Consider the following 144,179-nt stretch of genomic DNA (forward strand, 5'->3'; position numbering starts at 1 on the left):
CATTCCAAGTAATCCATTATCATGCATGGGATCAATGTGTTCGACCAAACCATTTGAGTTTTTGACAATAGCAATAGCTACTAGTAGATCCACCTTCGAGAAATGAGTTTCTTTCACTACTTGCATAGAGCTCTCCACCTCACTTGAAGTGAGAGGCATTTCTATTCCCCTACCATAAATATGTTGTTGATCTTCTATTTATCCTTTGTCTAATCTATCAACCTATTTGCTTCTAAACCTTTACCTTTCTTCCCTAACACAAATTTTCCCTATCTTCAATAACCTCAAACATAATATTAAGAACTAACTTTGACACCATTCTCGTTGTTAGACCTCAACACAACATAATCTAGGATCTTCACACTATCTTGAATATTTACTAGGATCCTTAGATTTATAGAGAAATTCATTGAGTCTACGATTTCATCAATGGAAATCAAGGTGCCTAAGCTATCTCCAATGTGCTTTAGGGTTTCAAAATATCGACATTCATAAGGCATATTATACATTTTCAGCCACACTAGAGTCTCTCACCCTTTTTCCTTCAATAGGTCAAAGTTTGAGACCCAATTCCGCACATAGACACCTATACATTGATCATGTAGAGTCCCCCTTTCAAAATCCATTCCTTATCTTGTTTTATAGGGCAAATAACCAAGAAAAACCCATTAACCAGAGTCTTGAAAATAAACCCCTTTCCCTAATGAGTTTCACACCACTTGCACACTTTTTTAATTGATGGCCATTGACCCAACCATTTCAGGAAAAATCCACTTTCCTCATAGAAAGACACAAACTTGATTCACTTCCTATTATTAACAAGTAAGGATGATGCCATTACCTTCAGAATGTTTTGCCTTCCTTAGCTGTCATCCCTAGTGTGTCTAAGATTTGGTTCTCCTGAACCTTTTTCCAATTTGCTTGAAATTGAAGTTTCCTCTTATTGGGAATAGACCCTTAGCAACATTTGAGTGGTTCCCTTTCTCCCCACCCCTCCCATTCCCATTTGAAGCTCAACCATAGTTTCCTTCATTCGGCATTGAGATTTTAGGTTTTAAAAAACACCACAGAGTTTGTCTATTAACAAACAGTTGCACCCACCTATTACAATGCCACTTGCTTTTCATCAAACCCATTTGGGCTAAGGGATTCTGCATATAGAATTCACCTCCCTCCCATCTCTAAAAAGCCGTTATTGAATCATCTATTTGTATAGGCATTCATCGAATGTTGAATCTGTCCTCTGCCTTCCTCCATTTTTGCCGATTTTTTTTTTTTTTGATCTTACTGCATATTATGATTTGTTTAGTGATAAGATTTTAGCCATGATTGCATGAAGAATGTATAAAATTGCTTTTGATTTTCAAAAGACTATCCAAATCAATTTTATTGACTGAATCTACAAGTACAAATTCCTTTAAATTCATTATTTTCCACAATCCATCAATTTATTTATTCTTAATACAAGTTTAACTTTTATTTTATCTAATTTTTCATCTTAAAACGGAATGGACTCAAAAGCTCATATTGCAAATTCTTGCCAAACGTGAACAAAGATTATTTTGTGGTAATTATTTCAAATTCTTTTACAAAAGGCCTTCGTAGAAACTTTGCTCTGGAGCCTTATTAAAAACTGAAAAAGGGCTAAATGGGATTCAAAATTTACAGTGGGAACATTATGTGAAGCTATGCGAACACTGCAACAGAGGGGAAGAGCAGGTGAAATAGGCATGGAATTTTGATCGAGAGGAAAAAATTTCAGTTGCAGGGAAGGCGCCAGATCAATTTGAAGGAAAAAATCCGTGCATTTGTCAAAACAATTTGTGGACTCAACTAAGCATTTGCGAATGAAGTTGGTAATTCCGTGACTCAAAATAATCTGTGTACACAAAGCCTTCAATTTCAAATTTTTTTACTTTATATATTCTTTAGTGCTTTAACCTCATGTGTGCATTGTCTGCCAGACTTGCTTGGATACTGGAAAAGGTTACCATTTTCCAGCTTGCCATTTACTTCAGATGTGCGGTGTTCGAATCTTGCTGGAGTGCCCTCTCGATTTATCGGCCTTGCAGCTTTTTGTCCCCCTTAATTCCTCTTTGGGCGATCTATATCCGCAGCGAAAGCAACGAAGGTTAAACAGTGAGGGAAAGGAAAGATTGAACTGCACAGAGTCCTCCCCGTTTAAATATTTTGAGGGTTCGGTGCTAATAGATGCAGAGCCCTGGTACAGAACGGCCGACGACTTGCAGTTGTGGGACCTATCTTTGATCGACGTGGTCTTGATTTCCAGTTCCGCTGGCATGCTTGGCTTGCCTTACCTTACTCGCAACAAGAGCTTCACTGCAAAGGTATGATTTCCCTTAGTGGTTTTCTTTATGTTTGATTTCTTTTTGCGTGATTCTATAAGGATTTTTTTGGCAGAATAACCTTTAGCTTAGATGCAATGACTGAAGGGTATCTCCTAAGTGAGTTCATTTCGGAGTTGCACTCTACCTTGTTCTTTGGTTTCATTGTATTGGACCGAATGTTATTTGGTATAGGTTTAATTGTTCTATACCCACCGATAAGCTAATATTCTGATTTCAAACTCATCTATTCAACAATCTCGTCATTCATTTTATTGCCTAGTTTCATGTGAAACACAAATCATTCTTATTGTAGAGACTTAAAATATTGATTAAGCGTTCTGCCACGCATCTGTTAAATGGGCAAATGTAGGGACTTTTCATCATAGAATCCGCCCTTTCTCTAGACATTATTCTTCTTCAGCGTGTTAGACATTTCAAATCAAATTCTTATGCATTTTAGAAAGGAAATGGGTTAAATAATTCTTACTAACATAAAAATACGAGACTTTGGATGGAACCAAAATATGTAATATAAGGAATATGAGTCGAAGATACTAAAGGTTTTTTTAACAGCTGTGACAAATCACCATAGTTACACCGCAATATACTATAGATGGTACTTAAAATGCTAGCTATGAAAAGATGTATTGCAATATAAGATATAAATATGTAAACGAGTAGATATTTGAACATTGCATTGAATTGGGACATCGAACATCGAACATAAATAGTTGAATTAGCAAATAGTCAACACCGGGACATCCCCCCATTCTCTACGGAGGTGGCAAAATCTAGTGGCGTTGTTGGGGACAAGGGACGGAGTCCCCAAGTCCCTGGTGTGTCCCTATTTCTAAGACGGGCAAAAAGGGGTGGGGGTGCGTCTCCGTGTTACTATGCAAATCACCAACATGTCACAAGAGAAAAGTTTGAAGGATTTTTACATGCATAATGAAGAAGAGTACACGACTGTTCAAGAGGAAGAGACAATTCTGCTCAAGAGGAAGTACAAACTTTCTTTTCTGATGCCCTAGTGCATTTTCGGCTCCCTGAATGAAGACAGAAGCTCTCCCAATAACTTGGTAAAAAACTGAGTGCTATCTGTAAGATAGACCTTATAAAAGAATGCAGTTTTGGATCTGGAGTGTTTGAGCAATGGGACTTAAAATTTTGGGGATCGGCTAAGTGTTGGATGATCTAGAAATGTTAGAGAGAATCTGGAGAAACAAATGTCAAAATAACCAAAAGATCCAACTAATACAGTTCCTAGACAAAATCCTAGATAGAGCAACTCAAGCACATTTTGATATTTTTAAGGATTCCAAGGTGGATCTAGATATGCAAAACTACAAATCAATTGTTTCTAGACATGTGAGTGCTTTCTTGTGACGTATTAGACTTGCAATATTTGAGAATCTATGGACTATACAAAACATAATATTAGGCACAATACTTGTTATATGTTTTGCAAATGGGGTTCGCAAGCTAACTATGCTTAACCTTGGGGGAAACTCCATGGCTAAGTGTGCTTGAGTTGGAGTAGTATTGAGATAGGTGACCTCCAGGCAAGGCCCGATGCTTTATCTCTGTGAACATCACATAGATTTAATGAGTGCTAAATGGACCATTTATTCTAATGAGAGATGGGTTCTTGGGATCAACTACTCATGAAATATGGGTCAATGAGTTTGACCCAAAAACTACAAATTCTTATCATGATAGCAATATTATAATTTGTTTTGCTGTGGAAAATGCCTATTACTTATCAATTAGCATCCTTGTAATAGATAGCATGAGAGGAAGTCCATGAACATAGATTCCATGGTCTTGTGGTAATGGACAAAGTAGTGTACAAACCTTGTTTCTTATTGACTAGTATAGCAAATAGCTATGCATTATCTAAGGTGTGGCCGAAAGAAGTACTTTTGTAACAGTTGTTTCAAGTCCTGCAACCTTACTAAAATGAGCTTCCCTTTTTAATTTGCCTCTCGACCTCGTGCAAAATGCAAAGGTGCTCTATGTGGCCGAGGAGTCCATCTTGTGAGTAGAAATTTGGAATTAAATTACTGCAAAGGAAAATTTGATAGATATTTGCAAAATATCCATGTTAGACAGATACAAATTTGACCATTCGCTAACTTCATGTCTACATGCATCAATTGCAGAAAAGAGAGCTGGAACTGGAGGATGACGTAGACAATCTATGATTTGATTGGAACTTTCTTTCTTATGTTGATGTTTAGATGAAAATTTTGAAGATAAAACATTATTTTTTGATGCTGCCTTTGCTGTAACTTGTTTTGAGTCTACAAGAATTGAAGCGGCTTGTGATTTGTGTGTATAATAGATCACGGTCACCTCACCCAAGATATAATGCTTCTAGTGTCTGAGTGATGATTGCTTCAAAGGCATAACTTGATGCATTGGTCTCAATCTCAAATGGTTGTTGAAGATCGGGTCATGCAAGTTGTGAAACTAGATAGAGTTTGTTCAACTCTAAAAATGCTTTTTGTTGTGTAGTTGACCATATGAATTTTACTTTAGTATTGCCTTTGGTAACTTGGTTTAGAGGCATAACACATGACGAAAGACAAAGTAGAAATCTGTTGTATAAATTTGTTAATCCTAATAAGCAGTGTTACTCGGGTGCGCGCACTTGGGGTAATTTCTTGGCGCACCAGGTGTGTGTACATCCCAGGTGTGGGTACGTTGCGCACCCGTGCATCGCCACCATCGTCGGAGCGACGCTGCACTGCAGCCACACCGTTCGGCGCACTTGACGGGTGTGTCTCGGGTGAGGGGTGCGGGTGTGCATGCACGGGTGCGTGTTGGGTGCTTCGAGGGGATGCGCGGGGTGCGTCGAGCACCCATGTTGACAAGTCAAATTTTTAAAGTTTTTTTATATTATCTTACCCATAAAGGAGTCTAGCAGTTCTAGTAACAAGGACTTCGGTTTAGGGGATGAGTAGAGAGCTCCCACCCTTATATTCTCATCATTGACATTTTGTAGATTGTACTCATTTGATATGGTCATGATGCATTATTTGAATTTCATTGTACCATGTATGGTTTATATTTTTTATTTATCATTATCATTATGTTTGAAACTTTGATGTTATTAATGTTACAACTTACTATGAGTATGTTACTAAGTTCAATGGTCATTGGTTATGAAGTTTGAAGTTTGAACTTGTGGTTAGTGAATCGCATTTCAGTTTTCTATATTCATTGTTCAACTATATTTGGTATGTTATATTGAATTATCATTTCAAGTCATATATGTATACTATGCAACTCCCCCCGCCCTCCCCCTCCTGCACTCCCACCGTCCCCCTGTCGTCCCCAAATTAAGGCCCTTTTTTTCCCGCACCCGAATTTTGTCCCAATGTCCTCCCACACCGCTGCACCCCCACGCTGATGTAACACTACTAATAAATTATGGAGATTTGTTATGGCTATTCCTAGATGAATTGAATCTTGTCTTGTCCCTCATCCATTGTTTATGCATCTACTATGTATCCCAGATATCATATCTCTTGGATTGTAGATCAATTCTTTTCCATGTTTGAATACAGCTAATGCTTCAGCAAGTTGTCGAGCAAGTTGTCAAGCATTTGCTCTATATGGTGCAGATGTACATCCAATTTTTTGATAAATATTAGAGGTCATCAAAGTAGAGTGTTGGTTAAGCCAAATGGCACAATTAATCATTCAAACAAGCCTCCTTTTTCCTTGAAAGTTGTCTTCTACATTTTTGTAGGTTTAAAAGGAATCTAATGATATTTCAACATAAAATTGGTTTTGGTGAATTTTTTTGCATTGGAGATGGTCTAGCAGATCTTCAATCCTTGGAAGAGGGTAGCAATTTTCGTTTTGATCTTGTTGAGAGCTCTGTAATTAAAACTCAAACTCCATGCTTTACCTTTTAGTGCAATCACTTTTGGGCTGCCACAAGGTGATGGGATGGGCTTGACGTGTCTTTTATTACAAGTTCATGGATTTGTCACTGGATCCTTTTATTCTCCATAACTGATTTGCAGTATATAGAAGCATAAGGTAGAGATAGTCTAGGAATCACATCAATAATATGCTTTATCGCATGGTGTAGGCACTTCATTTGGTTATTCGAAAGGTATCCTCTTATAATTCCAATTTGTGGTTCAACTTTGAGGTTGCTGTTGCTGCTACTAGAGGAATTGTGTAATGAATTGTAGCTGGACATTGGAGCTTGTTGTAAGTGCAAGTCTTTTCCTTATATGTTGGGTATTATTTTCCCTTTGGCATGTGAAGGAAATCTTTAACGGGTTTGTGAGACTCCATATTGCCGTCACACCTTTATTGGCTGCTGTGGAACCTTTTCACTGGGCTGAAAAGTTTTAAAATGCCACCGACTTGGGCAGATTGAACGTAGTACAGGCATGGCATGAGGAATATGTCTTACCAAGGGCAGCAAAGACCGTGCTTGAGTGTTTCTGATTCAAGGAAGAGGAATAGGCGGCACTTTCACTCATTCCCACTGCAATCCACTAATAACTCTTGCTGTATAAGGCTAGAGCATTGATGGCTCTGTAAATTTGTTATGGTGCAACAAATTAATGTATGGGGTCTTTTAAGCTACACTGGACAGACTCGTGTTACTAGTTTATTTTCTTCACTTAATTGATGTGCAAGTTTACAAATGTTTAAAAAGGCAATGTAATTCAAAAACCCATCAAAACTTTAGTAAACATCTCAGTTTGTTACTCTTCAACATAATGCATGTGAACTGTTTGACAAAATGTTGATCTTATTAATAGTGGATAAAAGTGAAAATTGTGCAGAGAAATTGGCAAGTGCCATTATAATGGTAGCACTGCTAGTGGGTTTCATCATAGATCATTGATGTATGTACATAGCCCACTGAATAAGTGGAAGGTTTGGGATTTATTTTCGGCACTGAACAAGTGGTTACACGTTAATTTTGCTTTCCTACTCAATCAATGGGAGTGCCCTTTCTTTCCCATTGGTAAGTGGATGATTTTTAGTTCTCTCGTTTTAAGAAGTGTGTACTGTTCGTTTAGTATTGCATAAACATTCTATTGAATAAGCGAGACTTGCTTGCTGCCTAGTGCAGTTCCTTTTAATTGCAGCGTTGTAGTTAATTGTATTGTTCCGAACGGTTTATGCTCCCACTTTATCCATTATGGGGTTAGCTCAGAAATTTGAAAGGACATTGCATTGCATATTATTTTCAGTTGGTAGTTATGTTGAAAAGGGATGTTTATTATAGAAAGAGTTTTGAGAGAGCTTGAGAGTGCCAAAGTTGCAAGAAGGAAATCCAAAGAGAGCGAAGTCTGTAACAGTGAAGTAAATAAAACAATGGAAGTGGCCAGAAGAAGAGATTGATGAGCTGTTTGAATCTGTCCTCAGCTGTTACCACTAACCTAGGAAGGTGAAAAATAGTGAAACACTACGAAACAACAAGGAGAAACTTTCATAGGATGCTGAGCTCTAAAATGATGAGATACTAGAAAATCACAAGAATATCACAAAGGTTGACAGAAAGGGAACATAGGAAATGATGTCTAAGCACCATGGGAAGGAAAACTGATAATTTAAGGGCTGAAATGAGGCTAGAAGCACACTGAGAAATGGATACCAAAGTGAGTTCAAAATATAGTGTGGAATTGTAAGGGTGTACAATTTTCTTTGTTATAGATATACATTAGAAAGAGAAGGAAGAGGGCATTAAAATGAATCCAAAGCTGTTTGTAATTTAAATTAAGGAATTTGGATAATTTCAAAATTCTGGAGTCTTTCTGTTTGTCCTATCCAGACAAATTTGATAGGAGTTGAACTTCTCTTTGCCAGTTGTCTTTGTACAAGAGTAGTTTGATTGTGGTTGAACCCTAATAATGAATGTGACTAGGATTGAACCCATAACCGATTCTCTATTCTGCTTTGTTTTCAACAGCTTTAGTGTCCACATCACTTAATGCATGTAATAACCCCAATAGGTTATAACTTCTTCAAACACCAAAAATCTTTATACTTCAGTGGTTTGACATTTCGTCAAACACTTTGCAAGCAAGCTCTGATACCACTGTAACAACCCTCCTCAAATCTGCTTTCAAAAAATGCTGCTGAAAGCTCAAGGAATTTCATCAAACAATTCACATGCAAGGGACGTATAACTGATATAGTTTTTCAGCTAGCTTTAAATAACTTTTTTTCCAATTTGCATCAATGAGATTTTTATGCTAGAAGACTCCAAATGGACTACCAATGGCCTAACATGAGTGTGCTACTAATTTTGACAATATTCAGTGCATATATATGATCTAAGCATGAGAAATGAACACCTACAGCCAACTGACATTTTTACAAACAGTTGGTATGCAAACTAACTAGCTGATAAATAATGATATTGTATTGCTTAAATGACACCAGCAACTATTATCTTATTAATTTGCAATGAAATTTCTAATACAATGCTCATGAAATATGGCCAAGACTTTGGCATTTACATGGATTACAAAATGACAATGCTGGTATAATGCACACTTACAGCTGAAAGTTTATAACACCCTAAAAAGCAATACTAACAAAAGAACCTGGTTGTAGATGGCTGTAATAATTTTCTTCAATGCTGCCCCTTCTACTTTGCTTTTCCGATTTGCTTTTTCGGCCTGCTTTTTTCGGTTCTGCTTTTTCGGATTGTTTTTTCGTACCCGCTTTTTTCGCTTGCTTTTTCGGTTCCGTTTTTTTCGGACTACTTTTTCGTACCCGCTTTTTCAGCCTGCTTTTTCGGTTCCGCTTTTTCGGACTGCTACTATGTTGAATCTCAAGACCATATCTTTCAATGGCGTCAAGATTTTCAGCTTGAAGGGATTTCGTCCTCCAAACTATTGAGACATAATCTCCAAATTTTTTTTCAATTTCTTTGATATTTCCAAGCATGCTTAAAAGAAGCTTTTCCATTTTTTATATAGTGTTCTCACAAGAGCTCCATCCTTCGTTTTCTCAATGTGGGATAAAACATAACTCCCTTTATGTAACTTATGTCTCCAATGTGTTATAAAATAAAGGGGATTCTTTTAATTTAAATATTTCCCACAAACTATAGTCTATGCATTAATAAAGTTAAATATTTAAATTTAACTTTATAAAATAGCTTTATCAATGCAAAACAAATCTTATCAATGATAAACAAGTCTTCTTGCCGATTTTAAACAATTACCATCGACATACCGTTGCCACTGGATGTCCACCCATGCCCAAGATGACTTACTATAAATAGTAAGTATGCCCAAAGTTGCCTCAAAACCCCTCAGAAAGACCTGCAACTGAAACTATCTAGGCCAAATGGCCTCTAAGTCCCTTTAATGTCTTGGTTAGCCTACGGGACCGTGGGGAAATAGGCTAACGACAACATCATGCTATGAATGCTAAAAAGGGGACATTGCAATGCACATTTGTCTTTGTTTTTTCTAACAATCTGATATTTCTTACTTTGTTTTAGCTGATTTCTTGATTAGACGAGTCATTTGAAGAGTGAGTAGAATAAGGATGAATTTTGAGAATGTTGAAGACCAGCCCAGAAATAAATGAAAAAGTAAAACAAATGATAAACAAGAAGGAAAAGCAAAACATATACGACACACTAGAAGTTACCCTGGGAAAGCCCATCCACTTGAAGGGAAAAACCCAGCTACACAACAACAATATCACTTTATTGATAATAAAATGTTCAAGTGTACAATGCTTTTCGCTTGATGCTATATATATAACAAACAGAGAGACCCTTCACATTACAACCGAAGGTCCCTTCAATTTCCCAAAACATGACTCTTCGTACTTCCATATGCATGTCGTAACACATGTCTCTATATTTTATGTTATCTTCCTCACAAATGTCTTCTTCAGCTGAAGGTGACAATAACGGTTATAGCGATGATACTTCTAAAAACAGTGATAATGATCTCTATCGCAGCTACACTCTTCAACACTCCGTCTTAGCAAGAGAGAGATCTTTAGCATAGCAATCATATTTAGCTACAACCAAAAAATGTCACGTAAATTCTAATCACATAGATTCTCATAAAAAACATGCTATCTCATCATAACATAATTTATGGAATCACTCAACATGCAAAACCTTCAAGAATCACGACTAACTTTCATCATAGACGCTCTCAACGTGATGCTATCATGGAATCTCTCAACATGACAAGCTTGCAAGGCTCTTACATCACAAGCTCTCTCAACATGATGTTGTCATGGAATCTCTCAATATTACAAGCTTGCAAGGCTCACAACCAGCTTACATCACAGATTCTCTCAACGTGATGCTGTCATGGAATCTCTCAACATGACAAGCCTGCAAGGCTCACAACCAGCTTAGATCACAGACTCTCTTAACGTGATGTTGTCATGGAATCTCTCAACATGACATCTTACTCCCATCATAGAATCTCTCAACGTGATGACATCATGGACACTCTCTACATGATGCTCACTATAAGTGAAAGAATTTTCATAGCCGTTCTTACAACTTTATTAATTTCACATGAATAATAACACATAATCAACAAGAAAGGAAATCACAACTAAGATTCTTTTCCAATAAGAGTCTCAAATTCTGCAATACCAAAATATCAACATGTATAAAAATGACGAGGATTCCATAAGGACTCCCTCTCAATCAAGAACGACTTTGATCACCACAGTAAAATAGTTGATGAAACCTCCCTTTGAAGCTGAACATCTCCCTTTGAATATGTATCATCAAGGCTACATCCTCATCTTATTGCATCCTGCAACCAAGAGAGATATTAATTAGAAAATCAACTCTAATAGAGATCAATAACAAGAATTTCATGAATATATAATACTTTGTAGGCTAATCTTCCTTGAAAACGACCTTAACCTACCAAAAAATGACATCTTTATTTAGGTGTCATAAATCTTATCATATCAAGAGCAATGCTAATTAGAGTAAACTGTAAGTCCAAAAGTCACGATATAAAAAAGAATTGAAAATCTGCTACAAAATTTCCATAATCCATCAAAATCAGGAAGACCTTTCAACTTTGATGAAAAAAAAAACGATCACTATAGAAGTTGAACTAAATTTGGAAAGGGCAAACCTGCTACTTTCGTCAAGATGAGATTTATAAAATGATCTCACCATACTAAACAAAATTTAAAAAAATGATGAACAATACTAAAAGTATTCCTACACTAGAAATTCCTTTAACCTTGTGCACTCGACAAGGGGCTTTCTAAACTCAACTTCTAATATTTGATCATCTAGACATACATATTATAATATGAAAACTAATAATGCATATCAGAAACGTTTAACTGCTTTAAACATGTACTAGGGAAAACACATAGTTCGAACCCTCTTCAACGCACAACTCGAACCCTCTTCAAATTTCTCTCATATCCTCGATGCTCGACATGCACTCATATAAAACAAAACATCCAAAGAAAAGACTTGTGGCAATAGACATGTATGAAAAAAAAAAAATGCTTGATGCCATTACAAAATCCTATGCGCTCATGGAACAAAAACAAAAAACCTCTTAATCATTATTGTTATGAAAGGTTGGAAGTCTAACATGGACAAAGAGTATGGGACCTATCGAGCTGTTACATAGGAAGAAGGTCGACCATGGAAGCTTGACAGCTAAAGCTCAAACTGATGGCCTAGAAGAGCTGGAAATGTGAGACAAAGAAACTGGATGGAGGTGGTAGAGAGAGACGATGAAAATCTTTCACATATGAAAGGCGCTCTGACTTGAATTGCAATCGCCAAATCGGCTCGTCCTCCGACATGGATAAGGAAGCTGACGTCACCAGCCTAACATGACTTAATGATGACGAGCTCGGAGAATAAGAAGCTGCCAGGAGCGAGCCTAGAAAATTTCATCTTATTGCTGCCAGATATATAATGAGATATGTTAGTGGTACAATAAACTCTGGTCTAAATTTTTCTAAATCTAATGATCTTCATCTGCATGGTTTCTTTGATTCTAATTGGGCAGGGTGTATCATATCGAAAGAGCACTTCGAGTGTCTGATTTAGCCTTGGATTTGCTATGATTTCTTGGAGCAACAGGAGATAAGCATGTGTTGCTCAAAGTACAACCGAAGCTGAATATGTTGCAGCTTGTACAACAACTCGGGAAGCTGTATGGCCTCAAAAACTTCTTGTTGGATTATTTGGAGATTATCTTGAACCTACTGTAATCTATTGTGATAATCAAAGTTGTATAAAGCTTTCAATCAATCCTATTTTTCATGATAGGTCTAAGCATGTGGAAATTAAGTATCGTTATTAAGAGACATGGTTCTAATAAAATCAGTGGAGCTGCAATATATCAACACTACTAAGAAAAAAACTGATATCCTTACCAAACTGTTAAGAAGATTAGCTTCATGGAAATTGAAGCAAATTATGTATATGTGTTGTTCTATATCTAATTAGTATATTAAACCTGATTATATATATATATGTAATTCACTCATGCTTTCTTACTTAAACTCATTTGTGTGTGTATGTGTGTGTGTATACACTTTCCATTATCCTTCTAAATGCCGATCAAATACTTTACTTCAATATGCCGATCATGCTCTAAATATCTATCATGTATTAACAGGTTGTTATATGCTCGCCGCTTATCATTAAACATGAGCCAATACTAATTGGGTACAAGTCTTAGTCAAGACTAATGCATTGGTTATGAATCGATATGCATCTGTTCGGTGGCATTAAGGAAGTAATAATATTATTATTATGTATTGAGGTATGGTTTTGTAGGGTCACAACCCTACGTAAACATATCTCAATGCATATATATATTGTGTGCATTCGTAAATACTGAAAATATATCATTAACAAAGGCAATACATTCTCAGGCATATTCAGATCTGCATACATATATAAATATCTACTGGAATAAATCAGAACATAGTTATTAAAGAACTGAAATCTTCTCATAAGATTCATTATTTTTCAGTTCAAGTCTACACCAATAAACGATCTTAAATTGTACGTAGTATTAGAGCCAAATAGGTAGAGAGACTTTTCAAATTCAAAATCTTGAAACAAAAGTAACAATATGTCAAACAATGTATGAGTAGAGGACAGACTTGAAGGAGCAGCAAATTTCTTTTCTTGGAAAAATTGGATTGTTACAATTCTTGAAGAATTAGAACTAGAATCTTTTATTGAATTAGACATTCTGATTCCTGAAGATGAGGCAGAAAAAGCTACTTGGAAAAGACGAAATAAAAAAATCAGGAAAAGCATTGTGGATTCAGTAAAAGATCATATTCTTCCATCCATCTCAAATCTAAAAAAGACATTTGAAGTATTCAAGACAATTAAGGATACATTTGAAATCAACAACTCAAGTAGATTGATTACATTAAAAAATCAACTAATGAATGCTAAAATGAATAAAGGAGAAACAATCTAATCCTACTTTGATAAGATTTCCAAAATTAAAAATCATCTGTCTTCTATTGGAAGCAAAGCAGAAGACCAAGAACCATTGATAATAGCACTTAGAGGATTACCCTTATCTTGGGAAGCATTCTTTTCCAAGTCGTTAGCAAACCTTCAATACCAGCTTTTGATCAACTAAAAAATGATTGCACATCAGAAGAATCAAGACTAATCTCTACAGGGATCATCTCAAATCAAGAGGGAGAAAATCAAACTCTTTTCTCAGTCTCTAACAACAAAGGGAAAAAGAAGAAATTCAAAGGAAAGAAATATGACAAAAGGAAAGAGAATAATAATTTCAAAAGAAATGACTTCTCCAAAGTTCAATGATACAAGTGTGAGAAATTCGAACATACCTTCAGAAGTTGTGCAGAAAGGGAAAAAATCTGGAATGTTCCCCATCTTTTGGGCCCTCAATGGAGTTCTTAGCTTTTCATTCTCCAAACGCTAAGTGGAGAAATAAATTAAATTAAAGTCAACAAATAAATAAATTTAAAGGTGACTTTATTAATTAATTTAATTTTTTAGAAGCACAACTAATTATTGTATTGGAAAGGGGGAAGCTTCTAGAGAGTTCATTTTTTTAGAAGTACAACTACTTATTGCATTGGAAAGGGGGAAGCTTCTAGAGAGTGTAATTAAATAATATTTTATTTACTTCTAGAAGGGGTGAAGGAAAAGAATAAATAGAGGTGAGCACTTCATTGTTAGGCATCCGATTATTGTTAATTGCATTTGGTATAAATTTGGGAGAAGAAACTAAGGGTTTCTGATTTTAGTTAGCCATTGGAGAGCACCAATTCTTCAGTGTTGCAACCATTTGAGGTGGTGAAATATCCACTGAATTTGGCATTTACGAGAGCTTCATTTTGGAGTTCTATTTGTGCTTAAATTGGAGAATACATTTATTGCTGGTTGCTACAGTGCCATGAACAGTGCTGTGAACGGTACCCACGCTACAGTACTTGGCTTGATTATGATTGCAATTTCATCTCCATCATTGGTCATTTGTGTATCAGGTTCTACAATTAATTTGCATCATTTAAATTGGTCATTTGACATTGTAATTGTAAAGCTGGCTGTCATAAGTAGCTATAGATGCACATTTTATATCAGATCTATAATGTCATTTCTACTCGGTTTTTTTTTGAGGTTGCAAAGCCAAAGAGCCTTGGAATATTATGTTAAGCATTAAATTAGAAATTATCTCACTAAAGGAGTGATAAGTTGTAGTTCTATATATTTGATGTAAATGTGCATATTTATAACTTCCATGATTGACATAATAGTATGCATGTCAAGTGTTTGACAAAATACCAATTGGCTGTAAGTGCACATTTTTCATTTAGAATTCATCTATATGCATTTGAAAAGCCAAAAGAGAATTGCATATGCATTTAGTTCTTTTCTTAGATATAGTAGTAATCAGTTACATGCTTTTAGATTCCCTTTGATATCATTTCAAGCAAGCATAATCAGTCTGAAACTCAGAAACAACAAGCATAGAGATCCTATTGGAAGTGTTTGACAATATTCCTTGACCTACAAATCAACAAGTTGAGGTTCGAATTGACAAGGGATATTACAGTGGTATCAGAGCTTGCTTGCAAAGTGTTTGACGAAATGTCGAACAATTGAACTAGAGAAGAATTTGGCGTTTGACAAAGTTATAATTGGTTGGGGTTATTACAGTGGTATCTGAGCTTGCTTGCAAAGTGTTTGACAAAATGTCAAACAACTAAATTAGAGAAAAATTTGGCATTTAACAAGTTATAATCGGTTAGGGTTATTACAAAATCTTAGCTTCTTTAGCCAAAACAAAGAAAGATGAAAATCTATTATTCTACTCCGACTTGTCAAGTGAGATGGAATCAAATGAAAATGTGTGGATAATAGATAGTGGTGCTTCTCGAAATATAATAGGATTCAGAGATAAGTTTGAAACTTTTGGAAATTATCTCACTGAAGGAGTCACCATTGGAAACAACTCCACCTATGAAATTGAGACTTTTTCTATACAAGTAAGGACTAGAGTCACTAAAATTAAAAGGTGTTCTCTTTGTACCAAGTATAAAAAGAAATCTAATATCAATTTTTGGACTAGCTGATGAAGGGTTTCAAGTCACCTTCAATGAAGACAAAGTTTTGTATTAGCCTAAAAACTCAAATCTAAAAAATGCTATCACCATAGGGACTAGAGATGGGACCCTATATAAACTATGCAACATTCAAAAGCAAGCTCTTAGCCTCAAAGTGACAAATTCTAATGAAGTATGGCATAGAAGACTTAGACATATTGGATTTAATTCACTTCCAAATGTAGAGAAAATCACCACTGGAACACCTAGCCTAAGCATAGAGGCACTCGTAAAAGATGTGCTTAAGGAAAGAACATTAAAAGGCCTTTTCCTCCTAGTGAACACAAGTCTAAATCAGTTCTGGAACTAGTTCACTTTGACTTATGTGGGCCTATGCCAACACTTTCTCTAGGAGTTTACTTTTACTACATAATATTCATCGATCATTACTCTAGGGAAACTTGGATTTATTTTCTAAAGGTCATAGAATCAAATGAGGTTCTATCAAAATTTAAAGAATTCAAAGAAATTGTGGAAAATCAAATGTCAAAAAGAATAAAAACCCTAAGATCAGACAATGGGGGAGAATATACTTTTGAAAATTTCAATTTTTTTGTACCTTTGTTGGGATTAAGAGGGCGTATACAATACCATATAATCCTCAACAGAATAGGGTAGCAGAAAGGAAAAATAGAACCATTGTTGAAGCAGTAAACGCCATGCTTCGTGATCAAAACCTACACTTCTCATTCTGGGCGAAAGCCACAAATATTGTTGTATACATTTAAAACAGATGCCCACATTCAATACTAGAAAACGTAACACTTGAAGAAGTCTTTACAGGAACTAAACCTGACTTAAGTCATCTTAGAATTTTTGGTTGCCCTGTTTTCATTCACATAACTGAAGAAAAAAGAACAAAGTTAGAACCATCTGGGAAGAAAGGGATATTTGTTGGGTACAATGAAAACTCTGAAGGGTATAGAGTCTATGTACCTGGACAAAGATCAGTTGTAAGCAGAGATGTCATATTCGAGGGAAACACTGCGTTAAACCTATCTACAAATATAAAAGAAGAGTCCATTACAGATTTAGATGAAAATCTACAAACTGAAATTCAGAGGGAGAACATATTAGAAGAGAATGATCTATTACCAGATATAGAAGATAGAGACATCTCCAATATCAAGAAAAGGCCATTATGGGCAAGAAAAATGATTGAAGAAAATAATGTTGAGCCAGATGAAATTTCCAGGGAAAGCAAGAAAACCAGAAACAAATCTTGTTATATTGTGTTAGTATCTAAGTTGACTAAATTTGAGTCATCAATTGTTGAAGAAGCCCTAACTTGTCAAGCTTGGAAAGAGGCTATGCTTGAAGAATATCAATCCATACTACAAAATGATGTTTGGGATATTGTATGTAGACTAAAAGACAAATCAGTTGTTTCTTCAATGTGGTTATATAAAATCAAATATGCTTCAAATGATAGTATTGAAAAACATAAAGCAAGGTTTGTTGTTTGAGGTTTTTCTCAAAAGGCAGGTATTGATTATGAAGAAACTTTTGCCCTTGTTGCTCGATACACTTCGGTAAGAACAATTATTGCAATTGTAGTAGCCAAAGGATGGAAGATACATCAAATGGATGTCAATTCCTAAATGGGGTCATTAATGAAGAAATATATATTGAACAACATGAAGGCTTTATTATAAAATATAAGAATCTATATGTGTGTAAACTCAAGAAAGCTCTTTATGGCCTCAATCAAGCACCTTGAGCTTGGTATGAAAGGATAGATAACTACCTCACCAAATTAGGATACTTAAAGAATGAAGCTGATCCTAACATATATTTCAAAATCTCTAATGATGATATGTTAATACTTGTTTCAATGGCTAAAGAAGATTCATATAATGGCTGCAAAACATATCTTGAGATATCTACATAGTACTATTGGTCTTGGATTAAAGTACATAAATGTTGAAATCAAACTTGAAGGTTATACTGATTTTGATTGGGCTGGTTGTTTCATAAACTGCAAGAGTACAACAGGATGTTGCTTCAGTCTTGGGTTAGTGATGATATCATGGTTTAGTAGAAAACAACCTACAGTTGCCTTGAGCTCCACCGAAGTTGAATACATGGTAGCCTCCATGGGAGCACGCGAAACAGTGTGGCTGAGAAAGCTATTATTTGGATTATTCGGAAAGAAATTAGATTCCATAGTGATTCATTGTGATAACTAGAGCTGCATCAAGCTTTTTGCTAATCCGGTGTTTCATAACCGCTCAAAGCACATTGAAACTCCATACCATTATATCAGAGACATGGTTGACAGGAATGTGATCAAGCTGATCTACACCGACACTAATGATCAAAATGCTGATATTGTCACGAAGCCTCTTGCAAGGATGAAAATAGAGTACTTTAGAGGTAAACTTGGTATGACAAATTTGTAAATACATTTGTAAATTTATATATATTCATGAATATTGAAAATTGGATTGTTTGCATAACTTGTAAAATGAAAGGTGATGATTTTTCATGTGTTAAAGTCACTATTGTAAGGGACGATCTTATCAATAGTTGATCGACCTTCTAACACCAAAAGTGTTGAAGGAAAGTGTTATCATTGTTCTTCGGGCTGGATTTTGCCAGACACCATGAAAAAATATTTTTATGGTTTTTGGGCCGGATTTTTCCAAAGACCATGGTTTTATTAAACCATTTTTCTAAGTGGTGCATAACCTTGTATTATATTTCCTTCAATTCCCTCATTGCTAAAGAGGGAATGTTAAGAAGATTAGCTTCATGGAAATTAAAGCAAATTATGTATATGTGTTGTTATGTATCTAATCAGTATATTAAACCTGATTATACACAGGTAAACTTGGTATGACAAATTTGTAAATACATTTGTAAATTTATATATATTCATGAATAGTGAAAATCGGATTGTTTGCATAACTTGTAAAATGAAAGGTGACGATTTTTCATATGTGTTAAAGTCACTATTGTAAGGGACGATCTTATCAATAGTTGACCGACCTTCTAACACCAAAAGTGTTGAAGGAAAGTGTTATCATTGTTCTTCGGGCCGGATTTTGCCAGAGACCATGAAAATCTATTGTTATGGTTTTTCGGGCCAGATTTTTTTGGACACCATAGTTTTGGTTAAACCATTTTTCTAAGTGGTGCATAACCTTGTCTTATATTTCTTTAAATTCCCTTATCGCTAAAGAGGGAGTGTTAAGAAGATTAGCTTCATGGAAATTGAAGCAAATTATGTATATGTGTTGTTATGTATCTAATTAGTATATTAAACCTGATTATACACACACACAAACACACACACACACACACATATATAGATTTTTATGTATATATATATATATATATATATATATATAATTCACTCATGCTTTCTTACTTAAACTCATTTGTGTGTATATATATATATATATATACACACACTTTCCATTATCTTCTAAATGCCGATCAAATGCATTACTTCAGTATGCCAATCATGCTTTGAATATCGATCATGTATTAACGGGTTGTTATATGCTCGTTGCTTATCATTAAACATGAACCGATACTTATTAGGTACAAGTCTTAGTCAAGACTAATGCATTGGTTATGAATCTATATGAATCTGTTCGTTGGGATTAAGGTAGTAATAATATTATTATTATGTATTGAGGTATGGTTACGTAGGGTTGTGACCCTACGTATATATATCTCAATGCATATATATATATATATATATATTGTGTGCATTTGTGAATACTGAAAATATATCAATAACAAAGGCAATACATTCTCAGGCATATTCAAATCAGCACGCGCGCACACACACACACACATACTGGAATAAATCAGAACATAGTTATTAAAGAAGAACTAAAATCTTCTCATAAGATTCATTATTTTTCAGTTCGAGTCTCCACCAATGAACAATCTTAAACTTTGCACAAACCACTACCTAAGGTAAAGTTCTCTTATTTTAGAGACAAGTTAGGTATTGTAGAATCTAAGACTTGTTGGAAACGAGTTTTAGCTGTGATTTTTCTTCTTGTTGATTAATAAAGTTTTAAGGACATCTATGATAACTCTTTCACCTATGAGGGAAATCATAGTGAACATCATGTAGTGAGAGTCCATAATGTCATCACATTGAGAGATTCCGTGATAGGAGTTGGATGTCATGTTGAGAGATTCCATGATAACATTAGGTTGAAAGAGTCTATGATGTAAATTGGCTATGATCCTTGCAGGTCTATCATGTTGAATTACTTCGTGATTTCTTTTTGCTGAATGTTAATAAAGTAGTTGTTCTTTTATTGTCATGTTGAGAGAGTCCATGATTGATAATTATAGTAAATTTCATATTTGCGAAGAGGGAGTGTTAAATTTGTAGCTTCATATGAAATTATAAATTCTTGTGTTATAAATCTCTGTTATGTTGAATCTATATCCATGTGCTCACCGCTACTTCAAACTATTGGATGTCATTGACTTACGTTTATTCATATATGCGCTTGCATACTTGAAGTGTCGTTTTAATGCCTCTGACTTGGTGGGAGATTTATTATTGTTACGTGCTGTTTTTGATGTCCTTATTCTGGTGGAAGACATTATTATTTTTAGCCGTTTTGGAGTAATTCATTTCGGCGGAATTTTGTGAAGTCTCTTCTTTATTATTATAGTCAGTTCTCTAGATTGCAGTGAATGCATCTGTTTAACTTCATTTTGTAACCGTTCTTCTTTATCTTTGAAAGGTCTATTGCCATTAAGGAAATCATAGAGGTTGGATAAAGATATCTTTCACAGAGGCAATATAAATAAAGAACATAAATGTTTTGCTTCGCTTTTTAGTTGTTTTGGTACTATGTTAAAGTTGTGTCTTATGATTAAGATGATCTTAGTTTTGGTGTGCAAACTTCTTTAAAAGTATTGTTAAAACTTCTTTAAAAATAAAACCCATAAATATACCTTTCTTACCTTCTTCTTTCTTTGGTCCATGTGACTCTATCCTTAGTTGGCTCTCAAATGAATTATTCCTTCTAGATTATCTCAACTCTATATTTACTTTCCAAAATTCTTCCTTTTCTATTTATAAGTGAAGAACAAAATATACTTTTTAATTTTTTCTTTTCCAAGAGTCACAACCTTTCATAATACAAATATTTTGAAAAGTCACAACACTTCATAGTTATAATCCTTTCAAAAAGTCACAACACTTCATAACTAAAATCCTTTGGAGAAGTCCCAATACTTTATAATCAAAATATTTTTGAAGAGTCACAACTATTCATAGTTATGACCCTTTCAAAGGTTCACATCTTTTGAATATCATTGATACCTTTTCAGAAAGTCACTTTCTTATTATCTTCATATTACTTTCTTTTTCCATTTTTCCTTTTTGAATTTCTCTCTTGCCCTCCTCTTTTTTCTTCTCTCTAAAATAAACTCCCCTCCCTTTTATATCTTAATTTTAAGGAGTCATGTCTATTTGTTAAATATCTCTTGACTTTTGATTAGATTTAGTTAATTTATATTATTCTATGTTATATTATTTATTTACTTATTTGTGTTTATTTTATTTATTATTAAATTCTATTTAGAAAGTTAACATACTTTCTACAATATTGTCTTATTTATTTAATTTTATTTCTTTATTTACTCATTGAAATTTTATTATTTTTTAATTATTTAAAATATTATACTAAATATTATTTCATTAATAATATAGATTAAATAATAATTATTTCCTAGTTTTATATTTTAGTATTAGTTTTAATATAACTTTATTATTATTATTTATTTAATAACATTGTATTATCTAATTATTATTAAAATTCTATCTTAAATTGGGGATATGACATTGCAACACTATCAACCGATAACATGAAGGCACCACCTTGTGGGCCAATAAGAAAATTACGATGTTGTTGTGAGGCAACAAGAAAATTGTACATTTGGTGGCACAATATGATTGAAACATGTGTAATTGGAATTTCCTAATTGGTAGAAGACAAGTAGGCACCACCTCATCATTTATCTTGTAGACTCGATCAATTCTTTGGTAATGAGAAAATATCTCTTGATATTCAACGTTACCAAGCATTCAATTGTGATGACATATTCCCAAATTGCTTTATCTTATCTAATTTTATCCATCTTCGTTCTTGGAAATTTTCTCATTGCTAGATTTGAACTGCTTGTACTTGCAAACTTGATGTCTCTTTTGATGTCTTGACTTTGATCCCCTTGAAGTGATGAAGTCTTCATGTACTTGGATCCTTCGAAATGAAATTGAACAAGTTGATGAAAATTTTCTATGATTTTTCTTGTTCCTTGTTCTTTGCTTTCTTGAATACCCTCTTGATCTTGATTTTGAATATTCCTTTCGATAATCTGATTTTGAACCTCCTTCTCATTTGAAGTCCTTGAGCTTGAGCTTACACTCTCCTTATTTGAAGTCTTGAGCTTGACCTTCTAGCATCCTTTTTGTTGGTGGGATGATGGAGGATTTGCATACCATCCATGCTTTGATCTTTCGATTTGCTTCCATGAATGAAGCTCAATTCAGTCTTCCCTCATTCAAGTTACCTTACAAAACAAAGGAAAAAGTGCATTAAGCTCACAAATTTGATAAGAAAACATGATCTTAGATTTTTCATTGAATTGGATTGTATCAACATCAAACAAGTAGGCAAAATGCAAATTTATCATGGATTTTCCATAGTCCAAAATCAACTTTCCTTTTCTTCGTGCGAATTTTGAAATGAAGTTTTTTTTGAATTCTGGAAATCCAGAAGAATTTTGCAATATGGTATACCCAGATTTTACTATCTCCCCACCTTTTAATTTCACATATTTTCTAAGACATGAAATTGCTGTCAAGGACGAAATCTTCTCTTAATTGTCCCCAATTCGCTGCTCTTGAAGAGAATTCACTTCCTTCTCAAGATATTTCACTTTTCTATACAACAGATTGCTACCTTCTTAGGATGAATTCGCTACCTTTTTGGAATGAATTTGGTGCTAAAGCGAGGAGGAGTTCACTGCCTAAAAGGCAGAGCTGAATTCGTGAAATGGATTTACTTTGTCTCCCTTATATAGGTAATTGGGAGTTTGGAAGGTCATGTCCATTCAAGAGGTTGACTTGTCATCTTTAAGCCAATAAAACATTTTATGTAATTCCTTTTCACCTCCTCTTAAGGCCGGCATGATGAAAGGATCAAAGGCATGTTTTCTTCCATTAAACATTGGTCAAGTTGCCCCTTCTCCTCTTTGATCAGTTTTCTTCTCTTTGGGCGGAAATTAAGCATAAAGGGAAGAAAATGGATTCATCTAAGGGTGGTGGAATCCGCCACTCTTACAAGAATTTTCTTCTTGTCTTTCAGTTTTCCTCCAACATTTCAAGACCTCTCAAAACTGATTTTATTACCATCTCACCTTCTCATTCCTCATTTACCTTCCCTTGCAATATTCAGGTTTTTTGATCATCATTTGATGAAGTTAGGAAGCAAAATTTGGTGCTTTTTTCATCATAGATGCAAGGCAGAAATTGGTAGGTGGAGAGGAGTTTCTTTCGCCCAAATTTATACTTCTATGTAAGTTGATTTTCATGTCCACACTTTCTGATCAGCCTCTTCTATTTTCATGCAACTTTGGGGGTCAAAGATTAAGTTTCAAGCACTAAATTATAGGGCAGAATTTAGCCTCGCTAGAGCAATTTAGATTCCTCTTGGGGTGGTGGAATCCATCACTCCAAGAGATATTTTCCTCTCTTCACCTCATTTCCCTCAAGCTCATGGTTTCTTATTAGTCTCGTACAGTCACTTAACTCCATTTTATTAATCATTGCCTAGTTTTGGAGGACTTTTTCATGTTTTCATGCCATGGAAGCAAGCAAAAATCAAGGGATCAAGAGTTTTCATGTTTTCAGACCATTGAATTCACCATGCCCATAGGAATTTTCCTCTCTGCAACTTGCTGTCTACACTTTGTAATTTTGTCATCTCAGAGGGCTGGAGGATCTATAAAATATAACATTTAAGTAGAAGTTACATTTTACTTTAAGTTATATTTTATATAAATGTTGTTAGGATGTTTGAGATAGGTTCTAGATTCATTGGAGTTACAATAAAGATTTTATATTTTGGAAGTTATAAAAAATTCCGAACTTAGCCAAATTTTAGGATTCAACAGACCTTCAACAATGTTACCCCTTACAACCTTTCCCGACTTTCTAAGGTCAAATTGAAGCTGGAACAAAGATTTTCAAATGGTTCCGACTCATTTCATCACAAATCACTTGGTTTCAACTCCACATCCTTGAATATCTTAGTCCAATTCTCATTCACATCGCAGATAGACATGACTTTCCAGCAGGCCAAAATTACTCAAACTCACTCTTGGACGTGGAGACTTGAAATGTTACCAATTAAAACTACCTAAGACTACCTAAGCTACTGCCGAAGCAAAAGGAGGGGGATCCCCATTTGCAATGGGACGATGGTGTGAAAACCTTGCAACAGGTCCCTGTGAAAGATCATGATCTTGGCTTTTACAATCCGAGGCTTAGCACAAACATCTGATGGCATATCTTTCCTATCACACTCTTGCTTGATCATCTTTGTCAACTCAATTTTCTTTGGTGATCCTTTCTTGGCAAGGCTACTTATAGTCATCTTTTGTATTACAACTTGTATTTTACCAATTTAGGTTGAGCCCCAACCCCCCCACTTTGTTCACTTTTTGTTTGTTTTGTTGAGTTTTTTTAAAATATCTTAAGGTCTTCTACCATAGTAATTCTGTTTTATAAATGCTTTTGCTTTTTGAGTACCACTTACCTATTTTTGGTAAGGGTTGAAAATAATTTCTTCCTTTCATTATTTTAGATAAAAAAAACATTTGAGCTAGGCTCTATGAATCCTTGTTGAGGATGATATGGTTTAATCATTTCTTCCTAGCCTCAAAGAGGTCATGCCTGACGCCAAGGGTCTTTAGTTGATTAGTTTTTTACAGTCCACAAGCTCTTGTATGGTTGTGACACAGCCCTCACCTGGCAGCACTACCTGAGCTTTCCTTTGAAGGCACTTAAGTGTTTATCCTTACTTACCTTGCAGGAGCAGGAATGCACTCTTCAGAATCTTGTTTATATTTGCCCATTCCTTTATTTGAATTTTGGATTGTGGGGACTTCAGAGAATTTTGCAGGTGCAGGGATGCACTTTGGAGAATCATGAAGGCATGCTTGGCAGATTTGAGTGGTAGAGAATTCATCACAGTTTTCCCTAATGCCATGCCTTTTATGTTTAGTTTACTGCTAGTTATGTTTTATTGGTGCATGTAACCATCTTATATTCTCTTTCTTTAGTTTTTTAACATTTTCCTTTACTGGTACTGTTTTAATGGGATGAATACAAATATAAGGAAACGATTACTAACTTTACTTCTGTACTTAAGAGGATCTGCAATCAAAATTGAGTTACACTTTTACTGGGAAATAATAGCTTCTGAAGCATTTAGCCACAGCATCTTATGGTTGAGGATGTCAATGAACATTTTATATTTATTATACTACTTGTTATAACTTATGATGTCAACCTATAACCGTGACCAGATGTTAGCGATCTTTTTGATGGATTTCTAATTTGTGTTTGTAAGCGGCTTAGTTTATCATTGTTTCCCTTTTGATTTCCTGTTCTTACCAAGGCTCTGGCAAATAATGACAAAAAATATATTTGCTTGTTTCTTGCTGGATCTCTTTTATCTATGATCTGGTTGATCTAAAATCTTAGTTCCATAAAAGTGTCACATTTATTTTCTTAAAAACATCTCTGTGATGTTCTCTTACTGCTTGTTAATATGCAGATATATGCTACAGAGGCAACTGCTAAGTTGGGCAAGCTGATGATGGAAGAGCTTCTTGCCATGCATTTAGAGTTTGTTCAGTTATATGGTCTATCGAATACTGTGTTACCTTTATGGTTGGACTTCAGAGAACTTGAAGCAGCATCAGTGAAATTACGAGAGAGAGTATATGGGGAAGATAGCATCGGTATTGGGAACTGGCACCCCTTATACAGGTATATGCCAACATTAATTGGTTTTGAATAAATGTTCTAACCTTTTGTAGTTGGAAGTACAGAATAAGCCGTGGCAGTATCTGTTTATTTGACACCAATTTCCTTTAACATCAAGTCAAGGTGGCACTGACTCAGTGTGAATGGACTGAAGATGACCTCAATCTCTTAATCCATGATAAAATGATTCATTTTATCTTCTCTTGGCATCCTTCTATTTTCTGTTCCATATGGGTTTTTATTTAAAACCATAACATGGTATTGGTTGAGAAAAATTTGTATAGTTTAACTTGTCTTCATATATTGATAAGTAGGAGATTTTCTATAGCAACTCAAAATGTGATGTCGCTCTCAGGATTCAATTGTGTAGTTTTTTGAGTCCAACTTATTGACCCATTTTTCATGAGTAGTTCATAACTAAGTTGTTGGTTCAGATTTGGGTTTGAAATTCTTTTAATTTTATTTGGATTGGTTTCGGATTCGTTTTGGGTTTGTTTGTACAAGGATATATGTTTTTCTTTTATATATATATATATATCCCCCAAGTTTCCGGTACGGGGACGACGGGACGGGTTTCTGGGATGGCAAATTTTTGTAGCGATTTTGGGGACGAGGGGGGGACGGCAAACGGGGATGGCTATATATATATATATATAGGGAAATTTTAAAATATATGTTGAAATTTGCAAATATACATGTCATTTAAACATTATAGAACCATAAAATACAACATTTGAATGCCATCTAGGAAATAATATCCGATTTTAGTATCCAATTGTCAAAATACATATCAATATCAGTGAACACTGAACAATGAATATTAACAATTGTCAATATCATAATGTCATAATAATAAACATGATAAATGTGAAAATCAAAATCAAAATATGCCCAAAGCTATAGGCCCAACGGGTAGAGGGCTGCCATAAAGTCATAAGTATCAATGTATCATAATCATGTTCATGTTCAACATTAAAAAAAAAAAACCATAGAAAAATGAAGCAGCCTGCTGCTCGTATTCTGCCTTTTAGGACATTTGGAGGGGTGGGGACAACTTGGCCAACCAAGTTGGAGGCTTTAAATTTTTTTTTATGTTAAACTTTTTAAATTTTATGCAAACAAAAAAGGGGGACGGCTAGAAATACCCGGTACGGAAAGGGGACGTCTGGCCGACCAAGTTGGAGGCTTTAAATTTTTTTTTTATGTTAAACTATTTTAATTTTATGCAAACAAAAAAGAGGGACGGCCAGAAGTACCTGGTATGGAAAGGGGATGTCTGGTTTGGACGTCCCCTTTTCGTACCGGTTACTTCTGGCCGTCCCCCTTTTTCCCCTCAGGCATCCCCAAGTTTCCGAGACGTCCCCTGCATTTTTTCACTTTTTGGGGATGGCTAGGGGACGTCCCATACCCGCCCCCCCCGTCCCCAAAACGTTGGGTTTTAGGCCAGGTACGCGTCCCCGGGGGATATATATATATGTAAAACAGTAAATAAGTTCATACCCATATGCTAATAATAAAGCAAAATAGCATATAACACCATATATATTGACCATTTAGTGGAATGACATAACAAAATGCCAAAATACACCACGATATCAATGTTTCAGTTCAAGAATAATAATGTCAACATTAATAATCATCCATCACCGATCAAATATCATAAAAAACCATAAAAAAAACCATCATTATCTTGCTGTTGCAAATTAGAATCACAAATAGTACCACTAGCATCGGTACTAGCAATGTCAGCCTCAGGAGCAGCTTCAACATCACTAGGTAGCTTGTAATCATCAGCATCAACTACAAGTGCATCAAGGTGGGCAATTGAATCTTCCAACTCCAATGCTTGGTCTCCCCCTTTTTGTAAGCATTGTCTTCGTGTGCTGCAAGCCTCAAGTATGAATCTACATAGACCAAGTCTTCTTCCTTCTTGGAATGTAGTCCATTGCATTTTATTGAGTCAGTGGAATATGTACTCTTGTTACTCTCCGACAATGACGAACTAGGAACCTATCAAGATTTTCAATTTTAAAATTTGAGAATTAAAAAGTTTTGAATAAATTAAAAAAAAAATATAAGTTCAATATTAGTCAACGATAATTTAGAAATTAGAATCATAAGAGTTAAGAATGAACTTGTGATAAAATTTTGATGGCAACGGGTTGTAGGCACTGGTACATTTGTCCATGGAAGAATCACCATTTATGAGCATCAACATTGTTCGTCTTTAAGAGCCTCAAGACCACAATTATTGGTACTTATGAAACTCGTGAATTCAGACTTTACTGTAGGTCCTATGTGATTGGGATAGAGTCTATGAAGGGCTGCCCTGTACCTGTGAGCAACTTAAGGATTTTGTATTGGGCAACTCTAGTAGTATTCTCCTTTAAGACAGATTGACCATAGCACCTAGCGCTCAATGCAAAGGCAACGAGATGCAAAGGGGTAGTCATTTTATTCATCTCTCTACCATGATTATATGTAGTTTCGTAAAGAATTTTTGTTCAGGATCTTGCTCTTTTTCACTTATGATCTTTTAAATATCTTCAATCATGGAGTCTACGCCATCATATACCTCACCCAAGCAAGGCCTATCTTAGTTAGTGAATTAGATCATGCTCAATGTATGCTCAATGAACTTCCGGAGGTGCTCAACACGATCACACCGAGAGTCATCCAGTATCATCGCCTTAATGGAAGCTGCCCTGGTAATATTAGATTGCCTTCATATACTCCAATTAGCATTGATTACCATTCTAGACATTGCCTCTTTGACCTTCACAAGGTGCCTGAAAACAATATTGTTGGAGGCAAAATGGGTTTCATCAACCTATTTTAAAATCAAAACAATAATAAATTAAAATCAAGATTAAATTTAAATTTGAAAACATAGAAAGTTTACCAAACTAAAGTCTAAACTTATAAACATATTTAAATTTTAAATAGTTTAACTCATAGATTAAAATCCCTTCGAGAAGTGGTAGATATCTCTACTTCTTGCAAGAACTTTTCCAAAACGAGAAAACTTAAGGTTTTTTGGCGAGAAATTCAAGTCGAGAAGACCTCAAATTCTCGTTGATAAGTTGGCCACTTCTCCACGATAAATCAAGAACTTCTCGCAATAACTTAACTACTTCTCTCGGGCATTGGGACACCTAGCGACTTGCCCATTCGTTGTTTGTTTTGCAATTTTGAGTGTTTGGAGGAGAGCAGAAGGGTTTTGGCAGAGAAATAGTTTTTGGAAGCCTTTTAGATAGATCACAAGTGGATTTTAAGCAGATTCCGGATTCACAAGTTTTCTAAATTCTTTTTCTTTTTAGTGGGAAGGGGAAGAGGGAGACGTAGGTTTAGTTTCATATTTTACTTGACATTTGTATTTGCTTATATTTTTACAAAAACAATTTTCTATTTCTAGTTTTCTTTAGAGTTCAGAGTCTCTAAATATGGCTGCCAGCCATCGACATTCACATGAGGATGCAACTTTCTTACATATTGCATTTATATATATCTAGATTAGTTTATTTGGTTTGTTTACTCATTTATTGACTCATTATATGCATATACTTATTTTCAAAAAAATGCATTTCTTATTAAATTTACGTCATTTTTAAAAGTCTTGATATTTTCCCAAGAAGCTGTCGATTTATCTTTGATATTTATCTTCAAGAGCTCCAATCTCTAGAATTGTCTAAATATGGCTTGCGTCATAGGGTGGTTTGTGATGAATATTTGAACCTCCTATGCATCTTCATACATTTTTTGATCCACTTACTTTTATTGCCAATTTTGTACAACATTAGGTGGAGTGAGTGGAAAACACAAGGTGTCCTAAAAATGTGTTTGAAGTGCTCCTCAACCAATAAACCGGTAGCCCTAAAATTCTTGGCATTGTATGTTATTACCTAAACAACATTTTGAGGGCTAATTTGTTCAATGGCTTGGATGAGAATGTTTTGAATGAACGGACCGTCCTTCACCTCCCCTTCACAATCCACAACTATCAAAAACATTGCACCTCTTGTGGATATTGCAATAAAATTGGTGAAAGAGCATTTTCTTGCATATTTGCATCCATTAGATATTATGGACACACCTGTTTCAATCCATGAATCCTTGATGGGCTACACAAAAGCCTCTACATGGATCACCTTTCTATCCAATAAGTGGTACTCAGCTTCTCATGACCTAGGCCCTTGAATCCTTTTTGAGCTTGATTGATTGATCTTGCCATTTTTTGCCAATACTTTGAGTGAACAACATTAAATGACAATCCATTTGCATAGATGCATCTCGCTATATCTTCCTCGACAATGTGTTTAACTTCATTCTGAAATGACATTTCCAAGGGCCCCTTTGCTCTCTTATTTGTCACTAGTTCTTGAGGAGCACACAAGAATGGACGACCTTCTGCAAGTTGTTCATTGGAAGTGAAAATTGAAGCCATAACTGTTGTTTTTGTTTTATTTCTAGATTTTTGCAAAGGACGGGAATGTGCATTCCCAGCTGCTTCGTCTACTTGTTTTTGCTCTTAAATGTAATTTTTTCACAATATGGTTTGCAAGAAGGGTTTTAGGCTAAGTTACCGATTCTGGTTTTGATGTTGATGCGGGTGCGGGGTGCTGATGCGTGGATTTTGTTTTTTGGGATTTTGGATGTGTTTGGGTGCGTCCGTACATAAGTGTGTATATATATATATATACATATACATACATGCATATATATATGTAAAGTTGTCAACAATAATTTATGACAATGTACGCTAACAAATACAAGAAATATTAAATATACAAAAATAAACCATTCATTGAATCATTATCATAATCAAATTGAAATAACAGTAATGTCTAATTAGTAAATCACTCAAGTTCAAGATTCCCATGCAATTTGAATTACAAAATCAAAACATAGTTCATGGTTCAATGTTGATCAATCAAGAGTCAAGGCCCAAGATTCACAAATCACATTCAGTCATTCAGAATCATAAGGATTCTCAAAAAAATCCACATTCTCATCATCTCCTCTTGCTGCAACACTTGCAAATTCATTGGAACCATGAATGGTTCCAATTGTGCTAGATGCACGTGCTATGATGTTATCAACATCATCATCCGTCATCATAGTAAGATCCTGAAGTGTTGCATCCAAGTTTGTAGATTCAGGGGCTACATCCCAAAGCTTGGTTGACCTTTCCTTGTATCCATCCTCCTTACGTGACAAAAGACGCAAGTTGGCATGTATATAAACCAAGTCCTCAACTTTCTTTGAGCCCAATTGGTTGTGCTTCACTGAATGGATATAGGAGTATGTACTCCAATTCCCTTCAGAAAAAGAAGAACTTGCAAACTGAATAGTGGTCATAAAAGTCTAAAATTTTAAAATTAAACATAAAAATGAAAAGCAAATTAAAGAATGGTAAATACTAAAGTGTAGAATACAATTGCTAAATAAATAAATAAATGAAAACTTACTTGTGAGAGGATCTTGATTGCAAGAGTTTGTGGATGCTTGAATGGTTGACCATACATGTACCACCATGTGATAGCTCCCATGTCATTTTGGCCCTTTATTGCATATGGGGTAAGTTTTGATCCTGAAGCAAATAAGCCAAATTCTTGCCTCACCTTTTTGTATATTTCATCATCTGGGAAGAGTCTTGCAAATGCAGTGTAGCACCCAGTAGCAACTCCTTCATCTGCATATGGTGCAATTCTATCCAGCATAGCAAGTATTTCCTGGCTATAGTACCTTGGAGATAAGGCATATGCAAGGAGTTGCAATGGGGTAGTCATCCTTTCCCAACGATGATGAATGATATCCTCCACCTTTTTGCACAAGGCTTCACATTTTGTGGGGTTAGTCTCATGTGCTTGTATGGAAAGGTTTACCTTTTCTACCATGGTGTCCATGCCATCGTACACATCCCCCAAACAAGGTGCATTTGTATCGGCAAAGCGTAGCATAGTCATGATAGGCTTGGTGAAATCCAATACAAATTGCACACGAGCCCACCAATGCTCATCCAAGATCATACCCTTGACCTTCAAGGCTCTCTCTGAATTTGAAGCCTTCCATATAGCCCATTGGTTACAAATAACTATTTGGCCCAATGTTGACTTCACCTTGAGGAGTCGTTTTAGAACAACAGTATGAGATGCAAATCTAGTTTCAGCAACCTATAAGCAAGTTGACAATATGACATCAAATATAAAACGAAGTTATAAACAAGAAATTTGATATTGAACATGAATATAAAACTTATTCAAAATAAATAAATAAATGAAACTAAATAATTACAATTTTAAATCTACCTTCAACAACTCCAACTTGGAGAATGCTCTGAATATAGATTGTGATATGTGGTGGTTTGTCACGAACATTTGTATCTCCTCTCCCTCTTGGTATAGTTGCTTCACCCAATCTATTTGGGTGCCAATTTGTTGCATGACCAAGTTGAGAGAGTGTACGGTGTCCAAAAAATATGGTCGTATCGAGACTCAACCAGAGCACCTGTACCCCTACAATTTGTGGCATTATCTGTGACCACCTGGACCACATTCTCACTACCCACCATCTCTATTGCCTCGATGACAATTCTAGAAATGAATTGTGAATCCTCAACTTGTCCTTCGCAATCAATAGCCCTCAAAAACATTGCCTCTTTGGGGGACATTGCAATCACATTTATCAATGGTCGGTTTCTTGTGTCTTTCCATCCATCAGATACAATAGTTATGCCGGAAGTTTTCCAAGATGTCCTAATTGGTTGAAGAGCTTTGTCTATAGAGACCTTTTCTTTTTGCAAAAGAGTAGTACGCACCTTTTCATTCCCAAGGCTAATGTAATCAATTGGTGCTCTAAGGATGGCTGTAACCATTTCCTTCCAATATGGCGATCTTACCAAATTGAAAGGAAGACCATTGACATAAAGGCAACATGCAATTGCTTCATCAGCAATCTCTCTTGCCTCCATTTTGAATGCTTGATCCAACAGACCTCATTTGTGGGTAATAACTTCTACTTTATCATCCTTCTCTCCCACTTCCAAGAATGGATGTTTGGAGGATGCAACATGGTCAGTGGGCACATTCATTTTGCTCTTTGTAGATGAAGGTTTGTACAAACTTGTTTTTGATTTGCTTACTAAATGATCAGCAACCTCTTGCTCTTTTATGAATTCGACTAACTGTGCATTGCTCAACCTTTTTCCATCTTTACATTCCTTGCACAATGCTATTCCTCTACTAGTAGGGCCCATAAAATGAGCTTTGACCCGAGAATATGAGTTGTTGAATGGTTTACTATGACATATATTGCATCTCCAAATGTATGACCCACCTCCGGAGACCTGTGATGATCTTGTGGTGTGTCTCCATAATGGAGATGCCACATCAATATTAAAGTTATCACTTCTTTCTTGCCCTGTTGCTGAACTTTGACTATCAGTAGTGGCTATTCTTGCACAATAGAAACTACGAATCTAATAAGAAAATAGAAAAAATTACCTTAGAAATGTTTAAAAAAACTTACTCCATTTCTTTACCCAAAAAAAAAACATCTTCTATAACTTAAAAAATTCATGAAGAACTAAAAAAAATCAGTAAAAAAGCTCATGAAATGGATCGAATGCTTACCTCAGATGCTTATTCGTCCTTTGTGGAAGCTCAATAGACACCCTACGGATGACTCTTCAAAACTAATGACCTTGCTTTCAGAATTCCACAAGGGAGACCAAATGAGAAGAGAGCCCAGCTGCAAACAAAATGGGAAGAATGGGCAATGAATGACCTCTTTTAGGGCCATTCTAGGGTTGTGAGGCAAATAGAAGGAAAAAAACAATAAAAAAACATTTAGAGCACATGTTTTTTAAGTCGCTTAAGTGTCTGGATGCTAGAAACAAGTGGATGCTGATGGGATGCATCTAGATGCTCTCTAGATACTCTTCGGAGCACCCCGCGCATCTGTAGGAGATAATGCTGCTTCCTGGCAGCACCCACCACACCTCCTCTTGCATCCACGCACCAGTCTGCATCCGCACCCACACCCCCCTCCAGGACCAATGCATTGGTAACTTAGGTTTTGGGTAGTATCCCATCATCTTTTGGTTTCCTGTACAAAACTTAATGCTTTTTTGAGGAATAAAGCACAAATGTGCTTTTGCTCTACTATTCCTCTTTGCAATGGCTGAGCCATTTCCTCATATATCCATTGTGGAGAGCTTTGGTCTGTTTTGAACCGAGAGTTCTCGATGCTAGAAACATACAAAAAAAAAGAAAATAAAATTAGAGAGCTCATGTCATTTTGTAAAAAAAATGCAAAAAGAAAAAACTTTAAAAACAACAAAACTCCACCTCTTTTGTTGAAATTTTCCTCTTGAATGTCTTTGAGGAGTTACCCACACTTGCAACCATGAAGGAATAGCTCACAAGCAAGCTTAGAGTATGAAACAATCACTTGTCAACACTCCTTGAGCACTGACAACCAAACAAGGAAGTTTTTTAATGGAGGCAAGAAGTTTTCTTTCTCATTCACAAATGCACAAATGACATATAAGATAACCTTTTCAGCCTTTTTAAGTGGTCACTTCTAGGGTTAGAAGGTCAAATATACCAAATTTGGCAAATAAAACTCTTTTAAAAGTTTAAAAAAATATTTTTGGACCAAATTTGGCCTGGGTTCGTCTCATAGAAAGCAAATTTGCTCAAAAATCTACTAAAATCTGCCTGCTTTCCTGTCAGAATTAGCAACAAATTTTGGTCTCTGTGGCAGAATTACCTACGAATTTAATAAGGACCTGAATTTGTGTAGAACCGAACTGGACTTTGCAGGTGTAGGAGTGACTCTTGTAACTTAGCTTCACAACAACCCCTCTCTCATGAGAATGAATGGAGAACTTAGCATGCACTGCTTGTAGGTGATTCTCAGGAGAGACGGTATCTTGTGAACTACCAGTCATGAAACATGGGTCAATGAGTTTGACTCAAAAAATGACACTGTTGAATCCCAATATTTTTTTCATGACATCTTCATAAAGTTTGCATTGTATAAAACCTTCTTGAAATAAACTCTGATTTATTCTCTACAATTCCCTTTCACTGTGGAGTCTTATGCAGTAGCATACTGCCTGCATATAATACAGAAGCAAATATCTTTCTCTGGATTTCTCAGCGAAACTAGAAGTTTAAAATATTTTACAACTGATGCCAAAAAAATTAAAGCCATCCTAATTGTATTGGAGTGAAAGTGGGGATGTCCTTATGTCCTAGGGATGGAGGGTGAGGAAATGCCCTTGTTTCCCTGGTTTTATTTGATTTAAGAATTGTCCAATTTATAGGTTTTACAAATACTGAGTTTTATAAAGGGTGTAGGGATAGTTTGACTGTATGGAACTGCACATGAACTTGTTTTGGAATAAGATAGTATTTCCACAGTCTATGATGGTGATCACAGCTTTTGGATTTAGTTGTGTATTACAGTATTAGTATTTTGCATCAACATGTTGGATCACACTCTATTGTTCATCATTGGGATGGGGAAGAGTTGTATTTTGGAAATTCTCAATGTGTGAGGCCTATTATCTTCATGTGTATGATTGTATTTAAAGAAATAGTCTAAAGCAGAGATGATGCCAACAAAGAGGTATAGTATCAAGTTCGAATTTGAGTGATGTACTAGTTCACGCATCAATTCCAGGTGGCTGGAATTGTTTCTAGTTTGCTTAAAAGCTACAGAATTCACTGGAGTTTTTGGTCCAGATTTCTTTTCAGTTAACCATTTTGATTTTTCCTAGTTGTTTAACTTTACGTTAAAAAAGAACTGCTCAAGTGATTCATATATTAGCTCACACTGGTTTTTCCTGGTCTAGTGATCATTTGTCAGTTAACTATCTTCTTTTCTAGTTATAATGTATTGCGCTTTATGATTGTGAAGAACTTCTCTTGTGTTTTGTGCATAATGTTGCTTCTTTCATTTGGAATGACATTTTTGTTGAGTCCTGAATTGATTGTACTCAAACATTAACAAGTTTTTTAACATTGAGTATTACCTATGTCCTAATTAAGGGATGTTGATTTGTGTCAGTGCAGCTGATGCTAAAAATTGCATAAAACAGATAAACCCACTTCGATTAGCTGAGGAAATATGCTACAATGACACACTTACCATTAAGCCAATCAGTTCAGGATTGGAAATTGGTGCTTCAAACTGGATGGTTATTGGCCCGAGAAGAAGTCTCACATACATTACAGGGTCTGTTATTGGCACAGGCCATGCAGTGGGTCTTGATATTCCTTTTGTGCAGGATACGAGTATGGTTTTGTTTTCAGATTTTTCATCTCTGAGTGAAACTGATATCACAACTAGAGTTAAATCTGTGGAGGAAAAACATGACACAAATGACCCTACAAATTCAGCGGTTACAAAGTTTAGGTACAAATTTCCAGTTTATAGACAAGTAAAGCCATCGGTTGGCACACCACATGCTCAGGGATTACAGTCATTGAGTATTTCTTCAACATGTCCTGGACTAAATAAAATGAGAATGCAGGACAGAAGCAAGTCACAAGAAATGATGATTAGTTGTTTGTCTAATCTAAGCAGTGAGGTTGATAAAATTACTGGGATGGCACTTCCTGATAATTCTAACAAGTGTAATAATTCTTCTGATAGGGAGAAAGTTGGCCTTATAAACAGTTCTATAATTAAGGCTATTAAAGCAGGTGGTTCCGTTCTGATACCCATAAGTCGTATGGGTTATCTACTTCAACTAGTGGAAGAGGTATCATTAGCACTCGAGTCGGCTGGAACAAGGTACACATTGCTTCCTTTTCATGTCTTTTACTCTGCATTATCTTTTTAAATCCAGAAAAAAACAAATCGTCTCTGCTATGCTTTGCCGTTACACTAAATAATTTTGCAAAGAAATATATCAAAGCTCCACATAATTTGAAAATTTCAATCTAAAATATAAAATGTAGCAGGAGGACAATATCAAAGTTAAATACAAATTACAACATATGCAGAATGAAAGGCACAATCAGCTGAGCACTAATGGTGGACACTCCACATTAATTTGCGCTCGATCAAGACATCACAGAGTGTGCATTTGCCAATGAATCCGCATTGGAGGTTGTGAGTGGGAGATAAGCAGATGTTCTGACTGTTTAGATTGAAGGGAGCCCATAAGAACAAAGCCAGACTTTAAACTAATCACCACCACTGTCAATTGAGAAGTCCACAAGTCTGATTATTCAGATTGTGTTGCTGCCTGGAAATGTCCCAATTGATCCTTCAGGAGGAGGTTGATATGATTTATTAGCTTCTCGAAGTTGATCGTTTCCCCACAACACTAGAGAGGTTCACATTGATCAATGCTCAAAATGTGAAAATATTGTGATGTATGGGGTCTCAATCAGGTTGTGATGATTAGCAGGAACAGATGTTCAAGTTTTGCTCCTTGCACACAATACAACCTTGCAGGACTGCTATGAACAGCCTCGAAAGAGTTTGAATAATTAACATCAGAGAAACTCTTGTGTATCCAGGATCGCTGTGGCATTTCTGAGTCAGAACTCAACCCTTGACCTGCATTGCATTTCCTTGATATGATGTCTAAGCCTTGTCTTGATATGACAATCACTTAATTACTCTATCCTGAACTATGAAATAAAACCGATCACCCATATGATATCACTCTTTTTCTGACCCTTATTAATATCAATGACTTTTACCAGTCAGCTTATCTGACTTCTTCATCTGATTACCACATCTACTGTGAGTGTCTAATTTCAACATCTACAGTGAGTTTGTGACAAGATGAGTGTGCTGATGTTCTGTCAAGGTGAACAGTTTATGATCAGGCATTCTCTCTCTATTTTTCTCTTATTGTATCTCAGAGATGCAATGAATAGATTGCACCAATAATGGGAATGACTTAGGCACTTTAGATGAGCAGTCCTTCTCTAGATCTGAATTTGGGACAATAGTGAATATAATTTTGTCAGCCGTCAGAGAGTCTTGGCAGGCAAGGGTGGTAGATGTACCAGGAACTGCACTGTGTCTTCAGCTTATGAGCCTTGACAGTAAGGAGAAGAAATCCAAAATATTGGTGACTCAATTTTCTTGTCCAAGTGATATTTTTATAGTGCCTCCAAGGGTCTTTCTCCCCAAGAAATTTGAATTTTAAATTGGACCTTTAAGGTGGAAAAACAAGAAATGCGGCCCCAATAATATTTTATTCTTAAATTCACTACGCATTTCTTAATTAATTAGTTTAATTGTTTTCTCGACAAAAGGGTACATTACAGTTCTCATTATATAGATTTTGGGGTGTTTGTGTGCACTAGAAAGACCTAGAAGTAGAATTGGAATTAAAAATTTCTTACTATTCTTCAATTTAATATTTCTTGTATTAAGATTGGTGTTCTGTTGATGTGAGTTTTATGCCACTACAAGGTGCACAACCAAATACTCAGTATTCCAAATGAAACACCAAGTCTCCAACTCTCTTTTGAATAAGGATGCTCACATACTAAAAAATGTTTATAAATTGTGTAAGCAAATGAGACAACCCCAACATTCCTTCTATCTATGGACTTCACTTAGCTTTAATGATGTGATATGGTAGTTATCACAAAGGGACCGCTATTCATACAATGAATATGAACTACTTCAACTACTTCCAATCAAACAAATTGCAAAGGGAAGGGGTTGAGAATGCTATTCTATAGGTAGAATGCAAGAAATGATGAATGTCTTTGTGAATCTACTAGACTTACTTTAGTTATTGACATCAACCAAGCTAGTGTGATCTCCTAAGGTAGATGTAAGATGTTCAAACTATTACCTTTCATTAGCACCATCCATCAATGCATATCAATGTGCAAGAAGAAATCAAAATATAGCTCATAATATGCCATCCGACCACGCAAGGGAGACCTACAATCAACAAGTAGCTAGTGGCTTGGTCAAGTGAGTTCAACAAAGGTGCATCCAAAATTTCTTCCATTCAACTAAACACTACTTTGAAATAAAATCCTAATCTAAGTGAGAAAATTTAGAAACCATGCAATACTCTAAATAAACAAGTAATCCACCATATAGACAACAATGAATAATGAAAAATATTGGTAGTATTATTACAACAATTTTGACAAGTCTCTCATTTTCCAAATGAGGTTTATAAAGGAGCCCCAATTGTAATGAAAGTCTATGATTGATTTGAAATGAATGGTCTAGATTAATCCACAAAAAACCTTAATTAGGGTTTCTACAGATACTAAATGTACATCCAATGAAGATAAAGCACCACCCAATGAATCAATGTGAAAATTCAATGACATGAAAAGAAATGAGGAAATTGCATTGTGGCAATCCATTAAATGTACTATACATATTAACTTGAAATATCAATTCCTTCTTATTTTCAGGAATATTTAATTGTCTATGGATTCCTTTACCATGGATGTCTTGACTATCATAAGTGAATTCTTTGTATTTCCACCTTCATTGTTTGGAATTCCTTGTCTTCTTTACCTCTAGACTTGATCCTTGGCCAATCTCTTGAACATATAAGCACCTTTCTTGGTGCATTTAATGCAGGAGCATCTTGGGTTTAGAGCAATTTTGCATCAAGTTAGCATTTGCAATGATCAGAGTATGATCTAGATCTAGTTTGGTTCTTATTCCTAGGTTCAAAGCTTGTTGGGTTCTTTGTTGCTTGAGTTACGATTTGCTTTCTCTTGCATAGTGTGTTTTTGCTAGTTTCATGACCTTGGTGTATTTCATTCTTATGAGGGAAATCTACGATTGTCAATCTTCGATGACGTATTCTATTATGTTCTTGGATCATGTGAGGACCTAAATCTAGAACTGCAAGCTTTCATACATGTTATGTCACTTGTTCGTTATGATTTGGGACTGTGCCTATTTGTTGTAATACATTTCCTGTTCTTGGGGAATGTTTTGGATCTTGAGGCCAACCTGTGTGGCATGATGCCTATATATTGTAATGTACCTTAAAGGATACTCAATTCGTCAATAAGGATTTTAGTTCTCTTGAATTGGATCTAAGCTCTCTAACTGAAGATTGTAAACCTGACATGTAAGAAGGCCAACTATCGAACCTTTGTACATTTGATTTTCTGTGATTAAATGTTGATCTCGCTTGGTTTTGTCCAAATACTTGTTTCCGTTTTGTAGACTCTTGCTGCACAATTGCACTAGTCTCTCTAAGGTCTCTCCTACCGGGGGTCGTATCAAATTGTATTAGAGGGAAGGTTGCGTTCCTTGTGAACTTGTGTTGCGAATCTGAGGTTGCAAAGCCCTAATTGAGTTTGGCTGTAGGGTGGCAGAGTTGGGATCTAAGCTACAATTGTAGAGGGTTGCAAGGATGGTTTGAGGAAGGAGAGATGCAGATCCAATAATATGATGGATATTTTAAGACAAATTTTGGCTAGACTTGAAGTAATAGAAACTGCCCAAAGAAGAGGAAGACCTATCAAAGGTGTAAGTGATGAGGAAACTGAGGAATTTATTGCAGGAAATGTTGAACTTGTACTTGAACAAGGAGATGGAAGATTTCTAAGAGCCCTGACTAGAGTTAATGCAAGACCACGTTTCAATTTACCAGATTATGATGGTAAGCTAGATTTAAATGAATTGCTTGATTGGATTACTGAGATGGAAAAATATTTCATGTATGAACTTACAAATGCAAATAGGAAGGTGAAACTTGCTAGTATAAAATTGAAAGGACATGCATCATTATGGTGGGAACATTTGCAAACCAATAGACAAAGGATAGAAAATGAGAAGATCGGGTCTTGGGATAAGATGGTGAATAAGATGAAAGGAAAATTCTTGCCTAGTGATTATCAAGTTAGTTTGTTGAGAAAGATTTAAAATTTAAAGAAAAAAGAGTCTTCTATGAAGGTGTTACCAACAAATTCTATAGGTTAGACATCATATCTAGACATATGGATGAACGAGGTGAAAAGAATTGCAAGATATCGTAATGGCTTTAGGACATCTACTTAGGATGAGATTAGTTTGGTTAAGAAGGAAAGTATTGAGGAAGCTTACTAGTTTGCTCTAAAAGATGAGAAATTGAACAAAACACAAAAACATAGACAAAGAGGAAGAGGTGGCTGATTTCAAAGAGGTAGGATATTTATCGGAGGAGGAAGATCTTATTTAGATCCAAATAAAGGTAAATCTAAATGAAAAGGAGATAATTCATACAAAGAAAGAGGAGGTACCCTAGAGGTAATGGTTATAGGAAAAAGATAGGACTTCGTTCAAAGGCACTTGTTTCGAATGTGGAGGACATAGAGCATTTGAGTGCACACATGGAAATTCAAGCAAGAAGATAGGTAGCTGTAACATAAATGCATTAATGGAGAAAAAATCACTTGAATCAACTGGTAGATGGAGTAGTCCTGATGAGTAGAAGAGCATTATGTAATGAGGAACTTGATCAATAACCAGATGTAAACTTGCAAGAAAATGTTTCAAGCATCATTGATAGTGGGAGTGTCAGGATTAACAAGATAGAAATAACAATTACATGCAAATATATCCAATATCAGAAAATAATAAATCACACAGAAGAGAACACAAGACACAAAGATTTAACGTGGTTCACCAATCTCTAGGCTACGTCCACCAAACAACAAGTCCAATACTTTTAATATCCAATGATTACAACTTGATTACAATTTGTGATCTCTTACAGCTCTATATTGCCGCAAGAAGCTACTATCTCGTCACACATCATGAAATCCCCAACTTTGAGCCATTTTATACAAGCTTTTGCCACATACAAAATAAGGGCTAGATAATTTTGACAAGTTAATCTAAAAAGCCCTCTACAAGTCAACCTTGGGAAATGGTTGATGAGTCAACCAAAAAATTATTTTTCCGTGGTGATGCCCCGAACCCCAAAGAATTTATGAAAAGTGTACAGTACTTTCTTGATCAGTCACCACATAGCAATAGGAGTTCAAACAATTTAGCATTGGAAGAATTGTTTACCAAGTTGTAGTTACTAAGCATGAAACATTGGAAGCCATATTGAATTACATGGATAAGGGATGACCATAAGGTATTGGTAAGTGAACAATGTGTTGTGAAATTTACGATTTGATCTTTATTAGGATGAAGTTCTTTGTGATATTATGCCAATGAATTGTTGTCATAGCTTGTCATATTAGGCATCTAAATATTTTTTTAATAGCAACACCATGTGATCCCTTTGGTTCATCTTGAAATCTAGCGACAATTCCAACTACATTTGATATGTCAAGCCTTGTAAGAGTTAGATATTGTAATCCACCAATCATAGATATGTATCTAGTTTGACTAGAACTGTGAGATTCATCATCTCTTGTCAATTTACATCATGTAACCATCGGTGTTCCAACTGTCTATGAACTTCCATACCAAATTTCTTCAGTAAGTCTTTTACATGCTTTGTGATACAAAAATCTCCATCATAGTTTTGAGTAATTTGCAAACCAAGAAAGAACTTTATCTCTCCTATTATAGACATCTCAAATTTCCTCTGCATCTCATTAGCAAAATCTGACCTCATCTTATCATCACCATCAAAAATGATACTGTCCAAAAAAAACCTCAACAATCAAAATGCTTTCAGAATTAACTTTAAAGTAATAAATTACTGTCGGCAATACCTTTATTGATTTTAAGCTTCAATAAATATTTGTCTAATCTTGCATACTAGGCTTTAGGAGCTTGCTATAATCCATGTAAAGCTTTCTTCAATTGTTAAACCTTGTCCTTTCGATCATCCATGGTGATACCATCTAGTTGTTCAATATAGACTTTTTTCCTCAAAATCTCTATTTTGAAATGCTAATTTAATATCCAATTGATATACCTTGCCATTTTTGTAAGCAACATATACAAGAAGCATTCTAACAGTTTCAATTCTAGCAACAGGTGCAAATGTCTCATCAAAATCTATATCTTCCATTTGTGAACATCCTTTGCAAACCAATCTAGTTTTGTTTCTGGTGACTTCACCATTTTCATTCAACTTGTCTTGAGAAACCCATTTAGTTCCAATAACATTTTTATCTTTAGTTATGTGAGCTAGTTACCATTTTCTTTTCTTTTTAATCTGATCTAATCCTTCTTTCGTAGCTTTAAACACATTATCATCATTGCAGACTTCATTAACACTTTTAGGTTCAACTTGTGAAATTAAACAACTTTCATTTCTAGAAATCTTTCCTCTAGTCATAACTTCCCGATTCTCATCAATGATAATTTGATTTTCAGTATGTTTGAAGCTTTACATACCTTGGAGTCTTATGTGCATGAGACTCATCAACTTCAATTTCATTGTCAATCTCTTCAACCGAACCTTCTTGTTCTCTATTCTAATTTTGGTTTTGCTCTTCTATGATTTGTAACAAATGACCTTTATCATCATTTGATTCATTACTGCACAATCTCTCTTGTATCTAAAACCTTTCATCAACTTTCCCATTAGCACTCACAACAAGTTTCTTTAACTTCTGATTATAGCATCAATAGGCTCCACTCTTAGTAGAGTAACCATGAAATATTCCTTCATCACTTCTAGAGTCAAATTTTTCTTGGTCATCATCTATCTTAATGTTGATGTTTTATAGCTTCAGTCGAATAAACATATATATAATTATATGAGAGAAATATATATATATATATATATATATATGATTAAATATATTATTATGTTAACTAACGAATAGAAATGTCCCATGAAGGGACATGTCTATTCGTTGCTGATTGTCAATATAAAACTAAGAGGATGTTGCATTTGGAATAGACATACCAATCTGGTAGTGCTTAGTACATTTGCAGCAGATCCAGAAAACCCAACATGGTATCAGAGCCAAGTTGTAGATGTACGAAAATAAGCAAGAGAAGAGATAATTAATAGGAAGAAATGAGAATTCAGATAAACACCTCAGAAAATAATTGTTTTATTCTTGAAAGCTAAATGATCCATAAAATTGTCTAAAAGAGAGGAGAGCTCCAAATCAAAATGCTAGCGCCAACAAAGAAGCCTTTGCTCGTGAACAGGACGGGGAGAATGCCTACGTAAGTGTCAAGGAGGACATTGCTCTTCAAATGATTGCTGAGAAGGATGATAATAAGGATGTTAAGTTTGGTGGCAAGAACATTGTGAGCATGCCCAAGGAAAGTGAGGAGGAGAGTTCAAATTCGACTAACAATTATGGAGATTCTGAAATGAGGCAGATTATTGCTAAGAAGTTTAAATAAAGGCAAATCGAGCAGTAAAAGGGACAGATCACCAACTATTTAACAAGTGACCATATGATCTACACTGGTGCTCAAACATAGACCAAATGAAGTCAATTGAGTATTGACAAATTGACAAAGCCTGGAGATATTTGAATAATCGTTCCTCCTGAAAACACCATATTACTATTGGATAATTAAGGCAAGATCAGAGTTTATTGTCGCCTAGTGGCCACTAAGTGAGAAAGAAAAGTTAGAGAAATAGAATAATGTTATCGTGGTCCTAGATGAGTTTATGGTGGATGACAAACCAAAGCAACATCAGTTTGACCATGCTTTTGATAGTAATGCCACCCAGTGAAGACACAACACACAACAATCGACACATAGATGACTAATAACTTTTTGCAAGTACTTTTACCATTGTAAGAGCATCTCGTGATATAGAAAGTGGTATTCAAATAAATAGTTTGACATCCTCATCTATGACTCTGGGAAGCAATACTCTTGACAGACTATCAGCATGAGCAAGCATAGGAAGTGATGATTAAGGTTTTGTTTGTGCAGAGAATGGACGAGTTAAATGTCTGTGATAATCTCTAATAGTTCCCAAAGTATCTGGTATATTTGGTATCACACAAGCCAGGATCAGTTTGGATGTGCACCACCATCATCCAATTAGTTATTTCATTTTCTTGCCTTGAGTCATTACCAACAGGATTGTTAAGTTAATTGTCGATAGAGTAAAATAATCACATATATTAAATTGTCATAGTATATAGCTCAACTAACGTAGTCAATTAGTTTCTTATTTTGAAGGTGTGTGTCTGTTGGAATATAACCATATGTCTCTTCATTCAGATAAACTCATGGATGACATTTGTCGGATGAATCATCATCTTCATTCACAACTATTGTCAAATTCATTGAAATGTGGTAATTGTGAAGATAGAAAATGGTAGGCACGGGACTCGATGGGCCCAAAGGGATTTAAAAGTTAACATGGAGTGAGAAGGATTACATTAGAGTAAGTGGAGCAATTTAGGATGGAAAGCTCCTCATTTGATTGATGGTTAAAGTGATGTTGGAGTTAAGTCAATGTTTGTTCCTTTCATTAGTGGACCTTTAGAAGAATACCTTATTAAGGGTATGTCACATCTTAAATACATATTTGGTATTGATTATTATTATTAAATATGTATGAGTTACTCATTATTTGAATAAGAATTTTATGATCATATTTAGTTATTTGATATATAATAATATGTAAAAATATAGATTAAATATATATACTTAGAAGATTGAATATATATATATATATATATATATATATATATATATATATATGTTCAAAGCATATATTTTTTGATATTACATTGAAATGATCATAATACATAATTATGTTAGTCTCTCTCCCTCTCTCATTCTTTCATTTCTATATGTACTAGAAGAGATGTGTACTTTGATCTTTTCCTCCGAGATTGTTATTGCAAGGAAATGATTGATATCAGATTCAGAGGGAGTCTGACACTTTGTTAAAAGCAAGAAGCTCAAAAGATTGATGTTCAGAGGGAGTCTGACACATTTGTCTGAAGGAGCAAATGGATGATATGTTTCAGCTGATCTTTGCAGATCTTGATCATATTAGAATCAAAGGGAAGTTGAAATCCCGTGTGTGTGATTGCATGATTTTGATGGGCCTACCCCCTGTGTAAATCATGAGGAAGTGACAACTTCCAAATGATGTCACTTGTATTTGTAGAAGTTACTGTAAGGTGACGATCTTATAGTAACTTGTATTATGAGATCAAACAAATTGAGTAAATGGTGAATGTCTTGCATCTCAACATTTTGGAAGGCCATTACTCAAAGTACTTGGTGAATATCATTGATATTCTGGGAGGCCAATACACTTGATATCAGATGTGATATCAAAACCTTTTTGAGTAATTGTTGAATAGAATGAATATTTTGGGAAGCCAATACTCTTGATATCAGATGTTATATCAAAACCTTTTGAGTACTTGGTGAATATCATTGATATTCTGGGAGGCCAATACTATTGATATCATACCTTATTTGAGTACTTGGTGAATATCATGTGTTGATATTCTAGAAGACCAATACTTGTGATATCGAATGCGATATCAAATGGTAGAAAACTTCTGAGATATCAAATGAGATATATCCTTAAAATTTGTCATTCTTAATATTACCAATGGTGTAATATATGTCTTGTGTTTATCCTCTCTAGCTAGGAGGGAGTGTTGATGTTTTATAGCTTCGGTCGAATAAACATATATATAATTATGTGAGCTAAAATTGAGATATAAATATATGAGAGAAATTAATATTATATATATATATATATATATATGATGAAATCTATTATTATATTAATTAACAAATAGACATGTCCCATGAAGGGACATGTCTATTCATTGCCCATTCTCAATATAAAACTAAGAGGATGTTGCATTTGGAATAGACATACCAATCTAGTAGTGCTTAGTACATTTGTAGCAGATCTGAAAAACCCAACACTAAATGTAACATTTACTTTCAAAAATTCTAAAATACTTAACTGTAGGTACATGTCTATATGATAGTTCAAAAGGTATCTTAGCGGTTCTATGCTTTATCTAAACTTTGTTTATTATGTAGATTGTAGTAGTAAGAATTTCTCTTCAATACATTTCAGGTACTTTTCCTTCCAACATCTTAGTCCTTGGACTGTTAAGAATTGTTCATACTCTTCAATCTGGTATCCCATTTTTTTGAGGGATCCGTCTCCTTATTCCACGTTCTTCGTAATATGCATTGAATTCTCTAGATGTAAATTCTCCACCTCAGTTAGATCTCCAACATTTTAGCTTCATTTCGAATTCAATCTCAACTTTGGCTTTAAATACTACAAATTTATCAAAAGCTTTTCTCTTCCTTCTAAGATTTTCCTTGATGAAGATCTCAGGAAGGCTCAGGTTGCAGAGTTGAAACACGCTCGTGGTATTGTGGCAAAGGCTAGGCGTGTTGGTAAATGGGCAGTTATTAGAAATCTCAAAGTAGTTATTTAAGATTCCCCCCTAGTGGATGGGAAGCAAGACCGACCCCCAAGACCAAATGGCGGTCTCACCAGCAGTCGGACAAGAGGGAGTCCCCCACTTGCTCCCTTCTTGTTAACTGTTGGAATGGTAATGGCTCTTTATGGCCATTACCTAGTCTTTTGCACGATGCTTTGGGGTTCGCCGATATTCTTCTCATTACCGAGATTCACGAGTCTTGTTAGGCCTCTTCTGGGATTTATAGGTTATTAGTGGTTCTCTATTTGTAGAGAAGAGGTTCGTGCTTCCGGTGGGGTCCGTGGTTCTGGGGGTGTGGGTTGTTTGATTAGAAATGATATTTTCAGCCATACTTCTATTGTTCACTCTGATTTGTTTGCGAGACTTTTGTGGGTCCGCATTGATCGTAAGTGTCACCGTCAGAGAGATTTCTTTATTGCTGTTTGTTATTTTCCACCAGCTTCCTCCCATTATGCTATCCATAATTTCGAGGACAGAAACTTTATGTTGATCTTAGCGAGAGTGTTTCTTAGTTTGCTGCTTTAGGAGACATCATGATTCTCGGTGATTTCAATGCAAGGACTAGAGAACTCCAAACTCCACTTTATGACCGTAGCTCTGATTCCATCTACTCCACTGAGATTGATCTGACTACTTTGGGGCTTCAACGTACTTTTGATGATGCTCTTAGTCCAATTTCTTGCTATGGTTGCCATCTTCTGTAGCTTTGTGAGTCTTCTAGGCTTGTGATCTTGGTCTTTCCTGTTTCCCTAGGTCTAAGCTCTTCACTTGTTGGCCTCATTGTGGTGGTGCTAGTGCTGTTGATTATGCCCTCACCTCTTCCTCCTTCATCTCCTTCATCAATAGCTTCACCATCTTATGCCTTCCTCTTGCATACCATACTCTCCTTTGCATTCGTACTCGCATTTCTCCTCTTGTTTCATCTCCCCTTCTGTCATCTCATTTTTCTCTTGTTGCTGTTTGTTCCCCCATTCGCTTCCATTTCCTCGACAGTTACAGTGACCTCTTCTCCTTCCATCTTTGAAGGCTCCTCAATCCTGAGAGTTTTACCGACTCTTGTGAAACCTCCTCCATGTTTGACTTGCTTGCGACGGCTATTCAGAAGTCCGCCATCCTTTCCATTCCTCACCGTCCTTCACTTAACCTTGGTAGCCGCTGTAATACATGCCCTATGAGCCAATGGTTCGATGTAGGTTGCAAAGCTTTTCATTGCTCAGTACATTTTGCTTTTGAGACTCACTCCCCTGACTATGCTTGTCTTCGGTTGTCTTACCTTCGTTTTCTTTGCTGTAAGGAACGATCCTTCACCGCTTCCCAATGCAAATCCCTTTGCTCCACGCTGATCTGCAACCCCCATCTTTTCTGGCGCACCCTTTTTCTCCGTTGTTCCCCTCTGTCCTCCAGTGTTGACTTTTGCTCCCTTACCTCTCATACTATGGCTCTTTATGACATTCCTGGGCAGCCTTCTATCCACCCCACCTCGCCTCCTTTTTGCCACTTGATCACCCCCTCTTTCATCTATGAGGCCATTAGATCCATGAGATGCAACTGAGCAACAAATGAAGAGGGGTTCCAGGCCAAACTCTTTAAGTTTGGTGCCTTGGTTCTGGGCCCCTATATTTCTACTCTTTTCAACATAGTGGTTTGCACTAGTTTCCCAACTTCTTGGTCCAAGCATCTTATTTACCCTATTCATAAGATTGGTCCTGTCTCGGATCCTAAGAACTACAGAACCATTATGATTGGGCACACGTTTGCCAAACTTTATGCCATAACTTTCAATGCTATGTTATTTAGTGAGCTTGACAGGAAAGGGTGTAGAGCTAGAGGTCAGGTTGGATTCTGAGCAGACTATTAGACCATGGATCACATTTTCACTTTATGGGCTATTATTGAGGAGGCTAGACACAGATTGGATAAAGTTTGCTCTTGCTTTATTGATTTTCGCAAGGCTTTTGATTCTGTTCCTCAAGTGGCTCTTTTTGAGAGGCTTCGGGCAATTAGGATTTGTGAGATGTTACTGCTATTATGAGATTATATGAGACTGTGGTTGGTAGATTCAAAACCCCAGATGGATTCTCAGTTCCGGTCCATAGTACCATCGGGGTCAAACAGGGTTGTCCTCTCTCCCCTAGTTTGTTCGATTTATATATTGATGAGCTTGAGGACTTCCTTTTGAAGTCATCACTCCCAAATGACGGTTGTTACTTACACCTGGTATTGATATCCATTCTTCTTTTTGCGAATGATGTGGTTCTTGCTTCTTCTCCAGAGAGTTTACAGCGGCTTCTTGATGGTTTGGCTTCCTTTTGTGATCAGCGATAGCTTGTGGTTAACTTGGGTAAGACTCAGATTATGATCTTTAATTGCTTGAAGACTTCTCATCTTCACTTCTTTTTTTAGGGACAGGAGATTGAGATCACTTCTTCGTATATGTACCTAGGGGTGAAGTTTTCAGGACCTCGCTTCAGTATGAGACCGACAATTCAGTCTAGAGTTAATAATGGTATGGGTTCTCTTGCTATACTTGAGAAATAGTGTTTCCGACACCACTTTCAGGATACCTCATCCAAGTTATCCCTCTTGGACTCCCTTTTTCAGCTGACGGTTCTTTATGGCTATGTGGTTTGGGATCCGTCTCTTCTTGGTTCTGATTAGGCTTCGATCGAACGGGTTCAGACTCTGCTGTTATGGCGCATCATTAGATGCCACAGGTTCACTCTTCATAGTATCATTCTTGCTGAGTTCGGTGCTCATCCCTTCAGTCTTGGGGCCATATTTGATTTGATTTGGTTCCTTCATCGTTTGCGTTGCTTTGTTTCCATTGCTACTACGAGTTTTGATACTTGTTCTCGTGCTTGTTGCCAGTATGCACATGCATCTTCTTTGCTGAGATCAATTGGGATAGATATTGACCGCCTTCCTCCTTACCAGTTCTCGCTGAATGCCCCTGGTCATCTTCTCCCCTCATGACAGGAGTTAAATGAGCATGTTAGACTAGATATTTATAAACAGTACATTATCACTGCCTAGACTAACCCGCCTAGTGGGTTGTGTCCGAGGATGACCTATGTGGAGCACTTTTTTGAGATCTGTGATGGGATTATTGTTCGTCCTAGTTACCTTTCTCCACGGTGGTCTTATGCCTTGCGTATCTCCCTGGAGTCCTTCAAGTTGGTTCTCACCGTCTTTGGGCTCAGACAGATCATCATATTGGTAGTGGAGAGCAGATCTGTAAGCTATGTACTTTAGCTGAGGTCAATACAGAGATTCACTTTATCTTCCGTTGCCCTATCTACTATGAGATCAGAGGGAGATTTTACTGTCTGTCCTGGGATTTTTTTCTCTTTCAGACTTCTTCAGTTATTGTGACCAACAATGTCTCGCGCTCTATCTTCAGGAGGCCACTTTGCTCTGGGATAGCACTTTATAGTCACTTCTTCCTCACTGGCATACTTCAACTCAGCTCATTACTGTTTATTTCACACCCTTATCTCCTTTGCATGGTGTGAAAAGGCTGTCTAGTTCTTCCAATTCTTTTGGTCATTCCAGGTCTGTCAGACCCCCTACCGATTTCTTACATCAGCGACACTCTACGAGCTCGCAGAGATAGATCAGAGCTCTATTTACCGTATAGGGTAAAAGGAATACTTATCGCATGTAGTACAGTAAGATATAACACAGAACAAATATTTTATTCATATACGCAATATGTACTCCAATGCTTACAATATGATTATGATGATTACAATGATGATCCAAAGTCCCTTCCAGATGGTGTACATATACTTTCCTGAAGGGGTGACTTCACTATCATGCGCCCTTTCGGATACAAATCTACCCATCAGCTACAATATAAAATTTATCGACAATATCATTCCCCCCCAAAAGTAAAGTCGTTTCCGGACAACAAAACTCAAATTTCACTAAGACAATTAATTACATCCATGTTTAGATACTAAGAAGACGGATGTGTCCTTGGTGTAGTGGTCGTCTGTGCCCTAAGTTCGTTTAGCTTTTCTCGTAGCTTGTACACTTGCTCCTTCCGAACTTTCAATTTTGCGTTAGCCTCCATTTAAAGCTCCAAAGCTGACTGCATCATACCAACAATCTCTCCCAACTCTCTCTTTCTCATCTGCCACCCACTCCTTTGCTGTTAACTGTTCCTTCTCCGCTGCCACCTTCTGTAGCTGACTCTGTCTGGCTAACAAGGCTGCCCTCTTAGATTCCCAGGCTGCCCTCTCTGCGGCTAGCTTGGTAGCTGACTCCTCCTGGAGCCATCTCTGATGCTACCTGATTTGCCTGGCTCCTCCGAAGGGTGTAATATGCATCCCTGTGTATCTTGACTATCTCTCGAGTCAAAACCTCGACTCGGCTCTCCATACCTGGATCCCTTGTGGTGGCCCAATCTTGGCACATCTCTGCAGTCTCCACACTCGGCCATCCCTGTTCCGCAAAACAAACTGTAAAGGCAGTCGGGCATCCTAATTTCATGAAGCATACCACTCTCTCTAGCTCCTTTACTACTGAGTCCAAAGCCTGTATCTCTGCAAAGGCCATTACTTGGCGAGTCCGGGTCGCTAGAGCTGCTATATTAGTGAAAAATGCCTCTCTCATCACTGTTTTTGGCGCTACTGGAGGTTGTTGTTGCACACCCATATCCCTCTCTACTGTTGACGCCATCCACTCAACAACGCTATTCAGTAGTCCATCATTTTGTGCCTGTTGATGCTCCTCCACCTGTGCTTGTAAAGGGTCTTCCTTTGGAACTACTTCTCGTGTAGGTGTATGTAGGTATGTCACTTGAGGCACTGGGGTACGATGGAACCGCGTACTTAGGTACGTGCTCAACTTTTGGGTTCTACTCTCTGTCTGGCTCAAGCGATGCTAACAATGCCGCATCCACCGTAACAACTGCATTTGAACCCACTACGTCTAAATGAACACTCGACACCCTCAAACCCTCGCCTGTCGGTATCTCCATTACTCCTTCCTCAGTGTCCATCTCTGCATTAGGTATAAGTACCTTAGCCCCAGCGTCTAGTAAAACCACGCGAGCAGACTCCATCGTTACCTCTGGAATGACTATCTCTATTAGTGGCGCATGTGCCTTTGCTAATGCCTTGGGAATAGCTCGTGTCTCCGAGGCAGGCTGAATCGCAACTGAAGTTGGGGTCATCACTACTGGCTGCCTAAACTGACCAAACCCCGGGACGCTATGTATACCTACGGGAGCCAAGTGTGTCGTCGTTGAAAGTGCAGGCCGTGGGAATCTCAACAGTGTAGCTGTAATTATTTCTATCTCCTCGTCCTCTTGCTCCTTGTCGGTCCCACTTTCCTCAGAAGAAGTCTCCTCATGACCACTGTTAGTATTTCCATCGTTCGATCTCAATTGTTTCTGTCCGACCGGGGGCTTGGTGCCAAGTGTATCAAGATGCCTCCATTGCATGATCGGTGGTTCGTCTGGTGCTAGTGGTCCTGGTCTGGCCTCCAATGCATCGTTGGGGATCATTCGCGTCGTTGCCTCCAAGAATAGCCCGATAGCATAATGCGGCATGTAAAATGGCTTGTACTGTATTTTTGCCAACAATGCAGCCCACTCGTATACTCTTCTATGCAGAATCTCGTTCATCATTGCCACCTGTGGGAATGAAATGTTTGAGGCGTGGCTAGAGCTTGTGAGGCGACTCTTCACGACGTCCATAAGACAATGCCAGTGACCTTCCTGCACGTTGGATTTCTTCAATCCTCTAGCCCTTGATGTGTTCGTGAGAGCTTTTTGCTCCGCCTACGTCAGATCCCCATATACCAGTTGTATCAATTGTGTCTTTACCTCCAGACTCAACTTTTTTGGTTTGCTATCTATTTTCCTTCCCACTTGTGCATGATTAGGTATCTCGAATACCCGTGTGAAGTTTGTCGGTCTGAATGATATTACCAAATTGCAACCAAGGTACGCAAATGTACTGGTTCAAAAGAACTTATCATACGTTTCTATCATGAGGCGTAAAACCCTTAATAATCACTGATACAGAACACAAGCATTTGTGTCACTCATTCAACCGATGCCTTCCAAATGTTGGCCTTCATTGGATGGTTATCGGGTGTCTCCTACCACCACTTCCTGCATTCTGCTCCATTCAAACCTTCAAATGCAACATTCTACAGTGTGGGATTATCCGTCACAGCTGACCATGCTGGTTGCTTTGCTTTCTTTTTGCTTGATCCTATACTTGTTCCTCTTGCTACACGGACTCCAGATGACAAAGTCTTTACATTCTTGTTCATGGCTGCAGTTGTTGTTGAATCTTTGTCTAATTTCTTTTTCCAAGCTCTCTTGTCGGCTGAATGCATAACTATTACCTTTTTTCGTCATTTTGCTTAAATAATTAAAAACAAAAACCTGTTAGGTTAGTTACCCCTCTCTGTACAATGTTATTTTTGACTTTCTTCTCCTTTCATTGGCATTCATATGGATCCGTACGTCTCCTGCTTTCCTGAAAAGTACGGCCCTTCCACTATACCATGTTATTCCTTCAACCTGTCTGATATACACCACCTAGCTTGGCTTCAGTGCGTCCGTACAGTTTCTATCTTTGTATGTATATTGGTGTAAGAAGTTCTGTTGTGCCGTACAATGGTCCCTCTTTGTTATGTTACAACCTCGCTGCCAATATCGTACGGTGTATGGCTGCACAATGAGCTACCTCCCCAGAGTATTGCGTACGGTGTACGACTACACAATGTATTGCCTCCACAGTGTATTTTGTACAGTCACTTCAACCCCCGTTTTAACAATGGTCGTATGGCGATGCTTTGTCTTTATGTTTGCTCTTTGGCGGCCGTACGATCACCTCAACTAGTCGTATGGTAGATTTTACATAGCCTTCTAACAACTCCTTCCAAGGGGCGTACGGCGATCTTTCTGCACTCCCCAAATCCGTACACCTGTTTTTGCCTTTAGCTTTTTCCCCTGTCTTTTAATTCATGGCCGTATGGTATCTCCTGACTCTAGATGTTATATCCGTATGGTGCTCCCTAGATAGCCGTACAACACTCCATATTTTCCTTCTTTCTACGTGATTGAACGGTACGACAACCTTGCAACTATGTATGGTGATTGAAGTTGATTCCTCTGTGCACTGGTATACTGCCGTACGACTCTCTCCCCCTCTTTTGTAGACTTGTACAAGATGAATCATATGCACTATCCTCTTTGTTTATTGCTTATCGTATGGCCGAATTAATATTTCCTCACTTTCCCGTCTCTCTAGGTCGTACGGTACAGTAATATAAGACTCAATGAAAATTGACATGTATTTTACATTATATACGTTAATAATTACTATGTTTATATTGTCTCTCAGTTGTTCGTCTGCGAAGGAGGCACATTATTTCTTTCATGGTAGAATTTCAGTTTTGATCCATTCACTGCATTGAGCACTTCCTTCCCATCGAGCGTCCATAATTTGATTGCTCCATTATCGTCGACTTCACGGATTTTGTACGGTCCTACCCACTTCACTTTGAACTTTCCTGGTTTGATCTCGTTCCGCTCATTATACTTCAAAATTAACTGTCCTGGTTGAAATCTATTCAATTTTTAATGCTTGTCATGCCATACCTTACGCCTGTTTTGTGTAACTTTTGTAGGCCACTGTGCCTGCAGTCGTCACTCATCCAATTTATTTAAATTGTACAACCTCTCTCTTAGAATTTTCATAGCTCCCAATTTGTTCTCGATGGCGATCCATAAACTTGGTACCATGAATTTCATTGGTACTACGGCCTTCTGCCCATACATCAATTGAAATGGAGTTCGTCCTGTAGTTATATGAAGTGCGGTATGCCCATAATGCTGATGGTGGTTTTTCTTCTCAATCTTCTTCCTCGACTGCACAAGATTAATAAATCACCTTGACGAAGATCTTGTTCGTAGATTTTGCTTGTTCGTTGGCTCTCGGGTAGTACGGGTTCGACAGTGAATCATAAATTTTGAACTCGGTAGTGAGCAGTCGGATGACATGATTGACAAAGTGTCCTCCTTGGTCGCTTGTCAACTGTAGTGGAATCCCGTAGCTGGTGATGATTTGCTCATAAATAAATCTAGCTGTGCTCATCGTAGAGTTGTTTGGCAGTGTGCGTGCCTCCACCCACTTGGTCAGGTATTCTGTCGCTACCACGATGTACCTGCACCTTCTAGTTTTACTTATTGTAAGGGGTCCGACATAGTCCAATCCTCATCTTTCAAAAAGCTCTTATGTGTGAAGGATTCAGAGGCATGATGTCCCTCTTCAGTGGTTTTTTAGCTCTCTAACATGTGTTGCATGCAACAACCCACTCTCTGATGTCGTTGTGCACGGTTGGCCACCATAGAACTGCCAAAAGTATCTTTCGTACAGTTGTGTTTAGCCCCATGTGTCCTCCTATTGGTCCCTCATGCACTCCCTTCAACACCTTCGAAATTTCCTCCTCCAGAACGCATCGCCATACAATCTGATCGGGTCCCATTTTGTACAGTAACCCATTGATCAACTGAAATGTTTAGCTCCTTAGTGTACCTGTGAAATGTCGGCCTTTGAACCTCACAGACACTTCGACATAGTCTTTACCTGTGGAATCATCCTGGAATAAAGATAGAATAGTTCATCAAAGAAGAACCAACAGAGCGACTTGTCGCCTTTTATCTAGAAAGATTTTGCAAGTGAGTAAATTCAAATTAAGCCTATATGATATGTGAGTAATCTAGATGAAGTGCAAGCAATTAATCTAAGAAATAAAAGACATTAAGCTAAATGTATGCATTCTTATTTTAAATGAGAATTTAAAAGTAATAGCAATGTGAAAGCTAGAAAGCGAAATGAGTATTTAGTTCAACATCAATTCAATACTATTCAAATTCCAACTTCCCAAAATGAAAAAATGAGGGTCTCTTAAATAGATTTTCCTGAAATGAATCAATGGTTGAGATCGATTTCAATCAATGGTCAGGATTGAAGATGAGGTTTAGTTAAGGTGGAAGATTCCCAAATTAGAGGGAGTTAACTGACTCAGATCTGAGTGTAAGAGTTAGTCAGCTCAGATAGACTTTAGTGTGAAAGCAAGTGATCTGGATCACTTCTAATTTGATCAATAGTTATCTAGGAATTTCTATTTTTGAACTAAAGAGAAGAATTAGAAAGAATATTTATTTAATAAAATGAGATATGCTCTCATAAATACCTTTTCCATTTAATTAAATAATTTTATTTAATTAATTAGACACTTTTCTTATTTAATTAAATAACTTCATTTAATTAATTAGGAATGGCTTCCTATTTAATTAAATAACTTTGCTTAATTAATTAGAAATAACTTTTCTATTTAATTAAATAATTTCGTTTAATTAATTAAAATAGGCATATTTATTAAATTAAATAAATTTAATTCCATAGTACAGTAGCCTTAGGAGATAATTTAATTTAATAAAGTATGAATACTTTAGATTAAATTAAATTGAAATCAAATAGGTTTAACGTGGCTAATATGAGTGCGTACTATAGGGATTAAATAATGAGTATGATGAATGCAAATTAGGGTTTTCTGCATTTGACAATTAAGTCAAGTAGTGAGGAGCAGAATGAGAATTGCCTATTAGAATAGATCTTAGAATTGGTCAAAATAGACCAAAATTGGTGATCATGGCAATGAGCCAATTTTGGGGTATTACATTTTGCCCCTCTTTGAATGAATGTGCGAGCAGCACGTTCAATTCAAAGAAAATCAGAAAGCATGATGCGAGAATCAAGAAATGAGATTGGTTCTGAAATTGATGATACGAAGACCAATTGATAAGCTTTTAAGGACTATCTCTAGAACAGAGCTTAATCCCAAGGAATCCAAGTAGAATACCTAGATACCTAAAATTGATGAGTATTTAAAAAGTTTCTTCAGAACGAAGTTTGACCTTTAAGGATATAGATATAACACCTAGATACTTGAGATTGAAAGCATTTAAAAGATCATTTCCAGAACGGAGCTTAACCTTTAAGGATCCAGATAGAACACCTAGATACCTGAGATTGAAAGCATTTAAAAGATCATCTCCAGAACGGAGCTTAACCTTTAAGGATCCAGATAGAACACCTAGATACCTAAGATTGGAAGCATTTAAAAGATCATCTCCAGAACAGAGCTTAACCTTTAAGGATCCAGATAGAACACCTAGATACCTGAGATTGAAAGCATTTAAAAGATTATCTCTAGAACGGAGTTTAACCTTTAAGGATCTAGATAGAACACCTAAATACCTGAGAGTGATAAGCATTTAAAAGATTATTTCCAGAATGGAGCTTAACCTTTAAGGATCCAAATAGAACACCTAGATACTTGAGAGCAATAGCATTTAAAAGATTATCTCCAGAACGGAACTTAACCATGAAGGATCCAGATAGAGCACCTAGATACCTCAAATTGAAAAAAGATAGCAAGATCGAATTATGAGTCATAGAATCATCCCCAAAATGAGGCTTGATCCTCAGGTGTCGAGGTTTAGATTGTCCCGATACCTGTAATCAAATGATGACAAGATGAAAAAGATGCGAGAAAGAGGGAAACAAGATGCCCCTAGTGGTGAGATGCCTTGAATGATGAGGACATAAGATGGGAACGAGATGCCCCGAGCAATAAGTATTCAATGATGTAATCATCTTGCCCCCTCGAGAGCGAAATCGAAAGATGACACACCAGAAATGTGACATAAAGCAGTAAAAGAAATCTGAGATTCAACAGAATGTAGAATAAATCAGAAGAAGATTCAGAGTTAATTCGGCATGGTTTTGAGGTCTAGAAGACCAAGTTTGACCAAAATTAGAATTGACCATGATTGACCTGAGTTGTATATTTCGAAAATGGATTTTGAAAATATGATGAAGTTTGAGTTGAAAGAATTCCAGGAATCCCAAAATATCAGGAAAATTTGGATTGCACAAGCGTTCAATCGCGTTGGACCCAAAAATTTTAAAACACATTTTTGAGGCACTTAGGTGTGTCAGATTTTGAATTCGATCCCGAAAATGGATTCAAAGTAGCCAAAATAGCCAAGAGGGTGATTGATCGATTATTTGTGTAGTCATGGAGAAACCTGATAGGTGTGAAGATGCCCCCAATCTTTCCTCACACAAGGGAGAAATGGAATCACAACCGAATTGTGTGCTTATGTATGTGAATTATGTAATGCAAAACTATATTAAATGCAACCCTAGGTCTGGTTACCAAGCCTCTACAATTTATCATCACTGGATATAGAACAAAGCTTGTATGTTATACAATTCTCACTGACATTGCAATCATGGTAATACGAATAGAACATACGTTATAGGTTTGTCGGGATTAAATGTAAGCATTCGATGCACAAGAAGCCAAAATAACCAGAACATTTGTCCCTTTTAATGTAGCAAGTTAACATAAGCATCAAAGCATAAATGCTAGGATGACTAGAATGTTGCTTGCATGACAAACATACCAAACACACAGGAGATCCATCTTATGCTAAGTATTCAGTAAGTATTCTGTCCGCAACGACCCTTGCGTTCGTAACCTGAGACAAAAGTAGACAAAAGTATGCTAGGTGTACTCGCAGTGACCCGTACGTTCACTTAACAGGATGAGTATCAGTATTTACTGTAGCATGAAGAGTTCACTCCAACAAACAAGGAGAAGAACCAACGTTATTGACGTATTCGTATAAAAGGAGTTGAGGTACACATGACCATCCAATACGAGATGGAGGCTCTTATAGTGGACACCCCTTTTATAGGAATAGATCAATTTATTGGAACTAAACCACAGACAAAAAGCAAAGAAAAGATCATGCCCCCAATCATTACTTCTCTAGTCGAAGATGACATCATCGAGTTGCTCAAGGAGATATGATAAAGCAAAACAAAGCAAACAAAGCAAATGCTCAGCATATCCAAACAAGTATATCATTTTTGAGTTCAATGTTTTTGGGATTGATGTCAAGTGTCAGTGTCCAGAACATGTTTGGAAGAAATCTCTTCAGTAGGGTGACAACAGTAGGCAGACGCAGTCAGAATGATTGGTGATTGAGGTCAAAGAGGAATCTTCAAGATGAAGAACTTAAAGGGGACTGAGTGACAGTAGACAGACACAGCCAAAACGATTGGTGACTGACGCAAGAGAGATCTTCAATAAAGGAATTCAGAAACATTACCCAAGCAACAGTAGGCAGACACAGGTGAAACAACTGGTGACTATTGCGAAAGAGATTCTATGAGGAGAATCTCAAAAGGAGTGACACTAGCGACAGTAGGTAGACACAGCCAGAATGACTGGTGGCTGTCGTAAAAGAGATTCTATGAGGAGAATCTTGAAAGGAGTGACACTAGCGAAAGTAGGTAGACATAGCCAGAACGACTGGTGATTATCGCAAAAGAGATTCTATGAGGAGAATCTCGAAAAGAGTGACACTGAAGGGGAATGGCCCTGAGCTGTGACAAAACTCAATCCATGGATACATGAGCGGAAAGCAAGAAAGCGAAAGCATGAAAGCGACTGTACAAAATATCCAGAAGATGCGCTGCAAGATGGAGCGTTGGGAACAAGAGGCACCTGTTTACCAGGTTTTCACTTTCTTGGCAGGATTTTCCTTTTTTTGCTACCATGATGCCTGTTTCCAGGTTTTCATCAATGACACTTTTTTCAATTTTTTTGTATTTTTCTCTTTTTGAATTTTTTTGTATTTTTTGGATTTTCACTTCTTTTTTTTTTGGTGTTACCAAGGCGCCTATAGCTAGGTTTTCACCAGGGTAACAATTTTTTTTAGGACTTTTTCTGATTTTTAGGATTTTTTTCAGGACATATAGATATGTACAAAGAGCTTACTTGATATTAGATCAACTGTAAAACCGCTTCAAGTGGAGATTGTTGACAAGTTTTTTTAGCACTTCTCCCTCGATTGTGGAAAGCTGATAAGCGCCGGACCCATATACTGTAGTAACGATGTACGGACTGAGCTAGTTTGGTTCAAACTTTCCTTTTTGTACTCATTGATTCTTAGGGTTCTCTCTCAGGACGAGATCACCCAGCTGGAAGTCACGTTGCTTGACACTTCGATTATAGCTTCTTGCCATTCGTTGTTGATATGCTCGCAGATGATCACATGCCACTTGTCGTCGTTCATCCAGTAACACAAGCTCTTGAAGCCGAGGTATCCTATAGTCATCATCAGTGATAAGGCCCTTCATAGAGATTCTCAAGGTAGGAATCTCGACCTCTACTGGAAGCACAACATCCACGCCATACACCAACGTAAAGGGAGTTGTGCTCGTTGGAGTTCTAATGCTTGTCCTATATATAGGGCTGGATTGATCTGGAGATGCCAGTCTCTCCCTGATTTGTTGATTGTGCAATGAAGAATCTTGAGGATTGCCTTATTGGATGCCTCAGCCTGGCCATTACCCTGAGGGTAATAAATGGAAGACCAATGTTGTGTGATTTTGAATTTCTTGCATAGTTCTTTGAGGTCTTTATTCTTGAATTGTCCTCCATTGTTAGTAATGATTGAGGACAGCACACCATATGTGCAGATGACGTAGTTTGTGATGAAAAGTGATACAGTTTTTCCATCAGCAACTGTGAGAGGTACTGCCTCTACCCACTTTGTAAAATAATCTGTAGCTGTGATAATGAACTTATGTCCATTAGAGGAGGTTGGGTGGATCTGTCCCACCAAGTCGAAGGCCCATTGTCGAAATGGCCATGTTGTAGTAGAAGGAATTAGCTCTCTAACTGGAGCATGAATCAGATTCCCGGGTAGTTGACACTGCTTGTAGGACCTAGCATACTTGATAGCTTCTTGCTCCATTTTGGGCCAGTAGTAACCAATACGAAGGAGTTTGCGAGCTAGTGTCAGGCCGGAATGAGCTCCACAAATGCCCTCATGAACGTCAATTAGTGCACGTTTGGACTCTTCGAGTTCTAAACACTTAAGGAGTGTTCCGTCGAGACCTCTCCTATACAGATCGTCAGCAATAATGACATAATGCGAAGCATTACAGATTAGGTAACTTTTCTTATTCCGGGTCAAACCTTTCGGAATGGTTTGATTACGAAGGTAGGAATAAATGTGATGGTAGCGAGATGATTCTTGTCCTATAACAGAACAAATCATCTTAGAATCAGGGGTGTCATAGGCTGGGTAGTGTAACGCTTCCACCAAGAACTCATGTCAGAGATCATTTTCAGGCATTTGTAGTGGGGAGGGCAAAGTAGCCATGGCATCAGCCGCTTTATTATCTGCTCGTGGAACTTGTTGGAAGGTGATCTGTGCAAAATACTTCCTTAAGTCATCAACCATGCGCTTGTAAGGAATTAGTTTCTCATCCTTTGTTTGGTAAACATTATTAACTTGGTTGATGACAAGCTGAGAGTCACCAAAGATATCTAACTGATCCACTCTCCATTCAGTTGCAATTTTCATGCCATTGATCAAAACCTCGTATTCAACAATGTTGTTTGTACAAGGAAACATAATTTTGTACGCTTTGGGAAATGAGTATCTTTGTGGTGTAATAAAGAGTAATCCAGCACCTGATCCTTTTTGTGTGAAGGACCCATCAAAGATCATAACCCATGTGTGGTGCATGAGTGTCAGAATCGACTCATCTGGGAAATCAATGTTCATTGGAAGAAGACTCTGTATGGGTGCATCGGCCAGTTGATCTGCAATTGCCTGTCCCTTGATAGCCTTGCGTTCAACATATTGGAATATCAAACTCACTGAGTATCATAACCCATTCAGCCAATCTTCCTGTGAGAGTTTCCTTATTAAGCAAGTACTTTAGTGGGTCTATTTTAGCCACGAGCCTCGTCGTGTGGGCAAGCATGTAGTGTCTCAACTTCTGGGAAGCAAAGACAACTGGCAAGCAAGCTTTCTCAATAATGCTATAGTTTTTCTTATAAGAGACTAGTGTGCGGCTCAAGTAGTAAATAGCCCTTTTTTTGTTGTCATTGTCTTCCTGAGCCAGAAGGATTCCTAGAGATGTTTCAGTTGCCGAGATGTATAAAAGCAAAGGCTTCCCATGAATGGGAGGCATCAGGATTGGTGGATTGACAAGATAATGTTTGATCTGTGTTAAGCTTTGCTCACAATCTTGGCTCCAATTAAATTTTACACCCTTATGTAAGGTCTTTGTGAAGGGTTGTGATCTATCTGCTAATTGTGAAATAAACTTGCGAATAGATTGGAGCCTTCCCTGTAGTCCTCTCATCTGACTGATGTTTCGAGGTGGTGGTATGTCCATTATTGCTTGTACTTTCTCTGGATCTACCTCAATTCCTTTTGCAGAAACAATGTATCCCAGCAACTTCCCTGATGTGACAGCAAATGTGCATTTCTTAGGATTGAGTCGAAGACTGAATTTTTCCATGCAATCTAGGATGAGATCCAAATCTTGTAGATGAATATTGCGTTTAACACTTTTGACCAATGATCATTGATTTCCCAGAGGAGTCGATTCTGACACTCATGCACCACACATGGGTTATGTTCTTTGATGGGTCCTTCACACAACAAGGATCAGGTGCTGGATTACTCTTTATTACACCACAAAGATACTCATTGCCCAAAGCGTACAAGATTCTATTTCCTTGTACAAACAACATTGCTGAATACGAAGCTTTGATCAATAGCATGAAAATTGCAGCTGAATGGAGAGTGGATCAGTTAGATATCTTTGGTGACTCTCAGCTTGTCATCAACCAAGTTAATAATGTGTACTAAACAAAGGATGAGAAACTAATTCCTTATAAGCGAATGGTTGATGACTTAAAGAAGTATTTTGCACACATCACCTTCCAACAAGTTCCACGAGCAAATAATAAAGCGGCTGATGCCATGGCTACTCTGGCCTCCCTGCTACAAATGCTTGAAAATGATCTTTGACATGAGTTCTTGGTGGGAGCGTTACACTACCCAGCCTATGACACCCCTGATTCTAAGATGATCTGTTCTGTTATAGGACAAGAATCATCTCGCTACCATCACATTTATTCCTACCTTCGTAATCAAACCATTCTGGAAGGTCTGACTTGGAATGAGAAACGTTATCTAATCCGTAATGCTTCGCATTATGTCATTATTGCTGACGATCTGTTTAGGAGAGGTCTCGACAGAACACTCCTTAGGTGTTTAGAACCCAAAGAGTCCAAACGTGCACTAATTGACGTTCATGAGGGCATTTGTGGAGCTCATTCCAATGGCTTGACACTAGCTCGCAAACTCCTTCGTGTTGGTTACTACTGGCCCAAAATGGAGCAAGAAGCTATCAAGTATGCTAGGTCCTGCAAGCAGTGTTAGCTGCACGGGAATCTGATTCACGCTCCAGGCAGAGAGCTGATTCTTTTTACTACAACATGGCCATTTCAACAATGGGCCTTCGACTTGGTGGGACAGATCCACCCAACCTCCTCTAATGGACATAAGTTCATTATCACGGCTACAAATTATTTCACAAAGTGGGTAGAGGCAGTACCTCTCACAGTTGCTGATGGCAAAACTGTAGCACTTTTCATCACAAACTACATCATCTGCAGATATGGTGTGCTGTCCTCAATCATTACTGACAATGAAGGACAATTCAAGAATAAAGACCTCAAGGAACTATGCAAGAAATTCAAAATTACACAACGTTGGTCTTCCATTTATTACCCTCAGGGTAATGGCCAGGCTGAGGCATCCAATAAGGCAATCTTCAAGATTCTTCATCGCACAGTCAGCAAATCAGGGAGAGATTGGCATCTCCAGATCAATCCAGCCCTGTGGGCATATAGGACAAGCATCAGAACTCCAACGGGCACGACTCCCTTTGCGTTTGTGTATTTTGCGGATGCTGTGCTTCCAATAGAGGTCGAGATTCCTATCTTGAGAATCTCTATGAAGGGCCTTATCACTGATGATGACTACAGGATACTTTGGCTTCAAGAGCTTGTGTTACTGGATGAACGACGACAAGTGGCATGTGATCATCTGCGAGCATATCAACAACGAATGGAAAGAAGCTACAATCGAAGGGTCAAGCCACGTGACTTCCAGCTGGGTGATCTCATCCTGAGAGAGAACCCCAAGAATCAACAACATCGAGTACAAAAAGGAAAGTTTGAACCAAACTGGCTCGGTCCGTACATCGTTACTGTAGTATATGGGTCCGGCGCTTATTAGCTTTCCACAACCGAGGGAGATGCGCTAAAAGTACCTGTCAACACTCTCCACCTGAAGCGGTTTTATAGTTGATCTAATATCAAGTAAGCTCTTTGTACATATCTATATGTCCTGAAAAAAATCCTAAAAATCAGAAAAAGTGCTGAAAAAAATTGTTACCCTGGTGAAAACCTAGCAATAGGCGCCTTGGTAACACCAAAAAAAAAAAAGTGAAAATACAAAAAATACAAAAAAATTCAAAAAGAGAAAAATACAAAAAAATTCAAAAAGAGAAAAATACAAAAAAATTGAAAAAAGTGCCATTGATGAAAACCTAGAAACAGGGATCATGGTAGCAAAAAAAGGAAAATTCTGCCAAGAAGGTGAAATCCTGGTAAACAGGTGCCTCTTGTTCCCAACGCTCCATCTTGCAGGGCATCTTCTGGCTATTCTGTACAGTCGCTTTCATGCTTTCGGTTTCCTGCTTTTCCTGCTTTCCGCTCATGTATCCATGGATTGAGTCTTGTTACAGCTCGAGGGCATTCCCCTTCAGTGTCACTCTTTTTGAGATTCTCCTCATAGAATCTCCTTCGTGACAGTCACCAGTGGTCCTCACTGCGTCTGCCTACTGCCGCTAGTGTCACTATTTTTGAGATTCTCCTCATAGAATCTCCCTCGCGATAGTCACCAGTGATCCTCACTGCGTCTGCCTACTGTCGCCAGTGTCCCTTGTTTTCAAAGATTCTCCTCATAGAATCTCTTTTGCAAAAGTCACTAGTTGTTTCAACTGTGTCTGCCTACTGTTGCTTGCGTCACGTCTCTAGATTCCTTTATAAGCCTCCATCTCATATTGGATGGCCGTGTGTACCTCGACTCCTTTTATTAGAATACGTCAATAACGTTGGTTCTTCTCCTTGTTTGTTGGAGTGAACTTTTCATGCTACAGTAAATACTGATACTCGTCCTACTAAGTGAATATACAGGTCATTGCGAGTATACCTAGCACACTTTTGTCTCGGGTTACAAACGCAAGGGTCGTTGCGGACAGAATAAATACTGAATACTTAGCATAAGATGGATCTCTCGTGTGTTTGGTGTGTCTGTCATACAAGCAACATTCTGGTCATCCTAGCATTTATGCTTTGATGCTTATGTTAACTTGCTATATTAAAAAGGACAAATTTTATGGTCACAAATGATAGATTAATCACTCTTTTGGCTACTTTGGCTGCTTTGAATTCATTTATGGGATCGAATTCAAAATCTGACACACTTAAGTGCCTCAAAAATGCATTTTAAAATTTTGGGACCAACGTGATCAAACGCTTGTGTAGTCCTAATTTTTCAAATACTTCGCAATTCTTGGAATCTTTTCAATTCAACATTCTTCATATTTTCAAAATTTATTTTTGAAAAAGTCAACTGTGGTCAAAATTGGTCAACTTTTGGTCAAACTTGGTCTTCGGAACCTCAAATCATTACTAATTAACTCTGAATCTTCTTCCGATTTCTTCAAACATTCTGTTGAATCTCAGATTTCTTCTACTGCTTGGTGTCACATTTCTGGTGTGTCATCTTTCGATTTCGCTCTCGAGGGGGCAAGATGATTACATAATTGGATACTTATTGCTCGGGGCATCTCATTCCCATTTTATGTCCTCATCATTCAGGGCATCTCACCACTAGGGGCATCTTGTTTCCCTCTTTCTGGCATCTTTTTCATCTTGTCATCATTTGATTACAGGTATCGGGACAATCTAAACCTCGACTCCTGAGGATCAAGCCTCATTTTGGGGATGATTCTATGACTCATAATTCGATCTTGCTATCTTTTATCAATTTCAGGTATCTAGGTGTTCTATCTGGATCCTTAAAGGTTAAGCTCCGTTCTAGAGATAATCTTTTAAATGCTATTACTCTCAGGTATCTAGGTGTTCTCTCTGGATCCTTAAAGGTTAAGCTCTGTTCTGGAGATAATCTTTTAAATGCTTATCACTCTCAGGTATCTAGGTGTTCTATCTGGATCCTTAAAGGTTAAGCTCCGTTCTGGAGATGATCTTTTAAATGCTTTCAATCTCAGGTATCTAGGTGTTCTATCTGAATCCTTAAAGGTTAAGCTCCATTCTGGAGATGATCTTTTAAATGCTTTCAATCTCAGGTATCTAGGTATTCGATCTGGATCTTTAAAGGTTAAGCTCCTTTCTGGAGATGATCTTTTAAATGTTTTCAATCTCAGGTATCTACGTGTTCTATCTGGAGATGATCTTTTAAATGCTTTCAATCTTAGGTATCTAGGTGTTCTATTTGGATCCTTAAAGGTCAAACTTCGTTCTAAAGAAACCTTTTAAATACTCATCAATTTTAGGTATCTAGGTATTCTACTTGGATTCCTTGGGATTAAACTCTGTTCTAGAGATAGTCCTTAAAAGCTTATCAATTGGTCTTCGTATCATCAATTTTGGAACCAATCTCATTTCTTGATCCTCGCATCATGCTTTTTGATTTTCTTTGAATTCAACGTGCTGCTCGCACATTCATTCAAAGAGGGGCAAAATGTCATACCCCAAAATTGGCTCATTGCCATGATCACCAATTCTGGTCTATTTTGACCAATTCTAAGACCTATTCTAATAGGCAATTCTCATTCTGCTACTTGCTACTTGACTTAATTGTTAGATGCAGAAAACCCTAATCTGCATTCATCATACTCATTATCTAATCCTTATAGTACGCACTCATATTAGCCACATTAAACCTATTTGATTTCAATTTAATTTAATCTAAAGTATTCATACTTTATTAAATTATATTATCTCCTAAGGCTAATGTACTATGGAATTAAATTTTTTAATTTAATAAATATGCCTATTTTAATTAATTAAACGAAATTATTTAATTAAATAGAAAAGCTATTTCTAATTAATTAAGCAAAGTTATTTAATTAAATAGGAAGCCATTCCTAATTAATTAAATGAAGTTATTTAATTAAATAAGAAAAGTGTCTCTAATTAATTAAATAAAATTATTTAATTAAATGAAAAAGGTATTTATGAGAGCATATCACTCATTTTATTAAATAAATATTCTTTCTAATTCTTCTTTTCAGTACAAAAATGGAAATTCCTAGATAACTACTGATCAAATTAGAAGTGATCCAGATCACTTGCTTTCACACTAAAGTCTATCTGAGCTGACTGACTCTTACACTCAGTTTTGAGTCAGTTGACTCCCTCTAATTTGGGAATCTTCCACCTTAACTGAACCTCATCTTCAATCCTAGCCGTTGATTGAAATCGATCTCAACCATTGATTCATTTTAGGAAATTCCTAATTAATTAAATAACTTTGCTTAATTAATTAGAAATAGCTTTTCTATTTAATTAAATAATTTCGTTTAATTAATTAAAATAGGCATATTTATTAAATTAAATAAATTTAATTCCATAGTACATTAGCCTTAGGAGATAATTTAATTTAATAAAGTATGAATACTTTAGATTAAATTAAATTGAAATCAAATAGGTTTAACGTGGCTAATATGAGTGCGTACTATAGGGATTAAATAATAAGTATGATGAATACAGATTAGGGTTTTATGCATCTGACAATTAAGTCAAGGAGCGAGTAGCAGAATGAGAATTGCCTATTAGAATAGGTCTTAGAATTGGTCAAAATAGACCAGAATTGGTGATCATGGCAATGAGCCAATTTTGGGGTATTACATGAAATGTGGGCCTCTGAACCTCATAGACACTTCGACATAGTCTTTACCTGTGGAATCATCCTGGAATAAACATGGAATAGTTCATCCAAGAAGAACCAACAGAGCGACTTGCCGCCTTCTATCTAGAAGGATTTTGCCTAATTAATGTCCTCAGATTTGAGGTGCAGGCAACCAAACCCTCTAAGAACGAAGGATTTAAATGCAATTATGCCTATATGATATGTAAGTAATCTAGATGAAGTGCAAGCAATTAATCTAAGAAATAAAAGACATTAAGCTAAATGTATGCATTCTTATTTTAAATGAGAATTTAAAAGTAATAGCAATGTGAAAGCTAGAAAGCGAAATGAGTATTTAGTTTTGTAGGAGTTGAGATTCCAACTTCGATAATGCGCCAAGATCACCTACAGTGCAAATAGCTTGCTGAAGAAAAACCTAGGGAGCAAAGAGCTTGAAGCAAATACCGCACAAGAATATTTCACAATAGAAAATTAGAATTGCTATGTGAAAATGTTTGCAACCTGACCGGTGGTAGGAATGTACTCCAATGCAATAACACCATCCTGGATCAACTGACGGATGAAATGCATATGCAACTCAATGTGCTTGGTATGCTGATGTTCCACCGGGTTGTGAGAAATGTGGATGGTACTCTGATTATCGCACCACAAAACAGTAGGGCGATTAGGAGGAAATCCAAACTCAGTCATCAACTGACGAAGCCATAAAGCCTCCTGACTAGCAAGAACTGCAGCCCTGTACTCAGCCTCTGTAGATGAAAGTGCTCGAGCATGCTGCTTCTTGCACGACCATGTGATGGGACCGGAGCCAAGGCAAAAGACAAAGCCAGAAGTAGACTTCTGATCATCAACATCACCGACCCAATTTGAGTTAGTGTAGCCAACAATGTGTGGAGTCCTCGTAGTGTAATGAATGCCATACATAAGTGTGCCCTGAATGTAGCGCAGAATACACCTGGCAACTTGCCAGTGACTCTCATGAGGGTCTTGAGAAAATCAAGAGACTAGGCCAACCTTAAAAGAAAGATCAGGGTGGGTGTGTGTTAGGTACAATAGGTTGCCAACCAACTGTCGATACAAAGTAGCATCCATTGTAGGTGAAGAGCAGGAGGTAGACAAAGTAACACCCGAATGAAATGGTGTAGGAGCAGCCTTACAATCAAGCATGTGAAAGTGACAAAGCATGTCAAGAGCATACTTCTGCTGATACACAAAAATGCCAGTAGGAGATTGATGAATCTGAAGACCAAGAAAGTAGTGCAGCAAACCAAGATCACTCATCTCAAACTAGTCCATCAGTGTACGCTTAACATCCTGGAGCATGGATGACGAACTACCTGTAAGGATAAGATCATCAACATACAAAACGAGAATCAGAATCTCATCACCAAGACACTGAATGTACACTGTGGTATCGAAATGGTAGCGAGTGAAGCCTGTAGACAGCAGAAATGAGTCCATCTTCTCATACCAAGCCCTAGGGGCTTGTTTGAGACCATACAATAAACATCGAAGCCTGCAAACCAAGGTGGGATCCTGCACAAAACCTGGAGGCTGCTCCATATAAATCTCCTCTGTGATATCACCGTGCAGGAAGGCACTTTTCACATCCATCTGATAAACTGACCATCCCTGTGAAGTTGCGAGGTACAAGTCAAGGTGAATAGAATTCGTCTTCTCGACAGGGGCAAATTTCTCGGAGTAATCAACACCCTCGACTTGCGAAAAACCCTTCGCAACAAGACGAGCCTTATGCTTATCAATGGAACCATCAGCAGCATACTTAGTGCGATAAATCCACTTACAACGCACTAGTTTTCTCCCTTTGGGAAGAGAACAAAGATCCCATGTGTGGTTCTTCATCAAAGAAGAATATTCCTCCTCCATTGTACTGTCCCATTCTGAATGTCCTGTCGCCTCTGCAAATGTCTGAGGATCAGTACTGACAAGTTCGACAACAATTCAATACTATTCAAATTCCAACTTCCCAAAATGAAGAAATGAGGGTCTCTTAAATAGATTTTCTTGAAATGAATCAATGGTTGAGATCGATTTCAATGAATGGTCAGGATTGAAGATGAGGTTCAGTTAAGGTGGAAGATTCCCAAATTAGAGGGAGTTAACTGACTCAGATCTGAGTGTAAGAGTCAGTCAGCTCAGATAGACTTTAGTGTGAAAGCAAGTGATCTGGATCACTTCTAATCTGATCAATAGTTATCTAGGAATTTCCATTTTTGAATTGAAGAGAAGAATTAGAAAGAATATTTATTTAATAAAATGAAATATGCTCTCATAAATACCTTTTCCATTTAATTAAATAATTTTATTTAATTAATTAGAGACACTTTTCTTATTTAATTAAATAACTTCATTTAATTAATTAGGAATGGCTTCCTATTTAATTAAATACCTTTTCTTAATTAATTAGAAACAACTTTTCTATTTAATTAAATAATTTCGTTTAATTAATTAAAATAGGCATATTTATTAAATTAAATAAATTTAATTCCATTATACATTAGCCTTAGGAGATAATTTAATTTAATAAAGTATGAATACTTTAGATTAAATTAAAGTGAAATCAAATAGGTTTAACGTGGCTAATATGAGTGCGTACTATAGGGATTAAATAATGAGTATGATGAATGCAGATTAGGGTTTTCTGCATTTGACAATTAAGTCAAGTAGCGAGTAGTAGAATGAGAATTGCCTATTAGAATAGGTCTTAGAATTGGTCAAAATAGACCAAAATTGGTGATCATGGCAATGAGCCAATCTTGGGGTATTACACTTAGCACTAGTTTCCTTCTCTTGTTTGGCGACATCTCCCTAGAAGATTGGCCTGTCAAAAGGTATTTTGCGATACACGTATACTAGGATGGTAGTACGGTAATCTGAAATAGCTGCGTGTTAGGAAAATCATTATTGACCTGCTTCGGTGGCTCTCCTGATTTTATCCTTGACAAGTGATCCACACTTACATGACTCTTTCTTGGCTATACCACAATGGTCGGCTTATTTACGAGATATAATAGTGCTTGACGATCTAAATAGAATACAAATGGCGTCGCCAATAAATAATGTATGAAGTTTTGTATTGCGTACACCATCCCCTGTGCCTCTCGCTCTGTCGTACTATAATTTTTTCTGCTTTAGATAACAGTCTACTTGCAAAATATGGGATCATCCAATCTGTGGTCACTTGTCTGTGCCAGTGTTGCTCCAATCGCGTAGTTCGATGCATCAACATGAACATGAAATTCCTTTTCCCAGTTTGGATAAGCCAGGATCGGTGTTGTGTCCAACCTCATTTTTAGTCTATCGAAAGCTTCATTCTGCTCCGCTTTCCATTTATAAGGTTCGCCTTTGCAGGTTAATTTGTCCAACGGGTAGGATATTTTTGCAAAGTTCATAAACCTCCGACAGTATCCAATATGTCCGAGGAATGATTTTACTTCTGATACATCCGTTGACAGTGGCATATCCAAAATTACGCGAACTTTGTCAAGATCTGTCTTCAACCCTATTTTGCAGACTATGTGTCCTAATAGCTTCCCCTGTGGTGCCATGAACCTGCACTTCTTCGGATTTAGTGCCAGTCTCGCTCGTTTGCATCTCTCCATGCATTCTTTGAGTGTTGTTATATGTTTATGCTATAAATTGACCAATCATCCAAAAATGCTTTTGAGTTTGCGACAGACATTTTATCAAATATGTGTAGGATAATTCTTTGGAACATTGCTAGAGCATTACACAGTCTGAATGACATCCTGTTGTAGGCATATACTCCATTGTCCACTATGAATGTTGTTTTCAAACTGTCTTCTTCGGTGATGGATATTTGGTTGTATCCAAAGAACCCATCCAGGAATGAATAAATCTCATGCCTCGCAACTTCTTCCAGAATGCTATTGGTGAATGGTATCGGAAACGGATATTTGATCGTTACTGCATTTAGGCATCAAAAATCTACGCATATTCTTATATGCGTGGTGTCCTTTTTCAGAGATATCACAATCGGTGATACCCACTCACTTGTCTGCATTCTGAAAATAATTCCTGCTTCCAGCATCCGATCGATCTCATCAGTGACTCATGCGGCATAGTTTTTGTTCATCCGGTACAACTACTTTCGTACGGGCACTGCACCTTTAATCAATGGTATCCGGTGAACACATAATTCTGGTGGTACTCCTTTCAAATCTTTATACGTCCATGTGATGACGTCCTTGTACTCCATAAATATTTTGAACGCTGCTGCCCTTAGGACTAGATTCCAATCATCTCCCACAAAGATATTTTTCGGATTGGTTTCATCTCCTAAGTTCATTGTTATTACAGTAGGCTCTTCATATTTTATAGGTTTGTCATCACTAAATGTATGCGTTAGTGTTTCATCTACATGTGCTTCTTCCTCCTTCACTTCGCTATACTCTCCTAGAAACTTGTTCCCTTCTTTTCTCTCTTCGACTCCCAACATGTTACAACTCGGAAAGAGCTCGTAATCGTCCATCTGCCAGTGGAGTAAGCTATTCACCGAGTCTAGGTTGTCATCAGTCGACCCTCCTAATCTCAATACTCCTTCGTTAGGTTCCATTCTCTTCTTTCCTTCATCGTCATCTTCGCCTTCGCCTTCGGAATCTGATGACGTTGCCTCCTCACCTACCATCTGTGTGTGTAAGTCAATTACAAATCTTCGGCCTCCATGTTCCATGGATAGGGTATTTTGTTTCCAATCATGCTTCACTTTTGCTTGCACCAACCAACCCCTTCCTAGGATAGTGTCGTACCCTTTTCTTTTTAACGGAATGACCACGAAATCTAATAGAAATAGTTGCGTTCCAATAGTTATCGGTTGCGCCATCAGGGTTTCCAACGACTTGATTTCGTGTTGATCCGTAGTGAGTAACTGAAATGTAGGTGGCCACAACGTAGGCTATCTCAACTTTTTCCATATATCCTCTAGTAACATATTTACGCCTAACCCTCTGTCCACAATTGTGGCCAGAGACAGTAAAAAGCCTCTACACATCAGCATGCGTTTCATTCAATGACTGATTTCTTTTCGCCTAAGGACTCCTAGTCTTCCTTGGCGTTCTCTCTATCTCTTTATTTGTTGTTGTTTGATTTTCATTTATTTTTGGACACCTTTGTGTGTTCCTGCTGGTGTCAGCCGCACTATTGTAATCTTTATAGTCCCATAGACCTCTTTTGGTCTTTTGTTGGATATTAATATCATTATCTTATCTTATCTTATCTTCCTACAAAAATGACAAACACAATGAGATTCAAACATCACCTTGGAAGTGTTGATAACTTCAAATCCTAGCAACTTCGAGTAATGATGTTGTTAAAAGAAAACAAATTGGAATCATTTGTAAGAGAGGACAAAGAGGAATCTAAAGATGATCTTGAGAAATTAGAATGGATCGAGAAAAATGAAAAGGCTATGAAGATAATTGTAGATGTTGTTCGAGACCGCATAGTACCTATTGTGGCAAAACATACAACATATTGTATGTTTCGAGCTTTTGAAAATGCATTTATAATCAATAATATAGGCAAAAAACTTGCTCTTAAAAGGTAGAGGAATAGTGTAAGCATGAGTAAAGGAGAAACTATAAATGTTTTCTTTATGAGAATCACAAACTTGAGAGATCAATTATTTGCACTTGGTTATGAGATTGAAAATCAAGAATTATCCTTAATAGCATTAGGAGGATTTCCAAACTTGTGGGAATCCTTTGTACAAGGTATAAGTGCTAGGTGTAAAATCCCTAAATTGGATCGTTTAAGATCAGATTGTCTTCAAAAAGAATCGAGATTGATGATTAAGGGAAAACACAAAACCCTAGATAAAGATGTTCAAGTTCTTAATCGAAATGCTCATAAGAAGGGAAAGAAGAAAAAAACAAAAGGAAAAGAAATTTTTATGAAAAAGGACAATCCAAACAAAAGAAAGACCTGTCCAAAATCCAATGCTTCAGATGTGATCTATATGGACATTATGCAATAAATTGTCCTGATAGATCTAAACCTTAAGCATCTTTTGCAAAATCTGAGAAGTCAAATGAAGGCAATGAATATGAGAAGTTTGCCTTTTATTCAGCATTCTCTAGCCAGATATCAACAAAAAGGAATACATGGATAGTTGACAATGGGTCTTCTAGACACATCACTGGATATCAATATAACCTAGAAAGCATGCAAATAGAAACAGATGAAGAAGTTACAATTGGTGATGATTCTACACACTCCATAAAAGGAATTGGGACCTGCACCATAAAATTGAAATCTGGAAATTCTATTCAACTTTCTGGAGTTCTTTATGTACCAGGTATTAAGAGGAATTTAATATCTGTATCTGCACTTGAAGATGATGGTTTTAGAATCACATTCATCGGAGGAAAAGTACTAGCAAGGCCTAAAAATTCAACCATTAAAAGGGCTCTAACAATAGGAATAAGACAAGGACTTTTATGAGCTATGTGCTAAGACAAACCTTGTAGTTGTACATGAGACCTCAGATTCAAATGAAATATGGCATAGAAGACTAGGTCATATCAACTTCCGTGCTCTAACATCAATGGAGAATGTAGTAACCAGAATACCCAAGTTAAACCATATTCACAATGAATCATGTAAAGGTTGTGCCTTAGGGAAAATAGTAAAAATTCATTTCCTCATAGTTTGAGCAAAACAAAAGAAGTGTTGGAAATAGTACATTTTGATCTATGTGGGCCTATGTCTATACCTTCTATAGGAGGATTCTTGTACTGTTTGATATTTGTTGATGATTTTTCAAGGAAGACATGGATATACTTCCTTAAATGCAAAGAATCTGAAGAGATTCTCTCTAAGTTTAAAGAATTCAAAACTATCACTAAGAACTCCAACGGTAAGAACATTAAAATTCTGAGAACAAATAATGGGAAGAAGTATACTTCTAAAATATTTAAAGAGTTCTACAAACTAACTGGGATTAAGAGGGAGTTCACAGTACCTTACAATCCTCAACAAAATGGGGTTGCTGGAAGGAAGAATAGAAGCACTGTAGAAGTTGCTCAGGCTATGATTTTTGATCAAAATTTGAGCATGTCCTTTTGGGCTGAAGCATCCAACGCTGTAGTCTATATTCGGAATAGATGTCCTCACTCACATTTGGACAATAAGACTTCTGAAGAAGCCTTTTTTGGAAAGAAACCTGACATCAATCACCTAAGGATATTCAGATGTCTTGTATATTTTCATATACCTAAGGAGAAGAGGACTAAGTTAGAACCTTCTGGAAGAAAGGGTATTCTCATTGGTTTTAGTGAAACAATAAAATGATACAGAGTTTACATACCTGAACAGAAGCAAATAGAATTAAGCTGAGATGTCATCTTTGAGGAAGATGTTGCTTTCAGAAGAGTTACATCATTCAATGAACTAGATACACTTGATGTATCTCCAGAAGTGTTAGATCCCAATTTTTGACCTAGTTTGAAATATAGCCGTTGAGGTTCGCATGAAGTCAGTTGACAGTTTAATTTGATATAATATGGTGAAATGGTTGGTCGTTATGATTTCAAGTGTAGATGACATGTTAGTTGATCGTTAATCGCGAATTCATGAAATTAGGATGAAAGGTTTACTGTTATGATTATTTATGATTATATAATTTATAATTTAATTACGGAAAAAATTCTCCTAGGGAGCATGCCGAAGGGGTGGAAGCATTGTTAGAAAAGAATTAGGCAGGGTGTCACCATCACTGAGCAGACAAATAGAGGACCTAGTGACTTGGAACAAAATACATCTGTGGAATCGCATGAGTTATTTTAATAAATAGTTTAATTAAAAATAATTGAGTTGTTTGATAAATCATTTAATTAAAATAATTAAATTATTTATAAAACGTATTTTAAAAGATTTTAAATTATCTTTTGTATTAGTATTTTTAATAATTGTTTATAAATGTTCATTTAAATATAATCAAATGATTTGGCACCATTATTATTTAATAATTTAATAGTTGTACATTATAATAATGTTCGGATTATAATAATTTTATTATTAATTTATTATAATCTTCCAATTCTATTCTCTTCCTATTATTATTTTTGCTGTTAACCGATTATTGTTGGCATTTTTTATAGTATTTATGTTTTTAAATTCATTTAGACTTTTGGGGAATTCGAAATGAATCTTGTAACTATAGGAAGACGTAGAGACATGCTTATTTTTATTTAATAGTTTTCCTTATCTATTGCGGGCATTCATTCCTTCTCCTATGGCATCCATTCTTTCCTCCTACAACCTTCATGATTTTTGAGCAATCGAACTTCTTGTTAGCACCTTTGTTTTCTGAGACATCCTATATGTGTATAATGTGCTAGCCGACTAAGATCTCTTGCCATAGGTTCCAATAAAGATAGCGGATTCATCTCATTATGCAAGGCTTTATACAGTCGGGCAGAGACACCTATCTACCATGGAAATTCAAGCTTTGAAGGTGTGATTAGCTGAGCAGAGAGGCCGTCTCAGGCTACGGTGACAAAGGGTCACGTAAGACCTTTCTAAAAACTGTATTACTTACCCTTTGATGATTCGAAATGCTAAGTCTGTCATAAATCGAACTATCATATGTTCTTGAATTTTGTTCTTCTTTTACTTGAAGCTATGAGTCATGGTTTAAGCCAAACGTATTCTTATTATAGTCTATTTCCAAACGTATCTATTATTACAGTTTGTTGATTTCCTTTGTATCAATTTATGCATATAAAGCTTGCCATTTTTCCTTATACACAGCTTCAGCATAGCAGTATTTATGTAAACTGTAAAGTTATATAAATATATATATTTGTTTGTAGAAGAAATATTGGTATCTTTTGTATAATCTATTAGTGTTGTGGTAAAGAATATATTGTGAGCATTCAAGATGGATCATGAGTGCATTGAGTTGTTCATTTCTAGTTTGCAAGCTGGATATATTATGAGTTCATCTGTTGTATCTGTGTGTTGTATATAAACTCTCTGATCTTATACGATTATTGTGTATTGAGAATTTGTTTTCAAAGATATAGATATTGAAAATTGGTTGAAGATATAAGCGTAGGAGACAAGTAAGAATGCTGCCAAATTTAGAATGGCTAGTCGTGTTTTCTTTCTAATGCAACTGTTGAATCAAGAATGTTCAATGTGTCTCTTTTTCATTAATATAATTGCAGAATGAATTGGGGTGGTTAGTAAAAGATATCTAGTTCTTGGAAACTGCTTTAAATCATAGATGTTTCTTTATTCATAAGGGAGTATTAAACGTGTATAAAAGATATGGAAATGCAATGATAACTGTGAATAACTAATTTAGTTCAGAATGTATTAAATCATTCATACCCTGCAAGAGTGAAATTATTATTATGAAACGAGCACCTAGGAATCATCGGCTTGGAGGCCTAATGAGGGTGAGTAGGTGTGAGGAAAGAATCATCAACAATAAGAACCAGTAATATCAATTATGGCATTTTAATATATATCATTTAATATGAATTAATAATAGCTCATGCATATTCCTGTTATGATGATCTTCTGCTGCCAAGTTGTAGGGCATGTTATATATCATGATGCCCACTGAATGGTAAGATGTTCCGTGTCAATTCTGGGTAGGGAGGGCCTTTCTCATTAGAGATCATGTGCGGATATATTGTGGTTTGAGGTTGGGTGGTAAAGCTCCTGACAATGTTCCACCTCTCTCTCAAGATGTCGGACATGCTTCATATAGAGATAAGTTATGCATTCCTATGTTTAATGGAAATAGGTATTATCATTATTATTTAAGAAGAGGTGAGATTAAGTTGAGTGGACTTCATTCTTACTGATGTTTACATATAGATCTAAGAGATAGATTCATGGATTGTTTTTCATTTAAATGAATATCAATTATAAGTATATTTCTAATCCTTGAGTTACTGTCACAGTTAAGTAGTCAGAAGGAAAAGAGATCTAAAGCCCTAGATTAAATCCGTCATTGCGAAAGTACTAAATTGAATCGATGGACACAGAAGCCCTAAGTGGTAAAGCGGTATCAGAAGCCCTAAATGAACCAATGTTAATTGATGCCCTAATTGGTAAAATGATATGTGATGCCCTAATTTAAATTATATGGTATTTAGTTGTAATCATCAAATGATTTTTGAGATAGTAGTTTTTAGATGATAGTCGACTTGTGAAATTGTTATAGTGTATTTGTGGACTAATCGGGGTGGTTGCAGAAGCATCTTTTGTTGATTTTCAGTCTCAGTTTTTTTGAGGTATGTGATTTTCAATTTCAGAAGTAATTTATTTTAATGGTATTTCAAGTATTTAGTGAAGAAATTTTGTTTAACTATTTTTAATGGTAAAATCTTCTTCACATGAACATGGATGATGTAATTGCATTCCTATGAAACGAAGAAGTAATTGTATTCCTTGAGTAAGTTGAATGATAAATTAGACTCGGGAAATCCTAATGTTACAAGAAGAGACTCCTACTCCTGAGATTTAGTGGGAGTTCCTTGAAGAGACTTCAATCGAAACTGAAATCCTTCCAGTGACTCAGGAAGAGTCTTGGTCACTCTAAAAGGCCACTTTGGGCAAGAAAAATAATACAGGAAGGCAATGGATTCGCAGCCGCTTCCGAAACCTTCCGAGAAAGCAAGAGACCTAGAAAATTAACATATAATGCTTTCTTGTGTAATAGCTTGAATCCTAAACCTTCTAGTACTTTTGAAGCACTTAAACATCAAGCTTGGAAAGATGCCATGGTCGAAGAATACCAATCTATACTAAAAATGATTTTTGGGACATAGTTCTGAGACCTAAGGAAAAATTTGTTGTCTTCAAAATGGCTCTTCAAAGTTAAGTATGCTATAGATGGCAGCATTGAAAAACATAAAGCTCATTTTGTGGCTAGAGGTTTTTCTCAAAAAGAAGGAATCGACTTTGAAGAAACCTTTGCACCAGTTGCCAGGTACACTTCTGTTAGAACTATAATAGCCATTGCAGCAACCAAAGGTTGGAAAATTCATCAAATGGATGTAAAAACTACTTTTCTTAATGGGAAAATAGAGGAAGAAGTATATCTGGAACAACCAGAAGGATTTGTAACTCATGATGCTGCTTCTCATGTTTGTAAATTGAAGAAGGCTATATATGAACTTAAACATGCTCCCCGGGCTTGGTAGGAAAGGATTGGCAAATACCTTTTAAGTCTTGAATTCACCAAGAATGTGGCTGATCCAAATCTCTACTTCAAGGTTACTAAAGGTGATATGCTAATTCTAATTCTTTATGTTGATGATCTTCTGATTATAGCGGTAGAACATCTCATTAATCAATGTAAGAAAGATTTGGCTTTTGAATTCGAAATAAAGGATTTAGGAATTCTTCATTACTTTCTTGGTTTGGAAGTAAGTCAGAAGTCTGGTAATATCTTTCTACATCAAAAAAGTATACTATTGATATTTTGAAAAGATTTGGAAAGTGGGACTGTCGAGCTATGTCTACACCTATGGAAACCAACTTTCACAAGCTAAAGGAAGCAAGTGCTGAATTAAGAATAGTTGATCCCACCTAAATAATTGGGTCCTTGATGTATCTTGTAAATACTAGACCTAATATCTGCTATGCAGTGAATGCATTAAGTCAGTTAATGTGTGAACCTCGTGAGATTCATCTTGTTGCTTTGAAGCATATATTGAGGTATTTTCAAGGTACTATTGGATATGTACTTAAATATGAGAATACCAGCTTGGAGTTACATGGATATACTGATTCCGATTTGGCCGGAAGTGTAAAAGATCGGAGAAGCATATCAAGGTGCTGCTTCAGTTTAGGATCAGGCATGATTTCTTGGATCTGCAGAGAACAAGCTTCTATTGCTCAAAGTTCTAATGAGGCATAGTATATTGCAGCAGCTATGGGCGCTAGAGAAGCAGTGTAGCTTTAGAAGTTGCTTTCTAACTTGTTTGGTGAACCTATGAAACCTACCACTGTTCACTGTGATAACCAAAGTTGTATCAAGTTATCTGTGAATCCGGTATTTCATGATAGATCCAAGCATATAGAAATTCCTTACCACTATGTTAGAGAAATGGTGGAAAGAAGAGCTATTCAATTAGAATATATTAATACAGGTGATCAAACAACTGACATTTTCACCAAGGCTCTCCCTAAAGTGAAAGTTGATGATTTCAGAAAGAAACTTGGCTTAATTGAAATGTATGTTTATGAGATTGAGTCTTAACTTTGTAAATTTGTATTATTTAAATAAAGATGTTTAAAGTGTAAACTTTTTTGTCATATGTGTGACTCTATGACTCATGGGCCTACCCTATGTTCATTATTTAAGGTGATAATCTTTTATAATGAAATATTGATTCTGATAAGATAAGGTGACGACTTTATTATTATTAGATTACTATCATGATGATTATCATGTGACTTGATATTCAAGGAAAAATCATGATAGTTAATAGAGCATGTTGATGGATATCATGTGACTTGATCTTCTGTTGAAGATCAATATGTTCAAATTCATGGTGGATATTATGTGACTTAATATCTATGGATGTACCATGATCTTTTATGGTGGATATCATGTGACTTGATATCTGTATACACACCATAATTAGAAAGAATATTACAAGACTTGATTTTCTTATATATATCTTGAGGATATTACTTCTTATAATGAGAATAATTCATATACATTTTGTCTTCCCTAGCTAAGAGGGAGTGTTGAAACATATAGCTTCAGTTTAGACAATTGCACTGATCATATGAGAATATACTCATGTATATATACATGTTGATATGTTTGAATATCGATATGTAAATGCATGAATATAATCTGCATTTACTTATGGTGATTGCAGCATTCAGAACCGACGGTGCATATTATGATTGAGTAATATCTGAGAAATGATCTCAGCAATAGTTGTATTTGTACTAATTGTTAACGATTGCAATGGACTTAGTTAAAGTCTTGAAGTCATTAGTTTTGTTATGACTAATGACATCGGGTGTGACCATTCCACCGATCAGGTAGATCGATGAATGATCATGTCTCTCTTTGGAGACACACCCATTCACCCATTTACCTGTCCAGCCTTGTATACATATTGTATGCCACCTGATATTGCAAACATAGAAATTGATTAATGTATGCAGATCAAAGGCAGTACAGACATCGAACTTGTAGGAATATTTATATCATTTTTGCATTGAGATTATATATACTGTGCAGCACTTTGGATTCTTCATTGGCATTGACTGTATCTGCAAGAAATATACATACTTCAGCACTGTTAAGAGAAATCTGTAAGTAAACTTTACACTCATCCACACAGACAGTCCTGACCGTTTGTTAATCCTTTGCCACAAGATCTGTATAAGGCTCCTCCAGCACTGTTTTATATATCAGGAATTTTTTGGAAGAATCATGAGCAAATACTCTCTTTTCACCAAATCCTTCTCTTTGATACGAGCAGATTGGTTGAGTTCCTTAGGGTGAACAACCATCACATGCTGCCATAGCTGATCACAGTCTGCAAAACGAACACCATAGGCTATACAGTTATATTCTGTGCATTGCTCAAGTAAAAACTCTACTATGATGTATCTTGACGTGCCTTTCAAGGCCTTTCTTTTTAGCAAATGAACTAATATGATTTCCACAAGCATATCCTCTGAAATATCTTTTAACCGCTTTCAACAAATTGCAGGAAAATACTCCAGACCAAACAGTTTTCTCACTAAATTCAAATTGCAATTTCAATGACAACAACAATACGTTGCATACAATTTCAATGACAATTGCAGAATATTTCGTATCAAGTGCAAAATAAAGAAAACAATCTATGAGCACTTTATAATCAAACTCTTATGGACAGTCCACTGTTATTTGAACCCAATCTTTGTCTCTAGGCACAGCAGATAGTGTGATTGGCAATAAATCCATGTTGGAAGGTATAGATGGCAACATACAATGGTAGGGTGCAACCGTGATTTTGGATTGAAGGGAGTTCCCTGGCAGTTAATGATAATCAGTATCTTCAGAGGATTTGAGTCGATCATAAGTTTTTTTTACCTTGCTGCTATGGGTGAAATTGTGTTGTCCGTGGGGCATGGCTCTTAGTCATACTGCTGTACTATAATGATATGATCACTATGATGACCTGTTCCACCTTTGTTGTCAAAAACACAATGGATTGCCAATTGTTGATTGATATTTCTACTGGACTTGTTTCCTGAATATCGAGATGGCCATTTGGAATATACTATCTGCTGACTCGGAGGTAATGCTTCCAATCAGTGTGCTTTATGATGAATTGTTGTTGCTGCTCAATGGACTGTCATTGCAGTGGGATGCCTCTGTGTGCATTGTGATCTATTGGTCTCTGTAATGCATAGTCCCAATCACAAGATCAATTCACTATAATGAGTGTGCACATATTATTGATCGAACTCTCAATCCCGTGGCTCTATCTCCACCAGCCAATACTCGATATATCTAGACAGAGATCATACTGCTTAATATTTTTTTTTTTCAATTCCATGCTCTGAAGATTGATTGCTGTACTCCTCTAATGGCAAACGGTGGTTCCAACTACTGCTCAAGTTCCATAAACTCAATCTAACTGGCCAATCAATGATTTCAATGGATGGTGTTGTCTGATGAGAAGAATGTCTTTGGCATGATCGTAACCTGGCTCTCTTCCTTAACCGTTGTAAATAGAGTTTACAGGAATGACCATTTTCAGGTTCAATTGCATCTCACAGACTACTCAGAATGGCATTTGTTGGTCTGGTTTTTTCACATGTTAGAAATCCTTCGGAATTTGTTGTGAAAAAAATCCAATTGTTATTTTTGTGATTAGGGATTGTGTCTTTTGATTAATCATGCCCTAGAAATTCTATAGTTGTATTGCCCTAATGCCATTTGTGCCCTAGGTTCCTAAAAAAATTGTTAATGTGGGTCGCATTTTCAAATGTGCGTGGGAGGATTTTTTTTTATAATAAAACCCTAAAAACTTTTGAAAATCCTTTATTATATGGTTTTTATGCAGTCTTTTGAATTTTCTTTCGCGAAATATCTATTCTACCCTAGCGCATGACTTTGTTTTAACCATAGTAACAAGACTCACCGTGAGTCGGGCGAGTCGTCCGAATCAGCAAGTCAAGTTACCTCAGCCGGGTCAAAATGACTTGTGACCCTCGCTCGGCGGGTCAACTCGCCTGACTCACCTGACTCTCCTAGGTGACTCAGCTGACTCATTTGACTTGGCTGATTTCTATTTTTTTGCCTTTGTAGTTAAGTAATTGATGTATGTTACGTATGTGATTAAATTACCTTCTATTTTATGATGTTATTGTGTCTTTAATCTTTATTCAAGAATGGGTGCATGGAACTAATTAAAATCCAAAAAAATCTCTAAATTTCAAGGGTTTTATCACTTTGTCGAGTCACTACTAAGTCACAGGCGAGTCCGAGTTGGGTCATGAATCAAGTTACCCTTGTCGAGTTCGAGTCGGGTCCGAGTCTTGTTACTTTGGTTTTAACCTAAGATTCTCTCGTGGTTAGCCCATGTATTGTTTCTACCTTGCTCAAACCCTCCTAGTGAGTAACTCTCATAATCGTTGATCAGATTAAGATTGACAATTGTCACTTTCTCGCTTTTTGAAGTTGCAAGGAATTTAGCTAAAGTGAGAATGCGACATCTTGACACCTATCCCTTGGTTTCAAGCAATATAAGAATGATCATCTTCCCAGCTGTTGATTAGATTGAGATCAACGTCTATCTCTTTCTCGCATTTTGGAAGTACTCAAGCTTTAACCAAAGCGAGAAAGCGACGAGTTGACACGTGGAAATTGTGGGACCAAGCTAACTTGTGGGCTGCAAAAAGGATAATGTCAGCATAGTTGTCCACATGGCATATTTTGGTTGGCCGTAGTTATTTACTGTAACAAAGGACTTCGATTTTTTGAAGCCGTCAGATCTTGTTTGATTGATGGTTGTCGCATTCTCGCATTATGAAGTTCTGTGAAGTTTAACCAAAGTGAAAATGTGACAAGCCGCCATGTGTTCATGTGTGGGCCACACAATACATACAACCACAAGCAAAGATCTTGATCATCCGTACAATGAGGATCAACGATCATCGCTTTCTCGCATTTTGAAGATGCACGATGTTTAGCCAAAGCAACAAAGCGAGGTTTTGACACGTGTCTTAGTGGGCCCAAGTTTTAGAATGAATACAATGACAACTAAGATCTTTTATGATCGTTGATCAAATGGGGATCAACGATCATCGCTTTCTCACGTTTTGAAGTTGTTCGGACTTTAGCCAAAGCAAGAAAGCGACGTGCTAACACGTGTCCAACTTGCCAAAAAGGTGACTTAGTCTTTTAAGTTTAAAACAACACCGTTCGATCATATGTCCAAATCGATGGCCAGATTTCAAATTTTTGGCGTTGCATACAATTTGACTATTAGAACATCAATGTGAATCCATGTGAAGGAAATTTGCATAAAACATGCGATTCAATGCATAATCATTTACCAAGCGAAAGAGAATTCAAGTGCAAAAGAACCAGAGCTCAGAGTGCGATTTTTCTCAAGCAGTAAATTTTTGCAGACAGTTTTTCCAGTGAAGTAAGCAGATTTGTGGGTAAGTACAGAGAACCTCTGATTATTTGAGAATTTGCAATCTGAATTGTACTAGATTTTTAAGATGCCTCCACGAAGAGATTTCTCTGGGAAAGTAGATTACCAACACAGGAATGTACATGATGATTTTTTGGAGCAATTGCCCTTGTCCACAAATGAGACAGCCAAAGGTAAAGAACTAGTCTCTAAGAACCCTAGATTGCTAGTTAGCGACGGTTTTTATGATAAAGCAAATTGGTTGAGAGATGCTAAGACATCTACTAGGGGTTTAGAGTTGTTTTGATGGGTTTTCTGAGAGGAAACATGACACTCCTTTGAGCAACATGTGGCAATTTGACATTGGAAAACAGATTGTTCCTGGTGTTTTCTTCGATTAATACCTGCTGACAATGATAGCAAAAAGGTATGACCCGGTGCTAAGGGTATTTAAAAATCATGTGGGAGACAACCTCTTTAGGGTCACACCTAAGGTAATTAGGGAGGTTTTCAGGTAAAATCGTAACCATGCTTTGCATGAAAAGATCGACCTGGATGACCTAGAGGCAAAGTATGATGCTTAGAGGATATGTCTGAGGAGAGGGCCATTGCAAGAGCATCTTGTGAAGATAGGGCATTTACCATTGGTAACAGCTAACACCCCAGAACCATTATTGAAGAAATACTTCAATCCTAGGGCACAGGCATTGTATTTCTCCCTTTGCAAACTTTTTAGGATGGATGAGCAAGATCGCATCCGAGGATCCATAGTTTTCATCATTATCCAGACACTACAATATGGCACGAGCTCCATTCTTGATTTTGCCACATATTTAGCAAAAGAAATCCACAATGGATTGATTGGTATAAACAAAGCCAAAGTTGAGAAGCCCTTCTATCAGTACTCAATGCTGATGTATATGTGTTTGTACAAAGGGGTTTTTGTTTTCTCAAAGGAAATGAAGTTGGAGTTAGAGAAGGATGGAGAAAAATTACTAGTTCAATTGTGGAGTGTTGATATGACTTGGGAGGTCAATGATGCCAGTTTTGTGAGGTTTGCCATATATTTTGCCTTCAAGCTGAGGATTCTATTAACTGGAAACAACCCCATAACACCCCAACCTTAGGTAGAATTGATCAGGCCCAAGGATCATGCCAAGGGACTGAAAGTAAACCACAATTGGGGAGACATATCCCATACTATGTTTCCACTGTCTTAAGGGTGTATAGTTTCCAGGGGAAACCCCATGTCCTGTCATATCAAGTGCCACTAAATGTAGGAATTGCAGAATTCTTATGACAAATAGGAGGATTAGAAGAGAAGGAGCTGATGGGCAGATCCAGAGGTACAATTTTCCCTCGTTTTACTGTAATTCACAATTTTGTTTTCACTAAGGGTGAAGGAGGCATTTAGGCAAATTTTTGGATAGATACCAAATGGCCCTATCTCATTCATGTTTCATTGATCTAGAGGTATTTTATGCTATGTTTAAGGATATGACTAAGGCTAAGTCTTATGAGCATTTTGTTTTTCTTTCTAGAGGACATAATTATGAATGAGTTTTCATTGCAAGAGTAGGAAGTTAGCAAAGAAAAATGGAAAGTCTTTAGTAGAGTTCTTGAGTTTGTTAATGCATTAGATAAAAAGTATGATCCCTTGGCTGACATAAAATATTGGGGGGATAAAATTAACAAACTCATGAATAATTTTGTTGGGTTCATGCAAACCCTAAATGAAAAGAAGGCCATTTTGATACAAGCCTACCTAGACCAAGCCATTGAAATTGAAAAGAGATTGGCAAGTTGTTGTGAGGTTTTCACACCATCACCCCAAAATTTTGGGGACCCTCTTTTTTTTCGATTACCTTAGCAATTTTTCTGTCCAAAGGTTTCAAATTTGAAGATTTCACGCCTTGGACACCTTCAGGGCCAGTGGGGAGAGGGTTAGATTTATTTTCACCCGATTTTTTATTTTATTTGATTTTCCAGAGCCACCAATTCTATCCTTAAGCTGAACAAATTTCAAAGTTAATTCCAACTTGGCAGGATAAAATTGTAAATTTTGTACTTAGACATTTTCTTTTGAAAATTTGGATATAGTTGTATAAATTTGGATAATTTTTTTAAAAAAATGAAAATTTTGTTAAATTTGGTTTTAGAAAATCTGAAATTTTTCTTTGGTGAAAATTTTAATTTTGTAAAAATTAGGCTAAATTGCAAAAATCGATTTTTGGCTCTAGAAGCAATTTTATTTTATTTTTGTCAAAAAATTTCTAATTGGCATAGCAAAATCAATTTGGGTAAAAAATTGCAAGATTTGGCTTTAAATGGATTAAATTGCCTTGAAAACTTTTTGCCTTTAATGAAATTGGTAATTTAATATTGAAAAATAGCTTTTGGTTAGCCAAAATCCAATTTTAATGACGTATTAATTATTAAATCCTCATTAAATGGAAATATCTAACATCTCCAAGGCACCATTTAATTTCTTTTTGCAAATTGGAGCTAAATGGCAATTTAAAAATGCAATTTTCCTTTTGGCAAAATTAAATTTTAAGCTAAGTATTTAATTGTGGGCCATAAGTTTGCATTAATTATTGTTTTTCTTGCTCCCAGGGTCCAAGTCGGCTAGCTTGGGGGGAGTAAGAAAGTTGGGTATACGAGGAGGCCTCTCTCCCATTTCCTCCTCACTTCTCACGTCTCCTTCTCAAGGTGTTGGTGATTTTGCAAGAGCAGATCTGCACTCTTTTTGCTTGGCGAATTTTGTGGGAGGCGAATTTTGTGGAAGGCGAAATTTGTGGGAGCCGAATTTTGTGGAAGGCGAATTTTGTGGGAGCCGAAATTTGTGGAAGATAAAATTCTAATTTTTTGCAAGAAGTTGCGATTTTTGGCCCTAGGTTGGGTAATTTTATTTAGAGGTGAATTACATGATAAATTTTTGATTTGCAAGTGGATTTGAAGTTCTTGAGGTCTAGTCCTAATTCCAAAAAGTCATTGTACTATTATTGGTTAAGGTGAATTTTCATCATCTAGAGTTGCAAGGGGTCCTTAAGTTGACATCCTTCTTTCGTTCTAGTCTAAGGATTGCTTCCCTTGCTTCTACTTGCCTTCTGGTCCACCACTCTACCATCCCGTAATAAGGCGACGAGTATGGAGGATGTTAGTGCAAGTAAGAATCCCAAGCGAACAAACACTAAGAAAGACAAAGAGGATATGATGCCCAAAACACCCTTCTTCTGGAAAATGAAGAGAATAATCGACACCAATATCGGTTCAGTGGACATGATACAGATGAAGGAAAGACTAAAGGAAGAACAATCCCCCTTGGCAAAGAGGATATACAAAAGTGGAGTTGTACATGCGACAGCTTTTCCTCCTACATTGCCGTGTCCGGAATTGATTATGGAATGTGCATCCAGATTTGATCTAAACAGTAAATCCATCATTTTTTATGATGGGAAGAGAGTCTTGGCCAACATTGGTGAACAAGCAATCGAAAAAAGCATTTGGGCACCCTTTCCTCTCTCAGTGCTTCTATTGGATTTGCGAAAGAATATGAGAAGGATCATGAAAAGATACTACAAGTAGCAAGTAGTGTGGCAAAGTTAGTGGAACTCAGGACGAAGCACACACCTTGTCCTCCTATGGAAGAAGTTAACGAAAGGCTAGCTAAGTTCATTGCCTTAGCTAAGAAAATGAAAGAAAAGAGAAGATTTATATTAGAAGATCATTTGATGTAAGTTCAAGTGGCAATTTCTCTTTCTTCTAGAATAGGACAAGTGTCTATTTCTGATTGGCCACCATATTGGTGCCTTCTCATTGGTTGCTACTTTTTGCACTTTTTTCATTGGTCTATTGATGAGGTGGCGTCTTCTCATTGGCCGATGGGGTGGCAACCCTAATTAGGGTTTTTAGGATCCAATCTGGATCGTTGATCTTGTTTTGATCTCCACCGTCCGTTGTATTTTTGGCCCCTATGTAAGGCCATTTGCTCTCATTTGTAAAGCATTGGGGAAATTGTTGCGAAGATAATACCAAAATTGCTCTCTTTTTCATTGTTGAGACTTGCATGTTGATTAAGAACATTGGGTATTATTGCATGTTTTCTACTTCCACATAATTAGATTTCCTTTCAAGTTGGTAAAGTTCGTTGCATTTGAAGTTGTTTAAGTGAGGTTAAAGTAGATGGATAGTTGTATGGTAGCATTGGTAAATGTTTGATAGGGGTCAATACTAGGCCACTAACATCCTAGTGGCTGTTTGGGAAGCTTTGTGTGGCAAACTAGTTTATTATTCCTTCGAATCATTGCACCTATGGAAGTGAGGCTGCTGGTCAGCTCTCATTAGGTTCGATCCCCGTCCATTTGCTAACCTTCCATTTGTAAGAATAGTAGTGGAATAGTGAGTAGCTGGGTAGTCGAAGTTTAGAGGAGGAAGTTAGGGAAGTAGGTCAAGTATCAGAACACACCCATTCACACTCCACCACCATTGCTTTCCCATCAACATCACCATTGGCAGACACATCCTCCATCATCACCACCATCAAGATTATTTGCCACTCGCATATTTCACAAACCCATCACCATCACCATCATTCCACCAAAGGCCAAGTCATCCTTGAACGAATAGCATAAGGCCGCCTATGTGATTACTAGCAAATCACATCGATAAAACTGAGCGAGTATCCACAAGAGTAAGGAACATTGGAGTTATTCTCATATCCCATGAGCAATAACTTTTCAAGAGAGGAATTGTATGTTTGATACTCCGTATCGAATATTCAAATCCTAATATGTTATGTAAGTGATACAAAACTTGCATCAACACAAGTAGAGACATTACAAGCCCGGGTCAGTATACATTATAGAGGAAAGTAGGATGTGTAGTGGCAAGTAGTGTCAATATACAACTTGTTCCTCTATATAAGAGACAACTGTCAGAGAGTCCTCCTACAACGCCTACTGCTAAGAGGCAGAAATTAAAATAGGGATCTTCAAAAGCTAAGGAGTATTGCCCTTCACAGGCCCCCATTTGCATAGATGATGAAGACTCCTTGAGGGAGGATTTGAAACAAATAGGAGGTCAAGGGGATATTGTAATAACTACAGTAGAGGTGGAAGAAGGAGCACCTGCAGAGCCTCCCATGTCACTACCAATCCTCACTGTAGAGGATTTTAGAGGTAAGGAAACTGATCTTGTTGTGGAGCAAGCAACAAGGAAGTTTTTGGAGGATGCAAATTTTGTGAAATGCAGGGCCTTCATCCAATTTTTGTGGAGAAATAATATTGAAAATTTTGAGGCTAAATGCAAACAAATAAAGGAAAAGCAACCTACTAGACAGGACTTTGAGATTGAAGAGAAGGTTAAGGATAACCTTATGGAGGAATTTAGTCAGATAACCCCTGTAGGGGGAAGACAATTGTTGAAAGACTCGGGAGTCCTGATACTGCCAAAATGGGACATTGCTAATGCAATGATCTTTGATGAAGTGAGGAAAGAGAAAGAGACTAAGTTCAAGACTGAAGATGAGGTGGTGCAAGTCCGTAAAGGGGCCAAATACAATGATGACCATAAAGCCTTAGTTATGTGGTCCATCCAGACGAGAGACAAAACCAGAATCCAGGAGGTCTCAGATTCTGAGCATACAGGTAGTCTCATGGTGTGCAGAGTAGAAGAGGTAGACAGTGAAAAAGTGGCCTTGATGAATAAGGAGAGCAGATTTTGGGGTTGTGGTTGCTGCTAAAGACAAGAATAAATTCTTAGAAGTGAATGAGAAATTTGAAAAGGTATTGGAAGCCTATGATGAAAGGGGTAGACAAATTTACCAACTGGAGAATAAAATTGCAAACATGGAGAAACAACTTGGGAAGAGAAAAGTAGGCCGACAGACTAGGCAACTCAAAATTGCAGCTGGTCTTCCCCCTGTGCCACCTTTAATATTGTTCCTATTGTGGAGATTCCAGTCACTCCTCAGTAACCAAAGTTCTATACAGCTAATGAGCTAGATGAGAAGGCCAAAATCTGGTCACTAAATGTGGAATTAGGCATCCAACATGAAGGTAGGATCAAGGATACAATTTTGCATCTAGTGGATAGAGTAGGTTGGGCCCTGTTCCACCTAGAAATGTCAAGGTTGGTAGAAATTTGGAAAGAATTAAATAACGATGAAGCCGCCTTAAGGCCAATTTTGAATAAATGGATCAGCAGAGGTGATGCCATTATTGGTCTTTGTTGCTCTGTTATAGACAATTCTGATGATCAAATTGAAAAAACCTTTGATCAAACATAGGATTTGCTAAATTTTGATCATTAGAGGGATGTATTACATAGAAAATTAAAAGTTTGCCTTTTGAGATATCTTAGCAAAGATTTTTTATTTATTTCCCCATGCCCTAAAGAGCCTAGATTGTATAAAAGTCAAAGAGGAATGGGGTAATGAGTTGAAGGAGCTACTAAATGTTAGGATGAATAAAGTAGTAAGTAGAGAGAACTATCTCTGGTTTGCAAGAACCATAGAAGAAATAGTTCAGGCCCAAATATTCTTTGATTCTTTCAAGCAAGATTTTGCTGAGTTGAAGAAATTGGGCAAAGATTTTTTGAAGAGAGAGAAAGAAGTATTGAATTATAGTTGGCCAGATGATACATTTCAACAAGTGTATGGTAGACTACTCTCCAGTAATGTAGCTATTACAGATGGCATTAGAAGAAACAGTTGTGGACAAGGCAACTATCACAAAAAAAATTCAGTTGGTTGATGAAGCAGTGCAAACAAATGATAGAGAGACAACTCAACCAACTGCAACAGAGGACATAGCCACCCAAACTGATGATTTGGTAGACAACCAATTAGTTACAATAGGTATCCAGATATCAAAGCCTGGCACAGCACACGAAGAACAAGTGGCCCCACAACATGCAAAGCTAGATCAATCATCAGGAGCAGTGGGTGTACAAGAAACTACTACAATAGAAATGGCCCCACCACAAAGCGACTGATGAAGAAGCCATTCTGTTACCAAAGCAAAAAATCATCAGTTTTGTCTCTTCTCGTGCAAAATTTTGATTGTGACAGTTTTGTTTTTTTGTAAATATTTTGTTTTAAAGGATAGCTGTCCTTTTCGTTCTATGCCTGAAGCTTGTTGCAACTCACACTATATAAGTGAGTTCCCAAGGCTAGAGGATGGTTCGAGTTTATTTTCATTTTGCATGAGTCTATGTAAAATTGGAGTTGGTCCATGCATACTGTAAACCAATTCCAGAATTGAATACAAAAAGTTACAGTTGTTGGTCTATTGTGTTATATTTCTGATAGAGATGAATAATGAGTTGTATGTGTTAAAGTAACTAAGATTGTTTCTGCAAATGTAGAATCATGGCCATTGTAATTGATGATCTTCAAATGCATACTTGAATCTCATATATAAATATGAGAGGAGACATGTCTCTTCAAGATACATGAAGAGACATGTCTCTATAGTTAATCGCCATTTAGTTAATAAATAACTATATGTATAACTCACCTTTATATATATATATATATTATATATAAGATACTTATCTTAAGAATAATTTATCATCAATGAGGTAGCTCTGATAAAATCAATCCGACAAAGGCTATAACAAAGTCATGTCCCGTAGAGACGTGGTGGTGAAACAATTACATTCAAGAACTCCATAACGTAGGTCTCTTCTGATCATAAGAGCCCAATTAGCTAAATAAAGTAATTTATGAATACATAGACGTCTACACACACACACTTATCAATAATATGAGACATAAAACAATGTTCATATAAACCATGAATACAAATACTCAATGTAATGAGTATATCACTTTGACTGATGTTATACTTCAACACTCCCTCTTAGCAAGGGAGAAGTGACAAAAACATTTTATGAGATATCAGTATGAAGGATATCTGTACACAACATATTATCTAACTTTAACACTCTAAAATAGTGACTTGTCAAATAACTACAATCACAATGTTATAAACACTATCATAACATATATTATAATCTCTAATTGTCCGAAACAATATCTAGAGTAATCAGAATGCATTCGTCATCAATGATCTCTAATTGTCTAAAACAATATCTAGAATTTTCATAACAGGCCTATCATTCGCAAGATCGTCATCTTACAAAAATTACCTTCTATCTGTTCATTATCATGGTGTCTAGCAAAATCTAGCCCAAAGAACCATGATAACAGGTCTACCATTTATAAGATCGTCATCTTATAATGATTACCTTTTGTTCAAATATGTCATGAAAGATCGTCACCTTTCATTGCATATCATATGTGTGATAATAACCACCATGAACCCAGTGATAGGGTAGTAAAAAAGGTTCTCACCTCATATTTTTCTCTCATAGAAGAGAGTGCATTATAAAGAATTTCTCTTAGAACTTCTCCTCATAGAGAAGATATCATCCACAAAGGATTGCATCTCAAAATTTCTCCCTCTGAACATTGATCCTAGAAAGTCAAGTCCTCTAGTTACTTCCTCAAAAACTCTCTTTACCCAATGAGGCTTGTCAAACTCATTACTCCCTCATGATATACATAGGAGTAGGCCCATCATCATCATGCAGTCACCCACATGTATTTGTAGACTCCCTTCGAGTAAAAATCTTCTAAGCTCCTGCTTTATCATTGAAGAAGTGTCCTAATCCCTCTTAATGTTGAAGACTCATAATCTTAATCATCAAAGTTGTTTTTTTCAAGAGCCTCATTGTATCCATCTTAATCATCAAGGTCTTTGGAACTACTTTACACATGCCACCAAATATTTGGTAGCGTATGTAAAGTACCAATCTTCTTTTCCCGTAAAAATATCCTCAAACATAAAGGAAAAGATCAAAGCAAATAACCCTTAAATAGTATGTATAGAATTACAAAATAAATGAATAGATAAATGTAAAAAATACAAGTACTTATCTGCCCATGAGGGTCATGGAATATCTCTTTTTCTAAGGATGGTTCAAGTGAGAATGAAACAATGCCTATTATTCCCCCCCACAATGTAAGATTCCCACTCTTATATTGTTTGAACACTTTTACATCACATCAAATTTAATGACTTTTTTCTTAGTTTCAACTTTCTCTTTTCATCCTTTGAAGCTCCAAACATTTATCAAGCTTAATAGTAGATGTTAATACAAACTCGTCCACAATATGCCAATATCTTGATTGAGTATGATTTGTGCCACTTGAATGACTCTACAACTCATACGTCAAGTTTCATTTATCAAAGAAAGACTCATAGATAGTTTAATTAAAGTCACAATTTTCTTATAATGTACACAAGGGGCAAGCCCATTCACATAGTTGCATGAATTTCAGCCCTCTTGACTTTTACAATTTATCGACCACTGAAGATTCCATCACAACATTGGTTTACTCCCTCTGAATCAATATGATTGATATCACTGACGGTTGATGGAACCATATCCTCTATATACTCCCTCTAATGAATGTGTCAGAATTCCTCTTAACATAAATCTTCTAAGCTTCTAAAATAAACTTCCCTTTGACAAAGTGTTAGACTCTCTCTAAATCTGATATTAATCCTCCTTTTCCTGCAAGAACATTCTCGGAGGGAAAGATCAACGCAAATGCCCATATAGAAATACAAGTAAGCGAGATATTACAAAGATTAGCTAAATAAAATACTCACGGATAATAAATTCTCATTTGTACAAATAAGAATATCAATATTAGTTACAATGTTAGTAATTTAACTCATAACCATTACTACCAACAACATAAAGGATTATAACATCTCTCTTTATTATTCAATAATAGAATGTAACAACCAGATTTCCCGGGTCTAAATTAACATCTAACATAAGCATAGAATTCAGTTATAACTTTGATTTCATTGGAAGGCAAATACATCATTCATGTTCATGTGAAGAAGATTTACCGTTAAAATCAGTTAAACAAAATTTCTTATCTTATTACTTGAAATACCATTAAATGAAATAACTTCAGAAATTGAAATCACATACCTCGGAAAAATTGAGACTAAAAATCATCTAAGTATGCTTCTGCAACCATAGATGGAAAACTCGCCGAGTACTCGGCGAGTTTTTAACCAGTTAACTCGCCGAGTAATCGGCGAGTACTCGGCGAAAACTCGGCGAGTTTTTCCTTAAAACTCGCGATTTACTGGTGAACGCGGCCTGTGACGGATTTAAGTGGCAGTGAGTGTTTTTTCTCATTCTTTCTTGTATTTGCATTGTTTAGAACCTTGAGGAGTGAAGAGAAGAAGGTTTGGAGGCATTCTTGGCTGATTGCAAGTGATTCAAGGCGGATTTGAGTGGATTGTAGAGGATTCTAACCGATTTTAGAAGACAAATTTCTTTCCAGGTATGTTCATCTTATCATAGTTTGAAAACTTTTTATAGTTTTATAACAAATGTTCTTTTGTTTTTGTTGTTTTTTGTAAATGTTTTCAAATCATTTAAAATCATTTTGGATCATTTGAAACCCTAGCTTCTAAGGATATGGTTGAAGTTTGTTGTTTGCTAAGGATATGGTTCAAGTTTGAAGTTTGAATCATTTGAAACCCTAGCTTCTAAGTTCTAACTTTGTTTATTCATTTCTCTATATATTTATGTGTAGGGCAGCGGTCAACCATTAAAAAAATGACAAACCCACAAGAAGAGTGGCCACAAACACCATGCCCATCTGGATATATAGGCACTCGGCCTAAAAATGCAAGAGATAAGGCATGGCGGTATGCCTATGAAGCTCCAAATCCAAATGATATTGGGAAGGTGATATGCATTCCCTGTGAGAGAATTATTTCTAGAGGCATAAACCGCCTCAAATACCACCTTGCAGGCATAAAGAAACATGACTCAAATCCTTGTCTCAAGGTAACTGATGAAGAAAAAAGATTCATCCATGCCCTACTTGCAGCTGCTGAAGAGAAAAAATTGAATAGGGAGAGGGCAAAAATAGCTATGAGGGCAGCCATAGCTGAATCTGAAGGAGCTCCTTTTGATATGCAAGAGGAAGAAGAAGCACTTGAGAACATACCAGGATTTCTTCGTGGTCCACGGATCCGCAAACAAAATTTCTCTTTTACCGGTTCCACTTCTTCTACATCTCCTACTTCTTCATCATCAGCATCCAGATCCCCATCAGGGATAGGTGGTTATTTTGTGCCTAGGAACACACCTGGAGCACAGCCATCATTAGAGGGCACTGCATGGTTTAAGGAGGTGCATGAGCAAACTGATATTGCAGCAGCTGATTTTTGGTTTTTCAACAATATCTCAATGAATGCTGCTGATAGTCCCTATTGGGTCAATATGGTGAATGCAATGACAATATCAGGCAAAGGGTACAAGCCGCCTAATCGCAAGGATATGAGTGGAAGGTTAGTATTTTACTATTTAGTAATTGTAAATAATTGAGATTCACTTTAGTTCATTGTTATATTTTAAATCTTAATTGCTATAACTTATTTCCTAATTTTTTACTAACACTTACACTTAAATTTTGTAGGTTGCTTGACAAAGCGGTTGGTAGGGCAAGATTGTTGATAGAAGACCAAAAGAAAGAGTGGAAGAAGTATGGCTGCACCATTTTATCTGATGGGTGGACAGATGGAAGAAGTAGAACCATTATTAACTTCTTGATTGCTTGCAAAGATGATGTGGTGTTTTGGAAATCTGTCGATGCCTCCAACAAAGTGAAAAATGCAGCCACATTGGCTTTAATGTTGGAGAATGTTGTCATGGAGGTGGGAATAGAGAATGTGGTGCAAATAATCACAGATAATGCAGCAACGTATGTGGCAGCAGGTAGATTTAATTTTTTATATTTGAATCAATATGAATCATGAATGTAATGCTATGGTATTATTCAATTTAGATTTGATGTAATTTGTAAATACTAAATATGGAAAGTTTGTTACTGATTATTGATTTTTTGCTAATCTTTTAGGTAGAATCCTCCAAGAGAGGCATCCCACACTTTTTTGGTCACCTTGTGCAACACATGTCCTTGACCTTCTTTTGGAGGACATAGGAAAACTTGATTGGGTGAGTCCAGTTGTGGAAGATGCTAGGCGAGTCACGAAATATATCTATAATCACCCATGGGTTCTCAGTTTGATGAGAAAAGCCACTAAAGGCAAAGATTTGATGAGACCTGCTATGACAAGGTTTGCAACGGTCTTCTTGACGTTGCAAAGTATTCTTGACCACATATTGGCTTTGAAGCAAATGTTTGTGTGTGCTGATTGGGTTGCTTCACCTTACTCAAAGAAGCCCTAAGGAGAAGTTGTGGCACGAATAGTCTTTGATGATAGCTTTTTTGCAAAGGCTAAGGAGATTGTGGAGGTAACTTCATTATATTTTTAGTGTATTCAAGTTTCATTTTCAATTCATAACTTACTATGTTATTAACTAATTTGTATTTTTCAAATTTCAAATGTAGATGTCTCTGCCCCTGGTTCTAGTCTTGCGCACATGTGATGGGCAGCAATCCCCAATGGGAGGTCTTTATGAGGCCATGGATAGGGCGAAAGAGGCTGTTAGAAGTTACTATCACAGGGACAGTCTCAGATTTGACCCCATTTGGGAAATAATTGATAGGAGGTGGAACAATATGCTCCACCAACCTATTCATGTAGCAGGCTACTTCCTCAATCCCAAATTCAGGTACTATGATAATTGATTGTCCTTGAAGTTGGGATTTTAATAAGTCTTTATTTTACTTTACTTTTTAAGGTTGTGTAGTAAGACTTGATATCATTTTCTATTTGTTTTAGGGCTGATGATTCCTACTCAGATCCTAATGGAGAGGTCATGGAAGGTCTCTCTAAATGCATTGAGAGAATGATATCAAGTGAAGAGGAGAGAGATCTTATTGTGACCGAACAACAAATCTATGTGGAATCAAGGGGTCCTTTGTTCTCTTCTATGCTAGCAAAGAGAGCAAGATCTACTCAAGCACCAGGTAAAGCGTCAAACTTTAAAACTTTTGCTAATTGATAAGTTGTGCTTCTGATTTTGTTTTTTATTGCTTTATAACTTTTTAAATTTTGTTTTGCAGATGCTTGGTGGGCAAGTTGGGGTGGCAATACCCCCAATTTAAGGAAATTTGCTCTCAGAGTCCTATCCCAACCTTGTAGCTCATCCCATTGTGAGCGCAATTGGAGCTTATTTGAGTCCATCCATACAAAGAAAAGAAACAGAATGACTCAAAAACGGCTTAATGACCTTGTTTATGTGCACTATAATCTTAAGTTGCGCATAAAAAAGTCACAGCTCTTAGAACTACCTGGTCCGCTTGATCTAGATGAGATAGATCCTTATTCTGATTGGACAGCACAGGAGCCAAGTCCATTGTTTACACCAGATGAGATCGCTGATTTGGAGAGGCAGGCCATGGAGGGGGAGGCTGACACTGATTTTCAGTTCACTATGGATGACATTGAGGATGAGGACGAGGATGATGATGATTCAGGCGAGGATCAGGCATTACCATTAGGAGGAGATGCATCCTCTTCTAGGACACCGAGCCAGTCAGTAGGGACGTCGAGCGAGGGGGCACAGCCACAGAGTTCACAGTCACGCAGCTCACGCCCTATCCCAGTGCGGGGCACTTCTTCTAGGACTAGACCCCCTCGCTTTCTTGCTAGTGCAAGTGGAAAGAGGAAGATGTGATTGACATTGTATTGATGTATTTAGACTTTTAGTATTTACTTCTAGTTTGACAGATTGAAACTATTTAGTAATTTACTATTTTGCTTCCTACCATGAGCATTCTGCATGAGAATGCAATTTTGTATGCATTATGCATTTATATATATCTAAACTTTGTTTCTTTCTTTTGTATTGTCTTTAATTAACTTATTAGATGCATCTTCTCATTAAATTTTGCAAAATAAATGTATTTTTAATTAAATTTCAGCGGTTTTTTAGGTTCCCGAGTTTTTTTTTTAAATCGCTGAGTTTTTCTCGATTAAACTTTTGGGGGGCTTGGCGAGTTTTTGCATTTGGCGAGTTTTCCAACTATGTCTGCAACCACCTGAGTTAGTCCACCAATACACTATAACAATTTCTCAAATCGACCGCTATCTCAAAAATCATTTGATGAATACTACTAAATACCAATATAACTTAAATTAGGGCATCACATATCATCTTACCAATTAGGGCATCAATTACCATCGGTTTATTTAGGGCTTCTAGTACGGCTTACCACTTAGGGCTTCTGTGACCACGGATTCAATTTAGGGCTTCCGCGACAACAGATTTTAACTAGGGTTTCCGCGACGACGGATTCAATTTAGGGCTTCCGCAATCACAGATTCAACTAGAGTTTTCGATACCACGGATTCAGTTAAGGCTTCCAATACCACCATATCAAGTAAGGTTCTAGCTATCGCACAATCAATTAGGGCTTCAGATTTCTTTTCCTTCCGATTTCTTATCTGTGACAATTTCTCAAGATTAGATAATTACTTATATTCAATATTCATTTATATGAAGTAAAATGATGATAACAATGAAATACTTCAATTTATTCTTACCTTCTCATAATAAAAAATGATAATACTTGTTTCTAATAAATGATTGATTTCATGGCTCATCTCTGTTTGACGCACATTCAACATCTTGAAAGGGGTGAAACATTGTCAGGGGCTTAACCACCCAACCTCGGACCACAACATATCCCCACATGATCTCTAATGAGAAAGGCCCTCCCTACTCGAAATTGACAAGGAACATCATTCCATCCACTGGGCATCATGATATATAACACACCATACGACTCGGCAGTAGGAGATCATCATAACAGAAATGTGCATGAGCTAATATATATTAGTTTGTTTATGTATGAAAGTATAGGTTACTAATTTCATTCTTGTATTTTCTTTTACAAATTCATCTACACCTCCTCACCATAATTCCAACCATTAAGCAAGTGACTTCTTGGTGTCTGAACATTTATCTTTATTTGTATAGCTTGCACCTTCATCACCTCATTCTGGCATTTGGCCGGGTGATTTCCTTGATGTTTTCATTATTGTTATCAGATATTTATCATATCTCCAAATGGATAGAAATAAAGTTTCATGATGAACTTCAAAGACCGTTCATAAAGATTGTCATTCTTGAATGTAATTTATCTTTTGAGACATTCGACTAAAAACAAAATTATTTCCTTGGATAGGAAGATCATATCTATTTCTGGCACATAAAAAGTAGAGGCAGACTCTAAAGAAGATTTCAACTGGTCTGAAACATATTGAAGGCGGCATGCTCAAAACAAAATTTGGAACATGGAATTCCTAAATAGAATAACTCACAGCCGGCTTTGTTTAAACATAGTAAATAAGAAAAGAAAGAAAGAAACACATCTCCTTACATGACACACTGTTCTACAATCGAAAAAGCTCCCTCTTAATTCAAGTCATCTCCTTTTCCACGGAACTGCACTTGTTTTTGGGATGCAAGAATAAATGCAGTGGGTTGTTGTTGACATTGTAGCAGAGCAGGGAAGTATTCAAAGAGAAAAATTGTAAAGAAAAGACGCTGGAAACTAGCATGGGTGCTGGTATATGATAAGGCTAAACATAGAATCACGGGTTGCCAAGAAAAGAAGGACGATGATGGATACAAATGCAGGATGCCGGAAACAGGATGAGGCTCAGCGTTATGGAAGGTGTACTCCTAGTATTTTCCCCCTGGAATTCGAGAGGCACATCAAAATACAAACTTGACCATGGCTCTAAAAAATTGAAACTGAGTCTACTTGCATAGGTTACGACAGACTTGAAGATAGTTCGGTGGTCATTTCCACATGCTATTACAAACGACTTGCAGATTAACCCTTACTTTCATCTTTTCAATAAATTAAAAGTATGGAATACACAGATTGTGTTAAAAAGCTTACGTGACTCTATCACCAAACCTTGCGGAGAGTGTTGTGCTTGAAGAAGTCGCCTAACTTGCTGTGAGACCTGCGGATGTTAAAACTAAATTGGTTAGAGGCAAAGCAGAATCGATTCAGGGTTAATTAATTATACTATCGAGCTGAGATCAGTCTCTACGATGGTATCCCTTAATAACTCGATTGCCAAAGGATATAGAAAATCGAGGAAGAGGTGTATCGGAATGAATGCCGATAGACCTTGATAAAGATTTAAGCCTGACCCTACGGCTACCTACAGTTACAAGAACCATACAAATTCCAAAACCAATCGAATTTGAAAAAGGAAAAGAATAAAGGAAGAAAAATAAGTTGAAAAGAGATATTATAAAAACTCAATAATTATAATTTCAACATTACTAAATATCATTCTAATAAATTATTTAAGTATAATGATGCCAATTCATTTTTAATATTTAAAAGCACAAATTTAAATATTTACAATTAAAATCTTGAAGATACGTTTTATAAATAATTTAATTATTTTAATTAAAATATTTATTAAACAACTCAATTATTATAATTAATCTATTTATTAAAATAACTCATGCGATTCTACAAATGTATTCAGTTCCACGTTGCTAGGTCCTCTATCTGTCTGCCCAATGATGGTGATGCCCTGCCTAATTCTTTTCTGACAATGCTTCCACCCATTCGGCATGCTTCCTGCAAGAATTTTCTTCGTAATTAAATTATAAATTATATAATCATAACAGTTAACCTTTCATCTCAATTCCTTGAATTCACGATTAACGATCAACTAACATGTCATCTTCACTTGAAATCATAACGACTAACTATCTTACCATTATGCCAGATTATATCAAATTAAACTGCCAACAGACTTCATGTGAACTTCAACGTCTATATTTCAAGCTATAGGTCAAAAATTGGGATGTAACATAGAATAATAGAATTAAGATAGCAAAATACTTAATTTCCATATATATGATTTTTCCCTTGTAAAATACTCTATCGTTCTAGGAATGATACTTTAGATAAGGATTGTCTTTATAAGGAGGATTTGTGGCATCATGTGGTCTACTTTCTCACTCTTTTGCATCCTTGTCGAGCACTTTTTATGATAAGTTTCATGCATGGTTTCCTTTTTCTACAACTGTTTGTTCTATTGATGAACATCTAATTTCTAATAAATTAGCATTCATAATGAATGTTCTCCACCAAGAATAATTGGACCATGTTATGACATTGACAATAAATGCCCTCCACCAAGACGAACTTGGATCATATTATGACATTCTCAAGGAATGTCCTCCACCAAGACTTACTTTTAATTATTTATTATACCATTCAATGTCCTATTACATAATAAGATTTGTACCATTGCTCATCATGTCATTATAACAAAAGAACTTATTATATAATTTCTTGATTTCATTATATATCATATATTTGTTAGTTTTATAAATGAACTAATTCCAAATATACCACATATACATACCATTACTTGACACCTTTAATATTGTTCAGGACCTGCCTTTCTTATGGCAACGTGGTTACTCTGGCCAGGACTGTCTAATTTATGTACTCTCTTGATGGGATCAGGTTTATATAATGGATCGTCCTTCATTCTGTTACTTGGTGCATGTGCGGGGGTGTTTACTATCCCATCAATGTGATGTCCAATGTCTTGATGATGTGGTAGTCTATGCAATGACCTAATCACATGGCAAAGTTTAATTTTGTGTTGGGATGTTTCTGTAAGCAAGTAGGGTAGAATGGTGTACCCAATGTCCCCATGTAATTGTGACTCAGACCCCTTATGGATAGTTCTTGCTTTATCTACAAATGCCATGTGAAGAAATCTTAATTCTTCCTCGCTATTATTATTTGTTTTCAGTTTGCATAATTCCGAAGGCCACACCACCTCTATCTTAATCCCCTATCTGGCAATTTCCTTGTGGGGTACCAATGTGAAGATTGTCGACAATTGCAATCCTTTTTCCCATAACTTCTAATATTCTGTTAGTGGATTTAATTATTATGTAGCATAATAGTAACAAGATTTAATAACCCTCAAACCCCTTATCAACATCGTCAAACAGTTTTCACGGCATCCACCTCAATCTTTAATTGAATATGCTCCCAAACACAAATAATTACTTCATTTGTAATATCTTCAGCACAACGATTCTCGCCAAACTTTGTTCAGAAATAATTGATGGTTCGTGTTGCTCTCCAACAGCAAGCATGTAACTGTGGTAATACATTAATTCCACCATCCTCTCTGTGTTTGCTTGTGTTGAACAGATTTAACTATCTATTCTGATCAAATTCTAAATGGTTCCCTTTACACTTATCGAACCCTCTTTTGAGTGTCTGCCAATCCATATCTTCTTTCAAATCTCTGATGATCTTTCCGCTGACTAGATTCTACTATGAATTTTTCTTTGTGATGGTTGCTTATATTATGTTTGACTTGTCCTGCTTCTATCCTCAACTATATCTGTTTCGGACTTATGTCCTATGCTGTCTGAATTCTTCTCCATGCCAGTCGATAGTTATATTTTCTTCCTTCCTGTTCGATGCGCAGACCCAGTTATCCTGTTATCAAATGTTCCATTTATTGTTGGAATCCTTAACACCATTGCATTATGTCCATCATTATTTGAGGTCAAAGATCTCACTGAATATGCTACGTGTAGTCCAATGTATTTGTGGCTGTTAAGAGAACCATATTGTGTATGCCTTATACATATGCAATTGGCTCTGATACCATGTTAAAGTAACTAAGATCGTTTCTGCAAATGTAGAATAATGGCCATTGTAATTGATGATCTTCAAATGCATACTTGAATCTCATATAAATATGAGAGGAGACATGTCTCTATAGTTAATCACCATTTAGTTAATAAATAACTATATGTATAACTCACCTTCAAACATATATATAACATTAATATATTAACCATATATGTAATATAATATTATATTATTATATAATAATATAATAATGTATAATATATTACATATATGATATATAATGCATAATATATATAATATATATTATATATATAAGATACTTATCTTAAGAATAATTTATCATCAATGAGGTAGCTCTGATAAAATCAATTCGATAGAGGCTACAACAAAGTCATGTCCCGTAGAGACATGTGGTGGTGAAACAATTACATTCAAGAACTTCATAACACAATAGTCTCTTCTAATCATAAGAGCCCAATTAGCTAAGTAATATATATATGTGTGTGTGTGTGTGTGTGTGTGTGTGTGTGTGTGTGTGTGTGAGACATAAAACAATGTTCATATAAACTATGGATACAAATACTCAATGTAATGAGTATATCACTTCGATTGATGGTATACTTCAACAATATACAGTTCAAAGAAATGAATACAGATATTGAGAGTTGATTTCATTCCAAGTATTGTGTCTTTCCTTGTCTCTGTTTTGTTCTTTGAGATTTGATAGCAAAGTTTATCAGATTTCAGTTGTAATTCACTCTGAATTATATTTCAATTTGTTTTTGCTAATAATCTAATGGATTATGCAAATGCTTGATGAAAGTAGAAAGAACACTATGGTTTTAAGTAAAAATATGATAAGTATGAGATCTGGAAATGAATATAGATAAATCTTTGCACAAAGTGTTAAGATGAGATCCAGAAGTAGGTGTGTGATCTTTGTTAGTCATAGCCCAATGGATAAGGCATTGGCCATCCTTATGAATTAAAATGAATGGAATGTTTTGCATAATGCAAAATATTATAATCAATCAATCTTTTACAATTCTGATATCCAAGTGTGAAATGTCAGCCTGTACTTGATTCATGGTGTCTAGGGTTTGATAAAATAACTAATTATCATCTCTTTATGACCGTTTGAATTAAAAGAAAGTAGGCTCAATAATCTATTGTTACTAGAGTTCATGTTGAGAATCTTGATTTGAAAGTGGATAAAGTTGAATTTTTGAGGTAAACCCGTTTGAATCTTGTAGAGTTCAAAGTGGAGAAGACTCTGATGTCTTGTTAGTTGGTCCTTTTATTTTGATTTTGCAGAATGCTCACAATTGTTTTTAGCTAATTCCTAGGTTTTTTGGCATCATAAAAGGTAGTTTTAAATTCTGTCATGCCCAAAATACGAGGGCAAAAACACAAATTTTTTTTTTTAAAGATAAAAATAACTAGGTTCACTAGGGTTTAAGAGTTGATTCGCAAAATTAGTTTTACTACGTTCATCTTAAGTTTATAATCATGAGAAGAAATAAAACGATAAATTTATACTCTCGTTATAAAATTGATATTGACATTTTTTTCGTCACTACATAATTTTTACAATATATATATTTAAAATTATTGAATGACAATTTTAATGAGTACGGGTCTAATTAAATGGAAATCTCTTAATCGAGAACCAACTTTAAGAAATATCACATCTAGACATATACCTAATTATACTTTATTTAACTTGATTTAATTAAATCTAAATTTAACAATTACTAACAACTTCTCTATTAATGCTAACTTAAAAAAAACAAGGTCATAGCTAACACTAAGCACACTAAAACTTTTAAAAATATTAATTAAATATACTATTTAATTTAAAACTAATTTCCAAATTACTTTACAATCTAAACACCTATAATGAATACTATTGTATAATTCAAGAATCTTAAATTTAAAAAAACTTACACAAATAAAACATACTAACACTAATATATTAACAAAAATCTAAATCAACTACATACTTAATACTAAAACTAACTTAAATTAGATATAAACTAACTAAGATTAATACAAACTAACTAAATTTAAAATAATCTAACTATATTTAATAAAACTTAACTAAAATTTAAACTAAAACTAAATAATACAACTCACTAACTTAAAAAAAAAACTTTAATAAAAATAAACTAACATTAACTAAATCTTAAACTATCCTAACAACTAAACCCCCTTACCCATCTAATCCTACCTCCCCCCCCCCCCTCCACACATCACATCCTTCACCAATCCATGCGCTTCCCAAACTGCGCGCTGCCCCAGACTGATTGTACTCACGTCAGTCTTGTACCCCCTCCCCACCATGCGTGAGCAGGCCTAGGTTGGGCGCTCAAGGGGATGGTTTAAAGTGTTTGCCTTTTTTTGAAAAAAAAAACTTTAATGTGTTGACTATAAACTAGCTTCCCTCCCATCAACCTGCCATCCACCAAACCCATTAAATTAAACTTATATTATATTTTGTTTTCTTGGTCAATAAGCCTGCACCAAAGGGAATGGGAGAAGAATTAATGACAAAAAGTTTTATGGGTAGATTCTAGGATATTTAGGGTAGTATAACTTATTTTAATTTTTTAATTTTTTTGTTGTTGAATTTTGTTTTATAACAAATGATTTTTTTATTTTTTTTTAAAAGGCATCCTTGAAGAATATTCTCTGTTGCACCAAGGGATTAAAGTCTTTCCCCATATAAAATCCAGAGAGTATTTTGCTCTTGGGGGGAATTTTTTTTTTTCTAAGTCCTTATTTTTCTAAGTATAGATTTTCAAATTGACTAAATTGCTAAGGGGATTAAATTTTTTTTATTAATCTAATAGGACTTGTTACAATCTAAATAAACCAAGAATTTGAATGATCCATTTTAACAACAATGCAAGATTGTTTTTTTTTTTTTCAATAATCACGAAAATGAATTTACGATCATAACATAATTTTCATCTCAACATATATGAAAATTGAATTTTGCGTAATTGAACATCATCATCATTTCATCTTATTTTTTATATACATCCATGTAACCGAAAAATACAAAAATCTCATGAGAAGCGATATTATCCAATCACTATTTTATTGACAACCTGATTCAAGGCTCCGCCGGGAAAGAACCAGGAAGAAAACTCGGCGTCATTGCCATTACAACAAAGTTTTTAAATACAATTTACATAGGATTCCAATCCCGAAATTACAACAATCAAATTAAATTTCTTTCGTGACCCTTATCAAGGGATCCATATCATTTTCTGCAATACATTGCTAAGATCGTGGAGGGAACAAAATTTGACCAGGTGACAAACAAACATAACAAGGAGACAAAAACAAACATTCATATCCATACTAGGTTTTCACAACAGGATTCAACATTGAATCAAAATTAGGGAAAGGTGGATTTTTCCAACAGGAGATGTCAGACACAACACCAAAATAGGTGCCCAATCGGGGCTATAACTCAAGAACTTTCGTTCTTCCATTCTTACATACCAAAACTCATACGAGGTTTGTGCTGACAGGTAGGGGCCCATAACACCCTACCCTCTCTCCCTCTTCTCGTCCTGAGAAGAGACTCTACACTGTTGGAGTTCAACTGAATACCTTTCCCATAATTGACCACTTCTGCCCTATCCAAGGGTGAGTAATGCCAAAACACCCATACAAGAAAACTTCGAAGTTCAAACAAAAACATGAAAGAAAAGCATTCAAGAAACATGGTTTCAATCCTTCCCAAGCATACCCAACATACATACAAGCATACCATTAAACAACACAATAGCATATGCATGAAACAAGCATGAAACATCATGAGAAATATGAACAAGGAGATGAAGAACTCTTACCTTCACAAAGAGGTTATGGTAAAATGAACAATTTGAGAAGAGCTTTTTCCTTCCTTGCTTGCCTTCAATCTTACAAGACTTCTCTCTAAAAGTAGAGATTGGGTAACAATTAAAACTACTTCAAAAAAGGCCTCTAAATAAGATCCAAACTCAACCACCAAAAAGGGCAATAACTTTCCCCACTCACCTAAAAATCTAGAAGTTTCTAACTCAACCAAACCTAAGGTTAACCTCTAAGTGGAGTTGTGGTTATTCAACTCATGGTAACATCTTTCAATTTTCGTACAAAGGCAAAAATAGACTTTTTGAGTGACCTCAAAAGTCAACAAAAGGGGCTTAGGGGGGTGGAAAATGCCCCCAACCCATACCCATACCCCTTGGGTATAAAGATTTCATGTCTTAAGGCCTTAGGAATAGATTTGGGACCAAACAAATGCTAGGAATATTTAGGACTATCTAACAAACTCCAAAATGCAGATCAAGCACTAATCCGGATTAGGGGTAACTAAACTCGATTAAGAAACAAATTAGCGAAAAGGTCACTAACTTAGTCCGACTTAGGTCCAAAGGTTACACAGTTAACCCTAACTAGCATGCTGGAATGCATATGCAAATTCACGAGTGTCAAGTGACACTATAAGAACACGGTTACGAAACATTAACATTTATTGATCACGGAAAGATACATTCATACATCTCACAATACAATTAAGTTAAGAACAACAAGGTTTCCACGAATGGCACATAGGGATCAGTTCCGTTCCTTCGTCAGGTTTCTCGGCTAAAATATCCTGCACACTCATTGCACACATCAGTAGTCCCATAAAATCACGTACACATGTATATACGTATCAGGAAATCACATAAATTAAAACATACATATTTCAAATCAATTAGGGTTTCCTTTCGTCGTACTCATATTCTTAATCATTAAAATCTCTTAATCAAAGTGTTAATCCTGCATTTACTTACTTCGCTAACATACATGCTCATAAAGCATTAAATGACGAACTCAAATATCTGAAAGTAAACATCACACAACATGAAATAATATAATATGTTCAAAGCACCAGGTAGTGTCTTGACATCTCGAGTCGTGAGTATCAAAATAATAATGTATTACTATGCTACGATGGGTCGGGGCGAGGCCTCACAAATTCTGTCAAATCAGGAGCCAACAACATCCATCCTACAAATTTCTTCATGTTAGACAACACTCTTTAAACGACACAGACTATTCTTAGAGGAAAATGATAGCAGTCAAAACTGCTGGATTGGAAGAATATAGGCCAATAATGGAGCTCGATGCCCAGGTTCGTACACAGCCAGCAATACATATGAGCTCCACCCTTAAAGATGAACCAAGTAACTTATTGTAGTTTGGCACCATGAATTTTAAGCATTATCTTGATTTGTTGAATCAACCCAGGAAACGTCACATCAACACTGTTCTCATGCATCTTCTCAGCCATGCTTCCACACAGAAATATTCCTCTGCACTATCATCTGAAATCTGAAAAAAAAGTAGGCCCAATGAAATATGGGAATGAGGACATAGGTGCCCAAATATATCAGATTTTATGCATTTCAAAAATATTAATCATGGCTCTGATACCATATTAAGGAAATAGGATTAGTAATAATATATTAATGTTTTTTTATATATATAGTCTCAATCTTTTATGTTTTCTCCTTTTAATAGAGCTGATTCAATATGCTTCTGCAGATTTTTTTTTATGCATATATATATGTGTGTGTGTGTGTGTGTAAAACTCAAGTACATGTTACGTATATAGTTTAAAACTAATAATCATAATAGTTTAGATCTTGATCAAATCTGACTGACTGAAGCTACAACATTAACAGAATCAGGCAGAAAATAAATTTTCTTTCACTGTCCAACGAACAAACTGACTTTTGAGTCATCAATCCTTAAGAAAATTGCAGGTAGATGTGAATCTAAGTCTTCGTGATGTATCCTGAATTGCAGACTGAAATTATGCTCCACCAAAAATCACCGAAGAGTATATCAGACGTCTGTCTGAAATAATTCTCAGTAAATATTGCCTGCAACCAATCTTTGGTAAAACTTTTGTAACTTCTCCGAATCAAGTCAGAAACACATGCAATGGCAAAAATAACATGTGGACTCATCAACCGTCATCCCATAAGGTTCGCAGACTCAGGTGCAACAAACTGTATCTTCACGAAAGCCTTTTTGCATTGCTCATCAATAGGAACACTCTGATAGACATATATGTTGACACCAATAACAAAACATTAATGCCAAACATAACTAGCAACAATTTCTAAGAGGAATCTCTAACAATCTCCCAACAAAGTATATATGATTAACTTATTTAATTGGTTTTTTGATGATACGATTGTTTGTGGACATTCACATATACATTCTTAAGTTTTCTTTGTATTTAAAATTGGTTTGCTTTCTCTTTTTCCTGAGCATTTTTTATTCATAGTGTTTATAGTTTCTGTGGCATTTGAGGGTGGATCAAATTTTTGGTTTTTTTTTTTTCTTGGCATTTTATAAAATCACTGGGTCTTTATGGAGGCATTTTATCTTAATTTTAAAAAACATATTTGGTGTATGGAGGTGTGTTCATGCATGAAATATAATGCTCTAAACTTTTGTCATTATATAATGTCCATCTTTCTTGATCACAAGGGACTTATACTGGTCTTTATAATTGGAGAAGATTTTCAGAAATCTTGGTAAGTTTTTGATCCTAATTTTTTTTCTCGTGTGCTAAACAAAACATTGATAGGCAGGTTCCCATCTTTTATGTTTCATCTACTGCTGAAGAGACTTTGGCATATGCTAATACCATTCCAGAATGGCTTAACAAGCAGCGACAAGAAAAGGTAGTCTATCTTACTGGAATAGATGTTATCACAAAAATGGGTATTTGAGGAATCTCACCGTAGACTCTACTTTGCAGTTATATGCTGGTGAGGCTTTATTTGGTCATATTGGCCTGATGGCAGATAAAAGGCTTTATTCATTTTCAGCACTTCATTCTCCTCAGCTTGTGTAAGTTTCTTTATTTCCTATTTCTTCAAATTGTTTTTAGCTTTTGTGTTATAAAGAAACTTAAAATACTGTCACAGATGGAAGGTTCAGTTGAGAATAATCTAAACATCCAGCCAGTGCAACACCATCACACATCAGAAACCAAAATGACATGAGATGGAACAGTGATCATATTGTTTGATAGGCTGAATTATATTCGCAATCTTTTCCACAAGGTCTTACAACAGAATGGACTCCAGTCCTTGATTGTAATGTATCATAGGGAGAATCAGTGTGCATAACTGATTACCATCTTCTGAGCTGATATAGGATATGATGCCTTCAAATCTGCTACCTCACCGTCTTGGGCCAAATCCTTATCCAGGGTTGAGCTAGCTGCTCTCCAATGTAGTATGAACAATGTCTTACTGGTGAATGCAAGAAATAAATGTTATGTGCTGATCAACAAGGTGATACAATGCAAAATGCACAATAAAACACATGAAGGACTCGCTTTGGATGGATGTGATAAGATGTAAGCTTTGTAACTCAATGTGGTCTTCATCATGAATCTCCTTAGGACCAACAAATTGAAATGTTTGCCGCATGACTTAATTGGATCTTCCTTTATAAAGTCACATCACATAACCTGTCATGTCCCTTTCTTGGTCGTAAGTTTCTTATAGACCCTTGGCCTTACCTTAATTTTTTCCTTGGGATAGTAAAAAGGAAGATAAGTAAATAAGTAATTTTGAGTTGTCAGAAAGTAAATGTTATATGTAATTATTGAAATTGGTTGCGCTAAGTGAATTTGAAAAGTATTCCTAAGCACAAGGTTTTCAAAACTGTGTGAGGGTTAAAGTGACACTATTATTTTTGCCTGAGGTATAAAAAAAAGAATATAGTATTATATTATTTTCTCTCGAAAAACTTATTTAAAAGGATGGTTCAAAGTCTTTGATCTCTGAGTCATTTTCTCTTTCTGGTAAACAATATTCTTTTTATACCAGTATTTGAATACATTAATAGCATATGGAAGCAGGAATGCATGGCAGGAACCATGTATAATGTTTGCCTCCCATTGGAGCCTACGACTTGGGCCAACTGTGCATTTGCTCCATCGGTGGAATCAGAACCCAAGCTGTCTGCTTGTTGTGGTAGAGGTTTGTCTGACTGGTTCACTTTACCATAGATCCTGTTGTATTTTTTGAGATTATGTTCCTTTGTGTAACTAGCAATTGCAGCAATTCCTAAGAATTAAAAGATTATATTGGGCAAATTTGCTTTGTCAATCAATACTTTATATGCTTTAGATTGTTATCTAGGCTCCAAGATGCACTTCGATTATCTTTTGAATAGAGCAATATTCTCATTCTGTATTTGCCATTTTATTGATGGCGTGATCTTTTCTATACAGGATATGATTGATATTGATCTCTTGCTTGCTCCTTTCAAGCCAATGGCAATGAAACTTCTTCACTGCCCTTTTCCATCTGGACTAAGGTACATATATTTTGTATTTAATCAATAGAATATACACTATTTATATATTTATGGACTTATGAGGACTCAAATAAATCAAATTGCACTTAACAGTGTTTACTACAAACAATAGAGAACTGACATTCTTTTGCTAATGGACTCCTGCCCTTTCTAATATAAAGCTAACTATCAAGAGTTCTACCTAGTTAGCAAATGTTTCTCAGTTTTTACAAACTTTGGCCTTTCTGCAATGAGTGATCTGGTATATTTATGCATCATTGGAAAAAAGGACATGAAATGATGGAGCGTGCAGTCAAAGTCTCATAATGCTTTGTTTGTGAATGTAATCAAAATTTGTTATCTTTGTTTTGGATTTTAGGTCTGAGGAGATCGTACCACTTATGAAGAAATTGCAACCAAAGCTGGTCTTGGTGAGTTGACTGTATAGGCCTCAAAATCTTATTTCTACAATTCAGGAGAGTATATTTAGTGTAGCCATCGTTTAATGCTTTGTTTGTTAATTGGTCAATAAGAATCATGATATCAACAATGTGTGCATTTGCAGTTTCCAGAAGCTGTGCATAAAGGAGTAAACAAGATAGACTTAAAAGAACATCCAACTTTGTTCTACTGCAAGGGACAAACATTGCGCATACCCAGTGTAAAAGATGACATTGAAGTAGATATGACAACAGATTTAGCATTTCAGCTTAGGCCAAAGCAGGCTGGACAACGAAAATCTGCGGTGGCCAAACTGAAAGCAGAACTTCATATAAAAGATGGCCGACTTTCCTTGAATTCTGTAGCATCATTGAGTGCATCGGCGTCTTTAACAAAATGGCATTCTGGAGGAGGAGAGATACATCCAGACGTTCTGTTAGTAGCTTTGAAAGATTGTGGGATATGTGCTTCTGTTGAATATGATTTCGCATCTGAAGTGACTACAGAAAATGATAAAAGCAATGATGATACCCAAACAAGATTTGTTGTAAATATTAGTACCCCATCAAAAGCGACTATTGAAGTTAAAGATAAACACATTTTAATCAAAGCAGATGAGGCTGCCACACGAGAATGTATTTACAGGGCTATAAATAGCATTTGAATCATGTTCAGAACATTATGAATGAAATTATGTCTTGCTTCAATGATTTTTATTGTTTGGGTTGGCTGATCTTTTCTATTGCTACTATTCATTACAGGCAAACAAAGTTAAAGCTTCTCTTGTTCATTAGGATTATTCTAATTCATATGAAATTTAACCACAAAGTTTGAGCACCATTGTTCAACTATTTTTCCAACTAAACATTAACTTCCTGCCAAATTATTTATTCAAAATTCCCGGACAGCCCATTCATGTGAATCATGGGGTCAACCATTCTTCAATAAGCAAAAATCTACTCAAAAGGGTTTCATTGCCTAAGCGTAAATTGGAACTGAGCTTTGATGGAGCTTCGTAGGATGATCTAGGGACATTAGGGGCTGGATGTATTATTAGTTATTCCCAAGGTAGCATTGTAATGACCTCTCTTCATGGGGTAAAACATGCCATACAAATACTGTTTGGATGAGTATTGTAGTGCTGGCCTTCACAGACCATTAATTAATTATTAATTGCACACTACATTGACAGATGACTAGTCTAAATCTCGCCTTCACCTTTGTTTTCATTTTTATAATTTTTAATATTCTTGTGGTGTGTCCATATGCATTCATCTTTGTCTCTTTAGTGTTTTTTTGGTTTGTGGAAGCATAAATACTTTTGCTATTATTTTGGCAACCTCTATTTGTTGCCTTTTCGATGGTGAAAATATCATATTAGGATAAATCTTTATACATTGGTCTTCCACCCAATATCGACACTCATTTAGTTACTGTTGTGTTGATTAAGTCAACCTCTTTTATTTTATGATGTTTTAACAGGCGAAAAAAACATTTCTTCTAGACTCATCAAGCTAGCTTTTGCATGTAGTCCTCTTTTAGAAATTACCTATGTTCCACGGAGTTTCCGGGACGGGGACGTTTTAGGGGACGGGGACGTGTTTCCGGTACGGGTACGGGTCGAAGCCAAAATTTAGGGGACGGGACATCAGGGGACGGCGATTAAAAACATAGGGGAATTTTTTTAATATAGAGACAAAATTCAAATATGTATATCATAACATTGATAAACCATTCACCATAGACATTTTAGAAGATAAATACATGGAATATTATCAAATGGCAAATACTAAGTGCTTCCATTATAACAATATCACATACATATATAGCAAAAATTAAAATGCCTAAAGGCTTCAAGTATCATGCTGAAATCAGAATGAAATAAAGAGAAGTCCAACTAAAATAGTTGGTAAATAGTAAATACCGAACGTAGTCTTGCCTCACTAAACACAATCTTTGCTCATTGCTGCTACTGCTCTTATGTTTTTTTCCTTCCTCTTAGCAAGTATGTTAAATCGAAAAATGAGTAGAAGAGTTAGTGTTTTAATGGACCAAATATGGGTTGCATATTGTTATTATGTCTTTAAGATGACTAGGGGCCACACGAACAACAAAAATTAGGAAAAAATGTTTTTTTGGGGATGGTTTGCCTTTACCAGATTGATTGGAAAAAAGGGGACGGCCAGCAGTTTCGGGGACGGATAGGGGACGGCAAAACTGTCCCCGATACTGCTGGCCGTCCCCAAGTTTCCTGCCCAAAAAAATTGGCCGTTTCGGGGACGTTTCTGAATTCTTCAAAAAAGAGACGTCACAGGGTACGGCCAAAATCCGTACCCGCGTCCCCGTTTCGTACCCGGTACGGGTACTAGGGTACAGAGGCAGGGGACGCGTCCCCGTGGAGCATAGGAAATTACGGATGTCGTGCAAAACAAACTTCCAAATCAAGTACTGATCGTATAATTGAATACCATTTTATCATAGACTGATTTATATCAACTAAATCAAGGTAAGCTCATTATTTGAAATTGCAAGAATCTAACTCTATAAGTTGGGTTTAAAATTTCATTAAGTATTATTAAAGATTTCTTATGACAAATAAAAAGAAATTCATCATGTTATAAGACCTTTAGGGATCAACCCGTTGTATTAGACCAACACACCCTTTGAACAACTGTATTTATTTCCATTTACTCAAACTCTTAAGTAGGCTATCACACTTTAGAGGTAAATCAATTTAGTCATTTTCAAGTAACTAATTCTTGGGCTCTTTTGAAGTGATTCCAATTTAATTTATATGAGACTGTGCAAAATGATAAAGGTTGATTAATGTGACACTATTATACTTCTTTTTTCAATAGCTTTCCTACATATCTATCTCTGTCAAATTAGAGAATGTAGTCTTATATATATATATATATATATATATATATATATATATATATATATATATATATATATATATATATATATATATATATATATATATATATATATATATATATGTATGTATATTAAATTAATTACCTCAAAACATTTTTAAAGATGTTCATTGAGTAAACATAGTTTACACTAAATCGATCACTTTCTTGTTGTAAACCTAAATAAAGAAACAAGATTACTTAAGTTGATTTAAGATTACTTATATTTCCCAAAAATTGAATGTGTTGAGTGTGTGGAGGGTACGAGGACAAGGTTTTGAGATTTTAAGTGTATGTGAAGGGGTCAACCTCATGTACTCGAATGTCCCTTCTTCAATATGCTTCACTTTGCACTTACTATTCCTTACTAGACAATCAATGGTATTGTGTAAAATGCTACTTCTAATGGTTCTTGAATTACTTTTGCTTTTAATTTATAGCTTGTTCTATAGAGCTAGCCAAAATAAGGAGACAAGCTTAAACAATGTATTTGTGTGCCTCTTCTACAAATCTAGGTTCATTAGACTAGTATTCAAAGAAAAAACACATTTCCAATCATCAATAGAATACCTTTTGAGGTGTTGTCTATTTGTTGTAGACCTTTGATCATGTTGAGTTAGAGGATGTTTCCTTTATTTTAAAGATTCGGAGCTAGATGATGCATCCTTAACTTGTTGTCTCTCCAAGGGCCTCAATTCAACTTTCTTAGGCATAAAAGGTAGTTGTCATACTTTTTTTAAATAGTTTATTCAGGCTGTAAAGAAACAAAAGAAGGTTTATAGTTTCTCTAAGAATGATTTTGCTTCTCCTTTGATGCACACGCACCTGCACACACACATACACACACTCGCACGCACGCACGTGCACAAACACACACATTTGTAAGTCGGTGCGCACACACACACACACACTTTTTTTTAATAGTTTATTTAGGCACACGCACACACATGCACACATACGTACACACCTTGCAACCAAAAGCTCTGTGATATGTTAATGAAAGCTTGTGATAATAGTTGTATAAATATATCTTTTGTGAAAATAGAAGAGAGATAAGGTATGCTTTTTTTTATATACTAGTCAAGAAAAATGGATTGATACATATCTACTAACTTTTCTCATATGTGGTAGTCATGGAAATGAATCCCAAATCAAATAAAGATAGAGAGCACACTCGAACTCATATTATGGGTCATTGAATACGATGAGGGTAATGATATCTTGTTCATAGAGACGGACTTGGGATCATGTGTAACAAAGGTAGGAGAGGTTCTAATATTGCTATATTTGAATCAAGGAAGGTTCTTGAAGGAGGTACACAAATCCACTTGTTCAACAACACACATTGCATATCAGGCACTTTCCCATAATGGTGTCGCCCTTTTTCATTTTCTTTAGTATTTTGGGTTTGTGGTTTGTAGCTTAGTTAGATCTCATAGTTTGAGCGTCAGATCGTGGGTACTTGCACAAGGGCTCTAGATTGTTAACCTTCATTAGTTCTTAGGTTTGTCTCCTCTTTTGTATTTTCCCTTTCTAGGTCTTAGTTTGTCTTTTCTTTTGCATCTAGTCAATTTTGGGCTTTAGTCCCTTCTTGTTTTGAGTTTTTCCGTAGTTTCGAAAATCAGAGTTCTTTAGACCTTCAAAAGTCCAACAAGTCTGAAAATGCGAACTCTTGATAGTTATGAATTGTTGTTAGAGTTTTTTTAGACTTTGTAGTCTAACGACTTTTTGACTTTCACAATTTGAAGATGTCGTTCAAGTCAATGTCACCTCTAATGCCCAACCTATATAAGAGGGTGACATAGACAATTTTGCTCATTCTATTATTTTTTGCCTTAGAGATATGCACCTTCTTTGTGCAATTTGCAACTTCTTTGTCTTTGCTCACAACTTGTTGTCTTCATTGTGCTCTCGCTACACTTGAATTCCTTGTTGTAGAGCTTGATGCATCTATATTTTTTGTTGTCTTTGATTCATTCTTCAAGGTAGGGTTTTGTATTTAGTCTTTTAGTTCTCTTTCTTAATTTTTGCATCGATAGGGTTAGCATATGTTGTCTTCATAGTTGTTCTTAGTTTTTTAGGGTTTTCTAGTAGGGTTATACGTCTTCTACATCAATCTTGCAAGTTGGATTTTGGGTCTTCAATCAGTTATGGCTTTAAACCCTTCAATTTTTTACTTTATCTCTATTTGGCATAGTCCCTTTGGACCTTTATGGTACGAAGGTTCAAAACTCTCCACCTTTCCACATTCTCCATGTTCCCCAAACTTCAACTATCATCATCTTTGGAAATGTTAGGATTTCACAGTCTAATGTTTGTTAGGCTATGACAATTAGATACCTTTGTTCCATATTTTCTTCATGTCATCTAGTGAGAAGTCCTTTCAGACTCTCACATTGCAAAAGTCTAAAGGATTTTTGACGTTTGATATATTCGACACTGCAAAAACTTTTCAGCCTCCCACTCATTGCCTTGTTTCCCACCCACCTCGAGATTTCATAGTCTGATTCTTTTCAGACTGCAAAAGGTCTTAAATCCTATAGAAGGTTAATCATGCAAAGATTTAGGTTTTGGCCTTTCAGACTTGCAAAGGCTGTGACCTTTCAGATCACAAGTTTGAAACCTTGAAGTAATCATGTGGATAGTTTGCAAAAATGAGGGCTTTGCTTTATTTTTTAGTTATTGTGATTCTATCTTGCACTTTATAGTTTAACTAAGTGGGTTTGATAGATTAGATGCTACACTTTTAATAAAGGTTTCTAATTACACATTTTTTTGCATGCCTAAGAAAGATAACTGTACTCCTGTTGAAGTATCACTTCAAGGGAAATCATAAACCAACAAGGATGAATAATGCACATCAAGAAATAACATATATTGTCATTGGCCATATGGATTGGGAATCTTTTCTTCAATATTGCAACCAACCGCATGGAAGGTCTTTTGATTTTATTGCTCTATGTATCTATGGCCTCGTTGTTGCAACTACACACCCAATGTAGATCTTGTCCTTTGACTTGATCATGATGCTTGCACACTAGTATCTCTCATATAAAAAAGTAGTGAAGAATAAGATAGGTGGTATTATGTTAGATTTGAGGCCCATTGTAATCGAGGATGTGTTCCATTCACCAAAGGGTGTTGATCATTTCTTCTCAATATCCAAGGAGTTGGGACAAAGACGGTTTGATGATCCCACAAAGGAGACATATGACAGGGTGAACAAGAATTAGCTCATAGCAAAAATGCCTAAACATAGGTTGTATAAGATTGACGTGTGTTAGGGCTACTTGAACAATGATATGAGGGATGCAGTTACTAGAGTTACTATACTGACTAGAGTATGGGGATTGCCACAGGCGCACCATTTGGAGCTATGGATGATTCACATAATTAAAACTATAAAAGGAAGGTCGGCCCACACTAATTGGGGCACCATTCTTAGTGACAATTTGGATTAGAAGATCACAGTTTAAATATGACCCAAGATTCTTCATGACGTTGTACATTGGCCACCTTCTTATCACTAGGGATGAGTATTTGGGATTTTAGAGGAAGGCTAATACAAGGGTTTCAACTAGCTACTTGTATCATGTGTACCCGCAGTTATAGAGGAAGGAAAAGCTTGACATGGAGAGAAAGGAATATAGAATTGTGAATGATGTGTTTGTATTTACAATCATTTGCGCGATTGAGGGAGATTATGTGAATAGGTTGTTTGAAGAAGTTGTGGATAAAGTAAGATTCATTGAGACCTACTTAATCCAATTTCACACTTACATCAAGATTTGTAGAAGCATGGTGAACACCAAGGAGCTTCCAAGGTATCCCTCAAATAGGATTGTGCTAATAGAGTTGACTAGGCAACCAATGAATTCATAAGAGGTAATTAAGACTAAGAATCAATATGCATATGACTTCCCTATGTCCATTGGCACACATTTAGTTTAAGACATTAAGGTCTGCAAATCCATTGGGTTGGAATGAGATGATTTCCCATTAGAGGAATTTAGGTAATGAAGGTCTAGTTTTGATCCAATTGGTAAATTCGGTAATATTGTTTGGTGGACTTTCTCACACATTCTTGATATTGAATATCACTAGATAAAAGTGTGTCAATAACTATGAGGTCGACATCTACATTATTGTAGGGTGGAGCTAAATTTTTCTAAAGTCATTTTCTAGCTGCATATCCCTTGAAGAGAAAGGGACAATGATTATGACAAAATCCTTGATCCTTTATATAACCATGATAAGGTGTAGACTAATGCTATTTTGAATGCAGAGATTTGAAAGGACAAAGATGAAATCCTCACTAGGAGGACCCAACATATGATTAGCTTGAATGGGAGTGGATCCAGAAGCTTAGACCATAGGATCCAGTGTTAGGGAGACCACAGGTAGATTTGCCTACCATAATGGAAAAAGGAAAAGGTATGAAGGTTAATATTCCTACATTCAAGGATGTCCCTTTAGAAAAGCCAAATGTTATCTACAAGAATGAGAGGTCTATCATGTATGGTCCATATGGAAGACCTTAAGTTTTGAAGAAAAATAAAATGGTTAATGTCCCTCCAGTTTTTTATGATCAAGCACATAATTAGGCTACAAGAAAGTCACCTTCTTCCACCATACTGAAAAAGGTTCTAACTTTTATGATATAAAAAAATGAGGAACATGTATTGATCACAAAGGGACATTTTTACAAGTATAAATGATCTTTAGTCTCTCCCCATCTCTAGGCACTCATTGAAGAAGAGGAAGCAAAATAAGAAGATATTTTTCCATCGATCACAAGGAGCACGAGGCTCGCAATTGCTATTGCAAAAGAGAAAAGGGATGAACAAAGGAAAAACATGTGACAATTGATGTAGAAGAAGATGTTGAGAAAGAATATCATGATGCCCTTGGTCTTGATGAGTTTTATCTTGACTAAGTTCTTCGTTATGAAAAGGCCCCTTTAGATATATATGATGTTGGGAAAGGGGATAAAGGTATAGATGTTGAGGCTACTCATGGTCATGTTTCTACTCCATTACAATTTATGTGAGGTTGATGATCCAATTAACAAACAAAAGCCTCAAGTTCTTAAACAAGTGCTTGCAAAAATTCCCATCTACTCTATTCTAGATAAAGAACTTGAGAAACAAAAGGAAATTGAGAAGGTTGACAAGCAAGGAGAGAAAGTGGAAGAGCAAAATGATAAACTTGAAGAAGGAAATTTTTTTTTATTTTTTGATCAGTAAAAGGGCGAAATCGTAAATTTTTATATTAATATAGTAAAGTATTACAGAAATCTTCGTCCAATCAAGCATTGGTAGGAAAGAAAGGCGACAAAAACCTCAAGTCTTGCCTAGGAAAAAGTCCTTTATAGATTATAAAAATAAAAGGGGCATACCCCAGTATTACATTGTTGAAAATATAAGTTCTTTTAAGTTTGTAATAGTTGTATACATGTATGCCTTTCGAGCTTGGGGACTTATGAAGGCATTCCTTCCTTTACATACTTTGTTAATTGTCTTTAAATCTAGATCCGAGTTTGCATTCTGAAGAGCCTTCTGCAAATTTAGACAATTGTTATAGAGGTTTTCCTATTAAAATTAAAACACTCCCTTGGAACTCTGCATTCACAACAAACTTCAAACTCATTTATATATGTTAGTTTCAAACATCTTGTAATGTGTTAGCTATGATTCTTCCCAAGAAAAGGAGTTAGAGCTATTGATTTTTTCTTATGAGAGGGTCCTTGTTAAAGGTTTGATTAACAAATTTCTTTTGTTTATTGATTAGAGTCTTTAAACTTATTAATTTAATTATTTTTTAACAAATATAATCAAAGTATAGAGATTATTTTTATTTATTGTTTTAAGATGGGAGTTATTATTTAAATTAAGCTTTGATGTTCGTGGTAATTTGATGTTTCTTTTTCTTCTTTAATATACACAATATGAATTGGAATAGAGGAAGAAGAAGAAAAGGAAAAGTTGGGTGACCAAAAATTCTAAATCTCTCATCTACGCTCTAAGTCTAAAATTGTGCTATTAAGATCTTGGAGGAGTTGTGACAAGCCTTGTGATGAGCACATCAATTGAGGGATAAATTCTTAACTTTTGGAAATAGGTTTAGGTTCTCTATTTTCTTTGGGGGGTTATATTTATAGATGAATTTATTTTTTACTATTCCCATGATTTGATCCTTTAAATAGTCATTATCTTGTGGGAAGGTCGTTATGTTTGTTACCATAGTTGGTGTTGGCATGTTTCTCCAGGGTAAGTCTTCTCTTTTCCACCTTAGGGTTCCTTTGTTCATGTTTTAATGCCTATTGTTGTCCCTCTATTTAAAAAAACCTAGTTGCAAGGGTTTTTAGGTTGAAACCCTAGGCAAAATTTGAGAATCTCCTAAACTTTTCTATTCCTTCATTACCTTTTATTTCACTTAAGGAAGGGGTATCCATTGTTATGTTGTGTTTTAAACCTAGGCGTTATTATCTTTAAGTTGTGACCCTATGACCTATTTATAATATGGCAATCACTTAAACTTAAATTGAGGGTTGTTCTTCATGGAAGGGGTCCCTGTGTGTATACCCTAGGAATTAATCTTTTTGTTGCCCATGGTCACCTTCTAATTAATCATTAAACCATGGTTTTTAATGCCCTTAACATTATTTCTTTTTGAGCATGTGAATTGGTGCGAACTCAAATCTACGACATACATCTTTTCTCAAGCTCTGACATCTCTCTCAGTGAGAACACACAATGTATCCACATGGCTGATAGTAGGGCCAGATACTTTTCTTTTTGAGCTAGCAGTTGAAACAAATCTATTAAGAATAACCATAGACAGAAATAACAATTACTGCAAATATAACCAATATCAGAAAATGATATATCACACAAAAGAGAACGCAAGACACAAAGATTTAATGTGGTTCACCCAATCCCTGCACTATGTCCACCAACAACAAGTCCAATATTATTATTATCTAGTGATTAAAATTTGCAATCCCTTACAACTCAATACCTTTGCAAGAAACTACAATCTCATCATAAATTATGAAATCCCTAACCCTAAGCCATTTTATACAAGCTTTTGTTGCTTACAAAATTAGGGCTAGAATAAGTCATCCGATAGAGCCAAAGTCTTTTACAATAGTGAGTCATTTTTGGCTTCAGGAGCGCTACTCTCAAAAACCCCCATGGGGGCATTGCCCCTCAACCCCACATTGCATTCCAACAAGGAGTGCACCTAGGGCATTGCCCCTTGACCCTATCTTGGGGGTGTTGCCCCCAAACCCCTGTAGAAATGAACTAGGGAGCAACTGCACCGAAAACCTTTGAGTCTGATTAGTCTCCACATCACAACAATCTCCCACTTGGAGACTAATCGAACTCCACAAAAATCACCTCCCACTTGGAGACTGATCATAGTACCACTAAACCGGTAGCTCCCTCTAGAATGTCAAACCACCCTAGACTCTGTTGTCCTTTTATTTTGTTCAATCTATAAGACCAACCAAAGATGAAGAGAAGTTCAACTTCTCCCTTATTATTGTCTTGGTAAACATATATGTTGGATTATCATCTATATGTATCTTCTCCAGCTTTAATTGTCCATCATCTAAACAGATTCAATAAAATGGTATTGTAACTGTATGTGTTTTGTCTTTGAATGTAGAGAAAAATTCTTCATAAGATGAATGGCACTCTGACTATTTGTAAACAAATAATTATCCCTCTATGGATGCCCCAATTCTTCCATAAAGAACTAAAGCCATATCATCTCCTTGGTTGCCTCTGTAGCAACAACATACTCTTCCTCTGTAGTAGATAAAAAATAACCTTATATAACCAAGAAACCCATCTCATTGCTGCCCCACCAATAGTAAATACATAACATGTAGTGCTCCTCCTGGTATCAATATCTTCACTGCCAAATCTGAGTCAACATAGCATTTTAAATCAATAGTAAATCCCCCAAAATGTAAACACTTACTGGATGTTGCTCTTAAATATTTGAGAATCCTCCCACTACATGTGCAATATATGGCCTAGTACATACCATAGCATACATCAAGCTTCCTACAAATGAAGCATAAGGTACCTTGGACATTTTAGCCTCCTCTTTTGGTGTCTTTCAACACATCTCCTTAGTCAATTTCAAATGACTAGGTAAAGGTGTGCTGACAGTTATGGCATTCTCCATAGAGAAATGTCGTAACACCTCAATATAATCAACCTGAGACAATGTCAATTTTCCATTCTTTCTATCTCCACAAATTTTTATACCAAGGATTTGTTTTGCTTCCCCAAATCCTTCATAGCAAATGAATGTGTTAAGTGTTCTTTTAACTCCTTAATGTGATCCATGTTAGACCTATCTACAAGCATATCATCAACATATAAACATGAAATAATGTAGTTGTCATCATCCAACCTCTTAAAATAAACACAATGATTTGAATGACACCTGTTGTATATTTTCTCATGCATAAAACTGTCAAATTTTAGATACCATTTCCGAGGTGCTTGCTTTAAGCCATATAAGTTTTTCATCAATCTACGCACTAACTTCTCCTTACCTTTGACCTTAAATCTGTGCAGTTGTGTCATATATATCTCTTCATCCAAATCACCATAAAGAAAAGTTGTTTTAACATCAAGCTGATCCAAATGAAAATCTTCAATAGCCACAATACTTATAACAGTTCAAATAGAAGACATTTTAACAACAATAGAAAATATCTAATCAAAATCAATGCCCTTTTTCTATGCAAATCCTTTGACAACTAACTTAGCTTTAAGCCTTTTCTTACCTCCATCCCCTTCTTTCAACTTGTAAACCCATTTATTCTGTAAAACCCTTTTACCTGCAGGCAACTTACATAAATCCCAAGTCTTATTTTTCTATAAGGAGTCCATTTCTTCTTTCATTGCAAACTCCCACTGAATATTTGTATCCACTTGCACAACTTAATCATAACATTTAGGTTCACCATTATCTATTAGTAAAAAAGAATACAAAGAGGGAGAAAATATTTTTGGAGATCTACTTTGCCTTATTAATTGTCTAACATTCGCTGGGGTGTGTGGTATTTGTTGTTGTGGTTATTGCAGAGCATGAGGAATTTCTAGAACATCATCTTTTGGAGTATCACCCAACACTACATAATCATTTTCTTTCTTCTCATGTTTCTGCAACAAATCTTTGTACAAGACTTTCTCATTGAATATGACACCCCTGCTTCTTACAATTTTACAATTTTCAAAATCCAAAAGCCTATAACCAAATTCATTATTGTCATATCCAAAAAATACACATTTATTTGACTTAGCTTCTAGATTGGTTCTATTTTCAGAATCCATATGTGCAAATGCTCACAACCAAAGTTTTTGAGAAAAGAATAACTCACCTTCTTACCAATTCATGCTTCCTCTAGAATACCACAACTCAAAGTAGTATAAGGACCTCTATTAATCAAATATACAATATTTTTGGCATCCTTTGCCCACATGTTTAAGGGCAGCCCATCATGCAACCTCATGCTCCTTGCATGCTCTATTATTGTCATTAAGCGTTTAACCACTCCATTTTCCTGTGGAGGCCTTGGAACAATTTTTTGTTTCTGAATACCATTAGTGGAGCAATAATTTTCAAATTCTTTTCTGCAATACTCACCACCATTATCACATCTGAAACATTTTTTTTACCAGTCTCATTCTCAACCAAGCATTCTATTTCTTGAAAGTTACATATACATCATATTTCTGTCTAAGAAAATAAACCCATACTTTTCTAGTTGCATCATCAACGAATGTAACATAATAATGAGAGCCACCATGGGAAGATGCCTGAGTTGGTCCCCATATATCTATATGCACAAGATCTAATTTATCATTTTTTCCCCTTCCCACTCTTCATGAAACTCACTCTTTTTTGTTTTCCATACACACAATTTCATAAAAATCCATATTGACACATTTCAGACCTGGTAAAACTTTCTTTGAATGAAGTAATTTCATGCCTTTCTCACTCGTGTGCCCAAGTCTATTATGTCATAGTGTCATATCATAATCTACAACAACTGTTTGTTCTTCCTGCTCAACTGCAGCAAATGTTCTGAAACATTCAAGTTTCTTTGAAACAATTAAAGTAGCAAGAACAGTATGACCTGCACAAAGATGTAAGGTGCCTACTTTCACACATTTTTCTACTACAAGGGAACCTTTTGAAACCTTCCAATGTTTATCATTACAATTAACTACACAACTCTCATCACCGAGTTGTCCTACTAAACTTAAATCCCTATTCAGCCTTCGAACATGTCTTATCTCATGGAGTAGCCAATGATTCTCATTCCACAACTAAATCTTAACATTTCCCTTTCCAACAATATGACATGGTTCATTATCCCCCAAATAAACAAGCCCAAAATCCCCTTGGACATAATCAATAAAATAACCTCTATGGGGTGTAGCATGAAATGAAGCTCCAGAATCTAAAACCCAAGAATCATCAACATTTTCTAAAGAAAGAAGCAAAGCATCCTCTTCGGATTTGTTACTTACCACATTTTCCTCCTTGTTCCCTTCTTTTTTATCTCCTTCATTGTTCTTTCAAGTTCAAAAATCTTTCTTCTTATGCCCAAGTTTCCCATAGTATCAGCAATATCTTGGTCCTATGGATTGAGACCTCTTTCCCTTTGATTTTCCTCTTGATTTTCCATGATTTCCAAAATTGGTTCCTCTCAATCATTCTTCCTCTACTTTGTGTGTTTGAAGCACTTCCTAATGTAGGTCCACCTAAGGTTTTCCTACAAGTTTCTTCTCTCAAAATAATACCAATCACATCATCATATTTTAGGGTATTAGATCCAGAAAAAAAAATTACTCACAGTCATTACCAAGTCATTCCAACTTTCAGGCAAAGAACACAAAATCAAGAGAGCCCTAATTTTTTCATCAAAAGTGATATTCAGAGAAGATAATTTACTAGTAATGGTATTAAACTCATTTAAATGATTTGCAATAGATCCACCTTCTGCCATCTTCATAATAAATAAACGCTTCATGAGAAATACCTTATTTGAAGCGAAGGGCTTTTCATACAGTTTTTTTGGGGTTTGCATCAACTCTTCTGTAGTATTTTCTTTTGTAATGTTAAATATCACTGATGGTGTCAAGCATTATCAATTATTTCCAAGTTCCTTTCTATCTAAAATCTTCGAGTCCTCATATGTCATAGTTCCATGTTTCTTGGCTTTTTCTTCCAATGACTTCCATAAATCTTTCTGATAAAGATAGTCCTCCATTTGCATTTTCCATAACTGAAAGTTTAATTCTACCCATTAAACTTCTTAGCCTTCATATTACCCTTATCTGTCATTGCTCCCACTCAACTGTGAGACTCTCACTCAATCGTGAGACCTTTCTGTAGAAGATAGTTTTTTAAAAAAATGATGACGGTCTTGCTAAAAAAAATGATGGCAATCTAGCTCTGATACCATTTTTTAGGAATAACCACACAGAGAAATAATAGTTACATTCAAATATAACCAATATTAGAAAATAATATATCGCACAGAAGACAACATAAGACACAAAGATTTAATGTGGTTCACCCAATCCCTAGGCTACATCCACCAACAACAAGTCTAATATTATTATTATCTAGTTATTACAATCCGCAATCCCTTATAGCTCAATACTGCCACAAGAACCTATAATGTCATCATACATTATGAAAACCCTAACCCTAAGCCATTTTATACAAGCTTTTGCCACTTAAAAAATTAGGGCTAGAATAAGTTTTCTAATTAAAAAATAGCAATTGACACCTTTTATCATAGTGAGTCATTTTTTGGCTTTGAGGGCGCTGGCCTCGAAAACCCCATGGAGGCATTGCCCCTTGACCCCACCATGTACTGCGACAGGGAATGCACTTGGGGCAGTAGAAATAATCTAGGGGGAAATTATGTTGAAAACCTCTTAGTCTGATTAGGCTCCACATTACAACAAAATCAATAGCCACCACTTATCTACTAAGTGGTCCTCCTTGAATGGAAATGAAACGCAATGATGACATGTGTCCAAGTGATGGGCCCGTATACTTTTAGATATAAAGTGTGCATCGATGGACCTTGTTAACCTACAACTCCTGGCTATGGCTATAGTGATAAAGCGAGATGTTGCCATGTGGAGTAAGACTTAGGCATAAGCTATTCAATGGGACTAGTTCTAGTGAGGACTTACTACTATTTGATTGGTCCACATGTGTCCATGTCAACTAGTGTAAATGAGTTAGATGTATGAGTTGTGTAATAGAGATGATGAAATTTTGACATATGGATATGTGGGTCTAATTTACCTTTTATAATACAGTGGGTCCTCTTGTTTAATCAACAACTATCATGTTCTCTCAAACTTTGACAAAAGCTATAGTGGGGAAGCAAGATCTTGACACGTGTCTTGATCAACAGGAAGGGTTTCTAGTGAGACCTAGCATGTGATTGGGTCATAAGGATAGTGCTAGTAAGTCTAATCATGTAAGCTTATGAGAGAAAATTGGATGGCCTATGTTGTCTCACAAAGGATTTATCTTCCCAGGGTAATGAAGCATAATGCCTCTACTTGTCCTACATGTGCCAAGGTGATACATGTTCACTTAAATGAAGAATTGTGCACGAGTGGTAAATTGAAAATGGGGACTTAATCACCCAATAAAGATCAATCGTCCATGTGTTTAGAAGAAGAAGGTAGATCAACAGTTCGTGTATTATCGTGAGGGTTTGGCAGCTATTTGGTGATGCAACATGATACTTCCACATGTCTCGCTCGCTCAAAATATGTAGAATTTTCAAAGGATCTTGTGTAATCACTTTGTTGATTCCTCATTGGTTGGCGATGGGTCCCAAAGGATGAGTCAAATTGTACCGAAAGTCAAAAGGAGAACTCAGTTGTCTAATGCAAGCTGGAAGATGATCGACGATGGATTTTTAAACTAAGTATAGAGCCAAGAAGAGAAGCTTTCTTTAGCTGGTAAAGTCATAGTTATTCCACACAAATTCGAGGTTTTAATGTTGATACAACGGATTTAAAGGTTGTCACCTCATTCTGAATTATCGTCATCTACATATTGATATTGCAAGAAACATAATTTCAAGCTCAAGGTTTTTTCAAAGTCAAATTTGTGGTGCTTTGAAATTCGTAAAATAAACAAGTAAGTTGTTGTTTCTCTCTTCTTCAACTATAAGTTGAGGAATTATATGTTCTAAGATTTGCATTGTCCCAATAAGGTTGTAGTTTGTATTTTCAAACCCCAGATTAACCCTAGTTGTGTTGATACCCTATTGTAAGAAACATGCCTTTGAAGAAGTACTCTGGGAAGTGTAATTATGATGATAGAAGGCTTAGGATGATTTTCCCAAAAAATTGCCTATGTCAAAAGAGGGTAGAGAGACAATTGAAGCATGGAAAACTTTAAAGAATGAAGTATGCCCTGGCTTGAAAGATAAATATGGAAATTTTTGTTATTCAAACATGCCAACCAAAGGTTTAGAAATTTTTAGACCATGGTATGGTCAAGCCAATGCAGGGAGCCCTCTTAGTAATGTTTGGCAATGTAATTTAGGAAAATTGGTAATGCCTGCAGTTTTCCTTAATGTTGACCTACTTTGCAATTAGTAGACAAATATGACCAGTATATAACATAATCAGAGGCACAAATGGGGAAGTCTTGTTGAGGGTCGATGTTGAATCTATCAAAGCAACTTTTGGTTTACACCCTACGACAAATATAACTAATGAAATAGATTTCAAAATGTTTGAGTAAGCTTTTGATCAAAAAGGGGTTGATATGCAACATAAATTTATAATTTCCTTCTTGAAAGAAGTAGATGGTATCAAATTAACACCTTTGGTTATATCACACACTATAGGTAATTGTGAGCACTACAATGACACTCTAGTGAACACCCATACTACACTTTATTAGTTACTAGGGCTGACAAATGGAAGGAAATTCAACAAAACTACAATGTGGACGTGTCTTAGAATTTTGAAGAATGAAAATTCAATAATTTATGATTTCCCCAAATATTTGGAAATAAATATTAATCAAGGATTGACAACTTTGAAGAAAGGGGAATCCACAAATTTCAAATGGTACTCATTGCTTATTCTTATGATTATTTTCTACAATAAATACTATTTTTCACAATACATGGATCTTGAGCTTGAAAGAGGTGATGAAACATTGCTTGTCTAGTCATGGTCAACTGTTTTATCTATAGATTGGGAGGGTTCTAGCTTTGTGCTATTAGAAAATCCATTTGGAATTTCTTTGAGAAGAAAATTTTTGTCAGTGGTTGAATATTTTCCTCATCCACTGAAGATTTTCTTGAGGCCTATTGATTTTAACACAAAGCCAATGATGTGCCACCAGTGGAGAGATATTTATTTCTACCCTTATACTATAGTCATAAGAATATATGGATTTCTAGGAAGGCCTTTTGTACTACCCAAGTATGTTCCATTGAGGATTGGCTTCCTTGAAGTCAAGAGGCAAATTTTCATGCTCCATGACATTGATTTTCCTCCATAAAAGGCATGAAAAGGAACTTTCTTTCCTAACCTTACAATTTTTCACCATTTTTCAATCATCAAAGATATGAAGAACAATTTCGTGCAATTTCTTAGACCATATAACTTGGGAAGTTAGCTCAAAGAGCATGAATATCAGAGAAATCTTTTATGAGAGACTGATGTGCAAGATAAACAAGGCTCGAAGGGGTAAACATGAGTTTGCTTATCTAGAGGACATCATTAGAAATGATGAGGATTTGAAATCTCAAAGAAGAAAGAAAGCATACTGGTGTATGTACCAAGAGACATTGGAAGAGATTTGAGAAAATGACCCAAATTATGATCCACTCTCAGATTGTAAGAGCCTAGAATATAGGTTGAGAATACTCTTGGGTAATTTCCAAACTAATATGATACTTTGACTGAGAAGTTGGGAAGAACAAAAAAGACAAAAGTAACTTTTGTTGACGATGCAAAGAGCTTAAATGTGTTGTTACAATCTAATAATATAGTCCCTAAAGAAAGAAGAGGAAAGAAGACAATACGAGAGGAATTATAAACCCATGATGATGAGCCAAAGGAAGATCTTGAGACTCCAGAAGTTTTAAGATTATATCAAAGAAGGAGAATGGGAGAGCGGCCCACTGATACAATAATAGTTGAGATACCAAGTCTGGAAGCAATAGCACCAAAAGATCCAACAAGAAGATCTACATCTCCATAATCTCCAAAGACCACCTCCTATAGTCTCACCAAATGAGAGTCATAGTGAAGATATACCTAAGGAAAAGGAGGGGGGTGAAAAAGAAATTCCTATGGAGGTAGAGAACATTCAAAGTATAGAAAAAATTGGGGAATTGAATCTTCCTTATAGGGGTGATAATGATGAAGAAGAAGAGTACATTTATGTCCCTGAAGAAGATTTGGCAAGAAAGGATCTCCAAGTTCCTAGGGCACCAATTTTTTATATTACTACCCAGCAGATAAAGGACTATTCCCATGGGAGTAAAAAACATAGTCTTGTAAGGTGGATGTAGTTGATCACAAATTTGTTAAATCAATCCCCTTCAAACAATTATTGTGGCAATATTACAAGGAAGAATGCCTCAAAATGACTGAAGAGAAGAAGATACAAAGGCCAAATGATGATCTTGATGATCTTGCTCAAAAATTTGAGCATGAAATTATGGTTAGTTTTGATGCTATTAGCCCTGTTGGCTTCTGAATTAACACCTTTTCAATAACCCAATGATAAGAACAAAATACATCCAGGGGCAGCTAATTCCCATGTTCAACATACCTATTCAGACATTGAGTCCAACTATAAGGCTATACTCCTTCTTTAGGCTCTGCAAAACCTAGGTAGGTGAACCTATATATTCTTTCATATGGTACCAATTCCAAAGTATACAATTTGAATCTAGATAAAGAAAATTGAAACCCCAATTCTTCTATACTTATGCAAATAACATAGATATGAAATAGCTAATGACAAGACCTATGAACTTGATAAGTTAAGTGAGGGTAACTCTTTTCAGCTCTTCAACAAAAAGGGAAAATATATAATTGATTAAAGATTTGAATTGACATAACCCACATATGCAATAACAAAAAAAATACAATCTCCAAGATGATCAGTCTCTTATTGATTGGGCATTAAATAAGTTAGGACATACACAAGGATACCCCAGATATATAATATACCCAGATATCATATCTATCCATTCACCTTGCAAATAGACATCTGTCTTCAAAATGAAACTCGTACTTATTAAATCCTCCCATGATTCTTGCAATTCTGTTAATGCATATCAAGCAATCAAGAAATTTACTCAAGTCCTTCACCTAATAGAAAAATACATAATGGCATACAACTTCAAAGCCAAGCTACAATTAGACAATATGCACCTTGTACATATATCACAAAAAATTACAAACCCATAAAGAGGAGACAAGATTCAGATTGAAACTTTCAATTAAAGCTTTGTATTCATTTCCTTGAAACTAATACATCAAATATATGCAAAAAATTAGAAAATACATAACAAACAACTGCATTATCTAAATGCTCAAAAAAAAATTCATAACAGAGAAGAATGGTGAGGATGGTGGTATCATAGCAATGGAAAACCTTCCAAACTAGAACCAATCTTGTGGTATCACAATAATGAAATAAATTTCAACCAAATTGGAACCCTTAGTCCACATCTTGGAAATCCTTTTATAGAGAAGGATTGCAACAAGCTTCAGATGGGAGGACACACATCAAAATCTTACTAGAAAAATGAGTGGTTGAATGTGTCTAAAATGTTATATTTTAAAACATTCTCTACATTCGAACAAAAGTAGGAAAGTAGTTGCGAAATTGGCAAGTGACACTTACTGCAAGAGTATTTAAATTAATTCATTTTGTCTTCTTCTGCCTTTAATCATGTAAAGCTTCAACTACTTCCCATCGACATAGCCCTGATCTCTCCAACCACCTCCCAGACATATATCTCCCTTTTTGTAGGCCATTCATTTGCTTTAACTTCATCTAAGTCTTTTGTCACTTTAGTCCACCTGGCATCAGTTATGGCCCTTGATTATAATGAAAATTTATTCAAGTCTATTTCAACCTTGAATAATGAATCAATTAATTTATTAAAAGGTATGTCACTTTCATCTTCAAAAAATGATATTGTGCCTACTTGAGTTAGCACTTAATCAAAATAATTTGACCATTCTTTCCAATCTTTCAATTTATTGTCAGCATCCAAAATTGGAGGAATGCAGGGCTCAATCCCCTATCATAAGATTTTCATTTTGCCTTGTATAATCTACAACTTGCCAATAAAGAAGCCTATTAATTCTTTCACTATCTACAGGCCCTCCTTTACTATGATGATCTTATCTAGTAAATCTGGCTTCTTTTCCATTAACATGATCTAGCTTTCTAGAAATTAAGTGTATGGCCCCCATAGATTAAAAGTGGGTGATAGCCATTCAAGTGCTTCATTGCAAACATGCTCAGCATCTTGTAAAGAAATATACAGAGCATGAGCCTATTGAGAAATGCTTTTCAAAGTTTCTACTCTGTGGCCTATCATACTTTTCAAGATAGTTGTCCTCACCTCACCACCTTGTTGTGGAGATGGAGCATCAATGCTCATACTTCTTGGCTCAATTTCCTCTATCTTCATCTCTTCATTCTAAGTAGAAATTTCCATTGTGATCCCTATTGATTGTTCTTGGATACCATGTGCTCTATTTTTCTATGCACTAGTTAATTGCTCTCTCAAAGATGCAACTTCAATTTCTAGACCTTGAGCTTTTGCTTCTAATTCATCTATCCTCTATTTATAGACATGAATTTTTTTGAGTTCTTCTTCATAGATTTTCTAGACATCTATATAGTCATGGAATGATCTAGCTAGTCTTGTCTCTATTTTCGTCACTTTGGTCTCATTCATGAATGAGAAATGCTTCATTGCCCTAGAGATCTTTGTACTTGAGGTACCCTATATGGTCTAGACTATCATATTTCCTTGATCTGTGCTATGCACATCCACTAACTTAGGCTTATTAGTTGCAGGATCCATGCTCCACACTGCTAAAGATTTGGAATAAATGTTAAATCCTTATCCCCTCTTAAGTCCATTAGCTCCAAATGCTTCATAGGAGATAACATTCTCTTTTCTTCTTATCTAGTCAAGCATGAAATCTTGTTCTAGATCCCATCCAGGCACTAGAAGAATACCACTTCTCTGTACTAGGTATCTAGCCTATTTAGGAGTCATCACCTTAGTTTTTAGATCATATGCATGAATCTTGTCAACCAATTCTTGCTTTTCCTCGTATGATTCTTCTAGCTTCATTTTTAAAACCAATTCACTCTGTTTTATTTTGTAGAGGAAGATTTTGAACTTAGTGGATTTGATGAATTCATCATCCTCTATAAATTGTTGATCTTGGATGATCCTATCATCCAATCTTGTTGTTTCCAATTCTAGGTCAGTCAGAGAGTTCTCTGTTGCATTCACCCTATCTTTTATGTAGCTCTACCTCAGATCAGAAAAATATTGGTTTCTTCCAGACAAGATCTGTAATGTCCTTTGTTTCACCTTTTCAGGTATGTGAACTATCTTCTACCTTTTTTTACCCTTGGTAACTCATGATGCTTTAGCAAGATCGTCTTCTTCAATTTCTAGAGTTACATCTGGCTCCAGGCTATCAAGTTTTACCCTTCTCTCTTCTTCAGTTGTCCCTTTAGGCAATTGTGCCATGATCTCAGCATGATCATTCACCATTTTCCTTATTCTCTGTGGATAAGGGACATCCATATAAAAACCCTTGAAATTTGGGTCTTCTTTCTTCATCTCCCTTTCTACCCTTAAAACATCATCAAACTTTGCTAACTTATTAGCAACCTCCCCTTCAACTACAATGTTGGGAATCAGGTCCTCATCTAGTAATCCTTTGGTATTTGGAAACATATAATTCCTAATTTCTTTCAAGGTGTTCTTCATCAAATTATTTTGGTCATAGATTCTATAGGGAGTAGTTGACAAATTAAAGTGATAGAGGTAAGAATGGATTTGATCCAAGGATTCTTTTCCAATTGAAAAGTCTCCTATTTTAAAGCATCTACACAAAAATGTACCTTTATGCACTTTAGGCCCTATGTATTCTTTATTCAACATCATCAACTACCACATGAATTCAATGATGGCTAGCCTAGGAGGGATATATCTAGGCAATATATGGGGAGGTTGAGGGCAACCATAGACTCTCACAAGGGAAAAAGTTGGAAATAAGAATATGTCTCCCCAATTGTGATCTAACCTCTTACTCTCAAGTAGAAGGGTTGGTCTTAACAAACTTTTCAGTATTTCTAGAGCCCTAAAGAAACTAGGGTCTAGCATTTTCATGATTACAGAGCTAAAATTATTTTTAAATGAAATAGAATCAAAGTAGTGATAAGAACTATCTCATACCCATTTCTATAGCTGAACTAGCATCTTGTTGGATACAATTGACTAATTGTGTTTTGGCTTTGATATCACACAAATATTATATTAGTTTTCAGGCAGTGTCTACCAAGCTCACTCAGGTGTCGAAGGAAATTATGGCAAAAAGCAGTGTTAACCGAGTTCTCATGGTTAACGAAGGAAAGTTGGTTAGAGTTAGTATTAACCAAGTTCACTCAGTTGCCATAGGATTTGTGCAAAGTTTGCAATGTTAACCGAGCTTTTGTTGGTTAACACAAGAAATCATTTCAGAACTAGTGTTTACCGAGCTGGGTCAACTATCGAAGGATTTTTTCGATTTGGGATATGAAGTTTAATTATTTCAAGTATTGATTCCAGCTAAATATGGTAATTACTATTGATCATTGTAATTTTTATTGAGCTAACTTGACAATCTGAACGATATAAATGCAAGGTCAAGTTGTTATTTTTAGAAGTATGCAAGTGTATTGATTGATTGAGAAGAAAAGTGTGTGAGCGAACTTGAAGGATAGTCATATATCCGTGTAGAGCAGCAAAGTAATATTTGATCAGGAAGGATCATTTTTTTGTGAATAGAATAGAGATATGGATTCAATAATTCAGTTGCATCACAATTAGGTCATATCATTGTTACTTTCTTACCAGTGTAGCAGTGATCAAAATCTCTTAATAGAGTTGGTCTAATAGCTAGTTGTAAATCCTCTAACAAGGTGACAGTTCCATTGAATTATTTTAAAGACCTCTTACAAGGCCATTCCTAATAGGGTGATTAAATCCTCTAACAAGGTCACACCTAACATTGTGTTTTGTGACCTTTAACTGGGTTGGCTCCTAACAGAGCTTACTTCAAAAAAGTGAAAACAACAACTAGTTACATTGGTGGTTTTTCTCATATTGGGTTTCCATGTTAAATCTAGTGCCTCTTGTGTTCATTTATTTTCTCTCATTTTTGCAAATTATTACTTTTAATGTTAGATCTGCTAAAGTAAAACATACTCTGCATTTACCGAGTTATAACATTTTCAATATGTTTACCGAGTGATAGTAGCAATTAGTTTAGTCAGACATCTAAAGGATCTGTGGATATATTTTGTGGTAACTAATTCACACCCCCCCGCCCCTCACCCCCCGCAATTATTCCATCCATATTTCCAACAATTGTTATCAGAGCTTTTGGTGCTTGCAGGAAAGGTCTTTTCAGCATGGCAGGGACTCATGAGACTTCATCTGGCTTCCATCAATGATCCAAGCTTGAAATACCTTGATGAAGAATACACAACTCCTACTAGTATATTATCTGTTGGAGATATTGTTGAGAAAAAGAACTATAACACCATGATGATAAATATTGCATCTACTCTTAGCTATGATGAATTTGATGAGATTAAGGACTGCAAAACTACTTTTGATATATGGAATAAGCTAAAGGACATCTATGGTGGTGATTACAATGTGAGGAGAGCCAAAGTAGAAAGCCTTAGAGGACAATTTGATCAGATGAGAATGAGAGAAGATGAAAATATTGTCAAATATGTGGAAAGAGTTAAAGCCAATGTTAGTGCAATTAGAACATCTAGAGGAGAAATCAAAGAAGAAATTGTTGTAAGTAAAATTCTCAGAACATTACTTCATATATATGAAATTAGAGTATCTGCTATTCAAGAAAGGAGGTGTGAGACAAATCATAAGATAAGTTTGGATACCTTAATATGAAGATTGACAGCTTTTGAGCTAGACAACTTTGACAATTATGTTCCAGCTTCCAAAAATATTGAGTTTTCTTTTGAGGCCAAACTTTCACTCAAAGAAAAAGGAAATAAGATAAAAGAAAATTAGTTAGATAGTGAAGAGGAAACCAAGGAAAGCTCAGAGAGTGATCTTAAAGTTTTTGAAGCTTTGCTTGCAAAGAAATATTTTAGAAGCAGAGGAAAATACAAAGGTAAAATTCCCTTAATATGTTTTTCATGTGAAGAAGTTGGTCATATTGCTACCAGGTGCCCAAACAAAGATAACGATGAAAAGAAGAGTCACAAGTACAAAGACAAAAAGGATTTCAAAGGTCATAAATCATACAAGGACAAAGGTAAGAAAACTTGTTTTTTGGCTAATGATTCTAATAATAGTGAAAATGAAATAGTTTACATTGTTGTAAAAGATGAATTTGATGATGAAGGAGATAAGATGACACTTATCTCTCATGTTAGATAAAATGATACATGGATTATAGATAGTGGATGTTCACATCATATGACTAGAGATAAAGCAAAGTTTGAACATTTTGAACATTATGATGGAGGAAGTGTAAGATTTGGAAACAATGAACCTTCTTGTATAAAAGGGAAAGGTCGAATCTCATTAACCAAAGAACTTGTATGTGACAATGCCTATTGGGTTGAAGGACTAAAACATAATCTGTTGAGTGTGGCACAACTAATCAACATTGGATTCAAGGTAGAATTCATGCATGGCAAGGCAAGAATACTGGATGACAAGGAAAATTGATTGGATCAGGCAAACAAACAAAAGGTAACCTATATTATCTTGATCTTGTTGATTGCTCATGTTTTATTACTCAAGTTGAAGAAAGTTGGTTATGGCATAGAAGGTTATGTCATGTAAATTTGGATGACATGGTGAAGATAAGAAAATTCAGGAAAGTAAGAGGTATTCCTAGTTTGAAGAAACTAGATGTTGGTTTATGCAAGAACTATCAAATTGGCAAAATGGGAAAGACTAGTTTTAAAAGCAAAAACTATCAATCTGAAGATATCTTGAAAATTATGCATACTGATTTGTGTGGACCTATTAGAGTAGAAAGCTATAGTGGAGAATGAATTTTTTTTTTTTTGTTGATGACTACTCTAGAATGATGATTGTTATGTATTTAAGAGAGAAGTCAGAAGCATTTGAGAAATTCAAATGGTATTTGGTAATAGTAGAGAAAGAAATAGGGAAAAGACTGAAATGCTTAAGATCAAACAGAGGTGGTGAATTCATCTCTAATGAATTCAACAACTTTTGCATTGAAAGAGGAATCAAAAGATAAATATCAGCCCTTGGAACTCTCGAGCAGAATGGAATAGTTGAAAGGAGAAATAGATCCATCATGGATTGTGCAAGGACTTTGATGATTGAAAAGAATGTTGCTATCTAATACTGGAAGGAAGCTATTAGCAGTGCAGTTCATACTTTGAACCGAGTTCAGTTGAAGAAGGATTTAGAAAAGACTCCCTATGAACTATGGTATGGCTACAAACCCAATGTAAGTTACCTAAAAGTATTTGGAAGTAAATGTTATATCTTGAAAGATTCTAGAAAAGGAAAGTTTGATGTAAAAAGTGATGAGGGTATATTTCTAGGATACTCTAGCAAAAGCAAGGCATATAAATGTTTAAATTTATCTACTCACAAAATCATAGAAAGTGCACATGTGAGAATTGATGAGTTTACAGAAAAGGCTGAAGAAGAAAGCAAGAAAGAATCAGAAGACTACAGAAGGTTTGTCTACTATGAATCTGGCACTTTGCCAAATATATTTGATAAGAAGGAGACTACATTTTCCAAGCCCAGTATAGTTACTGAGTTGCAAATAGTTTAGACTGAGTTGCAAGAATCCAAGTTATAATCTGAAGCCAATACCTACTAAGTCTGAAGGACCTAAGCCAAAGATAGAACAACTCGAGTCTCAAGTTGAAATTCAAGAGGAAGACAATGCAATTCATTCAAAAGACAAGGAACCTATATTAGCTAAGTATGTCAAAAGGCATCATACACCTGATCAAATTATTGGAGATAAAATAGAAGGTACTATGACAAGAAGTAAGCTAAAAGGTACATGTTTGCTTGCTGAATTTGAACCTAGAAGTGTTAAAGATGCATTAGAAAATGAAACTTGGATTGAGGCTATGAATGAAGAAATTGAACAAATAGAGAAGAACAAAACCTGGACTCTTGTACCTAGGCTCAGAGACAAAAATGTGATTGGCACAAAATGGGTATTTAAGAATAAGTTGAATGAAGATGGTAAGGTATCAAGAAACAAAGCTAGATTGGTATGTAAAGGCTACTCTCAAGAAGAAGGCATTGATTATAGTGAAACTTTTACTCCTGTTGCAAGATTGGAAGGTGTCAGGACCTTACTTGCATATGCAGCACATAAAAGATTTAAGGTATATCAGATGGATGTTAAATCTACATTTCTCAATGGTATTCTTGATGAAGAAGTCTACATTGAACAACTAGAAGGTTTTGTTGATCCAGATAAAAGGGACATGGTTTGCAAGCTGCACAAAACTTTTTATGGTCTAAAACAAGCTCCTCGAGCATGGTATGAAAGATTACATAACTATCTTGTGTAGATTAGTTTTTAGAGAACTAATGACAACAGTAGTTTGTACATCAAGGAAGGACCAGATAACAAGATTGTATTGGCAGAAATATTTGTGGATGACACTCTATTTATAGGGAATGATAATCTATGCAAAGAATTTTTAGAGCAAATGAACAAAGAGTTTGAAATGTCCATGTTTGGTGAGATTAAGTTCTTTGTTGGATTGCAGATACAACAAAGCAAGAATGGTATCTACATCACTCAGTTTAAGTATATCAAGGAGATACTCAAGAAGTTTGGTATGGAAGATTTAAAACTAGTTGGAAGCCCCATGTGTATTGGATCAAAGCTTACCAAAGATGAAGACTCAAAAGAGGTAGATTAGACCTTGTATAGATCAATGATTGGGAAATTATAGTATGTAGTTCATACAAGACCTGATATTGCTTTGTAGTTGGTATAGTGGCAAAATTCTTGGCAAAACCCAAAGAAAATCATATGATGGCAATCAAAAGAATCTCGAGATATTTGAAAGGCACTGAAGACTATGGTTTATGGTATAAACTTGGAGGAAATCTGGACCTAAAAGTGTTTACTGATGCTGATTGGGCAGGAAATATTGATGACAGAAAAAGCACAAGCGGTGGAGCATTCTTTCTTGGTAAAAGGTTGGTATCTTGGACAAGTAAGAAAAAAAACTACACATCCCAATCCATAGCAGAAGAAAAATATGTTGTAGCAACAGTGAATTGTTCTAATATTGTTTGGTTTAAACAATTGTTGCAAGATATAAAGGTTGGAATCAAGGAAAAAGTTGTCATGTTTTGTGATAATACAAGCACAATTAACATATCAAATAATCTAGTAATGCATTCTAAAACCAAGCATATTGCTATAAAATATCATTTTGTCAGAGGACTGGTGCAGGACAAAGAAATTAGATTGGAATATGTCCATACAAAAGAACAGATTGCAGACATATTCACCAAGTCATTACCTAAGGATGCATTCCTATATCTAAGAGGTAAGCTAGGGTTCATTCCCCTATCTGAAGCTCACTAAGTGAAGCTTTAGTGATGCATCAATAGGAACCTAGTTGAAGATAAATCAGTTGATGATGCATAGTCAAGAGAACATTGCATATGAATCAGTAGTCAAGGTACATTGATTCTCATTTGGTATGTGTTGTCTTTGGCATGTGTTGTCAAAGAGGGAGATTTTACTATCATATCTTTCTAAAAAAAAATTGAGAAAGAAGCTATGTAACTCCTTCACAGAGGGAGACTACTAGATAAAAGAGAAGCTTGTGGTATAAAATCTAAGAGGGAGAAACTTTTTGTCAGAGAATGTCTTGTTCTCAATTTTTATTGTGCTATGACATGTTGTGTTTCCATCAATGCCAAAGAGGGAGATTGTTGAATATAATTGACTAATTGTGTGTTGTCTCTGATGCCACACAAATGTCATATCAGTTTTCAAGCAGTGTCTACCGAGCTCATTCGAGTGTCGAAGGAAATTATGGCAGAAAGTAGTGTTAACCGAGTTCTCATGGTTAACGAAGGAAAGTTGGTCTAAGTTAGTATTAATTGAGTTCACTCAATTGCTAAAGGATTTGTGCAAAGTTTGCGGTCTTAACCGAGCTTCTGTTGGTTGACACAAGAAATCATTTCAGGATGAGTGTTTATTGAGCTGGGTCAGCTATCAAAGGGTTTTGGTGATTTGGGATATGAAGTTTAATTATTTCAAGTATTGATTCCAAATGACTATGGTAATGATTATTGGTCATTGTAATTTGTATTGAGTCAACTTGACAATCTAAATGATATAAATACAAGGTCAAGTTGTGATTTGCAGAAGTATGCAAGTGTATTGATTGATTGAGAAGAAAAGTGTGAGCGAACTTGAAGGATAGTCAGATATCCTTGTGGAGCATCAAAGTAATATTTGATTAGGAAGGATCAAGCTTTTGTGAACAGAATAGAGATCTGGACTCAGCAATTCAGTTGCATCAAAATTAGGTCATTTCATTGTTACTTTCTTACCATTGTAGTAGTGATTCAAAATCTCTTAACAGAGTTGGTCTAACAGCTAGTTGCAAATCCTCTAACAAGGTGATAGTTCCATTGAATTTTTTAAAAGACCTCTTACAAGGCCACTCCTAACAGGGTGATTAAATCCTCTAACAAGGTCACACCTAACAATGTGTTTTGTAACCTTTAACTAGGTTGGCTCCTAATAGAGCTCACTTCAGAAGAGTGAAAACAGTAACTAGTTACATTGGTGGTTTTTCCCATATTGGGTTTCCATGTTAAATCCAGTGTCTCTTGTGTTCATTTCTTTTCTCTCATGTTTGCAAATTATTACTTTTGATGTTAGATCTGCTAAAGTAAAACATACTCTACATTTATCGAGTTACAACATTTTCAGTATGTTTATCGAGTAACAATAGTAATTAGTTTAGTCAGACATCTAAAGGATCTATGGATATATTTTTTGGTAACTAATTCACTCCCCCCCCCTCCCTTAGTTACTCCATCTATATTTCCAACAATAAATTCAATGATGGCTAGCCTAAGAGGGATATATCTGGGCAATAAATGGGGAGGTTGAGGGCAACCATAGACTCTTATGAGGGAAAAAGTTGGAAATAAGAATATGTCTCCCCAATTTTTGTCTAACCTCTTACTCTCAAGTAAAAGGGTTGGTCTTAACAAACTTTTCAATATTTCTAGAGCCCTAAAGAAACTAGGGTCTAGCATTTTCATGATTACAGAGCTAAAATTATTTTAAAATGAAACAGAATTAGAGCAGTGATAAGAACTATCTCATAGCTGTGTCTATAGTTGAACTAGAAGCTCTCCATTAGCATTAGAGATGTGATCAATGAAATATGGGCTAATATATCCCATGTTCTTGTATAAAATCAAATGCATCAACAAGGAATAGTGGTGGAAAATGAAATTTCCCATCTCTCCACTTTGTGCTAGCCCAATATTTTATTTCATTTTCTCTTGAATATAATCTACATAATCATATTCTCCACCATGATATGAGTCCTATACATCTCTAGCCACAATGTACTTTTCCCCATACACCATATCAAATCCATCTTTACCTACCACTTTGTGGACACCATACACTGTCTTCATAAAATAATTTTTGAACTTGTCCAAGGGCATCATCTTTTCCACTTTCTTAGGATAATCTTCCACCTTCTTGTGGTCCATGGGGATGTGTTGCAACATATTTTTCCTATTGTAAGCCTTAGTATTTCTTTCAAACTTCTTTTGAAGTTCAATCAAGTCTATTGGTTCACTCATTGCACCATCTAGTTCAAAAGCTTCTATGAAAGAAGCATGATCCAATGTACATAGAATAGTGCCATTATGTCTATGGAATGATTTGGTGGCTGGGTTATATGATTTGATCAGAGTCTTTACCAAATCAACATCTATGAATACTTCTAAAAAGATGAGCTTTTCCATATTCTTCTTCCAGGGATTGCAAACAGGAATTTTATCCATTTTGTTTTGATAGAAATACCTAAACAACTCATAACCATTAACACTAAGGCAAATAGCATCCCTATAGAATGCATAAGAGTCTCACAAATCATGGTCATTTATAGAGATGGTGTTCGAGGATTTTGGAAACAACTCGATCCATTCATCTACAAACCTATTTGGTTTTCTCTGTCTAGTATTTTTCCCTCCTTTGAAAGTAGAAGTCTCTATAACTTCCATATCTACGACTTGAATCTCCTTAACTTCTTTATCAAACATCTTGGCAATAATTTAAAATCTTGAAACTTTGCAATAAACACTAAAAACTATAAATCCTTTGCACTGAAAGCTCTGCAATTGCTAGAATTTTTTCCTTTCTATGAATGGTAACCTATTACTGGCCTAGAGAATGTCTTTATGTTGTGAGTACTTCATCAACCAACACTATGCATTGAATTATGCATGCACAATCTTTAAACTTGGTATTTTCTATCACCTCAATGGAGTGTCAACATAACTATCCAACTTTGCATTCTTTGTACTTTCTTGAAATTTCATTGGTTGAGAGTCCTTTGTAATTTTCCAGCTCAAAAAAGGGCAAAAAGTGCTTTCATGTCTTATTTTAAGGTTCTTACCATCTTAGGTTCACTTGGAATTCAAACCCTTCATAGCATCTAAGGAAAGAAATTTGGCCTTTACAATCTTATGATTACTTCCTTATCACATGATTGAGGGTTTCTTTTGAGTCTCTTACGATCTTACGGTTAACACTTTATCTTAAGATTAGCACATCAGTTTCAATGTCTTCTCCTTGGCTAGGATCTTACGCTTAGCAGTTTATAAATTCTTTCATAGCATCACCAACATGTATCTTAGCCCATACAATCTTACGATCATAGTCTTGCGCAACATCGGATCTCACTTTTTATTTCTTTATGATCTCTCGATTGCAGTTAACTGAGCCTCTTTATAACTTCAAAAGTTATCTCTTAACTGCTACTTTTACCTCCCGATCATATGCCTAGTTGTAGCCTTTCTTCACCGTAGCTTTAGAAACCCTAACATTTACCTTGCTTTAAGTCTTATGACCATACAACCATAATTTCACGTAGCATCAGGCTTTGTCTTTTCTTTCCTTATGATCTCTCAATTGCAGTCAACTAGCTATTTTTGTAACTTCATAACCTCTTGGATTCACTTCCCCTTACGACCATACGCTCACCTATATTTTGCGGCTTCAAAAACCTTCACTGTTTGCTCTTGCAATCTCATGATCTACTGCTCTTTGTATCTTCAAAAGATTCAAAGTGCCATGTGTCTCAAATTCTTTATGCTCCTGCGCTTGGCCCCACTTTATCCATGTGTCATTATGT

General features: G+C 36.0%; 3 protein-coding genes across 4 annotated transcripts; all 3 read left to right on the forward strand.

Moving 5' to 3' along the window:
- Positions 1-1,558: 1,558 nt before the first annotated feature.
- On the forward strand, positions 1,559-113,195 carry LOC149536733 (integrator complex subunit). Of its 2 annotated transcripts, none has more exons than XM_089803192.1 (10): positions 1,559-1,856; positions 1,965-2,348; positions 25,811-26,025; positions 36,100-36,828; positions 110,318-110,414; positions 110,492-110,583; positions 111,605-111,725; positions 111,980-112,065; positions 112,424-112,475; positions 112,610-113,195. In XM_089803192.1, the coding sequence occupies exons 1-10, from the start codon at positions 1,848-1,850 to the stop codon at positions 113,147-113,149; spliced, it is 2,325 nt and encodes a 774-aa protein (XP_089659318.1). In that variant the 5' UTR covers positions 1,559-1,847; the 3' UTR covers positions 113,150-113,195. The 2 variants fall into 2 exon arrangements, with proteins under 2 accessions (XP_089659318.1, XP_089659319.1); XM_089803193.1 differs by having other exon boundaries at positions 1,560-1,852.
- Positions 95,219-96,851, forward strand: LOC149536734 (uncharacterized). The gene is made up of 3 exons (XM_089803194.1): positions 95,219-95,358; positions 95,614-96,376; positions 96,505-96,851. The coding sequence occupies exons 2-3, from the start codon at positions 95,637-95,639 to the stop codon at positions 96,842-96,844; spliced, it is 1,080 nt and encodes a 359-aa protein (XP_089659320.1). The 5' UTR covers positions 95,219-95,358; positions 95,614-95,636; the 3' UTR covers positions 96,845-96,851.
- On the forward strand, positions 97,222-98,836 carry LOC149536735 (uncharacterized). Its single transcript, XM_089803195.1, has 4 exons — positions 97,222-97,343; positions 97,441-97,664; positions 97,775-97,962; positions 98,059-98,836. Exons 2-4 carry the CDS (start codon positions 97,441-97,443, stop codon positions 98,670-98,672), a joined length of 1,026 nt encoding a protein of 341 aa, XP_089659321.1. The 5' UTR covers positions 97,222-97,343; the 3' UTR covers positions 98,673-98,836.
- Positions 113,196-144,179: the final 30,984 nt, after the last annotated feature.

Source organism: Cupressus sempervirens, chromosome 10, assembly GCF_028749045.1.
Source record: "Cupressus sempervirens isolate cs-2001-9-10 chromosome 10, ASM2874904v1, whole genome shotgun sequence".
NCBI classification, from domain to species: domain Eukaryota; kingdom Viridiplantae; phylum Streptophyta; class Pinopsida; order Cupressales; family Cupressaceae; genus Cupressus; species Cupressus sempervirens.

Bases quoted from the DNA above. Each gene is read 5' to 3' on its own strand.
- LOC149536733 (XM_089803192.1), top strand. The intron at 2,349-25,810 runs GTATGATTTCCC...GTTAATATGCAG, and splicing joins ACAAGAGCTTCACTGCAAAG to ATATATGCTACAGAGGCAAC. The intron at 112,066-112,423 runs GTACATATATTT...TTTGGATTTTAG, and splicing joins CCTTTTCCATCTGGACTAAG to GTCTGAGGAGATCGTACCAC.
- LOC149536734 (XM_089803194.1), top strand. From the start codon at position 95,637: ATGACAAACCCACAAGAAGAGTGGCCACAAACACCATGCCCATCTGGA. The intron at 96,377-96,504 runs GTTAGTATTTTA...TAAATTTTGTAG, and splicing joins CGCAAGGATATGAGTGGAAG to GTTGCTTGACAAAGCGGTTG.
- LOC149536735 (XM_089803195.1), top strand. From the start codon at position 97,441: ATGTCTCTGCCCCTGGTTCTAGTCTTGCGCACATGTGATGGGCAGCAA. The intron at 97,665-97,774 runs GTACTATGATAA...TATTTGTTTTAG, and splicing joins TTCCTCAATCCCAAATTCAG to GGCTGATGATTCCTACTCAG. The intron at 97,963-98,058 runs GTAAAGCGTCAA...TTTGTTTTGCAG, and splicing joins AAGATCTACTCAAGCACCAG to ATGCTTGGTGGGCAAGTTGG.